General features: G+C 38.1%; 6 protein-coding genes across 6 annotated transcripts; 4 read left to right on the forward strand and 2 right to left on the reverse strand.

Moving 5' to 3' along the window:
• Window positions 1-15776: 15776 nt before the first annotated feature.
• Window positions 15777-18371, forward strand: LOC140837477 (uncharacterized). Its single transcript, XM_073203647.1, has 7 exons — window positions 15777-15900; window positions 15977-16186; window positions 16871-16963; window positions 17097-17204; window positions 17286-17549; window positions 17860-17976; window positions 18068-18371. Exons 4-7 carry the CDS (start codon window positions 17202-17204, stop codon window positions 18182-18184), a joined length of 501 nt encoding a protein of 166 aa, XP_073059748.1. The 5' UTR covers window positions 15777-15900; window positions 15977-16186; window positions 16871-16963; window positions 17097-17201; the 3' UTR covers window positions 18185-18371.
• A 5936-nt stretch (window positions 18372-24307) lies between these two features.
• Window positions 24308-25899, forward strand: LOC140835893 (uncharacterized). The gene is made up of 2 exons (XM_073201303.1): window positions 24308-24899; window positions 25049-25899. Exons 1-2 carry the CDS (start codon window positions 24308-24310, stop codon window positions 25897-25899), a joined length of 1443 nt encoding a protein of 480 aa, XP_073057404.1.
• A 35501-nt stretch (window positions 25900-61400) lies between these two features.
• On the reverse strand, window positions 61401-97646 carry LOC140837479 (histone acetyltransferase of the MYST family 1-like). The gene is given in 10 exon segments (XM_073203649.1): window positions 61401-61789; window positions 62261-62403; window positions 62972-63065; window positions 63519-63680; window positions 88642-88689; window positions 88691-88711; window positions 88969-89178; window positions 89620-89679; window positions 89860-89948; window positions 97278-97646. Coding segments are annotated over 10 exon segments (1356 nt in total). The 5' UTR covers window positions 97603-97646; the 3' UTR covers window positions 61401-61585.
• On the forward strand, window positions 92095-93952 carry LOC140837311 (uncharacterized). Its single transcript, XM_073203439.1, has 6 exons — window positions 92095-92707; window positions 92804-92902; window positions 93108-93206; window positions 93278-93334; window positions 93403-93578; window positions 93668-93952. Exons 1-6 carry the CDS (start codon window positions 92266-92268, stop codon window positions 93950-93952), a joined length of 1158 nt encoding a protein of 385 aa, XP_073059540.1. The 5' UTR covers window positions 92095-92265.
• On the reverse strand, window positions 93971-97271 carry LOC140837312 (uncharacterized). The gene is made up of 9 exons (XM_073203440.1): window positions 96907-97271; window positions 96383-96527; window positions 95554-95724; window positions 94855-95473; window positions 94660-94758; window positions 94532-94588; window positions 94355-94453; window positions 94227-94283; window positions 93971-94158 (listed from the first exon to the last, which is right to left on the reverse strand). Exons 3-9 carry the CDS (start codon window positions 95722-95724, stop codon window positions 93971-93973), a joined length of 1290 nt encoding a protein of 429 aa, XP_073059541.1. The 5' UTR covers window positions 96383-96527; window positions 96907-97271.
• Window positions 97647-119079: 21433 nt separating the features above from the next.
• LOC140835894 (uncharacterized) lies at window positions 119080-119724 on the forward strand. The gene has a single exon (XM_073201304.1). The coding sequence runs from the start codon at window positions 119080-119082 to the stop codon at window positions 119722-119724; it is 645 nt and encodes a 214-aa protein (XP_073057405.1).
• Window positions 119725-127950: the final 8226 nt, after the last annotated feature.

Consider the following 127950-nt stretch of genomic DNA (forward strand, 5'->3'; position numbering starts at 1 on the left):
ATCAATTAATTATCACAATAATTAATTGATCCAATATTATATATCTTGATCCAATCACTATCCGCCACGATTATAAACTAAATTAACAAAGTATACAAACACATTTGTCTACTTTCAAATTAATTTATTTATAACCGAATTTCTTGTAAATCACCATTTACTATAAATATTTAAAGTCCAACTTAAAATATTTATTTCATGAGAAAATATTTGCAACTTTTGTAATTTTAAACTTAAGGGCCCAAAAAATTATTTTTCACCAAAAACATTTTGGCCCATTTAAAATCACAAACATGTTAGCCATCCAATGGCTCAACAACTCAAGGCCCATGACACTTTGATAATCCAAAACACTTTTGGAAAACCCTAGTCGTCATCGCCGTCGCCGGATTCCGGTAACAACCAAAATTTTTTTTTTTTATTTTTAAAAGAGGGGCGTTCGGGCAGCCCCTCGGGCTTCCCTTGCTGCCCAAAACGGGCAGCCCCTCGGGCAGCCCGAGCTGCCCGACACGGGCAGCAACATGCTGCCCGAAATGTCCCCAAAAAGGCCTTGGTATTTTGTTACAAAAAATACACTCATGCGGTTAGAAATCGATCTCAACATAATATCTTGTATTTGCTACACAAAAACGTAACCATAGCTCGGATACCACTTGAAAGGGGATCGGTTACGGTGGCCGGAAACGCAACGGAAGCACAAAAATTTCGATTTTAGCATATATATTTCGGCCACCATAGATTTGTGTAGGAAATACAATAAAACACCAAAATGACATTCATAGTGTGTTTAGAAATAGTTACCTATCAACCTCTTGAGGTTGATGATGGCTCCAACTTAGTTGATATACAACTAAGCTCTTGATGGCAAGACAATCTACAAGCTTCACCTTGTTCTTGAATCTTTCCTTCAAAATTAGGCCCACCACTAGCAAACTAGAACCCCTTTTATTTTGCACTAGAAAAATAAAAGGATTTTTCAAGGAGAAGTATTTTTCTTCCTCAACACTTGAAGAGAAAAATTGAGAGAAAACTTGAGAGAGTTGTGGTGAGAATTTCGGCCATTGCATGTATGAAATGGGGAGAAGGGAGACTTGTCTTGGACTTGCAAAAAGTAGAGACAAAAGTAGCATGCCAAGCCTTGATAGTTGCAAAAGTTGTCTCAAACCCTTCACCTCCCATGCATGCATATTATATGCTTTATTATCAAAATAAAAACCATGGACTAAATTTAATTATCTCAAACATATTTGAGACTAATTAAACATTACTTGAATTTACCCAAGTCCCACTAGTTAAATAATTAATTTAAATTGAGCTCTACAAGACTCAATATAATTTAATTAATTCAACACTTGAATTAATTTAATTATTTGGACTCTACTAGGTCCACTAGTGTTTAATTAATTCAACACTTGAATTAATTTAATTTAGTCCATAATAATGTTTATGAAAATCACAATTTTCAAATACATTATTCAATTGGCCAACTTTTAATTTAGGAACACTTCCATAAATTAAAATTTACATTTCTCTTATAGAAGTCATACTTCTATTTTTCCTTATACTTATAAACTCATTTATAAGTCGTTCAACACATTGAACTATTTTTTACTTCTCAACGGGATCTAGAAAGCCAGCACTTGTGTGGCCCTCAATGGTTCATTGATACAACTAGCCGTGGGTTCACATCTCCATGTGATTCGGACTAAACATGTCCTTATATGAGCATACCCCAATTGCTCCATTCTTACTTATCAACTCTTTGATAACAAGAACGTCAGAACTCAAGTCTGATAGCACCCAACGAATCATGTTAAACGCCTAGCAACATCGCTTACATGATTCCCTAGGTATCAAATGATAGTGCCTGCAAGAACCATTCAATTATGGTTAGCGTACAGTACGGTCCCTTCAACTCATATATCCCGACCGATTCGACAACCATTGGTTTATCGAGAGTTGTCAATGAATCGATACTATGTGTCATGTTGTAGTTGCATCGATGGTGTAATCTATGAAACCCCTTTCATAATTACCACCATACTCTGATCAGAGATTTCAATCTACATACACATGAGAACACATAGGATATCCATACCCGAAGGTAAGCGGTGAATCCCCGACTACAATGCATCGACTCCTATATGTTTCGACATGACACCCAACCTTGCCACCTGATGACCCCACAAGAGTCGGTAAACAAGTTAAAGTGAAATGCTAGCACATAGAGTCTCAATGTTGTCCCGGGTCATAAGGACTAATGGTGTACAACCATAAACCAGGACGTTTCCACTCGATAAGTGAGAACCACTTGGAAGGTCCTTTAATGGAGGGTTGTTCAGTGCACTCTACCAGGAGCACCTATCTGCATGTTCAGACATCACAATGTCCCCTACCAATGAAACATGGTACTCACATCGCAGATACTAGTCTCTAACTCGAGCGGCCTATATCCTTCTTAGTGGCGGCTGAATCGACTAGGAACCGTTTAGAATATACAGTATTCCAAATATGAGTTTCATGATACTCATCATATGAGCATCTCATATTCTTTCTACTATTTGTATATTCAAGGACTTTATCTATGCAACTAGCATGGGTATACAGATAAAGATGCGCCAATATAATAAATTCAAATATTATTAAAATAAAGATCGTTTATACATAGAGTTTCATCGTGAACACTCGGCCAACACTTGGCTCGACGGGCACCTACTCTAACAAGCTTGTCATCACTCAGTAAGATATGTGGTCCGGGAAGAGGATTCCAAGATATATAATTGTTCTAGGACTGATGCAGGTCAAAGAATACAATACAGTGCAAGGCAGCAAAGAGATATGAACCATACATTTAGTTTTGACTTGCATGCAGTTTATATGAACCACTTGTCTTGACTGCATTTTAGGATATTTTCTTTTGTTTATTGAGGATACGTTGTGGATGTGTTGCTAGTGGATGTGGGGATATTTTGTTGTGGGTATCGTCTGAGAGGTGGTTATGAGATTTTTTTGCTTATTTCTTTAGAGTTGACCAAATAATCTAACCTATTCTTGTTTTTTATCTTTTTCATCGAGACCATGTATTGGCCAATACATCAGTGTCCCTAAGCATAAACAAATCTCTTAAGTATCCCTTAATTTGTGTAATTCTCTTCTTCTTTTCTCAAGTGACACAAAAATTATGGCTTTTCGATCAATTGCTTTGTTTGCTTGCATTATAGTTCTAGTTCAACTCGTGGCAGCACATAAGATCAACTGGAACAAGCTGCTCACCTAGAAACACAGGTTCCATTCTTTTTTATTGCGTAGTTTTCGCTGATTTATGATTATTTAATTAATTTTTGTGGTATAAATGAAATTTATTATAGTAAAAGAGAAAAAAATGTTTTGGGACGACATTAGATTCTTAGATTTGGTTTTACTGTGAATATAGGATGCATTATTTTGCACATAAGTTAATGAAGTTGAAAAAAATAGATTTCCTAATCATAAAAGCACGCACTTCCCATCCCCTGCCTCCACCACCTAAGGGCCAATTAATGATGCATGTTATTGAAAAGAATTTATTTTTCTTATCGTAAAAAAATTAAAAATAAAGACAAATAAAAAAGAAGCATTCCTTTCATTTTTTTGATTCACAATATTAATTGTCCTTTTGAAAAATCACATTTCTTGATGTTGGTGCTATTCCTTTTCCATATATTAAGTGTATTGCTTGATGAATCTTTAGGTTCTAAATTTTGTATTATTGGTCTTGAATTTATGTGGCTAATATTAGAGCTAGATGACAGGTAATTTTTTTTGGATTTGAATTAAATCTACTTTAACAGTTTTGTGGATAATTTTTAATATTTATGGCAGAAGTTGAGGTTATATTTTTTTTTTCTCATTTTATTTACGAAGTAATAAAAATTATTTGAAGTCATATATTAATTTGAATGTTGAGGTTTGGGTCATTTACGAAATGGACAAAGAATGGAATCATTTGCCTTCAAGACTTGTACCCGAGTATGAAGAAGGGGTTCAAAAATTTCTTGCACAAGCCAAGGACTAGCCAAAACACGTGACGTAATATTATGTCCTTGCATACGTTGTAAAAATATGAAGTATGTGACATTTGACAAAGTGTATGAGAACTTAATTATCAAGGGGTTCGATCATTCTTACACGATTTGATTCTTCCAGAGTGAAACAGATACCCCACAATTTGAAGGTGAAGGTAGTTTTGGAGGAGTTCAAGAAGCGGAGGATGAAATTAGAGAGGCATTTCACTTATATAGGGATGTATTGTATCAGATGAAGAGGTTGGAGACAATACGTCTGACGCAAGAGATTATGAGTGTACTAATTTATTAGAAGATGCAGAAACTCCTCTCTTCTCTGGATGTACGATTTATACAAAGTTGTCAGCATCTGTCACATTATACAATTACAAGTCTACCAATGGTCAAACTGACAGTAATTTCAATGATAGTTCAAAAAATGTACAAAAATCATATCAAATGTGGAAGAAGAAGTCAATTTTTTTCAGTTTGCCATACTGGAGTGTGAGTTATTTTGCACTCTATTCATCAAGTTTTATAAATTTGTTTTTTTGTTAGTAAATTTTTATGAATCCTGAACTAATACTATGAAATGTATTAATGGTTATGTGCAGGGACTGCTGCTACGTCATAACTTAGATGTGATGCATGTTGAAAAGAATGTCTGCGAAAATATCATAGGCACATTGTTAAATGTGAAGAAAAAATCCAAAGATGGTGTGAATGCTCGCAAAGATTTGACGCACTTAAACATTAGAAAATAATTACATCCTCAAGAGAAAGGTGAAAATATGTATCACTTGCCTGTTGCACCTTACACATTGTCTAAAAAAGAGATGAATGTATTTTGCTCTAGATTGAAGAAAATAAAGTTACCCGATGGCTAGAGCTCAAATATTTGTAACCGTGTTTCTTTAGAAGATCATAAGCTTATTGGGCTGAAATCTCATGATTGCCATGTTCTAATGCAACAATTGCTATCAGTAGCATTGAGAAGTCTTTAACCTAAAGGTCCACGTAGTGCTCTATTTATTTTGTCTGCATTTTAAAATGAATTATGTCAAAGAGTGTTAGACAGGAACCGTTTAGAACAACTCGAGGAGAATATTACTGAAACTCTATGCATGTTGGAAAGGTACTTTTCCCCCGCTTTTTTCACTATCTTAGTTCATTTGACAATTCATTTAGCAAGAGAGGTTCGCTTGTGGGCCTGTCCAATTCCGTTGGATGTATCCATTTGAAAGGTAATAGATATTAATTTATTTTAGACCAATATTATGTTATACAAATAATTTAAATTTGCTACAAACACTATTTTCTTGTGAAATTTGTTTTGTTATTTAGATTTATGAAAACATTTAAAGAGTATGTGAAGAACCGAGCAAGGCCAGAGGATTGCATAGCTGAGTGTTACCTTCCAGAAGAACGAATGTGACTTTGTAGTGCTTATATAGAAAAAGCGGCTAGTATTGGTATTCGTTCTAATCAGAATCAGAATTTGGAGAATGGATTAGTGGAAGATCGCCCAATTTCTCAAAGAAAAGAAAAAATTTCGAAGACCATGTGTTGCAAGCTGCACATCGATATGTGTTGTTCAATACTGCTGAAGTTGAGCCTTACTTACTGTAAGGCTCGAGATTTATTAATCCTCATCTATGCGATATTTGAAAATGTGAGAGTGCATGACATTGCATGAGAAACACTAAGTAAAATGAGGGTAGGAAAGACATGAGAAAAGATGTGAAAGGTGAAGAATAAATGTAAAGGGCCGAAGCTATGGCGCATATGCGCGAAGAAATGCGCGCATATGCATGAGAATTATAGTAGCATCGGTGCATATGCGCGAAGAAAGTGGCGCACATGCGCGACATGTCCAGAAACATTGGCGCACATGCGCGGAATGAAGTGGCGCATATGCGCGAAACTTCCAGCAACTGTGGCGCACATGCACGAGTTTATTGGCGCATATGCGTGGTCTGTCCAGAAGCTTGGGCGCATATGCGCGGAAAGAATGGCGCATATGCGTGAGCTGTTAAATTGTTGAGACCGTAGGTCTCGCGCACATGCGCGAGTAATGCCGCGCATATGCGCGAGACGTGTACATCAAAGAACAAGCCATTTGTCCTAAACCATGCAATATATATATAGATGTGTCTTGATTTCCCTCCTCACTCAGCTGATGACCGAGAGAAAGTGAGGAATAAAGGAGAGGGAAGATTCTTTCACTTGGAGATTAGCTTGTGCAAGATTTACATATCCAAATTTAAATCCGATCTCGGTTTTGAACTCCTCTCATTGTTAGCTACAAAGTAATGTAAGTTTCATTCAATTCCAGCATGTTTTAATAATTATGTGTTGGGAAAATGAAGAATTGAACTCTATATTATGTTCTTGAGATGGTAGATATTGTAGAACCGTAAACGGATCGATTATCGGATGCCAGCATGTTTAGAATTAAATATGCAGATTTTGAGATCTTGACTTAGATATTGTGATGATTATGAATTGAGGATATAATCTATGTTGATATGTGTTGAGAATTTGATTGACCGGCATCGAGAATTATGTCGTTATGCCGTCAAATTGTACCGAAATAAAGTATTGACTTGGATAGGTGTTGATTAGATTAAAGATTGATAGATTGTGTATCGACATTTCCATTTCAGATTCGTCTTGACGACTGTGCCAGCAATTGTGCGACGAAAGGTATAGTACATGTTTTGTTTGGGGAATTACGACTCAAATAAGATCACATTTGAGTTTCCCAACCAAAATCACATACTTGTTTTATTATCTATGTCTTGATATGAGTATGATTGTTATAGATCGATTTGCTTATAGAACTTGTATTCAAATCATGGTCAGATGATTATGCTTGTTTACAGATTGTGTATTCATGCATTAAGATAGGAAAGTCTGCGAGATCATCCAGACTTCTAGATGTTCGGCGATATCACAGCTTAGGGGAAGATCACCGCCCCTATTGTAGATGTGGATACAGATCAGGCCGAAGTCTAGGAATAAGACATACCGTCACCCCGATTGGGAGGGTAGGTAATAGATTGTCTTATTCACCACGGGATCCCTAGAGTTCTAGTCGAGTCGAGTCTAGACATGATTAGATTCGCATTGCATGATTATATATGAATGATATTCATATTAGCATGTTTCATGTGTTTAGATTGTTTTAATGCATGTATACATGTTTATACTGGGATTCGTTCTCACCGATTTTCCGACTGTTGTTATGTCTGTATGTGTGCATAACAACAGGTGGGGCAGGATCTGGGTCGAGACAGAGATGATCGTGATAGCGTGGTGACTACGGGCGCAGCAGAGGACTAGTGGTCTTTTTATTAGTCTTGTCCTATTTATAGATAGTAGTTGGTTTGATTAAACACTAGTTGTATAAGAATAAGACATGTATATTATGTTTGTACGTTGTAAATTAAATAAAAAACTTATGCTTGTTTAGTTACATTTGATTAAATGTAAAAGCAAAAATTGACCCACGGTTTAGAATAATGATCCATTTAATCCCAAGAAAAAGAATTAGAGCCCGGATCCCCACAACAGGTGGTATCAGAGCGATAGATCCTTTAGAGTGAGATAAGATAGAATGAGCGGGGTAGATCGAGTCTTCTTCCTTGCCTTATGATGTGCTAGCATGATTTATTGCTTTCATTATTGCATGTTGTATGATTATCTGACTTGTATTACAGCATGTGTTAGTAAAGACTGAATCAGAACCGATTCTGGATCAGAGGTAAATGATCAGAGGAGGGCTGAGACAGTTTGTATAGCTTGTATACTAACTTGTTGAATATTAGATACATGCCTCCTAGAAGAGCAGCAGTGCCTCTACGACCCACAGCACCAGAACAGGGTAGCACATCCGGGGATCCAATGGATGTTACTGCTACGCCAATGGAGACATTGCTCAAACGATTCCAGTCTTTCCGACCACCTACCTTACGGGGTACTGAAAACGCAATCGAATGTGAAAGCTGGTTGGAAGATATTGAGATGTTGTTCGAGTCTCTCGAATACAGTGACGAGAAAAGAGTCAAACTCATTGGCCATCAACTGCAAGACGTGGCTAAGAATTGGTGGATGAACATCAAAAGAGCATTGGAACAGCGTGGCACGGAGATTACATGGAAAGTGTTCAAGACAGAGTTTTATCTGCGATTCTTTCCTATATCCTACCGTAAAGATAAAGGCGCTGAGTTTGCAAACTTTGAGGCAAGGGCAACTGAACATCGAAGAGTACGTCGCTAAATTTTCTTCCTTGCTTCGCTTTGCACCTCATGTTTCAGCTAGTGATGAAGCCGTGGCAGATCAGTTCATAAACGGCTTAAATCCCGATATCTTTACGTTGGTAAATACTGGAAGACCCAACAATTTCGCTGAGGCATTGAACCGTGCCAAAGGAGCAGAAGCAGGATTGCTTAGGCAACGGAGTGCTCCGTATGTTGCTCCAAGTCCGAGACCACCACTACCTCCAGCACAACCTCCTCTTAGATTTGAAAGCGGCGGTAGTAGCAGCGGGCGAAAGGATCAGTTGAAAGCAAAAGGGAAGCAGTTCAAAAGACCTGGGAGCAGTTCTTCAAGCTCCAGTGGATCCAGACAGGGTGGTTCTGATCAGAGTACCAGGTATACAGGTGTCTACTGCAGTTCTTGTGGGGGTAGACATGCGACAGAGCAGTGCCAAGGTGTAGTGGGCAGATGTAACATATGTAGACAACAGGGGCACTTCGCCAAAGTGTGTCCCCAGAAAAGCTCACAGAGATTTCAAGGTGCAGGGTCATCTGCATCTGTAGCTCAGCCTGATAGGCAAGCTTCATCTGTTCACTCCTTTCAGCCACCACAGACACAGACGCAGCCCAGAGGCAGAGGTAGCCAGACCGTGAGCCAACCTCCTCGACAACAGGCTCAGGTGTTTGCATTAACAGAGGAGCAAGCACAAGATGCCCCAGATGATGTCATAGCAGGTAACTGTTCCCTTTGCGGTTATCCTGCTTATATCTTGATAGATACTGGTGCATCGCATACATTCATCTCAGAACGATTTGCATTATTGCATTCACTGCCTGTTGAGTCTTTGCTAGATGTTGTGTCTATTAATTCTCCGTTGGGAAGTGGATTGATATCTGTAACTACAGTTAGACATTGCATTCTACAGTTTGAGGGGCATGAGATTGACCTAGATTGTATAGTGTTGGGGCTAGCTGATTTTAATTGTCTAGTCGGTATTGACATGCTAACGAAGTACAGAGCCGCTGTAGATTGTTTCCATAAGATTGTCAGATTCAGACCCGAGATGACAGACGAGTGGAAATTCTACGGGAAGGGTTCCAGATCTCGGATTCCCTTGATTTCGGCTCTTACTATGAAAAGATTGTTACAAAAAGGAGCAGATGGTTTCTTTATTTATGCGGTAGATATGCAGAAGTTGAGCCCGGCATTAGCGGATTTGCCAGTAGTACGGGAATTTGCAGATATTTTTCCAGAGGAGATCCCAGGATTACCTCCGGTGCGAGAGGTAGATTTTAGTATTGATCTTGTACCAGGTACCGTCCCTATTTCGAGAGCTCCGTATAGGATGGCACCCATCGAACTAAAAGAATTGAAAGCACAGTTAGAAGATCTTCTGGCCAAGGGATATATCAGACCTAGTGTATCTCCTTGGGGCGCTCCGGTGCTGTTTGTGCGAAAGAAAGATGGTTCGATGCGATTGTGTATAGACTACCGGCAACTGAATAAGGCAACGATTAAGAACAAATATCCTTTGCCTAGAATTGATGATCTATTTGATCAGTTGCAGGGATCCTCTGTCTATTCTAAGATTGATTTGCGATTCTGGATATCATCAGCTCAGAGTTCGAGATGTAGATATACCGAAGACAGCATTTCGAACCAGGTATGGACATTACGAATTTATTGTCATGCCTTTTGGTTTAACAAATGCTCCTGCGGTATTTATGGGCTTGATGAACCAAGTGTTTCAGAGGTATTTAGATGATTTTGTGATCGTTTTCATAGATGATATTCTGGTGTATTCTAAGAACAGGAATGAGCATGCAGATCATCTCAGAATTGTGTTGCAGACACTAAGAAATGAGAGATTATATGCTAAATTGTCAAAATGTGAGTTTTGACTGAATCGCGTTGTATTCTTGGGGCATATCATTTCTGGAGATGGTATTTCTGTTGATCCGAGTAAAGTGGAAGCTGTGATCAATTGGCCAAGACCGACTTCGGTACCAGAAATACGCAGTTTCATGGGTCTGACAGGATACTACCGAAGATTTATTCAAGATTTCTCCAGTATTGCAAAGCCAATCACACAATTGACACAGAAGAATATGCCATTTGTTTGGTCAGAAGAGTGCGAGTCTAGCTTCTTAGAACTGAAGAAAAGGCTGACTAGTGCTCCAGTGTTGACGATACCTTCAGGTACGGGTGACTTCATTGTATATTGTGATGCTTCTCACAGAGGTTTGGGATGTGTTCTTATGCAGCGAGGTCATGTGGTCGCATACGCCTCGAGACAACTGAAGCCACATGAAGTACGATACCCCATTCATGATCTGGAATTGGCGGCTATCGTATTTGCATTAAAGATTTGGCGTCACTATCTCTACGGCGAGAAATTTGAGATTTACTCTGATCACAAAAGCCTGAAGTATCTATTTTCTCAGTCAGAACTGAACATGAGACAGCGTAGATGGCTTGATCTGCTGAAAGATTTTGATTGTGAAATCAAATATTATCCAGGAAAGTCAAATGCAGCAGCAGATGCCTTGAGTCGAAAGGTATGTGCCTTGTCCTTATCGACGATAGGTGTTAATAATTTAGTTGAGAAATGCAGCTTGTCTGGGTTAGAATTTGATACAGATAGTAAGCCACTCCGACTTGCTACGATCCAAGTTGAACCTGACTTGATCAGGAGGATCAAAGAAGCTCAACGAACCGATCAGAATGTGCAAAGATCGATTCAAATGGTCAGATCAGGGCATATGTCAGAATATCAGGTACGTGATTATGTGCTGTATGTGAATAACCGCCTTGTAGTGCCAGATGTTCCAGACTTGAAACATCAGATTTTGTCCGAAGCACACTGCAGTCGGTTCAGCATCCATCCTGGTGGCAGGAAGATGTACAATGACTTGAAGACACAATTCTGGTGGAAGCAAATGAAATCAGATATTGCAGAATTCGTGTCTAAATGTTTGAACTGCCAACAGGTAAAAGCTGAAAGAAAGAAGCCGGGAGGTTTACTTCAGAGTTTATCTATTCCAGAATGGAAATGGGACCACATTTCCATGGATTTCGTGACAAAGTTACCTCGATCATCCAGAGGCTGCGATGCGATTTGGGTCATTATTGACAGATTGACCAAATCTGCTTGTTTCATTCCGTACAGAATGACGTATAGACAAGATCAGATGGCGGAGATATATATTCGAGAGGTAGTCAGATTGCATGGAGTGCCGAAGTCTATCGTATCAGATCGTGATCCACGATTCACTTCTCACTTTTGGCACAGCTTACAGCAGGCTTTGAGTACGACATTACACCTGAGTACTGCTTATCATCCTCAGACAGACGGACAGTCAGAACGAACTATCCAGACATTGGAGGATATGTTGAGAGCCGTTGTGCTAGATTTTGGCATTAGTTGGCAAGATTCTCTACCTCTTTGTGAATTTTCTTACAATAATAGCTATCAGACGAGTATCGAGATGGCACCGTTTGAAGCTTTATATGGCAAGAAGTGCAGATCTCCGCTATATTGGGATGATATCTCAGAAGTACCAGAACTGGGGCCAGACATGATTCGTGACATGACTGAGAAGGTGAAAGTCATTCAGAAGAGAATGAAGACGGCACAAGATAGGCAAGCCAAATACGCCAATGTCAGACGTAGACCGTTGGTATTCGAGCAAGGAGACAGAGTATTTTTGAAGATTTCTCCATTCAGAGGTGTTGTCAGATTTGGCAAACGTGGGAAGCTGTCTCCTCGATACGTCGGTCCTTATGAGATTTTAGAGAAGATTGGCGACCGAGCCTATCGACTTGCTTCTTCCTCCTTCTTTATCCAGGAATACATGACGTGTTTCATGTATCAATATTGCGAAGATATATGCCAGATATTTCTCATGTCATTCAACCCTGACGAAGCTGAACTTGATCACACTTTGAGCTATGTGGAACAACCGATACAAATTCTTGATCGGAAAGAAAAGAAGCTCAGAACGAAAACTATTCCGTTAGTGAAAGTCCAATGGAGTCGTCATGTCATCGAAGAAGCGACTTGGGAAACAGAAGCGGATATGCAACAAAAACATCCTGAATTATTTACATGATGTAAGTAAATTTCGGTTTTGATTATATTACTTGTCATGTATGTTTAATACATGCCTGCGATTTCGGGGACGAAATCATTTCTTAGAGGGGGAGAAATGTAAGGCTCGAGATTTATTAATCCTCATCTATGCGATATTTGAAAATGTGAGAGTGCATGACATTGCATGAGAAACACTAAGTAAAATGAGGGTAGGAAAGACATGAGAAAAGATGTGAAAGGTGAAGAATATATGTAAAGGGCCGAAGCTATGGCGCATATGCGCGAAGAAATGTGCGCATATGCATGAGAATTATAGTAGCATCGGAGCATATGCGCGAAGAAAGTGGCGCACATGCGCGACATGTCCAGAAACATTGGCGCACATGCGCGGAATGAAGTGGCGCATATGCGCGAAACTTCCAGCAACTGTGGCGCACATGCGCGAGTTTATTGGCGCATATGCGCGGTCTGTCCAGAAGCTTGGGCGCATATGCGCGGAAAGAATGGCGCATATGCGCGAGCTGTTAAATTGTTGAGACCGTAGGTCTCGCGCACATGCGCGAGTAATGCCGCGCATATGCGCGAGACGTGTACATCAAAGAACAAGCCATTTGTCCTAAACCATGCAATATATATATAGATGTGTCTTGATTTCCCACCTCACTCAGCTGATGACCGAGAGAAAGTGAGGAATAAAGGAGAGGGAAGATTCTTTCACTTGGAGATTAGCTTGTGCAAGATTTACATATCCAAATTTAAATCCGATCTCGGTTTTGTACTCCTCTCATTGTTAGCTACAAATTAATATAAGTTTCATTTAATTCCAGCATGTTTTAATAATTATGTGTTGGAAAATGAAGAATTGAACTCTATATTATGTTCTTGAGATGGTAGATATTGTAGAACCGTAAACGGATCGATTATCGGATGCCATATGATATAGTTATTATTTTCCAGCATGTTTAGAATTAAATATGCAGATTTTGAGATCTTGACTTAGATATTGTGATGATTATGAATTGAGGATATAATCTATGTTGATATGTGTTGAGAATTTGATTGACCAGTCATCGAGAATTACGTTGTTATGCCGTCAAATTGTACCGAAATAAAGTATTGACTTGGATAGGTGTTGATTAGATTAAAGATTGATAGATTGTGTATCGACATTTCCATTTCAGATTCGTCTTGACGACTGTGCCAGCAATTGTGCGACGAAAGGTATAGTACATGTTTTGTTTGGGGAATTACGACTCAAATAAGATCACATTTGAGTTTCCCAACCAAAATCACATACTTGTTTTATTATCTATGTCTTGATATGAGTATGATTGTTATAGATCGATTTGCTTATAGAACTTGTATGCAAATCATGGTCAGATGATTATGCTTGTTTACAGATTGTGTATTAATGCATTAAGATAGGAAAGTCTGCGAGATCATCCAGACTTCTAGATGTTCGGCGATATCACAGCTTAGGGGAAGATCACCGCCCCTATTGTAGATGTGGATACAGATCAGGCCGAAGTCTAGGAATAAGACATACCGTCACCCCGATTGGGAGGGTAGGTGATAGATTGTCTTATTCACCACGGGATCCCTAGAGTTCTAGTCGAGTCGAGTCTAGACATGATTAGATTCGCATTGCATGATTATATATGAATGATATTCATATTAGCATGTTTCATGTGTTTAGATTGTTTTAATGCATGTATACATGTTTATACTGAGATTCGTTCTCACCGGTTTTCCGGCTGTTGTTATGTCTGTATGTGTGCATAACAACAGGTGGGGCAGGATCTGGGTCGAGACAGAGATGATCGTGATAGCGTGGTGACTACGGGCGCAGCAGAGGACTAGTGGTCTTTTTATTAGTCTTGTCCTATTTATAGATAGTAGTTGGTTTGATTAAACACTAGTTGTATAAGAATAAGACATGTATATTATGTTTGTACGTTGTAAATTAAATAAAAAACTTATGCTTGTTTAGTTACATTTGATTAAATGTAAAAGCGAAAAATTGACCCATGGTTTAGAATAATGATCCATTTAATCCCAAGAAAAAGAATTAGAGCCCGGGTCCCCACACTTACAGTTAGTATAGTTAATTACATATCATATTTTCCTTTGTCTATTACATAATTCATATATTCTAATAATCACCCTTTAATGATTTTAAATAGGATGCACATTGAGGAGCTTAAACAAACAGATCGTCGTTTCTTAATTAATGAAAACAGAAGCGACGTATGGAAACATTTGCTCAACGGTTATCAAAACATATTTGTGATAACTCATCAGACAGAGTTCAATGGCTAGCACATGGTCCAAGAAAAAATGTTATATCTTATATGGGTTATATTATAAATGGATATCGATTCCACCCAATTGATGTTGAAAGTTCGACAAAAGATATTGGTGTTTCGATTATAGCAGATACTGTTTGTCAGTCTAGTGCGAATGATTATTCACATACTGTTGGAAGAGTATTATACTATGGAGTTATACGAGATATTGTTTTACTAGATTACTATTCTTTCAAAGTTCCCTTTTTAGGTTTGATTGGGCAAATCATGAAACTGGAATCAAAATGGAAGACGGTTTTACACTGGTCAACTTACACCAAGGTCTAAGAACTTTTGAAGGCGATCCTTTCATTTTAGCATCACAAGCAAAACAAATATTCTATTCTAGAGACAATGACAAATCAAACTGGTGTGTGTTGCTGAAAGCGTCGTCTCGGGGTATGCATTACATGAATTTGCTTGAAGAGGAAGCCTATACATCATCCACACCTCTTGATGTGTCCACACTTGAGATTAAGATTACCGAGATAGAACCGTATGCGAGAAATGAGTGTGAGGGAATTGATGTGACTGATCCGTGATTGAAATTTTCTGTTGTAGATTTTATAGTTAATTTAAAAGGTTCCATTACACTTTATTTAATGTTGCAATATATTTGTCTATTTTCTTTTTATTTTCACCGAATTATCATGTTATATTACATGTTTGACTATATCTTCATATACAACATTAAAAAATGAGCAGATTGGCAAAAACGTAGCAAGGTATCTGTAGATGATGTTCAGGTGATATTTTGTTATTTTGTTAATTTTGGTTTATTTTAATTTTAATAAAGTCTTAATTTTACATGATAATATCTATTTGTACTATTTTGTAGGAAAATATAGCTAATAAGCTATCGAGAGTGGACTCCAACACTCCACCTAATTCATCAGAATATTTGCGTGATAAAGAGCTAATTGATGACGCCAAAACTAATAAGAAAAAAGGACGAGGCCCATCAAAGTTTAATTTGGTAAGTGGCCAACAACAACCCAAAGATCTGGAACATAATAATTTTGGACAGGTAATGGGAGATAATTCGGTCAAGTATGCCACTTTTCTAGGTTGCATGGTAAAAGAATTTGTGTCATACACATTAGGTCGATGGAATGACTTATACGAGGAAATGAAGAATAAGATGTGGTGTTGCCTTCAGGTAATGCTTATTATTGTATTTTTATTCCTATTTTATAACAAAATGTAGAAATATTTTTATTCTTCTTAATGTGTAGTTGAACTATAAAGTTGAGGAGTGGGAGTACATTCATCTTTCAAAAGTTTGATAAATTGTGGCGTGATAGAAAGTCCAAACTCCAAATACTTATATGAGAAGTTGATGATGGTCGAGTGGATTCACGAGATCTTTGTCTTTTGAAGCCCGAATTTATGGATCAAACCAATGGGACTTGTTTGTAAAGAAGATACTATCATCACCATTTCAAGTAAGTATCAATTCATTGCTATGGATTTTTTTGTAGTTATATATTGATTTATATGCTATGATAACCTGCAACTTGGTGAGTTATAATACCTAATGGTTGGCCTACATTGTGTCCAAAACTTTAAAATGTGATTTCCTAATGGATTCCACTGGTCCATAAAAATTTACCACATTGTTGTTTTCTGAAAAGATTGAAATGATGTATTCAATGCTTCATGTTAGATCCCAAGTTATTATTTGTGTCAATAGCTTTGATTTTCACATCCAGGAAACTATATATTTTTCAGATAGTTGGGCATTCATTCCCATTTACTGGGCTGTTTGATTTGTTTCTTTTTTTGGTAATGCTCAGTTACAGGAAGTCGATATTGTTTATTCGTGTCATATAGGCTTATTTCCAAATTGTTTTTATTTTTTCTATTAAGAATATTTTTTTGTTATTTGTGACAGTTTGTATTGTTCATTAATATAACTACACACTGCTTTTGTCAGTTGTTCTTGACCTGATGTTATGAAATTCTTAGTCCAATTATCATTTTTTATTTATTCGGCGGATAGCTTCCCATCAAAAAAATTCACAAATCAGAAGTGGTGAAGCACAAGATAGTGAAGCACAACTGTATTTTTTAGTAATCATGTGACTAATCAATTATATATGAATATGTTATAAGTTTTTTCTTTTCAGGAAAAGAGTGAAAAATTTAAGACAGTGAAGGGAAAGCAAAGATACAACCACACAATAAGCAAGAGAGGTTATGCCCGTTTGGCTCACATTATGGTAATTATTATTATTTGAAAAACCATATGAAAAGTTCTTTTCAAAGTTTTCTTATTTTTAATTGTAATTATACATTTTTTGAATTATGTTCCTAATGAATTTTTCATATATTTCTTTATGCCTCATACTCAAGGAGAAAACAAGTTCTGCTGATATACTAATTACAAGAACAAAAGTATGGGTGGAAGGCCATAAAAAGAAAATTTGATAACTTAATGGTGAAGCTGTTGGAGAAAAAATGGTAATAAAATTTTTTGTCAGAAAAAAACTGGTAAACTTAAATTCATTATTTTCTCTAAAATTATTTGTTTGTTATTTGCAGAAAGAAATAGAAGAATGTGCACCTGAATCTCAAAACACTACTAACATTGCTGAGGATGCAATAAGCCTTGTATTTGGGAAGGAGATTCGAGGTAGAGTGCGTGAAATGGGCTTTGGAGTTACAACTGCAAAAGTTGGAGCAACTTTGAAACAAAATGGAACTATTAAAACAACTTCAAATTATGATGCACAACCTTCAACAAGAAGTGCAACAAATGAGGTTAAATGTTTTCCAAAATATGAGCAACAAAATGAGCAAGAACAGGTTAGTAACTAAACGACATTAGATAAAATAATTTGTATTGATGCTGTTGAGAATTCTTGTTTAGTGATGTGGTTGATGTGGTCATAATAATTTATATTATGTTTAATTTGGTTGATGTGGTCATAATAATTTGTATATTGTCTTCCTTACTAAATAATGAAATTATATTTTAGAATGAAATTGATGACATGCAATGTGCTTGTTCTGCACAATATATTATCTAGTGACCTCACAGTAGAAGTAATCTAATGAAGCTTCTTACCTTGTAGATTTGTTGTTTGACATATTTTTGATTTATCTCAATATGTAGGTTGGTAGTGGTGGCAGTATTGGGATTGGGAATGATATTGGTAGCGGCTGTGATATCAATCGTCCCAAAAAAAGTGGTAATGCTGATAATGTGAACCAACATCAAGTTGTATCTCGGGTAACTCTATCTTAAAAGTTTGTGTTATCTAAACCACATTTGTTATAAAATAGATATGACATAATTAATACTTTTTATGGTTTATATGTAGTTAAATTTAAAGAATGTGAATCATGGAGATATACCTGAAAATACTAAATGTAAGTTGCTTCATTGGTGTGGTCATGGAGTTGTTGCTGAAGGTCGAATTGCACAGATCCAACGGTAAAAGTGCATCACGTTCCTCTTGGTGGATCTTGTTGGAAAATTTGTGTTGATAGAATTCTTGTGGAGCGGGTAGACTTAATTTGACCGAATTCTGAAATGATTTTTCTAGATGATGCAGTTGGAAGCACAATACCATGGTTTTCTAAATTTATCTTTTTGTGTAACTGATACAGATCCTATTGGTTCTAAGGTTACAATCACTATTGCAGCAAACCATCATATTAATGAGTATTTTGTCTACTTTATCAAGTTTTTGTCTTATTGGATAAAGGAGATTGACATTAATTACTTAGTTTTTATGTTATTTTATTATTTTGCTTTAATTCTTGTGATTGGTTGGATGTGGTGTGATAAATCTTTTGAGTTTTAATATTATTTTTTTCAATTTTGGTTCCTAATAATATAAATAATGTTAACGTGATGCACGTTTCTGATAAACAAAATCGACAACACACTTTGTACAATGTTGAACATGTCAACTACAGCTTGCATTGCACCCTGCAAATAGATCACTACTTTTAATCGCGGCATGTAGTTGCACGCTTCCAATAGCTTACCTTATCAACAGCATATTGTGCATGCCATGGATACTTTAAACTGCAGCGTGCAATGCACGCCGAAAATTATTCATCAACAACATATTGCGCATGATATGGATACTTTAAACTGCAGCGTTCAATGCACGCCGACAATTATTCATTAATAGCATATTGCGCATGCCATGGATACTTTTAACCATAGCATGTAATGCACGCTGCCAATTTGTCAACATATCAACAACACGTTTTGCACGACGTTGATACTTTTAACACTGCCGAAAGATAACTATCAATATCACACTTTGCACACCATTATTAAAGTAAACCGCAGCGTAAACCGCACGTTGCCAATAGTTTCAAACTTAATACGGCTTTTAACATTACAGCGTGTGTCGCAGCGTGCATTGTACGTGGCAGATATCTTTCTGCGGCGCACATTGTACGCTGCGGAAACCCACTTTTCTTGTAGTCAAATTTCCTTGGTTTCTTTTCATGAATCTTCCAAATTTTTTGACGAATAATGACATAGCATCATTACTTAGCTGATAAGCAGATTTTTTAACTGAACCAATTGGCTCCAGTTTGACAGCAGTTAAAGCAGTTGTAGCAGCTGGTGTAGAAGGTTCTCCTTTTCTGGTTTGCAACTCAAACTCGTAGGCCTTTAACTCAGCAAATAAGTCATGAAGTTCGAACTTGTTCAGTTTCTTTGACTCTCTCATTGCCATGGTCTTAACGTCCCATTTCTTGGGAAGACCTCTGACTACCTTCAGTGCTACCTCTTTGTTTGAATACACCTTTCCGAGTGCATTCAGTTCGTTTATAATGCTACTGATTCTTTCATCATACTAATGCATGGATTCACCATTTTTCATCTTGATGTTGTCAAACTTTTGAATTGCAACAGATAGCTTATTCTCTTTGGTTTGCTCATTTCCCTCACAAAGTTGTATCAATTTCTCCCATTTTTCCTTGGCAGTCTTGCACATTTTTATCTTGCTGAAAGTGACTTTATCCAGCGTTTTGTATAGATGTCTTTATCCACGTTGTCTAGATTGGCTTTTCTCTTATCTTCAGTTTTCATTGATCTCGGGGTTTTTCAATGCGATGTGGTGCCCATCAGTTATATCAACAGCTGTGTTTGCCTTCATTATCTTCATGGGTCCATCTGTGATAACGTACCACATGTCATCATCTTGTGCAGCTAGATGAGCCTGCATTCTGATTTTCCAATAATCAAAGTCTTCTCTGGAGAACATTGGAATTTTTTTTAATGAAGACATATTGATTAGTTTATATATGGAAGTATTCTGGAACAAGATTCAACCGCTCTGATACCACTTGATAGGATCAGTTAAGGGTGAAAGAATGTTTAGAAGGTGGTTGAATAAACACTCACAATTTTCAAAACCTTTTCAACTGATGAGTCAGTTTAGTGATAAACTGATACTCGGGAATCTTGTAAGTCAATAACAATCAGTTAACCAATAGTTGTGCGGAAATAAACTGACTGATAAATAGAATATAAACTGAAATAATAAGACACAAGATTTTATGGATGTTCGTAGATTTCAAACACTCATAATTCACCCCTTCTATCTCAAGGATAGCATATACACTAAAAGACTTTGATCGATACAAACACTTGTACAGAACCACTTCAGTTTTGGACTTAACAATGCCAAACTGAAACTCTTAGTTACAAACTGATTTTAAGAACTCAATAGAATTGAATAAATCTAACACAACTGATCTCTTTTAGATCGAGTAATACAGTTTGCGTTGAAAGCTTAAGTTATAGCCTAGCAGCTATGGATGTATACAATAAGCGTGAGCTTTTCTGTTTACAAAAATTTCAGCAGAGTAACTGAATATATTTTGAGTGCTCAAGAATTCAGATGTTCAAAGATTTAATAGTGAAAGGATCGGTTAATCGAATAAAGAGTGTTTAGAAGGGGGCTTGAATAAACACTGCTCGAATTTAAATATTCTTCGACAATATGAGTTCAATTTTGTTACAAACTGAAACTAGATATCCCGTCTGTCAATAACAATAAGTTAAACTGAATAAAACAGTTGCGGAAAATAAACTGACTGAAAGATAGAGTATCTAACTGAAGATGACAACTGAAGTAATGACACCACAATTTGTTTCTGGATGTTCGGAGACTTGAATAACTCCTACGTCACTCCTTCTATCACGAAGATAGGATATTCACTAAAAGACTTTGATCAAATACAAAACACTGTACTGACCCACTTCAGTTTGGACTTATCACTTTGCCAAAACTGAAACTCTTAGTATGCAACACTTTTACAGATCGTAACTGATCTTAGCACAACTTAGAAAATCTATCAACGATTACAAAGTGCTATATAAGCTCGAGAGTGTAGTCTTGAATACTACTGATATAACTGATAAGCGTAAGCTTTGATTTCTGAATGCAAGAAGATATTTTTGCAGCGTGACAGCAAGTAAAATGAGATAACTGAAAGTCGGTGTTTCTTCAGTTGCTGCCTTCGACTATTTATAGGCTCTCCTCTCAACGGTAACATTCAAGGATGTTTGAATATTCTAACCGTTGATTGCCATGTCGATATACTCTGTCAGTCGTACACTGTTCATTCTGTAATGCGGCGTTCCACTACTAGTTGCAGGTATTTGTACTATTTGTCGGTTGTCGCTTTCAACTAATGACGTGTACAGTTGAGAGATCAGTTGGTAAAGGATCAGTTGACGAGAATGAACTTCAGTTGTATCGATCAGTTAACTGAGTTCAGCTGATGGCGTGTTCAGTTGATGATCAATTCAGTTGCTTAGTTCAGTTGGTAAGTCTTTTGTCAAAACACCGGAATTAAGTTTTCAACAAATAGTTCGAGAGTTTCAATGATTCTAGGGCTGTACTTGAGTTGATCTTCTCTGCTATTAATATGCTCTCTCCAACGATAATATTAAATACAATTTGAACATTTCTATTTGTTGCATGTCATGTCAACATTCTTCTGACATTCGTACACTGCAGCTTTTCTGTAATGTGGCGACCCCCCAATACTTGTTTCAGTCAGCTTTTGTCGGTTGAATGTCTTAAATGATGACGTGTTCAGTTGAGGGATCATCTGATTTATTGTAGTTGAGAAGCTCACAACTGTTTGTAGTAACTAATCAGTTTCCAACTGATCAGTCATTTGTCTGCGCAGTTCAGTTGTTGGTTCAGTTGCCTTCGAAAATCTGTGTGTTTTTCTTCAGTTAATGGCAATGCGTTTTAGATCACTTATGTCAAACATTCGAAATTCAGTTTCCAACAATGTTGATTCATCTCCTCCTCGGGTTTCCATGTTGCTTCTTAGATTACATGATTACTCCATAACACCTTCACGATCTCAATTTCTTTGTTTCTAAGCACTTTAATCTTTCGATCCAGTATTTGTAACGGCCATTCATGATAACTCAATTTGGCACTAAGTCTAGTGGTTCGTGACAAAGTACATGAGTTGGATTCGATAAATATTTACAAAGCATTGAGACATGAAATACATTATGCACTTTATCCAAATGAGGAGGCAAAGCCACTCGATAAGCTCGCTCGTCAATTCTGTCGAGAATCTCGAAAGGTCCAATAAAACGATGACTCAACTTCCCCTTCTTTCCAAATCTCATAACTCCCTTGAGAGGAGATATCTTAACAAACACGTGATCACCTAACTCGAACGCCAAAGGCCTTCTTCGAACATTTGCATAGCTTTTTTGTCGAGACTAAGCAGTTTTCATTCTTTCTCGAATCAATGCTACAACATCAACCATTTGTTGAACCAACTCTGGTCCTAACATCTTTCTTTCACCTATTTCATCCCAAAACAAAGGTGATCGACACCTTCTCCCATACAAAGCTTCATAAGGTGCCATGCCAATCGAGGACTGATAGCTATTATTATATGTGAATTCCAGAAGAGGAAGTTTCAAATCCCAACTTCCAGGAAAATCAATTGATAAGTGCATTTTATGCACTTAAATTGTCTTTATAATTCATACAAATTGTTAGTCTTTTTGGGCATAATTATGCGTTCCGTGTTGTTTTTGGTGTGAGTGCAGGAACTTAGGTATGACTACGAAGTGGGCATGAAAATGCATTAAAATGATGCTTATGAGAAGAAGGGTAAGAAAGACAGGAGTCGAGGGCAAGGCAACCGTGCACATGCGCGACGTAATCCAGCGCACATGCGCGCAACTGGCAGTAGCTTCCGCGCACATGCGCCCCCAAAGCCGCGCACATGCGCGGCCCATACAGTGAGACTTGCGTATATGCGCGAGTGAGAGCGCGCATATGCGCGAGAAACGCCCCAAGAAAGAAATACCGAGCAGCGCGCATATGCGCAGCTTATGGCGCGCATATGCGCGCGGCGCGAGTCCTCGAATCCAAATAGGTTTCGGCGTTGAAAATAAAAGGATTCCGAAATATGTTAGCAGAGCCGTCACACCACTCGAGGAAAAGGAGAAAAAGTGAGCGCGCACGGAGCACGGGACGCGAAGAACGGAGATAGAAGACGCTGAATCCGGACACGGAGACGCACTTCCATCTATCGCCAACACATTCTTAATTAGGTTTCTTACTTTTACGTTTTTAATGATTACAAACAGGTTTTGTATTGATTTAATTACGAGTATGAACTAATTCTATTTTCTAGAGATTGATGTAGTCTTGGTTGAACCTATGTTATTGACTTTTTAACTTTTCATCTAATTAACTCGTCGTGTTTATTTGTGATTTCTTGTGATTAATGCTTTTGCATTACTGGCCATAATTCGATTGATTGAATAATTAAAATCTAACACTCGAAAGAGGGGATTGAAATTAGGACATGAGAAATCACTTCGTTAGATATTTATAACGTGCAAAAGACGTATAACTCTGACGAATCCATAAGAGGACCTTGGTTGCATTTATTACGCGTTGCTTGATTTTGAATAGACATATTAAAATCGGTAATAGGTAATACAGTTCTATTTATCACTCGACAAAGGGAGTAGAAACGTTGCGAGTTCTTGGTTATAAATGCGATGCAATTTAATAACATGTTAGTTAATGCCGAGAGAGCATAGGGGAAGCTAGACGAAATCATATCTCTAGATTTATTTCTTCAGTGAATTCTATACTGCGTGCTAGAATTACAGTATTTTATTTGAATTGATTACAAACCAACCATTCGATTTGTCTTAATAAAGTTGAGCTATGTCAATTATGGTAATTAATATACAACTTTGAATAATTACTCCTCGTGGGATCGATATCTGTACTCATACAGTACTAAAACTTGACATCGTATACTTGCGGTAGTGAAAACACGCAACAAGTTTTTGGCGCCGTTGCCGGGGAGTAAACTATTTAATTGCATATTGATATCATTACTAATTAGTCTTTACTTTAATTTAGACTTTGTTTTATTTTATTTTATTTGTTTTGTTAATCTATAATCTTTTTGTTTTGTAGTGCATGCGAAGATTTCAAAATCCCGACTTGCTCATTTTTTATCCGGAAATCGAAAGAACTGCCAGGAGATTAAGGAAAGCAAGGAGAGACGAGATTAAAGCAATGGCTGAAAACAAAGACAACCAGAATGAGCTCCCTAGAGAGCTGCCAATCCGAGAACATTTCCGCCCTATCATCAACGCCCACTACTCTGGAATAGCTCGTGGAACTATTGCTGCTAATAATTTCGAGCTAAAGCCCGCACTCATCAACATGGTTCAACAGAACCAATTTGGAGGAGCAGCCACCGCATATCCCCATCTTCACCTCAGAACTTTTCTGGAGATCACGGATACGGTAAAAATGAACGGTGTTCCTGAAGAGCTTATTCGATTGCGCCTGTTTCCGTTTTCTCTTAGGGATCACGCAAGGAGTTGGCTCCAATCTCTACCACTGGGAAGTGTTACTACTTGGGCGGATTTGGTTACGAAGTTCTTGTCAAAATATTTTCCTCCTGCTAAATCTGCTCAGTTAAAAATAGATATAACCAACTTCAGGCAGAGAGAATTTGAAGTATTATATGAGGCATGGGAGCGATACAAAGAGTTACTCAGGAAGTGTCCGAATCATGGCTATGCAGATTGGGTGCAGATTGAGTTATTTTACAATGGTTTAGATGGGCCAACTGGAGGAAATGTGGATGCAGCCGCCGGAGGTACTATTTTTTCTAAAACACCTGATGAGGCCTATGATTTGCTTGAACAGATGGCCATCAACAGTTATCAGTGGCCGAGTGAAAGATCTGGATCAAGGAAACCTGCTGGAGTGTATGTTGTAGACCCAATCACATCACTTACTGCACAGGTTTCGGCATTGACCGCACAGATTGCAGCGATGAACAAGCCATGCAATCTACGTCTGAGGTAGCATTGGTGACTGCTGTGGAAGAGCCAGTTATGGAGGAAGCTCAGTACATCAACAATCGTGGCTTTGGAGGCTATAGAGGTAATCCTCCCCCTAATACTTATCATCCAAGTTTGAGGAATCATGAGAATTTCTCCTATGCAAACAACAAGAACGTGTTGAATCCCCCACCGGGATTCAATACACAAAAAAGAGAAGGAAAGCCATCTTTTGAAGATCTAGTGGGTACATTTGTGACTGAGTCTGGGAAGAGAATGGCGAGAACTGAGTCTCGTCTTGATAACATGGAGACACACATGGGCAACATGGGTGCCACGATGAAGTCCTTGGAAACACAGATTGGGCAACTAGCCAATGCTTTGAAAGATCAGAATCGAGGACAGTTTCCCAGTAATACCGAGGTGAATCCTAGGGAACATTGCAAGGCTGTCACACTGAGGAGTGGCAAAGAAATTGGTGTCCAAGAGCCTGCTGAAGAAAGTGTAGAGGTTACAGTTGAGGAAGATGAAGGAAAGAGCGAAAGTGTTGGAGAAGAGAAAGTAGAGGAACTTGAGAAAGTACTTAAACCACAGCCCTTACCGAAGGTGAATCTTCCATATCCACAGAGGTTCAAGAAGAAAGGACTAGATGATCAGTTTGCGAAGTTCCTGGAAATTTTCAAGAAAATACACATCAACATCCCATTTGCCGATGCATTGGAGCAAATTCCCAATTATGCTAAGTTCATCAAGGATGTGATGTCCAAAAAGAGGAAGCTTCAAGAATTTGAAACTGTAAAGCTGACCGAATAGTGTAGTGCAATACTCCAAAGGAAATTACCCCAGAAACTCAAATATCCAGGGAGTTTTACTATTCCTTGTGTTATTGGTGGTTCTAGAGTAAATAAAGCTTTATGTGATTTAGGTGCTAGTATAAATTTAATGCCTTTTTCTATTTATAGGACTTTGGAGCTTGGCGAGGTGAAACCTAGCACTATTACTTTGCAGTTGGAGGACAGATCACTTACCTATCCACGAAGGATAGTAGAGGATGTGCTGGTAAAGGTAGACAAATTCATATTTCCTGCTGATTTTTTCATATTAGATATGGAAGAAGACCAGGAGACTCCGCTTATCTTTGGAAGGCCATTCCTAGCTACCGGGAAGGCATTGATTAATGTGCACAAAGGCGAGCTCACATTGAGAGTAGGTGAAGAAGAAGTCATTTTCAACATCTACAACACCATCAAGGGACCAAATGAGGTAAGTACTTGTAAGAGTATTGATATAATTGATTCATGTGTATCTCGTGTTGGTGCAGGTAAGTTGACAAAAGACTCTTTGGAGAGATGCTTGTTGGAATCAACTTCTACACTGGATGAAGATGATTGGGATGTGCAAGAGGAGTTACTTGCTCTCAATACACTACCTAAGGAAAAGAATGATGCCCAACTTGAAGAGTTACTTGAGGATGCAAGTAAAGAGGTACCAAGAGCATCCCCTGTATTGAAGGATTTACCGAGTCACTTGTGCTATGCTTTCCTAGACGAGGGTTCGTCACATCCGGTAATTATATCTTCTGCTCTTACTAGTGATGAGAAAGATAGGTTGTTGAGGGTGTTGAGAGAATTTAAATCTGCTTTGGAATGGACAATTGCTGATATAAAGGGGATTAGCCTGACTGTTTGTATGCATAAAATATTGATGCAGGAGTCCTATTCCCCCTACGTTGATCATCAGAGGAGGCTTAATCCCGCCATGAAAGAAGTTGTGAGGGCTGAGGTATTAAAATTGTTAAATGCTGGTGTTATTTATGCTATATCTGATAGCTCATGGGTGTCACCAGTACAGGTAGTGCCTAAGAAAGGGGGAATAACTGTAGTAAGAAATGAGAATAACGAATTGATTTCAACTCGTCCAGTGACTGGTTGGCGAGTGTGTATAGACTACAGGAAGTTGAATGATGCAACTAGGAAAGATCATTTCCCCCTTCCCTTTATTGACCAGATGCTTGATAGAGTAGGTGGTTATCATTATTATTGCTTTCTAGATGGTTATTCAGGATACAATCAGATTGTTATAGCACCGGAGGATCAAGAGAAGACTACTTTCACTTGTCCCTACGGTACATTTGCTTTCAGGAGAATGCCATTTGGTCTCTGCAATGCACCTGCTACTTTTCAGAGGTGTATGATGGCCATATTTTCTGATATGGTCGAGGAAATAATGGAAGTTTTTATGGATGATATTTCTGTGTTTGGTTCATCTTTCGATCATTGTTTGCAGAATCTAACGCTTGTTTTGCAGAGATGTCAAGCAAAGAATCTAGTGTTGAATTGGGAGAAATGCCATTTCATGGTCTCCGAAGGTATTGTGCTTGGGCATAAAATTTCGGCTAGAGGGATAGAAGTGGACAGAGCCAAAGTTGTGGCAATCGAAAAGCTCCCACCGCCGAAAAATGTGAAAGGAATCAGAAGCTTCTTGGGACATGTCGGGTTCTATCGTCGTTATATTAAAGATTTCTCTAAAATTACTAGACCTTTATGTAATTTGTTAGAAAAGGATTCAACGTTTATTTTTTACGATGATTGTTTGCAGGCGTTTAACAGGATCAAGGCAGCACTGATCTCTGCACCCATCATGATAGTGCCTGATTGGAAGGAGCACTTTGAGCTCATGTGTGATGCTAGCGACTATGCTGTGGGAGAAGCATTGGGACAAAGGCGAGACAAGATGTTTAAAGCCATCTACTATGCAAGTCGTACACTCGATGCAGCCCAACAGAATTACACCACTACTGAGAAAGAGATGCTAGCAGTGGTGTTTGCATTCGACAAATTTAGAACATATTTCATTGGCACAAAGGTAACGGTTTTTACGACCATACAGCTCTTCGTTACTTGTTTGCCAAAAATGATGCAAAGCCCAGGTTGATACGATGGATACTCCTACTTCAAGAATTTGACTTTGAGGTCAAAGACAAGAAAGGTTGTGAGAACCAGGTGGCTGATCACATGTCACGACTAGAGCTGGAAGAAAGAACTGAAGGTGGAGCTATCAACGAGTCGTTCCCAGATGAACAACTTTTTAAGGTAAGTGTTACACATCTGTGGTTTGCAGATATAGCTAATTTCCTTGCTGCAGGAGAATTACCTTCAGATTTAACGTATCATCAAAAGAAGAAATTTTTTCATGATGCCAAGTTTTATCTGTGGGACGATCCGTTCTTGTTCAAGAGATGCGCTGATCAGATAATCAGACGATGTGTAGCTGAAGAAGAAGCGGGTATAATTCTAGAGCAGTGTCATTCCTCACCCTACGGTGGACACTTTGGAGCATCTAGAACAGTAGCTAAGGTATTACAGTCAGGTTTCTATTGGCCTAATTTATTTAAAGACAGTTATACTTTAGTCAAGTCATGTGATAAATGCCAAAGAGTTAGCAATATTTCTAGACGACATGAATTACCACTAACAAATATTTTAGAGGTGGAACTTTTTGATGTCTGGGGTATTGACTTTATGGGTCCATTCCCATCCTCTTTTGTTCAATCTTATATTTTACTTGCTGTCGATTATGTGTCAAAATGGGTGGAAGCAATCACCACCAGTACTAATGATGCTCGAGTTGTTGTTAAGTTTGTCCACAGGAACATCTTCACAAGATTCGGAACGCCTAGAGCCATTATCAGTGATGAAGGTACGCATTTCTGCAACAAAATTTTTAACTCACTATTGGCCAAATATGATGTGAAGCACAGGGTGACACTAGCATACCACCCGCAAGCCAATGGGCAAGCAGAGATATCCAACCGAGAGATCAAACAAATCTTAGAAAATACAGTGAAGACAAACCTGAAGGATTGGGCGATCAAGCTAGATGATGCATTATGGGCATACAGGACTGCATACAAGACACCTATCGGGATGTCTCCTTATAGGTTGGTCTTTGGAAAAGCTTGTCATCTCCCTGTGGAACTGGAGCACAAAGCATATTGGGCTGTGAAAAAGCTAAATTTTGATAAGGGAGCATCGGACGAACAACGACTGCTGCAGCTGAATGAGATGGAGGAGTTTAGGAATGATGCATACGAAAATGCCAAGATATACAAGGAAAAGACCAAGAGATGGCATGACAAGCAGATTCTTCGACGACTTTTCGAACCGGGGCAACAGGTGTTACTATTCAATTCTCGACTGAGGCTGTTTCCTGGTAAGTTAAAATCACGATGGTCTGGACCGTTCACAGTGGAAGCAGTGTACCCACATGGGGCAATTGAGCTAAAATGCAAAAATGGTGAGACATTCAAAGTCAATGGTCAGAGGGTCAAGCATTACTTTGGAAATGAAGTGCGACACATGGACAACATCCCACTGGGAGAACCAAAGTAGACTGAAGAAAGTCAGGCTGATGACGTTAAACCAAGCGATGTGTGGGAGGCAACCCACAATTATTTATTTTTTCATTCAATTTATTTAATTTTTATTTCGATTCCTTCGCTTATTAATTTTAAATTTCTCGATTCAAGTATTAATTTGCATTTTGTTATTCTTTTGCAGGTATTTTATTTAAAAAATGCGAAGGACAGTTTGCCACGCGCACATGCGCAACTAATTTCCGCTCAAATGCGCAACATTAGCCGAGGGCTCAGCGCATATGCGCCATTCCGAGCGCGCACATGCGCGAAATTTCCAGTAGCTTTGGCGCATATGCGCCACTCAAGGCGCGCATATGCGCCAAATTTCTAGAAAGGTCGGCGCATATGCGCCAATCCGGGCGTGCATATGCGCCAACTTCCAGCATGCCGTCCAGTAGCTTGCGCGCATATACGCCGCTTCAAGGCGCGCATATGCGCGCGTCTCAGTATAAAAAAAAAACCATATCGCGATTTCAGATTTCAGTACTCTCTCAACAAACCCTCGCCGCTGCACCTCCTTGAAACGCCACGCCGCCGCCGACTCCTTCAAAAGCCGCCGCCGCCGCCGTGAAACTCCAACCACACTCCAACTTTTGGTATTTTTTTTTTGTGAACTCAAGGGTTTATTCAGATTTTTGACTCAAATCTTGAAATTGGTGTAAATCTATATGGGAAATTGGTGAGATTGTGTAGTGGATGCTCTAAATTGAAGTATTTTGTGTGTGGGGTGTATGTGCATTGCTTGTTGGATTAGTGGTTAGTGAAATTATATTGTTCAAGTTTGGGAAGTCCGATTGTCTTCGATTTTGGTCTATTGTGGGTTGAGTTGGTGTTGATTGTGATATTTTGATTATTGAATTGAGATGGCACCGAAGAAAAAATCAAAGAAGGGCGCCTCATCTTCCGCAAGTTATGATTCACACCGTTTTTGGAGTGAGGAAGCCCAACAGGTGTATGAGAACTCAATGACTCGGTCGATTATCCCGGAGAGGGGATTTAATTTTTCAACATTACGTGGTTTTATTAAGCGTGAACTGCGAAGAAGACAATGGGTTAAATTTGCTCAACCACCTCCAGACGCTGTGATTTCTGTCGTCAGAGAGTTCTATGCCAATCTGCGGATACGGCATGATGACTCAAAGGTACTTGTGCGAGGAAAAATTGGTATCGTTTGATTCGCAGACGATAAATACGATATATCAAATGCCGAGCCTCGAAGAGGACGAGTACAGTGCATTCTTAGACGATGGGGTCGATTATTCAGAGGTAATCCGGACTGTGTGTCAGGCAGGCGTCGTATGGAAAATGAGCGCGAGTGGCCCCATCTCACTGAAGAAGTCCGAGATGAATCCTAATGCAAGTGCGTGGACGTCATTCGTGTTGGCTCGGGTTCTCCCATCCTCACATTACCACGACGTAACCAAAGACAAAGTTGCGCTTGTCTTTGCGATTTTGATGGGCAAATCTGTGAACTTGGGAAAAATAATATATGGATCGATCATGAGAGCCGGCATTGGATTAACTCCGGTCGCCCTACCATGCCCCCACATTGTTACTGAACTCTGCAGACAGGCCGGCGTCTCTTGGTCACCTGATGAGCAAGTAATTAAGCCGAAGGCTCCCATCGTTGCGCCCTATATGCCTCCCGTTGATTCAGATGACGAGGACCTGCCACAGGCACCGCTTCAACCACTACCACCACCGGCAGCAGCCAGAGAGCGCAGGGGAGACAGATTGAGGCGATTAGAAAATGAAATGCAGGATCAGAGGCAGTTATTAGTTGATCAGCGCCAGGTGCTGGACTCGCTTCAGTACCGCACAGACTCTTTCATGGGTTACATGATGGACTTCACGTCCGTTCTTGCGCAGCGATTCCCACCTCTAGATCCAGAGGATGCCATGTTTCCTCCGCCACCTGCTTGGCCGCCACAGTATCCACCACCACCACCACCACAGTATCCAGGACCTCCTCCACAGTACCCACCCCAGCACATGGATGAGGACGTTGACGATGATGACGGCGAGCACTGACGCTCGTCGTGTGAGGTATGCTTGTCTCGTTTATTTCATGCTTATACATTGAGGACAATGCATATTTTAAGTTTGGGGGGGTTGATTTTATCTGATGATCTGAGTAGATTATTTGCTTTAGTTTTTAAAGATTATTTGCTTTAGTTTTTAATTTTGATGCTCATTTATTTATTTTATAAAAAAATCGTTTATTTATTTTTATTGCATGTTAGAATTGTTAGGACTAGTCATGGATAAGCTATTGTGAAGCCGATGATGAAAATAAAATCGTGAGTCTGAAGCATGAATGTATTCGTGATTACTTGGGAGTCACATTTTATTGCACTGTCATGTTTGTTGATATTGTTGGTGCTCAGAGACTATTTGCGTGCCTGTGATGCCAATTAAACAAGAGAAGTCTGATTTTAGTAACCCTTACATGACATTAACTGACACTTTTGCGAACACAGAAATGATCTAGGCATTCTTTCGCAATATCTTTGGGGCCTATCTTCTTTGCTCATTATCAATTGTTAGCCCATCGAGCTTCGAATAGATTGAGATGCTTAACTTTTCTTCGTGCACCTATATCACATACATTTTGATTGAAAATTGCATGTGACTGGTTGTATGAGTTGATTAATGGATTGACGGAATCTAGAACTTGTTTGGACACTTTTCGAGGCGAAATACGGATAATATGTGACATAGGAATGATTTAGGCGATCTTTGGAACCGTTCAAGCCTTCGAGCCTACCTAACGAACATGAAATATCCCTAGTGTCCCATTTTGAGCTTACTAAAAATCAAGTGGTGTGTGTCAATGACACACATTTAGCCCTCACTTGTATTTATTCTACATCCCAAAACAACTACCTAATGAAGCTTATACACTTATTATCCTACCTAAATTTTGAGAGAAATAAGTTCATTGGTATTGGAATAATTCAAACACTCCTTGAAAAAAAAAAAAGAGAGAGAGAAAAATTGAAGGTACAGAAAGGAGTTCAAAAAAAAAGAAAAACGATGAAAAGAATGAATCAAAAGTGGTGAGAAAGAAAGCATTTGGTATATGATGGATATGAATGAAAAGAAAACAATAAATGGGTGGTGAGTGAAGAAAACGAAAATGAGTGGAATTGATGAAGTTCAAATATTTCTCTCAATTTTTGATCTCCATGCCTTTATTGTAGCCATGAGCCGTAACCTAACGTTACAAGCCTACAAGACCTATTAACCTTGTCACATTTATCCAATATACTAGTGGAGAATAGTTGTTCAAATCAAGCCTATGGATACCTGATAAACATGGTTAATGAGTGTAGACTTTAATCATTTGCATGTAAGCATCTCCTTGTGTGACTTTAGCTTTGGTATACTTGTGAAGAATATCTTTTGAGCCAAACAATCACCAATAAAGTCCTTTGTGATCTGTGTAAGTAAATGTGTGTTTTAATGAAGTGTAAGTTGCACCGAACTAAGGAATTCTTAAGTTTATGAGGCGATTTGGCACTGTGAATCTATTTGCGCATTCAATGAGGTAGATAAACATTGACATACCACACACGCACGTGACTCTCAAGTAAATACGAATCACATAAAAATAAATGAATCTGAGGCCACTGTCACTGTTTGCATATCTATGACTATAGTTGTTAGTGTTTATTTCTTGCTTGAGTCTGCATTTCTATTTTTTACTTTTATTTTGCTCAGGACTAGCAAAAGTTTAAGTTTGGGGGGATTTGATAAGTGCATTTTATGCACTTAAATTGTCTTTATAATTCATACAAATTGTTAGTCTTTTTGGGCAGAATTATGCGTTCCGTGTTGTTTTTGGTGTGAGTGCAGGAACTTAGGTACGACTACGAAGTGGGCATGAAAATGCATTAAAATGATGCTTATGAGAAGAAGGGTGAGAAAGACAGGAGTCGAGGGCAAGGCAACCGCGCACATGCGCGACGTATTCCAGCGCACATGCGCGCAATTGGCAGTAGCTTCCGCGCACATGCGCCCCCAAAGCCGCGCACATGCGCGGACCATACAGTGAGACTCGCGCATATGCGCGAGTGAGAGCGCGCATATGCGCGAGAAACGTCCCAAGAAAGAAATACCGAGAAGCGCGCATATGCGCCGCTTATGGCGCGCATATGCGCGCGACGCGAGTCCTCGAATCTAAATAGGTTTCGGCGTTGAAATTAAAAGGATTCCAAAATATTTTAGCAGAGCCGTCACACCACTCGAGGAAAAGGAGAAAAAGTGAGCGCGCACGGAGCACGGGACGCGAAGAACGGAGATAGAAGACGCTGAATCCGGACACGGAGACGCACTTCCATCTCTCGCCAACACGTTCTTAATTCGGTTTCTTACTTTTACGTTTTTAATGATTACAAACAGGTTTTGTATTGATTTAATTACGAGTATGAACTAATTCTATTTTCTAGAGATTGATGTAGTCTTGGTTGAACCTATGTTATTGACTTTTTAACTTTTCATCTAATTAACTCGTCGTGTTTATTTGTGATTTCTTGTGATTAATGATTTTGGATTACTGGCCATAATTCGATTGATTGAATAATTAAAATCTTACACTCGAAAGAGGGGATTGAAATTAGGACAGGAGAAATCACATCGTTAGATATTTATAACGTGCAAAAGACGTATAACTCTGACGAATCCATAAGAGGACCTTGGTTGCATTTATTAAGTGTTGCTTGATTTTGAATAGACATATTAAAATCGGTAATAGGTAATACAGTTCTATTTATCACTCGACAGAGGGAGTAGAAACGTTGCGAGTTCTTGGTTATAAATGCGATGCAATTTAATAACATGTTAGTTAATGCCGAGAGAGCATAGGGAAAGCCAGACGAAATCGTATCTCTAGATTTATTTCTTCAGTGAATTCTATAATGCGTGCTAGAATTACAGTAATTGCTATTTTATTTGAATTGATTACAAACCAACCATTCGATTTGTCTAAATAAAGTTGAGCTATGTCAATTATGGTAATTAATATACAACTTTGAATAATTACTCCTCGTGGGATCGATATCTATACTCATACAGTACTAAAACTTGACTCTGTATACTTGCGGTAGTGAAAACACGCAACATCAATAATGCAGGCCCTTAACATGTCCATAAGAATATGAATAATTCTTTTTAATTGTCCGTCACTCTGAGGATGATAAGCTGTGTTGAAGACCAATTTTGTACCTAAAGCTCTATGCAAACTCTTCAGAATTCATATGTAAATCTTGGATCACGATCAGAAATAATTGACACTGATATCCCATGAAGTCTAACAAATACTGGTATCCCATGAAGTCTAACAATCTCTTGAACATAAGCCTCAGTATATTTATTCGTAGAATAATTTGTCTTGACAGAAAGAAAATGTGATGATTTGTTTAAACGATCAACAATGACCCAAATTGAATTATAACCTTTCTATGTCTTAGGAAGTCTGACAAAAAATTCTATTGTGATGTGTTCCCATTTTTACTGAGGTAACGGCAATGACTGCAACAATCCTGCAGGTCTTTGGTGCTCAATCTTAACCTGCTGACATGTTAGGCATTCAGAAATATACAATACAATATATTTCTTCATAACTGGCCACCAGAAGAGTCGACGAAGATCTTGATACATCTTGGTATTACCTGGATGTATCGAATATGGTGCAGTATGCGCCTCAATCAAAACATCTCGTCGAATATTATCGTCGATAGGATCACAAATTCGAACTTTGAATTCATCGGCCTATCACTTTTTAAACCAAACTCAGAATTTCCTTTCAGCTCAGCCTTAAAATTCATTTCCAGCAATTTCTTATCATTCTGTTGTCCATCTTTAATCTTGTCATTCAAAGTAGGAAGAATCACCAAAGCTGAAAGTCGAGCTATCATACCTTTTTCAACCAAAGCGATCTCATTCCTTTTCAACTCCAACAATAAAGGTTTTTGAATCATAGAACTCAACACAACTCCTGACTTCCGACTCAATGCGACTGCAACTACATTCGCCTTCCGAGGGTGGTAACTATTAGTGCAATCATAATCCTTAACAAGTTCCAACAATCTCCTCTGACGCATGTTCAATTCCTTCTGAGTAAGTAGATATTTAAGGCTTTTGTGACCTGAGAAAATCTCACACTTCACTCCATACAAATAATGTCGTCAGATCTTCAAAGCGAAAACTACAGCTGCCTATTCAAGATCGTGAGTCGGATAATTTTTTTAATGATCCTTCAGCTGACGGGAAGCATAAGCAATTACCTTACTACACTTCATCAATACCGCACCAAGTCCTTTCTTAAAAGCATCAGTGAACACTACATAGTCTTCAACTCCTTCAGAAAGTCACAACGCTGGAGCCGATGTCAAGTTATCCTTCAACTCCTGAAAACTTTGTTGACACTCATTTGTCCATTCAAATTTAACTGTCTTTCTTGTCAATGTGATTAATGGCAGGGCTATCTTTGAGAAATCGGCAATAAAACAACGATAGTAACCTGCCAAACCAAGAAAATTTCGTACCTCAGAAACTGTCGTAGGAATAAGCCATTTCTTCACTGCTTCGACCTTTTTGGATCCACGGTAGTTCCATCTTTAGAAAAAATATGGCCTAGGAAATTCACTTGATCCAACCAGAACTCGCACTTCTTTAACTTGGCATATAACTGGTAATCCCTCAATTGATGCAACATAGCTCTCAAAAGTTCTCGAGTCTTCGAATAAACCAGAATATCATCAATAAATACAATGAAAAAATTGTCCAAATAAGGCTTGAAGACTTGATTCATAAGATCCATAAAAATTGACGGAGCATTCGTTAACCCGAAAGACATTAACAGAAATTCATAATGACCATGCCTAGTTCGAAAAGCAGTCTTAGGTATGTCATCTTATTTCACTTTCAATTGGTGATATCCCGGTCGCAGATAAAAATTGGAAAATACCATTGCCCCTTGAAATTGATCAAAAATATCATCAATTATTGGCAAAAGGTATCTATTCTTAATTGTAACTTTGTTTATGGTAGTCAATACACAAACGTAGTGACCCATCTTTCTTTTTCACAAATAACATAGGTGCCCCCCATGGTGAAGAACTCGGTCTAATAAAGCCCTTATCTAACAGCTCTTGTAATTTTTTCTTTAATTCTTTCATTTTAGTCGGCGCCATTCGATAAGGGGCTTTAGAAATTGGAGCAGTACCAGGTACAACATCAATGACAAACTCGACTTCTCTATCGGGTGGTAACCCCGGAACATCATTCATGATGACATTCGAATATTCTCGAAAAATTTCAATATCGTTCACATCCACATTATATTCATTACTCACATCCATGACTGGCATCAGAAATCCCTGACACCCCTTAACCAACATCTTATTCACCTTCAAGCAAGAAATAAAATAAGTGCCAAGCGAAGTACCTGAACGCTTGAAGACCCTGCTGTCACCTTCTTCTGTCGGAAATTGCATTGTCTTTTCAACACAATCTATTAATGCACGATACGATGATAGCCAATCCATGCCCAAAATCACATCAAACTCTATCATATGAATCACAATCAGATCAGCAAATCAGATTCTCTCATTCACTTGAATATGACAAGCTTTAATCACACTTGTTGAGCAAATCACATCTCCCGACGGAAGCATAATATTATACTCGAGAGGTTCAAATATAGGTGCAATACCCAGCGATCTCATTAAAATTTCAGACATAAAGGAATGCGTAGCTCTATTATCAATTAAAGTAAGAGCTAATTTGCCTGAAATTAGAATATTACCTGATATAATTGACGCATCTGGATTAACATCCTCCTTGGTCAAAGAGAAAATGCATCCTTGGACTCATCCTCGGCTTGAAGATTGGGTGCAATTGATGGCAATATGACCTGCACCTCCACATCTATAACATTTTTTTGTCCTTACAAAGCATACCCTTATGTGGCTTGCTGCATTTGGGACATAAAGACCTATTCGTCTCAGACTGAACCACAGGAGCTTTACCTCGATGTTCTTCTTTTCCCTTCCCTTTGTATCCTCCTTTCCCACTTTGACTAGGAGCTTGGCTCTTTTGATTAAAGATTTGTCTTCTCAATTGCCTTTCCTTCTCAATCTCTTTTTCGTCATGTTCCGCTAAAAGAGCTTTCTCCACGATCTCTTTGTACATTTCGACCTTAGACATTCTAACATCCCTCCTGATCTCGGCTCTCAAGCCTCTCATGAATTGTTCACCTCGATCTTTGTCATTCGAAGCAATAAAATGAATGAATAGACATCCTTCTTCGAACTTCAAGATATAATAATTCACATTCAAGTTTCCTTTCTTTAATTCCAAGAACTACTTCAGTTTCTGAGTCTTGACATCCGTGGAGAAATATTTGTCATAAAATAGCTACTTGAACTCATTCCATTGAAGGGTTTGAACGGTGTCAGTTAACTTCGTGGCTTCCCACCAAATGTGTGCAGTCTTGGTCAGAAGAAACAGTGCACAACAAACTCGATCACTATCTTCAAAGTGCAGATAGTCAAATATTGCTTCAATAGCTTTAACCCATTCCATAGTTGCAAAGGGATACCGCACTTCCCACAAACTCAGGTGGATTCATTCTTTTAAAAATGTCATACGCTCCCTCTGAACTGGGCTCCTGCCTCACAAGGCCTCTACCTCTCCCTTGTACTGGGTTCTGCAATCTCAATTACTGTTGGATCTGTTCTCCATGAACTTTAGCATGCTCCTTGAGAAACTTACTAAACTCATCAACTACTCATGATGAAGAACTATCCTCCCCTTCTACTGCTTTCCTCTTAGGTGGCATCTCCTACATTGCATCTCAGTTTAAAATCATTTTAAATCATCTTCATACCATTAAAGATACTTATCATCATATCAGTACATCAATGAGATGCAGAAATATACATACTGAAGTGTCGCAAACAGAAGAAGTCATGTGCCAAATCATTGGTCCCAAAAACATTTGCTCAGACACCACTAAATGTCACACCCTTACCCGTTCTAAAATAAACTATAATGCGAAAGCTTTTAAAACTAGATTTGGAGGAAAGTATGTGCTTTAAAAATTTTGGCAGAATTTCCCCGTAAAAAGGAACTCACCACATGTCTCAAGCAATAAAACAAACACATTATAAAAATTCCCACAACTAATACATAAAAATATACAAAATGAAAAGTATTGCATTTGATTATCAAAATAACTGGGTCAAGTTTAAACTCCAAAAATATCAAATCTGCTACAAAAAAAAGATATTAATCAACTTTAACCATTACAAAACAAAATACTTTCTTAACCATCCATAGACAAAATAATCATTTCATCATTCCTTCAATCTTGGCACATTTCCCTCTTTCGTCTCGACAGCCCGCCGTATCAATCTCCGTTACATGCATCTGCATCTCATGAACATAACTGAAATGAGTAATAAAACTCAGCAAGTAGACATTGAAATAACAAATACATATACCATGTTGTAAAGAAAGAATCTGTATCATTTCTTAACCATAGTGCCATCATTCAATAAAATTCATAAATAACAATTATAATATGGCATTCCATAAAACATCATTTTCTTTTCATTTGCATAGCATTGATAGGTCATCCGTCGATGATATACATGTATGTCTCAGTCAAAATCAGTCAAAATACATGTAATTATGTTGATCAACTTCCGTCATGTGGGTTTAAAATTACCAAAGGTAACACCACTATACCATATAACCATCAAGCCATAAAAACATTCATTAAAACATTTTATCAAACACGTGGCGTGCATGCAAAGACCTTAGCTCATTTACTTTGTCCTTGGCATCAATACCACATCTTTTCAATATATCAATACATACAATATACATAATCAATGAGTTAAAGGAGCAAAAATCATTTAAAACATAATTTATCATATATATAGTTCATAAGATGCATTCAAATGGAAAATTCCACTTACAACCCAATATACTATTGGGTTCCTAAGCTCTTGAGGGATTCCTACAACACAATAATAATAATAATAATAATAATAATAATAATAATAATAATAATAATATCAATCATTATATTAACAATCATGCCTCAGCATTCAAACCAAACAACCCAATATTTTCCTTTCAATCACTATCCCATGGAATAAGCTTTCTTACCTTGCTCCTAAACTCTTGAGAAGAAGAACTTCTAATCTCCAAGAAATTATTACGGTTTCAATCAAAGATTAATGTTTTGGAAGAAGTGAGATTGAAGGAGAAATGCAGAAACCCTAGTTTCCAAACCATGAGAAGAGAAGGAAAAGTGAGTAAAAATTGAGTCTCATTCGATTTTATGCCTTAAAATAACCAAAACACGCTTTTTCACTCTGCAGGTGCGCTCGGGCAATCATTTCTTACAGTCCTAGCGCGGACCTCTCGGCCAAAAACAAAAATTCCAGAGCGATGCGCACTCGGGCGGTCAAATCTTACCGCTCGGGCGCACTATACGCACAGCTAAGACAAAGATTGCTTCCGAAACGCCTCTTTCCTTCATAATTTGAAAAAGTGGTAAACATGAAAGTCGTAGCCCTATGTCGTGGATTTTATCTCAAATTGGTTTCATATCATTTTAAAGTCTGAGTAAAATGTTATGCTCATTCTCATGTCATTTGAAAGTCTGAGTAAAATGTTATGCTCATTCTCCCAACATGTGTCAATGCAAGAACGACGATACGCACGACACATTTCGGTCCACTTTTGACTCGTCTTCCCTAATGATTTGAACAAAACTCAAAACATCGAAAGTTATATCCTTATATCGTATCTTTCTAATGGAAGTGGCCTTACATAATTTGAATCAAAATACAAAATATTATGCTAAAAACCACAATTACTGCAACAGTTTCATACCGTTTCATCACTTCCATTACCTATTTAACTCAAGTTCAACCTTCTATTCTACCCATCCATTATCTATTCCATTCTATAACATTCATATCATAACGTAAAGACATAAACCATCACCATAAAATACCGTAATTCATAATAAAAGAAATGAACGATCGGCTATTACACTATGAGTTACAGTTTGGCAGTGTCTAAGTTCAAACTGAAGTGGGTTATTACAGGTTTTGTAATTAATCAAATTCTTTTAGTGGAAAACATATCCTTGTGATAGAAGGTGTGATGTAGGAGAATTTGAAGCCTCCGAACATCTATAAAATCTGTGTGTTCTTCATTTCAGTTATTCTTTCAGTATTTAATCTATCAGTTATTTTATTTCTGCACTTATATTAGTTAACTGACTGATATTAAGAACATAATTCTTGAATAAAGTTTATCACTAAACTGATTCACCATTATCGAAAAAGAGTCAAAAATCTTTAATTGTTTATTCAACTCTCTTTCTCAACACTTTGACCCTTCAAACTGATCTTAACAATGTGCTTGATTTAACTATCTTATTTTCTTTTGTTTGTTGTTGAAATCGTGTTTACTTGGACAATCACTTATCATTACCAAAACATTTCTGGCCCAGATAATTTATTAAGTCCAGACTTCTTGCAGTGAAACAAACATGTTTTGAATTATCAGGCTTTTTAAACCCTTTAAGTGTCATTGATGCTTGCCTCTTATTTGGGATTGTTTTTCTTGTAAGGTGCAAAACATTTCTTTCTCTTACCTTGTGGGCCATTTTTTTCCCTGATGCGAAGCCCGCTAGAAAGCAACATTTCTCTGCTTTGTGGTGGCATCATAAGTCATAAGAATATTGAGTAGCTCTTCAAGGCTATCTTCTATCTTATTCAAATTGAACTTCACCATAAACTCGTCAAATGAGGAAGAGAATGACAACAAAATGATTTCATTAAGTAACTCGTTAGGAATCACCAATTCTAGGCACATCACCTTCTCAATTAGCTGAATCATATGTACACCATGCTCATGGACCGGAACCCCATCTTGCATGCATGTATTCATGAGCTCTTTGAAAATGTTTTGCATCATTGTACGAGTTTCATGCGCCATGCAACTCTTGCATGTGTATTCGAATGTCAGCAGCATTCAACATTTCCTCAAATTGTCTCTACAATTCATTTGACAACGAAGCAAGCATATTACACTTTATTTTGTATACTATGGTCTCACCATCTTGCATGCTTTGTCAGTTCAGCAAGACTTACATTAGTGTGTATGACATTTTTTCCGAATTTAGAACAATTTTCCAAGCCAATATTGAAAATCAAGGTTCAGTTAGTTTTTTTAATAACATAAATGAATTACGTGACGAAATCGTAAATATATTGATATGGAAACATAATAAATGTTACTGTCTATTTTAACATATTTTTAGGACGTAAAATATGGACTTTTGTTTTTACGAATTGCCTCCCACTATTTTGACATTGTCAACATCTATGATGAAAAACCTGAAATCCAATTTTCTTAGTGAGTACGCAAGGTCCAATTGTTGTATCATGATTCCAAATTTTATTATCCAATCACAATTTCCGAAAGGTAGAGCTCAATTACAACTCCTTGAAACTCTTATTTAATTTATATCACGTTTGAGGAGGGTCCAATTGTATGATTCTCTTTCTCTTCACGTGTCTCGCTCGATCCATCAATGTCGAACTTTAGTGGACGGTCTCCATGAGATCCCTCAATTTTATGAGCCGAAGTCATGGGAGTTCCTTGTATTTTACATCAAATATGCCGGTAGAAGCCACAGTTTCCGGCGTTCAAGCCTCCCCAATTTTATGAGTCAGACACTAACCGCGAGTAGCGTTCATCATGCAACTAGGAAGGCAAAGAATTATTAAACCTTGTTTTAATTATCTTTTTAATGGGCTTAATTTAAATTTTGGATCTTATCCAAAATGAGAGATTTCCTTTTTAAAATTTTGCCTCATCATTAATTTTAAAAAATTGTGTCATGTTGTTTGTATGCTTGCCAAATTCATGCAACTCTTGTTATTATTTTAATAATAAAGCACAGGCTGATTATTTATAATATATAACTGTAGAACCCGTAAATCAGTCTACGTATAAGCCATGCATAATTCTAGTATTTAAATTAAAATAATTTTATTGCATGAGTATTTAAATGATTTTCCTTAATTTAATTATTTTCCGTAGTAGTTTAAAATTTTTATCATTTCAGTTAAATTCAGTGAGGCCGGACTGGAGTTGGAGTTTAGAGATAAAATTTAAGATTCAGAAAATATTTCCAGAATTTATTTTAGCGAATTAATAAGTTAATTTAAGTTAAAAGGAGGTTTGAGGATTTATTTAAGCAACTTGAGGTGAGTAGAAAATAAATTCACTTAAGTTCCATAATTAAGGGGTTAGTTCACTAAATTATTTAAAGGATAGGTAAGGCTCTTAAGGTTGGAAATTTACCAACTAAACATTATTTCCCCTCCACTTATTTGGAAATATTCGGTCACCCTTAATGACTAGACAATTCATTTGCCAACTCACCCTTTGACCCATTCTTTGTTAAGTTTATCATGCAAACCTCTTTAATTATTAATCAACCTTAATTAATTAATAAGCAATATTCTAACCTAGATTAGCAGGTAGAGAATCAGTCATAGCCTCCAACAAAACACCCCAACAAATTTTTTGTTATCAACCAAAATTCAAATTTCAAAAGGTGGAGACTTGTTCTTGCATGTATCCCACCTATATTGCACCCATCTCCCTCACTCCCCTAACCACAATTTCTCCCTCACTCCCCTAACCAGAAATGAATCTGATCATGGCTGCCCCAAGGCCTATAGCCATGGTTAGATCACTTCCCTAGCATGTCTAAGACGTGACTAAGTTGCCCTTTTGGAGGCTTGGTCCATGGTGAATCGGTTTTTACAATAAAACTCAAGAACAGCCCCTCCCCACTTTCGGCCCTCTCATTTTTACAGCATGTATGGTTCGATTTTTGTTGAATGGTGTGGAACTTGGCTGGCCTATGGCCCTTAGCCACGGTTCATACCATACCCCTAGATGTCCAGAACATGCCATGGTCAATCAAATGTCCACTGGAACGATTCGAGACAGCAAAACAAGAACAATGCCCGAGGCGCAGAATTTGTGCTCTCGGGTGAGTCTTTCGAGTTGTTGCTGGAATGGTGCGAATGGTGGCTAGCCTAGGGCCCTTAGCCATGGTTCAAATCATTCCTTGGGATGTTGGTAAGAGTCTCTGGTCGGTGGTTCAAGCCCCAATGGCCGGTAGTCTCGAAAACGACACAAGAAAAGCAAATGTGCAGCTGCTGTAATTTTGACAGCAAGTGTGCTGTTGTTCTCATGCATCGTTCTAGTTCTTGGTTGACTTTTAGCCTATGGCCTTGGACTGGACAGTGCCTCATCGAGTTAGAAAGGTCATGTTTTTGACCGTTTGTTATTCGGATCATTTTTGAGGTCGTACGAGAATTTACGGTGCGATATGCCAAATTGACTCTCGAAAGAGCGTTTCATGTTTTGGCCTCCATTTCAATAGATTTAGGTGTATTACTTCATAATTTTAAGCGTATTTTAATCATGACTATATGATGTTTCAGTGTTGGTTCGGGTTGGTTCGGAGTCATGATTAAATACGAAGTCGTTCAGAGTAATTGTCACATTTTCGAATGTTATTGCATAGTTTGGTCCCATAAATCTATTGCATATTTTTCATGGCATATGTAGGTTGCAGCGCGCCAGGGAGTGATCCAATCCAATCAGTAAAATTATTACAGGATATTTAATTATGTGAATTAATTATATTACGTGCAAAAATATTCATTTTGAGATTTATGCGATATTGCTTGTGGTCACTTTACTATCATGATTAAATCCGGTCGCCAGTTATCGGTCCGGTCGTCAGTTACCGGTTATGAGAGCATTATTAAATCCGGTCGCCAGTTACCGGTCTGGTCGCCAGTTACCGGTCAGTTCAGTTGTTTCACCCAGTATACTGTGGCAGTAGTTTGATCAGACGTACATTATTAAATTCGGTCGCCAGTTACAGGTCCGGTCGCCACTTATCGGTCAGTTCAGTACAGTGCAGGGACCACATGCGTAGACCATAATCTCACCAGAAAAATTATTACATGCTATTTCAGTACAGGGCTCCAAGGAGCAAACATTTTCACTATGATTTTCAGTTCAGTTATACACGTATTATAATTAATCATGACACGACATTTTTACGATATGTCTCATGACATGATATTTTCACTTGCATGAAATTTTACTATTTATTTACTTGTTATTTACGATATATGCATGTTGAGTCTTTAGACTCACTAGACTTGATTGTTGTAGGTACTGATGATGTCGGGACCGAGGGCGGGGACCAGTGAGCCAGCTCGAGTCAGCAGTAGTAGGACCCGAGGACCTCAGTTCAGCATTTATTATTATTTGATTGCTCAAATATTTTAATTATCGTTGGATAAAATTTTTACTGTTATTTCCAAAATGTTAACTTCTTCCGCTGCCACTTTGAACATCAAACTTTATTTATCAGTTCAGTTATGAATGAGACAATTTTAATTATTTAAAAAGAAAAATTTTAAATTTTCCGCAAATTTCCAAGTAAGGATTTTTAGACCTCCGCAATAACATACATTATAAATAATAAAAGATGATTGATAACCGAGAGCTAATTGATCTGTACGAGCCATATACAGATCCAAGTCCATAATCTAGGTAAATGTAGGGATGCAAATACAATATTACGTAAGCTTCTGATATTTTACATGTCTTTGATCTTCAAAACTCCTTCGAGGATCGCACCTACCGTTTTCAAATATTGATCTCCCACTAATTCTATATTTATATTAAATATCCATGTCACATTGGGATACAATTTTAGGGGGTGGGAATAGACAATAAACCAAATCCACTTTCAATTATAAAATAATTAAAAATACAACGCGTAAAATATCCTAACATACACCTAACAAATTGGTTATGCCTCTTGATTATCCTTTTTACCATATAAAATCTTATATTATATTTATTTTTAATATAATTTATATTTACAAATCGTGTTTCTTGTAAATTATCACTAACTGCATAATAATCAAGTTAAACAAACACTTTTATTTAACTTCAAATATTAATTTTCTGGTAGAACATATTTTACCATAAATAATTAAAATTTTATTTTAATTATTTATTTTGTAAGAAATTAATTTTATCAAAAATTTATTCTAGGGGCAAATTCGTTTGTACTTCCATAAAATATCAATTTAGCCGTGAATTTTTCGAAAATTTAGAAAACGCCTTAGGGACTCCCGAAAAGAGTCCCCATTGGACAGGACTGTCCGAGACCATCATGAGCAGCCTGCCCGAGCCCTGCCCTTGCTGCCCGAACAGTTCGGGCAGCGAGCTGTGCGTCGCATGAACTATCGGAGGGCTGCACACAGCCCTACTGCCCCATAATTTTTCTTATTTAAAACATAGGCAGCCTACCCGGGTCCAGCAGCCGTGTTAAATTTATTATTATTTTTTGTTTTTTTCTGAAAACGATTTTCATGGGAGGCATTTTTTTGAAAAATTTTACGTGGTTAGAAAATTAAACTCGACACGATTTTTAATCATAAACATACGATGAGAATAATCAGACTATGATACCACTATTGGGACACCTTTTTTCTCGCACCCAAGGCGAAATAGAAGTTTAAAAATTTTGTTTCGACATTCGAAATGGTCCTCAGGCATCGTATGTTTAAAACCATTCATAGGGTGTTATAATTTTTATACCTGCACATATATTATGCTTGGACACCAAACCATTCCGAGTTTAAAACGGAGATAGTCCTTCTTCTGAAATCCCTAGGAACGGATCTTCGGCTTTGATCGTCTAATCAGATCTACGATTAGAAACCACGTTTCTCGCTTGGATTGCACTAGAAATAGCAAGGATTTGTGTGTTAAGACTATGACGTCCGAATTTCCAGAAACTGGAATCGGTGCAGAGACAGAGGCAGAGGCGTTGGTGGTGGAAGGAAGCTAAGGGCCGGAAATTTGTTCACAAATTTCTTATGGTGGCCGAGAGCTTTCTTCAAGGAAGGGAAATTTTCTTGTGAATTTTGTGTGCAAGATTTGTAATGACATCATGCCCTTTCATGGTATATTTATAAAATATGACTTCTGATCTCATCAAAAGTTCGTCTCCCACAAGGATTCCTAATACTTGTCCAACTAGGACTCTATATTTCATTATATTAAAATTTTCATAATAATAATATATAATGTATTTATCAACTTTTGATAATACATGATACATTAATACCATGTATAAATATATTTTATGTGACGTCCCTAAAATTTGAGTTCCATATGAACCACGTGCGTGCGAGTTATTAAATTCCTCATGTATTTTATTAAATGGTTTTAATGCATGTTTATTTCATTAATTTGTGTTTTAATTCTTGATCTATGAATTTGAATTTTTTAAAATTATTATATGATGTACGTTAAAACGTTTTCCTTGAGTTTTATGCTTCAGGCGATTATTCGAGGCGGGATCAAGGGAAAGAGACCGGCGATGAATTTAGGCGATTTTAAAATGTGGTATTTATTTAAAGTCAAGAAAATGACATTTAAATGATTTATTAAGTGTTTAGCATTTTTAAAACCTAATTTAATTTATTAGGTGATTTTAAGATTTTTTAAGCTTTTCAAAAATACTAATTTGAATAGTAGAGGATTTTAAATTTTTGAAAATTTGACACGTGTATTTTATTAAAATTAGGGGTTCTACTAAAGTTAGTGGTGGATTAATATTATGGTTTAGTATTTAATTAGCTATTTTAATTAGCCTAATTAACCTCCTAATTAAACCCCTAATTAACCCACTAATTAATCCCCTAATTACCCCCTAATTTATCACTCACACACACATTACACTTTTACACACACCAACTCACGCACACCACTTACGCGACACACGCACATTTCCATTTGTATTTTGTTCCATTTCATTTTTGAGAGAAATGTTGGGGTTCTTGGAGAGATCAGCAGCCACCCCTTCCCCTTCATCATTTCAGCAACTCTCGATCATTTTTATAGCAAGAAATCACGCCACAAGTCGTCCCGGATCGGCCTCGCATCATCCCCGTTTCGATATCGTCGTTTCGTTAACGTTAATGATTTAAAGGCACGTATAATCTTTCTTTTGCTGCATCGATCATGTCATATTATGTGTTGCATTGTTTTATGCGTAAAAATATATGTGTGACGTTCGTCGTTTGAGCGAAAAATGGTTTGGATCAGTTTTGAAATAATTTTAGCTTTGAAAACTCGTTTTTGCTGTCATTTTTAAAACTGCGATTTTTCGATCGTGATTCTGAGAAAACTTTCAACATGAAAATTGTATAAATTTTCGATACCTTCGATTTGACAGTAAATTCGAAATATTTGGATAAAAAATGAGTGAGTTATGGCGTTTTTCGTGGGGCTGCTCAAACTGCGTTTTTCAGAAAATTATGTATTGATGCGTTCTTGAAGTTTAATTGTTGGAGGCTGCGTTGGAGGTCGACCGGTGAACGTTGCTGTGTCTAGGTATGTTTATCATGTTGTTGGGATGTATACTGAGGTGTCGTTTCACGTCGTTAGGCTCTTGAGAGAACGAGTAGCCGTGTGAACCATTTTCTGTCAAAACTTTTTTTAAGGATTTTTGAGTTATTTGGGATATGTGGTTGTTTTGGGGACAATCGTATAGGCTCGAGTCATTGATGTACTATCCTAAGATGGTCTCGTGGTGTTCATTAATGATCTGTACAATCGAGTCTAGACTGTTAAACAAAACCTGTTCAGAATTTTCGGATGTTGGCTTGTCCCGCAGGTCCAGGGACCCGCGGACAGACCCTGGCGCGGGGTCCGTGCCTTTGTTTTCTCCTTGATGCCATTTCTGCGTGCCAACACGGACCCCCACACGGACCAAGGCACGGGGTCCATGCCTTTGCTTTCCTTCGAAGTGTCAATCAACCGAGTCTACACGGACCCTGACACGGGGTCCGTGTCCCTTCCTTTTGTTGGTCCTTTCTTTGCGCACACACACGGACCCATACACGGACCCCGACCTGGGGTCCGTGTACTTCATGTTTTGGGAAAAACATAATCGTTCATTTTGGATTTCATGTGATGGTTTAGTACACTGATTTAAATGAGTTCAATTCCCGAGAGTTTTAGAACGTCTTAAGTTATTTATGGGGTTTGGTGGTGAGCATGTGTACCTACATCTAAGCAATGCAAGTTAAGTATTTTAAATTCATTTAGGATGTGCAGCAACGCCCCAGATCAAAGTCCAACGAATTCCTCAACGCCAAGTAAGTATGTTTGACGTGCAAGAAAATATTTTAAATTTTGAGGTTTGCTAAATGTCTTGTGACAAAATTATGAATGGGTTTGGAAGTCGGTGAACGTGGCCGAGGACCTCTCCACCCTTTTAAATCATGAACGAGTTTAGATCGTGAATGGAAAGAGTTAAATCATGAACGTGGACCAATCAGCCCGTTAGATTATGAACGGGGATCTCATGTATGTGGCAGTGGATACGTACATGTCATCCCAGTACTGTGGTTTAGTCTGATCAGGCGAAATATGTTATGGGTCACTTGCTTTGAAACATCCTCTACGCAAAATGATGAAGCCATGTATGTTTAAGTATGTTCAAGTATGCAAGCATGTTTAAGAAAATTTTATGGCACGTCTAAGCATGTATGTACGTATGTTCAAGTTTTATCTTACAAGTTCAAGTTTAAAGTATGTATGTCCTATTTTAAAGTTGCAAGTGATTTTATTACGTAGTACTCGTTATCTCCTGTTTATACGTGTTGAGTCTTTAGACTCACTAGACTTGATCGATGCAGGTGAGGATGTTTATGAGGAGGATGGAGGTGGGGACCAAGGAGCATGCTTGGACTGAGCAGGAGACTAAACCCGAGGACCGCCCATGTTTTGAAATTTTTATGAAATGATCAAATACTCTGATTTTATGTCTTGATTTATGATGTTTTGAACAAGTATTTTTTTAGCAAACTTTGTATCTGATCACAATTTGAAAGGGTATTTTATATTTAAGAAAATTTTAAATTTTTCCGCAAATTACCTTGATTAAGCAATCAGCGACATTCTTGGAGTGATACGGGCTTACCTTTATAGTTGATTATTCAAGCCTATATAATAAGCAAACTCCCTCCCCATAACTTCAAGAATTCGAAATTTAGCAATTGCATCAGCCTAGTCGAATCTCTACCGCAACCTTGTTCGAACGAAGTTCTTTTAGCATGTCTTTCTACCGCCTTAATCCAAACGAAATCAGGTAAGTGGGATTTTGCTATGTATTTCTTTGTAACTTAAATTTTGTATAAGTATTTCATGACATACTTGTATGTTTGTACACTGCTTCCGCACATTTTATTTCGTTTTGGAATTTATCACTGTAAGACAAGATTATTTTGAGTTATCTATGAAATAGACTGGTTTTGGTTTATACTGAACTACGAGACTTATTGTTTGACGATTATATGATTGTTGAACAACGCCGGTGTCGACTAACCCCGGTCTCGGGGCGTGACATTTAAGTGGTATCAGAGCCGCCAGGTTCATAATCCGGTTGTGGATTTCGATAGACAAATTTTGACGAAGTTAGATTTTGGTAAAAACTTAGTCATTCATATCCACCCCAATTTTTGATTTGAAAATTGTGACTTCCCATAGGAAACTCAAGATTGATTCCATTAATTATTTCTCTCGATGTATAATTTTCAAACCATACGTCAATTATCGAATTTTCCATCTTTGAACCCTTTCTGAATTAAAACTCGAACGAGATGACTCTGAAATTAACTTTTTGATGACCTTATCATTTTTTAAGCCTTCCAATGTTTTTCAAGAAATGGATTCGTACGCCCCTCGTAACCACGCTCAGTTTTTGCCATTTTTGGAAATTCTCGTAGGACATATAATTCCGCATAGGAGAATCGAAATCCAAATCTGCCAATCGTTCCTTGATCCTCATGAATTATTTTAAATTCATATAAAAATATTATTACTTTTCTTTTTGAATATTCTATTGATTCTGCACCGAAATTTGCTATCCATATGCATAAGTATGTTTAAAAAAAATAATTAAGATATGATTTTTGAGATTTATATGAAATAGATTTTTGGAGTAGTCTTTATATTAATTGATCAATAAAAAAAATTGAGATTTTTATTTTCGGATTTAAGTTAGATTAATTTTGGGACTAGTATCTGTATTAAATCATCGATAGAAAGTTTTATGTCCTGATTTTTTCGGGTTTAAGTTAGATTGACAATTAAGTGAGAAGTTGATACTCATGATTAAATTTTTAATAGAGTTAACAATTATATTTAGGATCTTAAGCAAATATAGATATACCTATAAATATATGTTCTTAACTTGAAAATATATGTTTCTGATTTGAAACAACATTCCTGATTCTAATTTTTAATGTCAAATAATAAATTTTAATTTGTTTTAATATGTTCTTAAACTATTACTAATTTCGTGTTTAATAGAAATAATTGCAATCAAATCATTCAACATACATACTAATATATCAATGTAATTGATCGAACATATCACCTTTCGGCCTTCTATCTCTAATTTAATTCTTCTTGAACAGAAGAACAATTCACATCTCAATTTTTTGTCCTCATTTGTAAGCTGTCAATTATCTACTAAGAACTAAATATATAATATATTTCTTGGATGGATTATATATTGTGCCTCTTTTCTAAAATTGTAATTGTTCCTATACAATTCTACCCATATTTTAGGATTTTCATTCAATGATGCATCTTTTAATCAAGCCTCATCATTTACCTACCTTCAACTTTTGTAATGTCATTATCGATCTCTAAATTTGGAAAGCCACCTTAAACATTATATTTAGCCAAAAAATAATAATAATAATATATAATGATTAAAGAAAAAAAAAATGAATCCACCGTAGCATTATTTTCAAAAAAATCGTGTCCTACAATTAACTTGTGATTTAAGGCTTCTTATTTGTTTAAATTTAGAAACATCCATTGACCCAAAATTTAGCACTCAATTAGTACAAATTATAACAATTAAAAGAATTAATGGCCTAAAAAAATGTTACCTTACATCTTCTCCAAGTGGCCATATAAATATCTCCTCATAGATGAAGAAAGCCACTCACGAAAAAAAATAATAATAATAATAAAAAGTTCAAAATCCTCTCATATTTTTCGTGGCATCATTCAAACAAGTCTCAAACAAACCAAAAACTTCTCAATTTCGTGTTCGCAAATGACGACGCAAGCCAAGACCGTTAGGGAACTCGAGCTCGAAATCGAGCAACTTAGGGGTACCATTACGAGTTTACTTTATGACAAAGAGGAGTTGAAGAAAGCTAGGGATCGCCTTCAAGTAGAAATGGGACAACTCACTTTCGACAAAAAATTTGCGGAAAAACAACTCCAAGATTACAAAGAAGAGTTGCAAGGGTCGCAAAATTATGGTCAACAAATGTTTGCCACCTCCGAAGTTTGGTGCAACCACTATCACGCTAAGAAATGGTTTTGTGGCCAACTTGAACAGGAGTTCAATGCCTATCGTCATGAAATGGAAAACTATGTGCAACAACTTGAACTCAACGACCAAAACTTGAGTGCAGAAATCGCCAACCAACAAATTTCACTCGAGCATGAGTTACAACCACTAAATGCACAAGAAGAAGACGCTAACGAGGAGTTAGGAAACGGAAACGTTACTAATTAGATTAAGCTCTCATAAGTATTTTGGAATAAGGACACTCTTGTCTATATTATTTCTTTTTACATCTCACTACTTGTGTTTTGAAACCTATCGTATTCGTATTATAGAATTCAAGTTTAAATTTTTCCTTGAATCAATTGAACTCGAACCATAGATTATTCAACATGGATTTAAATTTCTAATTTATCAATCATTTCATATCTACTCGAGTTAACTCAAGTTTCGAGGACGAAACTTCTAATAAGGAGGGAGGGATGTGAAGACCCGAAATCTTGCAACGAGAAAATCTATATATGTCATTGGAAATTTCAGCTCATTTTTGGCACAACATTTTTTAGTTTCATACAATCATAATCATGAAAATTTGAATAATCATCGTCCCTTCATTACTGACCATTTATCACCATATGGAAATGTACCAATCTTGGAAGAGATTCATGCAGCCGAAATCACTCTCCATTTGCACTTAAGGAAAACCAAAATCACTCATGAATCTCAGGTGTGTATCTTGAATCAAGAAGAGGCCACGTTCATTCGGGAGAGAAAAGTGCAATCATCACGTTGATTAAGCAATCAGCGACATTCTTGGAGTGATACAGGCTTATCTTTATAGTTGATTATTCAAGCCTATATAAGAAGCAAACTCCCTCTCCATAACTTGAAGAATTCGAAATTTAGCATTTGCAGCAGCCTAGTCGAAGCTCTACCGCAAACTTGTTCGAACGAAGTTCTTTTAGCATGTCTTTCTAGCGCCTTAATCCAAAAGAAATCAAGTAAGTGGGCTTTTGCTATGTATTTCTTTGTAACTTAAACTTTGTATAAGTATTTCATGACATGCGTCTATGTGTGTCAAATCATTTTCGGAAAATGTTATTATATATTTTATAAAATTTCGATCGATGTACGATATGTTCTTCTATTTCCAATGTTCTCTGATTCTGCTGAGTTCATTCAAAAATTCCGATAAGTGTTGTTTGATACATCTGATTCTGTGGTGCACTGTTATGATTCGAGTGGGATATTGAACGACGATTGTAAATTTATATGGCCCCCATCAGTGGGTATAAAACTGTGTTTCGGTTCCCATTAGTGGGTATAAAACTGTGTTCTGACCCCCATCAGTAGGTATAAAACTGTGTTTTAGCCTCACCCCTTAGAGGACTAACATATTGGGACAATTTGACCATGGAAAACGAGATGAATAACAGTGTTTTCGTTTGTTCTGATTCGTTATGTTCTGAATTTTCTGATAATCTCTGTTTCGCATTTCGATTCCGATTCTGATCTTATATAAGACACTATGTTTTGAAAAATCAGTTTGCAATATGGGTTTTAAATTATATTTATATGTATTTCTGGTAATCGATCGGCCCCCACTTGCTGAGTGTTTTCCAAACACTCACCCCTTACATTTCTCCCCAGATAAGAATGAAGATCAAGTAGACGAGGATGAAATAAGACATGCTTTGGAGTTGGTGAGGAAGTTTTGAGATATGAAGATTTCTCGCTTATGTTCTCTCTAAGTTTCGATTCAAGTTGTAAACTGCTTCCGCACATTTTATTTCGTTTTGGAATTCATCACTATAAGACAAGATTATTTTGAGTTATTTATGAAATAGACTGGTTTTGGTTTATACTGAACTACGAGGCTTGTTGTTTGACGATTATGTGATTCTTGAACAACGCCGGTGTCGACTAACCCCGGTCTCGTGGCGTGACATTTAATATTGTGACGCCCCAAAAATTTGAGTTCCACATGAACCACGTTCGTGCAAGTTATTAAATTCCTCATGTATTTTATTAAATGGTTTTAATGCATGTTTATTTCATTAATTTGTGTTTTAATTCTTGATCTATGAATTTGCATTTTTTAAAATTATTATATGATGCACGTTAAAACGTTTTCCTTGAGTTTTATGCTTCAGACAATTATTCGAGGCGGAATCGAGGGAAAGAGACCGGCGACGAATTTAGGCGATTTTAAAATGTGGTATTTATTTAAAGTCAAGAAAATGACATTTAAATGATTTATTAAGTGTTTAGCATTTTTAAAGCCTAATTTAATTTATTAGGTGATTTTAAGATTTTTTTAAGCTTTTCAAAAATACTAATTTGAATAGTAGAGGATTTTAAATTTTATAAAATTTGACACGTGTATTTTATTAAAATTAGGGGTTCTACAAAAGTTAGTGGTGGATTAATATTAAGGTTTAGTATTTAATTAGCTATTTTAATTAGCCTAATTAACCTCCTAATTAAACCCCTAATTAACCCACTAATTAATCCACTAATTACCCCCTAATTTATCACTCACACACACATTACACTTTTACACACACCAACTCACGCACACCACTTACACGACACACACACACACATTTCAATTGTATTTTGTTCCATTTCATTTTTGAGAGAAATGTTGGGGTTCTTGGAGAGATCAGCAGCCACCCCTTCCCCTTCATCATTTCAGCAACTCTCGATCATTTTTATAGCAAGAAATCACGCCACAAGTCGTCCCGGATCGGCCTCGCATCATCTCCGCTTCGGTATCGTCGTTTCGGTAACGTTAAAGATTTAAAGGCACGTATAATCTTTCTTTTGCTGCATCGATCATGTCATATTATGTGTTGCGTTTTTTTATGCGTAAAAATATATGTGTGACGTCGTTTGAGCGATAAAATGGTTTGGATCAGTTTTGAAATAATTTTAGCTCTAAAAACTCGTTTTTCCTGTCATTTTTAAAACTTCGATTTTCCGATCGTGATTCTGAGAAAACTTTCAACATGAAAATTGTATAACTTTTCGATACCTTCGATTTGACAGTAAATTCGAAATATTTTGATAAAAAATGAGTGAATTATGGCGTTTTTCGTGGGGCTGCTCAAACTGTGTTTTTCAGAAAATTATGTATTGATACGTTCTTGAAGTTTAATTGTTGCAGGCTTCGTTGGGGGTCTATGGGTGAACTTTGCTGTGTCTAGGTATGTTTATCATGTTGTTGGGATGTATACTGAGGTGTCGTTTCACGTCGTTAGGCTCTTGAGAGAACGAGTAGCCGTGTGAACCATTTTCTGTCAAAACTTTTTTTAAGGATTTTTGAGTTATTTGGGATATGTGGTTGTTTTGGGGACAATCGTATAGGCTCGAGTCATTGATGTAGTATCCTAAGATGGTCTCGTGGTGTTCATTAATGATCTGTACAATCGAGTCTAGACTCTTAAACAAAACCTGTTCAGAATTTTTGGATGTTGGCTTGTCCCGCAGGTCCAGGGACCCGCGGACAGACCCTGACGTGGGGTCCGTGCCTTTGTTTTCTCCTTGATGCCATTTCTGCGTGCCAACACGGACCCCCACACGGACCAAGGCACGGGGTCCATGCCTTTGCTTTCCTTCGAAGTGTCAATCAACCGAGTCTACACGGACCCTGACACGGGGTCCGTGTCCCTTCCTTTTGTTGGTCCTTTCTTTGTGCACACACACGGACCCATACACGGACCCCGACCCGGGGTCTGTGTACTTCATGTTTTGGGAAAAACATAATCGTTCATTTTGGGATTTCATGTGATGGTTTAGTAGACTGATTTAAATGAGGTCAATTCCCGAGAGTTTTAGAACGTCTTAAGTTATTTATGGGGTTTGGTGGTGAGCATGTGTACCTACGTCTAAGCAATGCAAGTTAAGTATTTTAAATTCATTTAGTATGTGCAACAACGCCCCCGATCAAAGTCCAACGAATCCCTCAACGCCAAGTAAGTATGTTTGACGTGCAAGAAAATATTTTAAATTTTGAGGTATGCTAAATGTCTTATGACCAAATTATGAATGGGTTTGGAAGTCGGTGAACGTGGCCGAGGACCTCTCCGCCCCGTTAAATCATGAACGGGTTTAGATCGTGATTGGAAAGCGTTAAATCATGAACGTGGACCAATCAGCCCGTTAAATTATGAACGGGGATCTCATGTATGTGGCAGTGGATACGTCCATGTCATCCCAGTACTGTGGTTTAGTCTGATCAGGCGAAATATGTTATGGGTCACTTGCTTTGAAACATCATCTACGCAAAATGATGAAGCCATGTATGGTTAAGTATGTTCAAGTATGCAAGCATGTTTAAGAAAATTTTATGGCACGTCTAAGCATGTATGTACGTATGTTCAAGTTTTATCTTACAAGTTCAAGTTTAAAGTATGTATGTCATATTTTAAAGTTGCATGTGATTTTATTACGTAGTACTCGTTATCTCCTGTTTATACGTGTTGAGTCTTTAGACTCACTAGACTTGATCGATGCAGGTGAGGATGTTTACGAGGAGGCTGGAGGTGGGGACCAAGGAGCAGGCTTGGACTGAGCAGGAGGCTAAACCCGAGGACCGCCCATGTTTTGAAATTTTTATGAAATGATCAAATACTCTGATTTTATGTTTTGATTTATGATGTTTTGAACAAGTATTTTTTTAGCAAACTTTGTATCTGATCACAATTTGAAAGGGTATTTTATATATAAGAAAATTTTAAATTTTTCCGCAAATTTTAATTAGCAAAAGTACGGTACGTTACATTTTATATCATCATATAAAATGTATATGTGTATATATATTAATATGTTTACACGTGTACTTTTAATATGCGATAAAGTAATCCAACTACATTCAAATTTAGGGAAAATGGAAAATGACTAATTAAATAGTTTTAATGGCATGAATTAATTATGGTGTGCATGATTAAATGTTTAAAATAGGGTTTTCTGTTAGAATGCATAAAACTGTGTTTTAAAGATTATTCGAGACGCTATCGAGGAACGGCGATCGGGGACCATAGGAGGGAAAATATCTTTAATAAATAATTATTTAAATTTTTTTATACATGGTATATTTTAATGAATATTTTCGAAAATGAGGTATTATAAGATGTTTTTACACGCGAGTTGTTTTTTTAAACGGCATCCGATTTTCGACGAAAATATGAACTTTTCGAGAACTCGACTAATATTTGCACAAACTTTCCTCAACAAAGTATTTTAAATAATAACTAATAGGCCTACTATACTATGATATTGGGCCTAAATTTTTCCATACTATTTTAATATAAAAAACGAGGCCCGAAAACCCTAACTTAAATTCATTAAACCACACGCCCCACCCCTCTAAACAACTAGGACTCTCCATCAGCAGCCAAGTCACAAACCACACGTCCAAGGCAAGTAACTCACGTGAACTTTAAGGAAAAACGCAGCAAGGATTCTTCCCACATCTCTCCACCAACGTCTCTTGCATCGTAAGTTGATTTCCGTGGGTAATATACGCAAAGACACACCTTAATATACCTTCAAACATATTTCACACCATATTATGTATATTTAATTATTTTTGCATGAGGAATATGATGCACCACTTTTATTCTCGTTTTTATGAGTTTATATGCATAAAGCTAGAGTTTTATTTTTTAAAAACTCTTCCTAATGATGCACAAAGGGGCTGCCATGGTAGATGAACTTGAAGGGATGTTTTCCCTCATGTTTAAGACCTAAAGGGGCTGTGTGATGGTCCTAGGGTGGCTGCACGATGGTTGTACCGAGGGCTAGGGTGATCGCGTGAGCTTGTGGCCGCACATGCCTTGGATGGTGACGGGTTGAGGGTGTTGGCTTCTAGGACTGCTAGGTTATGTCCAGTAGCATGTTTTGGGATTGTTCTAGGTCCTAAGAGGGTCAACTAAGGTCTGGACATGGTAGCTAAGGGGCTGGAGTCGAGGCAAGCTAGGGATCGAACCAATTAGGGCTAATGTTTTCTGCAGAAAATTTCAGAAGGTTCCTGGGCTAGTCTATGGGTCTTTCTTGGCTTGATTTTTGTTTTATATGGTATAACTAGGTGTTATTAAGCTATGGTTCAAGTTTGGTAAAGTTTAAATTTCGAGTTAATACGAGTCAAAACCGAGATGTAAGTCTAAATTTAAAAACAAATTGGGAAATTAGTCGAAAAGCTAAAGTTCACATCTAAAAAATATTTTTGGCTGTATTTTAAGGTTTTATGTAAAGTTTGGAATGATGTTGGTCGTCGTTTCAAGGTCTAAGGATAAATATGAAAAGTTAGGGTTTCAGGGGCAAAACGGTGATTTTACATTTGAAAAATGCTAGACATCCTTGCAATGCCTTGAATGTTGTAATAAATGTTAAAATATTTATTTTAAATGTTTATGGAATTTTATGATGAAACATTAATGTTAAAAGACATGTTGCATGCTTGGTTTAAAATAAAAATGATTTATACGTGCATGAATTTCTATAAGTGACGGGAATATGAAAAGTCAAAAGAGGTGAATTGATTGTGACTAATATGCTGATGCAATGATACGATGATATGTAAGGTCAAGGCTCAGTTGACGGGTGAGAGGGTCACTGATGTCCCCGCCGTCCAGTACCGTGGTAATACGTAAGTGGATCCATCGACCTTCAGTTAATGCGAAAGACACAATTAAGGATCCGAATTCAATAAAAAGTTAAATGTATACGTATATGATGAAAAGAAATATGATATGATATGTTAAAAGAAAAACGTTAAATTTTATGTTCATAAAAAGTTATTTTAAGTAAAAGTGTTTTCGTTGTTGCGTGTGAATGTATATGTATTATTTGTTATAATGATTAAGGTTTGCTGAATCAATAGACTTATTACGTGTGATCGATGCAGGTGATCACGAGATTGATGTTAATGGACGTATTGATGGTTGATCTTAGTAGAATGAAGGTGTACATAACCTCGCAAATAAAACTATGTTTATAATTTAAGATTACTTAAATATTTTTATGCCTTATATGTTTTTGAGAGGCTTTGAGAGGATTAAAGAGTTTATGAGGTATTTTGCAAAATACTAAGTTTAGGTTTGGTTGATGTTTTACGATTTCATATTTTGAATGCATTTTGGGATTTTCAAATAATATGCTGATATTTTAATTGCAAAAATATTTACTTATATATGCATGGTAATTTTGGCCGAATGCTTGGAAAAAAAATTTCTACTATATGTTAAAGAAAAATGAGTAGTAGACGTTTCAATAGATATATTAATTAAATCAAATAATCATTATTTAATTTATTTAATTAACTCATTAGTTAATTTAATTATAGACCTCTTTAGAGCATTTTATGACAATTGGTACATATTAGTAGTCACAACTTACTAATTACTAAATTCAAAATTACTAAATAAATGTTCTGAACTCATTATAACATCGATCAATGATCTCAGAGATCCGAAGTATTAAGGATACAAGTCTTGTTCATATAATGAAAAATGAAAATTTCGAAGATCAAAATTTTCACTTTCCAAGCCAGTTTAGTGAACCCCTTCACCAAAACAGGCAGTTCTACTCTCCTTTCTTAATTTGCAATTAAGCCAACTTCCATTTCTTCCATATTTTGGAATCAATTTATAAAGTCTTTTATAAGAAACATGTTTGGTATCCATCAAACTATAGTTGTCAAATTCAACTTTTTGAACTTTAACTTTCTCAACGGGAACACATAATCCAACACTTGTGTGACCCTCAATTGTTCAGTTATACAGCTAGCAGTGGGTCCATATCTCCATTTACTCAGAATAACATTTATTCTTATTCGGGCTTACCCTAAATAGCCGCATTCTTTTCATCAACTCATTGATCAAGAATTTCATAACGCATTTCTGATTCCACCAATCGGATTATGATAAGAGCGTCTAGTAGCATCTCCCCATGATCCCCTCTTGGTATCGCTGATAGTGCTTGCAAGAATTTTTAGTCATGGTTAGCGTAGAAAACGATCCCTTCAATTCATATATCCCGATCGAATATACAATCATTTGTATATCGAGAGTTGCATATATATTCGTTAACTAGGTAATTTATATTGGTATAATAGTGTAATGGTATGCGCAACTGAGGATACACTTTTCCAAACTGCGCATATCTTAATCTAGCCAGAGATTCCTTGCACTATTAAGTCATTAAACCACATAGGATACCTTTACTCATAGTCAAACGGTGAATCCCTGACTACAATGCATTTGCTCCTACGTATTTCGAAACTACACCCAACCTCGCCACTTGGTGACTCTCAATGGAGTCGGTAAATGGATCAAGGTTCATGCTAGTGCATATAGCCTTTATATTATCTCGGGTCAAAGGACTAATGATGTACAACCATAACCACAGACTATTCAACTCAATAAGTGAGAACCACTTGGACTGTCCGAGGAAAGGTTGTTCAGTGCATCATTTTATGATCATCCATCTGTATGAATGAACATCTCCATACCCTTGCCGATGAAACACGACGTTTACGCACAGATGCTAGTCTCGAACTCAAGCGACCTTTATCCTTATTTTAGGCGACTGATTTCACTAAGAACATTTTAGAATATACGGAACACTTCCTAATGAGTTTCATTATCTTACGTTAAGAGGCAGAACTCGTGGTACCTATTGTATATTGAAAGACTTTATCTACGCAGCTTGCATGATAAACAGATAAAGTATAATGTCATAACAAAATCGTAAAATATTATTAAAATAATGATCATTATACAATAGAGTCAATAAAATATAAGCTACAAGTTGGCTCGCTGGACATTTACTTTAAGAGTTGTGATATTGGAAAATACAGTTCATGCACATGGTGCATCATAATTTAGGGCTAGTTAATAATTTTTTAAGGAAAAACTTTGAGCTTTTGGGATTTTGGTATGTTTTAAATTTCAGTCTTATATTTCTAATTTTGATTTTTTAAAAATTTGGAATTGACTTGATATTGGTTTTGCGCCACGGATAGCGTGTATATGTGTGCTTTTTTTTAATAGGGGAAAAAAAAACAGGTTTCATGGCAATTGTACGTGTGTAAATTATCTTTTGCGACAATATTTCTTGTTATTAAGTCATTTTTATGTAAGCATTTAGAGGTTATATTAAAATTAACATTTTTATTGGCATTTCTTTTGTTCGAGTCGGATACATAAATTTAACGAAAAGGTAAGGTCATCTCTTTGATTTTCAAAATTTATTATCAATATTTCACGTCAATTTCAAATTCGAAAACATGGGAAAATCTTGATGCATGAAAGTATTCAGATAAAATTATAAAACAAAAATTGACTAGAGAATTTCTTATTAAGAAAGTAAGATGTAGAATATCCGAACCATATAATCGTAAGAAACATCTCAGACACGAGTGGCGATTAGTGTCCTAAGTTACATGCTGCAAACACTATTATATACAGAACAGAAAATTGCCGAACACAAGTCCAAGAAAAGGTGGCAAGAAAGAGAAGAACCTGAGACCACACTAAAATTCAGCTCTGCTCTTTATAAGGCGTCCATATTAATTTACATACGTCAACGTCAAGACCGCCACGTCCTGCAGCCTTAAGGTGTCGGTCTAAGACCTTAGGATCCGCACATATAACGTGTTGTCCCTTCCGGTATTGAATTAACTCTAAGTTCTGAAATGTAGACAATATATCCTCGGCCTTGATAGCCGTCATATCACTGAGCTCCTGGAGAAGGCGATTAACAAGAAATCAAGTAGAGAAATGTAGCACATTCAAAAGAGAAGATAAGGCCAACACATGTTAGCCGTTTTTCACCCGGTACCCAAACAAGTAACAACCTCAATGATTGCTGCGATAAAATATTCGAATGATATTTCCTGATTATTTCTTTATTCACTATTTATTGTTTTATTTCCCTTTTCCCCTCTTAATGCTTCACGTTTTTTACTGTTACATATACAGAGTCCGAAAATTGATCGACTGTCTCCCAATCATGCACGCACAAACTATGATGGTAGAAACTTTCAAGTTCATTTTTGTGTCTCATTTCAAACTCTACTAAGTAGACTAAACTAAAAGAACTACTTCAAAAACTCTTTCACCGCAGATAATCAGTTGCATGTAAATGGAGATGAGCTATCCATGCTTCTGCTCGAAGACAATGGTTGAATTTTAAACAAGCAATTCAATGCAAACCTTAATGGAGATATTTCCTTTGTGTTTTTTCAGTATATCTAGGAGAACGTGTGTCCAGTACCCTCGATAACTCAATAGTCCCAGGTCTGAAAGAGGTCTTTCTGGTGTTCCGACTTTATTTTCCTTCTTTGAAAGCTCATATGCTACAAAATGGAGAAGAAAAAAATAAACACCTTCTGTAAAAAATTAGATAATAGATAAGTTACGAGAAGAGGATGAAATGATTTTATTCTTTCAATCTTGAGATCTAAAACACCATCACATTCCTAAAACAAACCATTCTACCCAAGCGAAACCCCCCCACACACACACACAAAAACACCACCGAGAGAGAGAAAACTACATGACTTTGATCCATAGCATCAACAATAGAAATTGAAAGTATGCCCTTGACAAAAGCGGGGCAGATGCTGAGCTTACAAAATGCAATCAGAAATTTTCCACACCCAAAAAATACCACCGAGAGAGAGAAAACTACATGACTTTGATCCATAGCATCAACAATAGAAATTGAAGGTATGTCCTTGACAAAAGCGAGGCAGATGCTGAGCTTACAAAATGCAATCAGAAATTTTCCACCCGCACCCCCCCCCCCCCCCAAAAAAAAAAAAAAAGACCACCGACAGAGAACTACATGACTTTGATCCATAGCATCAACAATAGAAATTTAAGGTATGTCCTTGACAAAAGCGAGGCAGATGCTGAGCTTACAAAATGCAATAAGAAATTTTCCATAGCCTTTTCTCTGATAAGGAGGAAGAGTAAGAATGCAGGCCAAGTTGTAGGATTCCTCGGAATGCTTCTCCTTCACATACAAAGAAAGAAAAGTCAGAAACCTACAATTTTGTAATATTTTCATAAAATGCAAGACCTTCAGCCCATGCAATAGCAACGCATCCACATAAATTATTCCACACGTGACTTGGTTCTCCTTTCGTAAAATTTAACAAGTAGACAAAATCATATCAGATGGTTATAAGATAAAGCTTAATAGAGTCAAATTTAAATCCTATTTCTTATTCATCAATGTAAAAATGGCATGCATACTGATCAAAGACAAGGAATACTAAACAAGTCATGGCAATGAAGTAGTTGAGAATCCAATTATGATAGATTACATGTGACAAGAAGATTACATGATTTTACCACTCTGCGTTGAGAAAGTGAACATTTATGTGGACAACCTTCATTTCCACAAAAAAATCATAAATTGGTCCTAATTAATAACAGAAGGCAAGGACAACAATGATACAAATACCTTGGAGAAGTAGCCGACCATGTGGCATCCTCGATCATCACATTCACATAGCAAATAGAAAAGAAACAGATCCACGTCATAGTACAGGGTCTTATGATCCAGAAATAACTTAGCAAAATAACAAAGATTCTGCCCGTAAACCTTGTTCTTTTTGCCATCAACCTGTTTCAGCATATTTCAAATTTAGATAGAAGTTTCCTATCTCTGAATCAGATTATGGCAGCTAGAAAGATAACATGTAAAGCAAGTGAATGTGACCCAATAAAGCATCTGAGTACAAACGAAAAAGAGATCTGATGTAAAAACTAAGTCGCGCATCAAATTTCGATATCTAAGAGAGAGGTGCTAAACAACTTGGGGAATCGAAAGCCAAAAAATACATCCTCAGTTGCCACGAGATTGTGATCAACCTGATAGACCAAAGGAAAATATGTCAACAAACATCAAAATCCATCAACCTATTGTCATTTGGAGGAGAAGGGTAAACAGGAAGGGTACACAAGCAACCACTCAATGCTTGCCCATCCTAATTTTGTAAGAGAGCTACCAGATGGAATTTCATTATCCAAGGGCTGGGATATTTCTTTTGGTTACAGCAATTTTGTTCATTAGCGGAATTACTTGAGACTGATCAGAACAACTGTAACGTCCCAAATTCGGCGACTTTCCTCACTGTATCAAGACGGGTCTTTTCAGCGCGCTTATGTCCTCACTCACACGCACCCTAAGAAGCTTCCCAGGAGGTCACCCATCCCAGAATTGCCCCAAGTCAAGCACGCTTAACTTTGACGTTCTTATGTGATGAGCTACCGAAAAGAAGATACACCTTCTTGATATGAGTAGTACCAATCAAATCTTTTAAATCCTCTTCAACTGCACAGTCACATACCTGAACAATTTCGGAATTTCTCTCCTTCCGATGTAAGATCGGTTCATCCATGTTCCCTCCGCCTAGAAGCCAGCCAGGAGCCGCTCATTGTCCGTGCAACTTCGCGGCACATGCGATCACCCCCCGCCCTCTTCTGCCCCGGGCCTCACATGTCCACAGCTTCCGCTTGGTTCGTCCCCGAACCACACCGTACTAGGAGAAGTCGGCTCTGATACCAACTCTGCTCACTCCCCTACCTCATCCCAATAAACCGATGAGCTACACTTCTTCCCGTACAATGCTTCGTATGGAGCCATACCTATCGATGTCTGATAAATGTTGTTGTATTTGAACTTCACAAGAGGTAACTTCGGCTCCCAGCTGCCCTGGAAGTCGATAATCCAAGCTCGGAGTAGGTCTTCCAGAATCTGAATCACTCTCTCTGGCTGAGCGTCTTTCTGAGGATGAAAGGCAGTACTGAACGATAGCTTCGTACCCAACGCCTAATGGAGACTCTTCCAAAATGCAGACGTGAATCTCGGATCCCTGTCTGAAACGATGGACACTGCAATCCCGTGCAGTCTGACTATCTCTCTGATGTACAGCTCTACATACTGAGTCATGGTGAATGTATTCATGATCGGTAGGAAATGAGCTGATTTCGTGAGCCGATCAACAATCACCCATATGGCGTTGTATCCCCCAGTAGTCCTCGGATGTCCCGTCACGAAGTCCATAGTAAAATTCTCCCATTCCCACTCGGGAATACGGAGTGGTCTCAGCTTCCCTGCTGGTCTCTGATGCTCTACCTTAACTTGCTGACAAGTCAAACACTCGGAGACGAATCGCAGAATATCTCGCTTCATGTCCGGCCACCAATACAGAGTCTGTAGATCCTTATAAATCTTCGTACTCCCTGAATAGATGGAGTACTGGGTGTTGTGGGCCTCACTCAAGATATCTGCTCGAAGAGAATAACTGTCAGGAACCCATAGGCGGTCGCTATATCTGACTATGTCGTCCACAACTATATACAGTGTCTGGCCCTTAGCCTCGTCCCTCTGTCTCCACTTTTGTAACTCCTCGTCAGAAGTCTGCCCTGCTCGGATTATGTCTCTCAGAGTTGGCTGTACCGTCAGAGTAGCAAGATTCGGGGCCTCGCCCCTGGCATAAACTGCAAACTCAAATCTCTGAATCTCAGCCTGTAGGGAAAACACTGCGTGCTTCCTACTCAGCTTCTCCAACTACATTAGCCTTACCTGGATGGTAGCTAATGTCACAATCATAGTCCTTCACCAGCTCAAGCCATCTCCTCTGTCGCATGTTCAGTTCCTTCTGTGTGAAGAAGTACTTCAGGCTCTTATGATCTGTGAAAATCCTGCACTTCTCCGCATACAGATAGTGTCTCCAGATCTTCAGGACAAATACCACTGCTCCTAGCTCTAGGACATAAGTCAGATAATTCTTCTCATGGAACTTCAGCTGTCTGGACGCATAGGCTATCACTTTGTCCTGCTGCATCAGAACTGCGCCCAACCCAAGCTGAGATGCATCTGTAAAGACCACAAACTCTCCCTGCCCTGATGGCATTGCTAGCACTGGCGCTGTGGTCAAGGCCTGCTTCAGTTTGTCAAAACTCTCCTGACACTCAGGTCCCCAGATAAACTTGGCGTACTTCTTCGTCAGGGCGATCATAGGCACCGCAATAGAAAAGAATCTCTAGATAAACTTCCTGTAATAACCTGCCAATCCTAAGAAACTGCGGATCTAATAGGTTCATAATAGTTGCATTTTTTGTTGTCATGTCGCTCATTGTTACCACTTTCAACGTGCTAAATTGACACATTTTTGTTTGATTTTATTGTAGGAGGAAGTTTTCTGCTCTTGCGATAAATCTGGGTTAAAAAAAGTGATTTTATATCGCAATTAAACTTGCCGATATGATCTTAGTGGAAGACGTGGAGCAGAAAAATTCAGAAAATGTTTCTGCATAAGGCGTGACCACGCCTTGTGATGATTCTTCGGCTGCCTAATGAGATAAGGAATTTTTATATCAAGGAAGAAATAAAAGATAGTTTTTTCCATAAAAAAAACTCTATATTCTTGGAAGATATTATGGAGGCGGCAAGATAAGATTTTTCAACAAACACAATCTTCAAAATAAACAATTCACGTGCAAGGGGGATATTTTTGACAAGAGAAGAAGATTTTCACAATAAAAAAAAAGAAAGGGAGCGTAAAAGGAGGGAAGAAGGAATTCTCCAATAACCAATAAGCACACACCACAGCAAGGAAAGAAAAAAAGGGAAGAGAATTCTCCTTCTCCAACAACTCACGTTAAGAGCAAAAGAAAGGCGCAAGGATTTTCTCTCACCTTCTCTCCATACCTTTAGGCTAAGTTTTATCTTTGATTCAAGGGATATTTTCATTATTTCGATTTATCGCTGTGAGGTTTTTTGCACTTTAATTTAATATTCGTGTTTTGTTCAAGTATTTGTTGATTTATGATTTATTTATATGAAAGTTGTATCTCGGTTAATGTGACGATTTAATTCGATATATAATTTTCTACTGCTATCTATGAATTTAGTGATCCGTAATTGTCATGAACGATTGGTACATGAGTAGCGATAGATTAGGTGTGTTGTGCTATCATAGCATATTTAATCTAAATAAATCAACGAAACTCGATCTATCAATTGCAGGTAACTCGGTTGTTAGATTTTAGGATTAACTGTTTTCACAAAACGAAAATGCTACTTTTAATTAATATGGAACGCTATCGCGCCCAGTTAATTATTAATAAGTTGACTGGATGTTGGGTTCGGTCAATTAATTTAGGAAAACACAAGAATTTTAGTGGCTATCCCTATAATTCTAAGGTTAATTGCTTGTAATTGCATGAATAAATAATATGTTAGCCGAGGAACAGTGATATAATTGAATAGTGGAAATCCCCTTGAATCAAAGTGTGGTAATTTAATTCTCGTTTAGATTTATTATTTTTTATTGCTTTCTAATTTTAGTTTTAATATTTAATTTTGTTCATATCCCAAAATCCCCCCATTTTTATTGCATTTTGCTCGAAAGAAATCATCCCATCCGCCGTTCCCTGTAGATTCGACCCTACTCACCATTACACTCATTTTACTTAGAGAGTAGGAATTTAAGTTTGGTGGCTGAACGACAGCACACCAAATTTTGGCGCCATTGCCGGGGAACGGTGCAAGGTTAGTATTTTTGGAGTTTTGCTATTATTTTTTTTTATGTCTCATTCTTCTTGTATAGGTGATTCATCAAGAAAAGAAGAATTGGAGAATTTTATGTTATGGAATACTTCGAGATGTTTCATCGACAAGTATTCACAAGTTTTGCCCAACAAACCGAAGAGCCATTCTATGCAGCATAGGAGAGATTCAATAATTTAGTAACAACATTCAGGAATCATGATTTTTCTAACTATGTTCGTCTTCGACTTTTCCTTAAAGGTTTGAATGCAGTTACACGAAGTTGGGTATTTAATGGGGCACTGACAACTGGTAGTCCACTACTTAGTCGACAGAAAGACGGTGTGATATATTTGATAAATGATATGGCCGACTTTGACTACCATCAATATTGGTATCCTTCGCTGCAGAGTTGGAGCCACCAATACACTCAAGGAATTAGCCAATTTGATTTTACAGACCAACCTTTCGAGCATCAAGAAGATGAGGGATATAGTCTTGAAATAATCATAAGTCGATTGAATGATATGGTAAACAAACGCGTGGAATTGAATGAGGAAACTGTTGAGCCTCAGTCTGAAGAAGTTTCGGAAGGAATATCAAACGAAGATGAGACACCAATGAAGTTGAGAGATGAACAAGTTTATGAGACTATCGATTTGAGCTCGTCGATAATATTATCATACATACATCTTGGAGATCCTTGTCTTTCTCCATTGTCGATTTCAACAGATTTTGTTCTTCAAAAGCCAACGATGATATTTTCATCTCATGCCGATTATTTAAAGTCACGTTTTGTTGAGGAGACGAGCTTACATTGTATTATCAAGCCAAACTTGAGGGCACATGGAATCAAGACCCATTTATGGTGTCATATGACACGTACTTTGGGCGTCAGCCGCTCTTTGAATGAGTGCTTTTGAGGGTCAAGCTGACTACTAAAAATCAAGCGCTTTTGGGAAGCAACCCAAATTTCTTGTTCTTATTATTTTAAATTTCTTTTATTTTTATTTTTTCACATAGTACAAATTTTATTACCTTTGTGCAGAAGATGTCTTCTAACAAGGCATGACCACGCCTTATAAGAATATCACTTCTGCACCCAAAAAAATTGCCCTTAACACAGTAGATGTTTTCTAACAAGGCGTGACCACGCCTTGTGAGAAAACATCTTCTGAAAAAAAAAATAAATAAATAAATAAATAATTTACGTTTTTTTATCTAAGCCTATTCGTTTTCACCCCTTTCACATCTTCTCTCAGCAGCTTCCATCATCAACATCGGTACCACTCCGCCACAGCAATAGGAAGCCTTGTTCTATGATGCCCAACAATTTTCAGGGGAGTTCTTTAACGTCCCTTGCTTACTTTTACTGTATGTGTTGTGCATCTACTTTTTGTGTCATTGAGGACTGTAGTTTTAGAGAATAAAAATGGCTTATTTCATTAATCAGGAAAAACCTTTAAATAGAGTTGCAAACGCTAGAAAATAAGATCCAAAATAACAACTAACTAAAGGTTCTTAAGTATAAGGTAACAAACTAACAACCTATGACTACGTATATTTCTTTAATCTACACTCCCCCTCAAGTTGGTTCATAAATATCATACATGCCCAACTTGTTTACAAGAAAATCAAATATAGGTTTGAATAAACCCTTTGTTAAGATGTCTGCGGTTTGATCTTCAGACTTCAAGAAAGGAATACAAATGACTCCTGCTTCCGACTTCTCCTTTATGAAATGTCGATCAACCTCTATATGTTTGATCCTGTCATGTTGAACTGGGTTGTGTGCAATGCTTTTTATTGCAGCCTTGTTGTCGCAAAAAACTTTAATAGGGAGATTGGTTTCCAGTTTCAGCTCCTTGAGAACTTGTTTTATCCATAGAATCTCACAAATTCCATTAGCCATTGCTCTGTATTCAGCCTCTGCACTACTCCGAGCAACCACATCTTGTTTTTTACTCCTCCAGGTTACCAAGTTTCCCCATACATAGGTACAATATCCCGAAGTTGACTTTCTGTCTGTGATTGAACCAGCCCAATTTGCATCCATAAAGACTTCGATGCTTCTATTATCTCCCTTTATGAAAAAAAAGACCTTTACCAGGACTATTCTTTAAATACCTCAAAATTCGATATACAGCCTCAAGGTGTTCTTTATAAGGACAGTGCATAAACTGACTCACCATGCTCACAGCAAATGCAATATCAGGCCGTGTGTGAGAGAGGTATATAAGTCTTCCAACAAGTCGCTGGTATTGCTGAATATTCACCAAGTTGCCTTGGTTGACATTACCAAGCTTCTTGTTCGGATCTATAGGAGTATCTATAGGACGACAATCACTCATTCTTGTGTCCTTTAAGAGATCCATAATGTACTTCCGTTGAGAAACAAAAATTCCCTGTTTAGACCGTGCAACCTCCATAGCCAGAAAATACTTCATTTCTCCTAGATCTTTGATCTCAAATTCTTTGGAGAGTTTGTTCTTCATTGCTTCCAATTCTTCTTAATCACTTCCAGTGAGAAGTATATCATCTACATAAACAATCAAGATTGCAATCTGTCCATTGTTCGAGTAGCGAGTGAACAAAGTATGGTCTGATTGTGCTTGAGAATAGCCCTGTTTCTTCACCACTTGCGTGAATCTTTCAAACCACGCGCACGGAGACTGCTTGAGTCCGTACAACGCCTTGTCCAATTTGCATACTTTAGCTCCAAATTTGTTTTCGAAACCTGGTGGTGGAAGCATGTAGACTTCTTCCTCCAATCTACCATTCAAGAATGCATTTTCTACGTCGAACTATCGTAAAGGCCAGTCTAAATTTGCTGCAATAGATACCAATATTCGAACGGTGTTAAGTTTGGCTACCGGAGCAAAAGTCTCCGTGTAGTCAATGCCATAGGTTTGTGTAAATCCCTTGGCTACTAGTCGAGCTTTGTGTCTTTCAAGTGTTCCGTCGACATTGAATTTTGGTGTGAAAACCCATTTGCAGCCAACTGTGGGAGTATTATTTGGAAGTTCTTTAAGTTTCCATGTCTGATTTTTCTCAAGAGCATTCATCTCCTCAAGAACAGCCTGTCTCCACTCTGGAACATTTAGAGCTTCCTGTATGTTGTTTGGAATCTGAACACTTGAGACATTTGTTGTGAAAACAGCAAACGAAGATGAGAGTTTTGAGTTAGATACAAACTGAGACATAGGATATTTAACAAAAGACCTTTTTTCTTTTCTAAGAGCTATTGGTAGATCAAACTCAGAGTTAAAAGAGACAGAAGAGTTACCAATTTCATTTTCCGGTCCAGGTTCAGATTCTTGGCAAGACAAAGGTGCAGCGGCTTCAATTTGTCGATGAGGGAACTTCCTTTCATATATTTGCCCAAATAGTTTTCTATTCTGATCATCGCATTCTGCTTCCAGTAGCTGTTGAGATTCAATATGATCTAGACTTGAGGAAGTTTTACTTTGGTTAGCTAACTTTAGATTTTCTTTCACGTTTATCTCTTCTGTTTGCCTTATATTTTCACTTTCTCTGTGAATCAGAATTTAGAAAATCTAAATTTAATAAGGGATCACAACTTTTGTTATTTGCAATGTTCCTGAGGTTGTGATGAAGATTAAACCTATTATTTGATATTCCTAGATTTTCAAATTAAAATCTTCAACCAAGTTCTCCCCCTGAAGATTAGGATTAAAAAAAGGAATATTTTCAAAGAACTTAACATCCATTGAGACAAACATTTTTTTAAAAGTGGGGTCAAAATACTTGTACCCTTTTTGATTCGGAGCAATCCCAACAAACACACATTTTCGAGCTTTTGGGTCAAGTTTACTAGTATTCCTGATTGGATTCCTAATAAATACAGTGCATCCAAATATTTTCAAGGACATAGTATTATTAAACAAACGAGATTGTGGACACAGATTTTGAAGACAAGTGATCGGTGTTTGAAACTTTAGGATTTTAGATGGCAATCTATTCATTAGATAAGTGGCATGCAAAACCGCCTCTCCCCACAAATATCTAGGAACCTTATTAGAGAAAAGTAAAGCACGACTTATCTCAAGAAGGTGTCTATTCTTCCTCTCGGCAACGGCATTCTGTTGAGGAGTGTCATTACAAGAACTTTGTTGAACAATTCCTTTTTCGTCACAAAATTTTCCTAAGACTTGGGAAAAATATTCACGACCATTATCACTTTTTAAAATCTGTATACTCGTATTAAATTGATTTTGAACCATATGATAAAAATTTTTGAAAAACAACTTCTACTTCAGATTTTTCTTTGAGTAAATAAACCCAACTAACTCTAGTGTGATCATCGATTAGAGTAATAAACCAACGTTTTCCATGACAAGTAGACACTTTTGAAGGACCCCAAAGATCACTATGTACTAGTGCAAAAGGTTTTGAAGGTGTATAAACCCGTGGAGGATATGTACTGCGATGATGCTTGGATAACACACAAATTTCACACTGAAAAGAAGAAGGATCTTTATGACGAAATAAAGCAGGAAACAGTTTTAAATAATGGAAATTTGCATGACCTAGTCTAAAATGCCATAGATAAATCTCGTCAATACTGAAATCTGAAGCAATTTGCAGGCAAGAATTCTTTTGAGCCTCTTTATTCAAGTACATTCCCTCATCTAGAATGTAAAGACCATCACACTCCTTAGCACTGCCAATCATCATTCCCGAGACCAGATCCTGAAATTCACAATGGGAGGAGAGAAAAATGGCAGAACAATTAAGAGTTGATGTTAGTTTACTGATAGAGACAAGATTATATGATAATTTAGGCACATGCAGAACATTAAACAAGGTTAGCACATCAGAAATTTTTATATCGCCTATACCAGCAATAGCAGAAAAAGAACCATCTGCTATCCTAACTTTGCGATTTCCTGCACAGGGTTTTATATGAGAAGAAAAAACTAGAACAACTAGTCATGTGGTCAGAGGCCCCTGAATCAATAATCCAGGTGGTCTTAGATTGGGAACAAACAAAGGATGACAAGAGCTTAGTGTTACCATTGTGAACAAAAGTACTGGAAGATTTATCTTGAGATAACGGCAATAAATTCAACAATTGCTCTATTTGTTCCTTCGTGAATGGAGACTGCCCAGAGTTGATAAAGTGCTCTTGAGAAGGGTCTGCCATGGTTTGAAAGGCTCGCTCAGGACGAGGTGACTTCCCACCAGGTGGTTTCCCATGTATTTTCCAGCAACTTTCACGAGTATGCCAGAATTTTTTGCATAAGTCACACCACGGCTTCCTTTTTTTGTCACCACTGGACTCAGCCCCTTTTTCACCTCTTTTGATAAACAGTGCAGACATATCGGATCCAGAAACCCTAGACATATCGGAGCTGGGATCTGCTGCAGAAGGATCATTGTTGTTCATAATTTTTCTGCGACTCTACTCCAGTCGAACTTCAGAAAATACCTCTCTTATGGAAGGAAGAGGACGGCGGCCGAGAATTCTCCCCTTAACATCATCTAGGTTGCGATGAATCCCGGCGAGCAGCATGAAGATTCGATCATTCTCTTCACGCTTGTTCTGTCGGAGAAAATCCGCTTGGCTCTCCCATACATGATATTGATCTAGTTCTTGCCACCATGCCACCATCTCATTATAGTAGCTGGTGACGTCACGATTCCCTTGCTTGGATTGCCACAGTCGAGTCTTCAACTCGAAGATCTGTGAGGAATTCTCCAAGTCAGAGTAAGTTTCACGGACAGAGTCCCATACCTCCTGAGCGGACTTCATAAATAGATGAGGCTTTGCAATTGAGGTATCCATGGAATTGAGCAGCCAAGCCATAACAAGGGAGTTTTCTGAACGCCATAATATGTAGCCAGGATCTTTAGACTCCGGCTCCTTGGTTTCTCCTCTTAAATAACCTAATTTTCCCCTACCATCAATGGCAAGTTTCACTGACTGGGACCATTCAAGATAATTCTGACCATTTGATTTATGCACAGTGACTTGCATAGATGAATGAACAGACTCACTCGTCACACTTGATTGAACAGGTGTAGGGATAGATGTTGTTCCACGTCACACTTGATTGAACAGGTGTAGGGATAGATGTGGTTCCAGAATCTGTTTTGTCAGCCATAGGATAGAAACCCTAGTTTGCTGGCTCTGATACCATGTAGTTTTAGAGAATAAAAATGGCTTATTTCATTAATCAGTAAAAAACCTTTAAATAGAGTTACAAACGCTAGAAAATAGGATCCAAAATAACAACTAACTAAAGGTTCCTAAGTATAAGGTAACAAACTAACAACCTATGACTAAGTATATTACTTTAATCTACAAGGACATTGCCACATACAGGGAGTGATATATAGCCTTATTTCTCGTTTCAATTTATATTTTTCTCATTTTTTGCATGTTTAATATATATAAAAAAAAACAACATGGTAGAGTGTAGTTGTTTGATCCATACAACATTTAGTGTTTATTCGTTATCTCTATCATTTGAATCTTGAATGCCTCTGATGCGAGTCTATGAAGAAAAAAATAATATTTTCTTTGTGTGCTACTGATTTTGCATTCTTACTGCTACATTTATGGGTAATTGCTCTTGATGATGTGTTGAAATGACAAGTGTATGGGGTCTAACACACATACCATTTTTTTTGTGAGCTTTGAGCCTATTAGCAATCATCATATCATGCTCCAATTTTTTCTTGATTGTGTGTTAGCCATACATTGTTGATTTTTCTAGAACTTGCATTGTTATACATGTCTTTGTTGATACCTTGTGATGGATTAGGTGCATAAACAAAGTAAAGGACATTAGGTTCAAACCTTTTTTTTCGCATCATCAGTGCCGTTCTTTTTGAGCCTACCCTGATTCATTTACCCCTAGTGAGCCAAGTTCGAGTCTGAACCTATTTGTTGGAAAATAACCACATTACAAGCCATGATAAATCTCTTTTGTTGGTTATTCCTCTATTTGAACCTTGAATTAAAGAATCGTACAAACTTTTCGCATTTACCATCACATTGAGCCAAGAAAGTGCAAATTGTTGAGATCGAATGATTAATGCTCGAAATCGTTGTCTCGAAAAAAAAAACTCCTTATGAAAAAAAGAAAAAAAAGAAAAAGAAAATATTTATAATGAAAAAAAAATGAAAAAAAGGGAGTGAGAAGGAAAATAAGAAAAACGAAGAAAAAAATGATCTTGGATGTTAAGATTGAAGATGTTATTATTTAGATGCAATTGTTTTTTGTGAAAAGTGCGTGTGATTTCTTCAATTCCGTAAACACATAGTGCCTTGTTTCCTACCTGACCTCTAGCCACGCTACAACCCATTTGCAGCCTTTGTTTGTGCACTTTAATTCATTCATTTGGTAGAGGATATGATATATTTGCAAGCTTATGGTAAAAAATTTCAGTGTTTTGACATGAGAGCTCCTTGATACATACCTAGACACTTACGAGTGAAATGAGCGAATCCTGTGAGGAGTGTTTAGACCCTACGCATTTTTATTTCTACACATTCGGATGGAAGCAATTGTTCATGATGTTGGTACATTAGGTGCTTAAAAATTAAATTGCTTTGGTGAATGACAAAATATTTAGCGGACAAGTGAATGAAGCAGAAAGAGGATAATGAGTTGAGATAATGAATTGAACTCTTTTATGCTTGAGGACAAGCATGGTTTAGGTGTGGAAGTTTTGATAGGCTCGTAATAGTTGGATTTTTTGTTGCCATGTCTCTCGTTGTTACCACTTTCAACGTGCTAAATTGACACATTTTTGTGTGATTTTATTGTAGGAGGAAGTTTTCTGCTCTTGCGATAAATCTGAGTTAAAAATGGTGATTTTATATCACAATTAAAGTTGCCGATATGATCTTAGTGGAAGACGTGGAGCAGAAAAATTCAGAAGATGTTTTTGCATAAGGCGTGACCACGCCTTGTGATGATTCTTCGGCTGCCTAATGAGATAAAGAATTTTTATATCAATGAAGAAATAAAAGATAAGAGTTCTTTTTATGGGGCAGCAAGATAAGATTTTTTCAACAAACACAATCTTCAAAATAAACAATTCACGTGCAAGGGGGATATTTTTGACAAGAGAAAAAGATTTTCACAATAAAAAAAAAGGGAAGGGATAACCTACCTAACACACGTAAAAGGAGGGAAGAAGGAATTCTCCAATAACCAATAAGCACACACACAGAGCAAGAAAAGAAAAAAGGGGAAGAGAATTCTCCTTCTCCAACAACTCACGTGAAGAGCAAAAGAAAGGCGCAAGGATTTTCTCTCACCTTCTCTCCACACCTTTAGGCTAAGTTTTATCTTTGATTCAAGGGATATTTTTACTATTTTGATTTATCGTTGTGAGGCTTTTTGCACTTTAATTTAATATTCGTGTTTTGTTCAAGTATTTGTTGATTTATGATTTATTTATATGAAAGTTGTATCTCGGTTAATCTGACAATTTAATTCGATATATAATTTTCTACTGCTATCTATGAATTCAGTGATCCGTAATTGTCATGAACGATTGGTACATGAGTAGCGATAGATTAGGTTTGTTGTGCTATCATAGCATATTTAATCTAAATAAATCAACGAAACTCGATCTCAATTGCAGCTATCTCAGTTGTTAGATTTTAGGATTAACTGTTTTCACAAAACGAAAATGCTATTTTTAATTAATATGGAACACTATCGTGACCAGTTAATTATTAATAAGTTTTGACTGGATGCTGGGTTCGGTCAATAAATTTAGGAAAACACGAGAATTTTAGTGGTTATCCCTATATTCTAAGGTTAATTGCTTGTAATTGCATGAATAAATAATATGTTAGCCGATGAACAGTGATATAATTGAATAGTGGAAATTCCCTTGAATCAGAGTGTGGTAATTTAATTTTCGTTTAGATTTATTATTTTTTTATTGCTTTCTAATTTTAGTTTTAATATTTTATTTTGTTCATATCCCAAAATCCCCCCATTTTTATTGCATTTTGCTCGAAAGAAATCATCTCCCATTCCCTGTGGATTCGACCCTACTCACCATTACACTCATTTTACTTAGAGAGTAGGAATTCAAGTTTGGTGGCTCAACGACAGCACACCAGGATCTCAGTCCCGCTCTTCGGAACTGGCCAATCCCTAAATGCCTCTACTTTGCTGGGGTCGACCTATATGCCATCTCTGTCAAGCCAGAACTCACACTTTCTGAACTTGGCATACAGTCGTCTATCCAGTAGAGTCTGCAATACTATCCTCTAGGGGTGGGCATAAAACCCGAAAAACCGAAAAAACCGACCGAACCGAATAATTCGGTTTAAATGGTTCGGTTTTATCGGTTTTTCGGTCGGTTATGGTTTTAAAATTTATGAAATTCGGTTTTTCGGTTCGGTTTTCATCCCCGAAAAAACCGAAAAACCGAACCGGCCATATTATTGTTAAGTATAAGGTTTTTATGTATAATGGGTCATATTATTGTTTAGTTTAAGACTTTTTATGTATAATGGGCCTATTAATATTTAAGAACTTAGTATCATTAACTCTCAGTTTTCAATCCGATTGTTTTTTTTCTTTCTCACCACTCACCAGTCGATGTTTTCTTTTCTTTTCTGTATATATTTCTTTAATTTTTTATATAAAAAATTAAGTCCCACAAATTAAATGTTTGAAAAATACTGTGATTTAGATTTTAAAGACATAAAGTGACGTATAATTTTATTTCGTAACAAATTTTAGCTAACTGTATATAACCGGCCGTATAAACCGAACCGAACTACAAAAAAACCAAACCGAACCGTAATAAAATGGTCCGGTTTTGGACTAAAGATATTCAAAACCGAAAACCGAAAAACCGAACCATTGTAGAGTAAAACCGGACCGAACCGACCGTTGCCCACCCCTACTATCCTCAGATGATGACTGTGCTTCTCCCTCCTTTACGAATAGATCATAATATCGTCAATGAAGACTATGACGAACTGATACAAGAATGGCTGAAACACGTGATTCATGAGAGATCGCTGGCGCGTTCGTCAAACCGAAGGGCATCACCAAGAACTCATAGTGCTCGTAACGCGTCCAGAAAGCTTTCTTATGCACATCTGTCTCCCTCACCTTCAGCTGATGGTATCCGGATCTAAGATCTATCTTGGAGAACACTGAGGCTCCCTGAAGCTGATCAAATAAGTCATCGATCCTCGGCAACGGATACTTATTCTTGACTGTGACCCTGTTCAGTCTCTGTGGTCAATGCACAGTCGCATGCTGCCATCCTTCTTCTTAACAAAAACAATCGGTGCGCCCCAAGGAGTAAAACTAGGGCGAATGAAACCCTTGTCTAGCAAATCCTGAATCTGATCCTTGGGCTCCTTCATCTCTGTAGGCGCTAAACGGTAGGGTACCTTAGATATCGGCACTGTCCCCGGCATAAGCTCAATAGAGAAGTCCACCTCTCTGTCTGGTGGAATGCCTACAACATCGTCAGGGAACACACTAGAGAACTCACTGACTACATCCACATCCTACATCCTCTAACTGACTGGCTCTGACACTGACAGGATGCTGGCTAAGAAGGCCTGCCAGCCTCTCCTGATAAGTTTCCTAGCACGCATGCAGGAAATGACGTGCGGGAACTGCTGATGTCTAGCTGCCTCAAAAACAAACGGTTTTCCACTGGGAGGTCTGACAGACACTGACCTTTGGCGAAAATCTATGACTGCTCTATCAGAAGAGAGCCAGTTCATGCCCAAGATGATATCAAACTCCGGTAGTGGTAGCACTATCAAATCTGCGTGCACCGCATACTTCTGCAACCGGAGCTCCAATCTCTTCACTATCTTAGAAGTGAACATCTGGTCCCCGGATGGGATTGATACTCTGAAACCCAAATCCAACGCTGCAGGTATGATTCCTAGTTGCTTCACGAAAGATTTGGATATAAATGAGTGTAGCCCTTGAATCTAGCAAAGCACTATCAAATCTGCGTGCACCGAAATGGAACTTGTTGCATTGAGGGCCCGGCTGCCTATCATTTGGCTCAGGCGCCTAAGGAGGTCTCTGCTGCTGCTGCGGCCTCCGACCCTGTCCCTAGGGCCTTTGATGCCCCTGCTGCCCCGTAAACTGCTTCTTTTGTGGCTGAGAACTGGACTGGGCCTGATACCGCTTGCATCTCAAAGTCTATGTCTCGGAGTGCCTGCTCTGCCTGAAAAGTGCAGGCAGTGGCCTCATCATAACCTGCCGGCCTCATCAGCATGACGTCCTGGCGGAGAGTAGGTCTCAGTCCATCCAGGAAATGACTCAGCTTCTGGCCGGCATCCCTTGCTATCATGGGCACAAAATGGCAGCCCCTGTCAAACTTGCGGATGCTATCCGCCACAGATAAATCTCTCTGCCGGAGGCTCATAAACTCCCTCGTCAGGCGGCCCCTGACGTCAGCTGGGAAATCCCTCCCAAAGAACATCTATCTAAATCTGGCTCACGTGAGAGTAGCCACATCCACTGCATGTGCGGCTCCCTCCCACCATAGGAACGCATCATCCCTCAGCATATAAATGGAGCACCTGGCCCGGTCGCCATCCCTCATCTGAAAGTAATCGAAATGAAGCTCCAGCGATCTGATCCACCCCTCAGCTACGAATGGCTCAGTGGTACCCCCGAACTCCTTCGGGTCGAGCCTACTGAACTACTCAAAAACATCTACCTGCAGTCTAGGAACCTGCTGTACCTGCTCCCATAGTCTAGCCATACCCTCTACGACTCGTGTAGCTAGGTCCCCTGGCGGTGGTGGTTGTGGAGGTCCTCTGCAACCCTCAGGGATATCATCTTATCTGTCCATCATGGGCTCGCGTCTAGGAGGCATATCTGAATAAAGTCCAATTTAAAACGTAACCCCTCATTCAATTAATATAGTTTTTAAAACAATAAACCTTAAAGCGTAAAAGCAGTCAAACATGTACAGTAGCTCATGATAGCATGCAGGTAATAACAGTAAATCGTTTTAAACATTTAACACATAAAGCTTACAGACTTGAGGCTTGAAGACTAAGCGGCAGAAGCTGGCGGTGGCACAACCCTATATAGGACCCTTGCTCTGATTCCAACTGAAATGTCTACTCATTTTAAAAGTAAGGAAATAATTTTTTTATTTTTTTTATTTTTATAAAGCTCACATTCCGCACTTTTAAAATGAGTAGACGTTTCAGTTGGTATCAGAGCAAGGATCCTGTATAGGGTTGTGTCACCACCAGCTTCTGCCGCACAGTCTTCAAGCCTCAAGTCTGTAAGCTTTATGTGTTAATTATTTAAAATGATTTACTGTTAACACCTGCATGCCATCGTGAGTTATTTTACATGTTTGACTGCATTTACGCTTTAAGGTTTATTGTTCTAAAAACTAGATTAATTGCATGAGAGGTTACGTTTTAAATTGGACTATATTCAGATATGCCTCCTAGACGCGAGCCCAGGATGGACAGACAAAATGATATCCCTGAGGGAGGCAGAGGACCTCCACCACCACCACCGACAAGGGACCCAGCTACCCGAGTTCTAGAAGGTATGGCTAGACTATTGGAGCAGGTACAGCAGGCTCCTAGACCGCAGGTGGATGTTTTTGAGCAGTTCCGTAGACTGAACCCGAAGTAGTTGGGGGATACCACTGATGCATTCGTAGCTGAAGGATGGATCAGATCGCTGGAGCTTCACTTCGATTACCTTCAGACCAGGGATGGTGACCGGGCCAGGTGCGCCATTTATATGCTGAGGGATGATGCGTCCCTACGGTGGGAGAGAGCCGCACATGCAGTGTATGTGGCTACTCTCATGTGGGCCAGATTCAGAGAGATGTTCTTCGGGAAGTATTTCCCAGCTGACGTCAGGGGCCGCCTGATGAGGAAGTTTATGAGCCTCCGACAGAGAGATTTATCTGTGGCGGATAGCATCCGCAAGTTTGACAGGGGCTGCCATTTTGTGCCCATGATAGCAAGGGATGCCGGCCAGAAGCTGAGTCATTTCCTGGATGGACTGAGACCTACTCTCCGCCAGGACGTCATGCTGATGAGGCCGGCAGGTTATGATGAGGCCACTGTCTGCGCTTTTCAGGCAAAGCAGGCACTGCGAGACATAGACTTTGAGATGCAGCGGAAGCGGCATGAGGCCCAGTCCAGTTCTCAGCCACAGAAGAAGCAGTTTACGGGACCGCCGAGGCAGCAGGGGCAGCAGAGGCCCCAGGGATAGGTTAGAAGGCTGCAGCAGCAGCAGAGACCTCCTCGGGCGCCTGGGGTGCATAAGCCAGATGATAGACAGCCGTGCCCTCAGTGCAGTAGGTTCCATTTCGGCGAGTGCAGGTGAGGAACCTTCAAGTGCTTTGCATGCGGACTGGAGGGCCATAAAGCAGCGGATTGCCCTAGGAACAAGGGCCCCACTACTGGCCGGGCTTAGGTGATGCACGCCGAGGAGGAAGAGGCAGTGTCATACTCCACACTGATTACCAGTAACCATTTTTTTAAGATTTAAATTTTCGCATGGTTGCTTGGGTTTAATGCTTACTTGATGATTTACTTATTGGGATTGATAACATAGAAGAAATTAGGATGCATGTTCTACGTATTGGGAAATTGTTTGATCTAAGAATTTTAGGGATCCAATTGCAATAAAGGGTAAATTAAAGACCAAAATGAAATTTCAAACTTTAAGGGGTCCATTTGCAATTTTTGATTTTCTGAGGTTAAATTTCGAATTTTTAGGAACAACGATTGGGTCAATTCAGTGATTGTTTGATGATTTTGGGTTAATTAACGATAATAAATCCCTTAAGTTCAACTCTATTAGATTTGATAGTATGTTTTGTCGCAGGGAGGATACATATTGCAGGTGTAGTCACGCATGCATTGCTAGATTCAAGGGTTACACTCATTTATATCCGAATCTTTCGTGAAGCAACTAGGAATCATACCTGCAGCGATGGATTTGGGTTTCAGAGTATCGATCCCATCCGGGGACCAGATGATCACTTCTCAGATAGTGAAGAGATTGGAGCTCCGGTTGCAGAAGTCTACGGTGCACGCAGATTTGATAGTGCTACCACTACCGGAGTTTGATATCATCTTAGGCAGGGACTGACTCTCTTCTTATGGAACAGTCATAGATTTTCGCCAGAGGTCAGTGACTGTCAGACCTCCCAGTGGGAAACCGTTTGTTTTTGAGGCAGCTAGACATCAGTAGTTCCCGCACGTCATTTCCTGCATGTGTGCAAGAAAACTTATCAGGAGAAGCTGCCAGGCGTTCTTAGCCATCAACGTGTCAGTGTCAGTGTCAGAGCCAGTCAGTCAGATACTGGAGGATGTGGATGTAGTCAGTGAGTTCTTCAGTGTGTTCTCTGACGACGTTGCAGGCATTCCACCAGACAGAAAGGTGGACTTCTCTATTGAGCTCATGCCGGGGACAGTGCCGATATCTAAGGTACCCTACCTTTTAGCGCCTGCAGAGATGAAGGAGCTCAAGGAACAGATTCAGGATCTGTTAGACAAGGGTTTCATTCGCCCTAGTTTTTCTCCCTGGGGCGCACCAGTTCTTTTTGTTAAGAAGAAAGATTGCAACATGCGACTGTGCATTGACTACAAAGAGCTGAACAGGGTCGCAGTCAAGAATAAGTATCCACTGTCGAGGATCGAGGATTTATTTGATCAGCTTCAGGGAGCCTCAGTGTTCTCCAAGATAGACCTTCGATCCGGATACCATTAGCTGAAGGTGAGGGAGACAGATGTACATAAGACAGCTTTCCGGACGCGTTACGGGCACTATGAGTTCTTAGTGATGCTCTTCGGTTTGACAAACGCGCTAGCGATCTTCATGGATCTCACGAATCGCGTGTTTCAGGCATTCTTGTATCAGTTCGTCATAGTATTCATTGACAATATTCTGATCTATTCGAAGAGCAGTGAGAAGCACAGTCATCATCTGAGGATAGTAGTGCAGACTCTACAGATAGATGACTATATGCCAAGTTCAGCAAGTGTGAGTTCTGGCTTGATAGAGTGGCATTCTTGGGCCACATTGTATTTCAGGATGGCATAGAGGTCGACCCCAGCAAAGTAGAGGCAGTCAGGGATTGGCCAATTCCGAAGAGCGGGACTAAGATCCGCAGTTTCTTGGGATTGGCAGGTTATTACAGGAAGTTTATCCAGGGCTTCTTTTCTATTGCGGTGCCTATGATCGCCCTGACGAAGAAGAACGCCAAGTTTATCTGGGGACCTGAGTGTCAGGAGAGTTTTGACAGACTGAAGCAGGCCTTGACCACAGCGCTAGTGCTAGCAATGCCCTCAAGGCAGGGAGAGTTTGTGGTCTATACAGATGCATCTCAGCTTGGGTTGGGCACAGTTCTGATGCAGCAGGACCGAGTGATAGCCTATGTGTCCAGACAGCTGAAGGTCCATGAGAAGAATTATCTGACTCATGACTTAGAGCTAGTGATATAGGTGGATTTTACGTACTTTTCATATTATGTTGCACATATCGTTTAGATTGCATGCATTTTGTGACATTTTGGCATATATTATGTTTTCTGGTTGCTCATAGGGTTCGTGGTTGAAAATGCAGGCAATTTGTGAATTAACTAAAGAAAAGTGGTCGAAGTGCGAAAGCTATCTGCCCGAGCGGATAATTGTGTGTGCCCAGGCGCCTGCAAGTTATGGAAAAAAAGATTATTTGCGCAAGCTATCCGCCGTCGATGAAAAAAATATTAGAGGATTTGCGCAATACATCCGCCCAGGGGGAAACTTATATGCGCTCGAGCGCATTTGAATTTTTGGAAAGATTCTTGGCCGATTTCTTCCCTTATTTCTGTGGGATGAGATGGAAAGGGAATTTTGGACGAATTGGAGGATTCAGACATTATTCAGAGCCAAGTAGGAAAGAAAAGGGGAGAAAAGCTTGGAGAAATGTTTGCGAGTTGAAATTTATCGAGATTCCAAGCATCGTTCTTCGCGTTTTTCGTCAAATCTAGTATTTCTAATTTAGACTTTATTGTTTAAACATTGTTTTGCTCCTTTTCACTATGAATTCTAGTAGCTACACTTTCGTATTTGATGAGAATAAGGGGATCCTACCCCGAACGTTGATTTAAGTAATTTATGTTTCGATTATCGATTTGTTCTTGAGTGTGCTACTGTTTTTCATTACGTTATTAAAGCATAGCTAACTTTAATAAGCATTTCATCTCGCAAGTGAGTTCGAGATAATAGCTTGGGATAGGAACGAGTAGCATAGTCCGTGGATCTACAATTTACATAGAAATATGGAATTTGATACATGTTGATAGTTATAGTCCTAAGGGTCGAAAGCTAGGGGATTTCATAGATAGGCATGAGGTTCAACTTTGATAAATAATTAAAGAAATTTAATTACTTCACTGAATAGAATTACTTTGGCATAGCTCGAGAGGGCGTGTTCAATTAATTAAAAAATCCTGTCAGAAGCGTAACTCACTCTCGAACGAATTAAGTAAATAACAAGGGGTAGGTGACTCGATATTCCCAACAAATTCATTTCTCATTCCAATTTTAATTAACCATTCTAGAGATTATATCTCATTATTTAATTCCTGAACCTTTTTTATTTGCATTTTTATTTAAACATAGTAGTAATAAACAATCATTCAAATTTCGTTGCTAAAGATTTAATAACTGAAAATAATAATTGTCAAATAGAGTCTCCAGTGGAACGATACTCGTACTCTAGTACATTATATTATAACTTGACATCGTGCACTTGCGATTATTTCGAGCTTGAATATTATTAATTTTGACAAAGAGTTTTACAGTCAAGAGTTTTACCGTGCAAGTTTTGCTCGATCAGCTAGCAGCAGTGGTATTTGCCCTGAAGAACTGGAGACACTATCTGTATAGGGAGAAGTACATGATTTTCATATATCATAAGAGCCTGAAATACTTCTTCACACAGAAGGAACTGAAAATGCGACAGAAGATATGGTTTGAGCTGGTGAAGAACTATGATTGTGACATTAGCTACCATCCGGGTAAGGCTAATGTAGTTGCAGACGCTCTGAGCAGGAAGCACGCAGTGTTTGCCCATCTGTCAGTACAGAGACCGCTACAGGCTGAGATTCAGAGATTTGAGTTGCAGTTTATGCTAGGAGCGAGGCCCCGAATCTTGCTACTCTGACGGTACAGCCGACTCTGAGATACAGAATCCGAGCAGGGCAGACTTCTGACGAGGAGTTACAGAAGTGGAGACAAAGGGATGAGGTTAAGGGCCAGAGACTGTATACAATTGTGGACGGCATAGACAGATATAGGGACCACCGTCTATGGGTTCCTGACAGTGATTCTCTTCGAGCAGATATCTTGAGTGAGGCCCACAGCACCCCGTACTCCATCCATCCAGGGAGTACGAAGATGTATAAGGATTTACAGACTTTGTATTGGTGGCCGGGCATTAAGCGAGATATTCTGCTCATTAAGCGAGATATTCTGCGATTCGTCTCCGAGTGTGACTTGTCAGCAGGTTAAGACAGAGCATCAGAGACCTGCAGAGAAGCTGAGACCACTCCCTATTCTCGAGTGGAAATGGGAGAATAATACTATGGACTTCGTGACAGGGCTTCCGAGGACTACTGGGGATACAACGCCATATGGGTGATTGTTGATGCTCACGAAATCAGCTCATTTCTTACCGATCAGAAAGACATTCACCATGACTCAGCATGCAGAGTTGTACATCAGACAGACGGTCAGTCAGAGAGAGTGATTTATTAATACCAACTCGAGCTTGCATGATCGACTTCCAGGGCAGCTGGGAGCCGAAGTTACCTCTTGTGGAGTTCACATACAACAACAGTTATCAGGCATCGATAGGTATGGCTCCATACGAGGCATTGTACGGGAGGAAGTGTAGGTCACCGGTTTATTGGGATGAGGTAGGGGAGCGAGCAGAGTTGGGTCCGGATATTGTCAGACAGACAGGAAATTTAGTGGCCAGGATTAGAGACAGAATGAGGACTGCACAGAGCCGTCAGAAGAGTTATGTTGATCAGAGGCAGCGAGACCTTGAGTTCGCAGTAGGGGATCATGTGTTCGTGAAGGTCGCACCGATGAAGGGTTTGATGAGGTTCGGGAAGAAGGGCAAGCTCAGCCGTAGATTCATCAACCCTTTGAGATCCTAGAGAGAGTTGGACACTCGCTTACAGAGTTGCTTCACCGCCGAATCTGGCGGAAGTTCATAATGTGTTCCACGTCTCTATGCTGCGTAAATACATGTCGAATCTTTCTCATGTGCTTAACTATGAGCCACTTCTGCTGACACCGCACTTGTCATTCGAAGAGAGACCCACTCAGATTTTGGACAGGCAAGAAAAGAGGCTCCGGAACAAGGTGATGCAGATGGTCAAGGTCAAGTGGCTAAATCATTCCGAGAAGGAAGCTACTTGAGAGACCGAGACCGAGATGAGGAGTCGCTACTCGGAGTTATTCGGTACGTTCTAAATTTCGAGTACGAAATTTTGTTTAAGGAGGGAGAGTTGTAAGGTCCAGGAATTTAATTCACATAACCTAAATGCATGCAATCTAGGATTTTTATTTTTAGTTATGTGTTTAATTATTTTTATGCATAATTCATGCATTAGGGTTTCTAGGAGCATTTCACGCTCGAACGAGGAACAGAGACCGGAGGATTTTCAGGAAAATTATTTTATTACATGATTTATTTTTATTAATTAAGATAAGGTGTTTTTAAGTGTATTTTTCGAAAATGGGATTTTACTGGTTATTTTTACCCGTAGGATTTTATTTTTAACGGTAAGCAAATTTTATCGAATCGGGGGACTTTTTGAGGGTTCATATAATATTTTCAAAATCTCTCCAACACGAAATATTTTTCGGAAGTGTGTTTGCTTTAATGGGCTTACTTTTAAGCTTATTGGGCTTAAATATATTTTTAAACCTTTAATAAACAAATAAGGGCCCATTAAACATTGAGTATATTTAATTAACAGTAACCCACTCCTTAACCTAAACCTAAATAATCTACACGGCCGACACCTCCCCCAGCTGCATTTTTCTCTCGGTTTCAGAGCACTTCTTCGAGGAAAGCTTCGGTGGTCATTTGTTTTTGCATAGAAAAATTCATCCGGGTTCCCTCACATCGTTTTTGCTCTCCAAGCATCTTAAGGCACGCATGTATTCTCCTTTTTGTATCATTCACGCCATATGTATGTTAAATGTGTGTTATATCATGTAAAAAGTTTCGATCCAACAGCTGCACACAACGATTTATCGGTTTTGCTTTGCTTATGCATTTTCAACTATCATCACTCACGTTTTTCTCATTTGTTGCAAGGGGCTGCGGTAGTTTCGTTGCTAGGGGACCGAGACTTGTCATGAGATAGGGGTTGTGGTGCTGGAGTCGAGACTTGAGGAGTTTGGGTTGTAGATCGTGAGTTGTGGCAAGGGCTCGGTTGGTGCAAATCGGGAGACAAGAATGGAGCCGATGGCTTGAGGGACGATCTTAGGCCTGAACCAGACCATATGGGGTCTGAGCCGTGGCTGAAGAAAGGCCTGAGGGCTGCTGGTACCACCCCTGGTACAGATCGGTCGTGTGGAAGAGGAGGGCCACGAGTTGGCATCCTTGCGGTGCTAGCGTGGGAACGCGGTTCCTCTTGTGCATGGGGCTGGTGGCTTGATTCTAATAGGTTCCTTAGGGTCTGGTCTAGGCCCATGATAGGCTGGTGCAGTCAGGGTAGGCTAGAGACGTGAGTTTTTGGGAAGATGAGGAAATAGAGTGCAAACGAGAAGGGGCGAAACATTTTGTAATGTTCTGGAATTTTCAGCCGTGGGTTCAGGGGGCCTGATGACATTGTTTTAGGAGCATTATAGTGTTTTTAGGTATGACAAAAAGTAGGGAAAGTTTTGGTTAGATTTCGGTTCAATTCAGATTAAAACAGGGACCTCGGTCCAAGTTTTTAAAACGAATCGATTAAGTTGTAATTGGGCTCGAGTTTACGTCTAGGTATGCTTTTAAAAAATGTTTTGGAACATTTTAAGGAGTTTGGTAAGCTTCGGGTAAATTTTAGAGATCCAGGGATAAAACGGTAATTTTTGGGTTTCAAGGGGCAGAATGGTCATTTTGCACCCGATGTGAGATTTTGATATTGACAGCATCCTGAGCACATATTTATGATATTTTAAATGTTTATGCATCATGGTCATGATTTTTAGGGAACTATGATAAATACGTTGCATGCTTGGTTTAAAGGAAAGGTTACGTATATGCATGTTTTATTAAATGGTTAATATGATGTTATTTTTTAAGGATGGGAATTAGTTCTGACCGATGATGTATATGTATACGATGATATGAGATATAATGAGCTGAGACCCGGGCTCAGTGGACGGGTAATGTTGTCGCTGATGTCTCCCGCCGCCCCGTGGTTACATGTAAATGGATCCATCGATAGAGCTGATACGAAAGTCACAACTAATGAATTGAATTCAATTAAAAAGAAAATATATATGTACTTGTTATTTATGGTACAGGTGTGTGCTATGTAAGTCCAGGAGGTCTTGGGTTCTAATTCTGGGATGGTAAAAGCTCCAGTGTCTGGGCTGGAGAAGTTTTATGAGTAATGACGCATGGGAAAACCAGTGAAGGAAAAGGCCCCAGAGGGAGCCCAAGATCGAGATAGCTCATGATCGTCACAACAACCATTAAATAATATTTGATGGCTTGCACAGTGAATTAGTGATGTTAACTTGGAATGAAAGAGTAAACCAAAGCTACATTTGCCTGGGATAGTAACAATGTCAACATAAAAAAAATGGGAGAAGGCTATTTGAGTAACTTAATCATATATACATTGAAAGATAAACTAAGAGATCATGCGAATGAAAACTTCAGAGTTAGTTAAAGAAAATTATGGGTAAACTATTAATCTGGAGACAAAGAGATAATGTAACCAATGAAATGATTATAAATTCTCAAAATAAAAAGTGAAGAATGCAATATCTTACCTCAAACATAGACAAGGTAGTATCTCGATAAATCTCATCACCTGGGGGGATGCTTGAGGTCACATTTCCTCTATAAGCGAAAGGGCAAATAAGATCAACACTGGGAATCACAGCTGAAGTTCAATAAAAACAAGTATATGATAGTAAAGCACATGAAATTATGAATAAAACAGTTGTTAGAAAAAGTACACGGCTTGAAACTCGACAAACTTGACTGACATCAATGCCAAAAATAGCATCATAATGGCATAGATAAAAGAATAAATAGCCAACATTTTGATCACCAAAATGCAATTACAGTCAAAATGAAAGCATGTCAGTGCTCACCATATGCCTTTGAAGTTGTTCTTTGCGCTTCATGAAATTTAGGCAAAACTCGCAAAAGTACAACTTGTTACAGTCATTGTATTCTGGTGGAAAGGGGGAGAAATACCAAGTCTCAATCTCGTATCTTCCAAGCTCAATCGTCGCAATATTTTTTACTTTAGTGAATTCCTCATGTTCACGCAAGCTAGCAGCATCAAGCTCCTCATGGCCCTGCAATTTTTTGAACACCACCTCGTGATCATCCATGCCAGCTCCGTTTGTATGTATTCTAGACTAACTATTATTTTACGCACTTTTGACTCCATATATAAAGCCTAAAACTAATACAAATGTAATGTTGGACTTTCACAATTCATCAACATTTGGTGATTTTCTAAATTCAGAGTACAAGGACATGCTTACTTTACAGGTTAAGCCATTTGTTCTAACATGTATTGTTTAACCTTGACTTCCCATCATTTTGCATATAAGTAACAAAAGAGGTATAGATGCATCAAATTTTGATCATGGTAAAGCTCACTGATATAATATAGTGTCTGTCCCATCCAAATTACAGCCTCATGCTGTCAGGCATGAATGTCAACATGTAATGACGTCCACAACAAATTATATGTGAACTAATTGGCTCAGAATCATATAAACAAGGAGCACCTCCACATGGGTTTCATCGATCTTGCGCTTTTGATGGCGAGTCATTTTCAAGCTTGTCACCTGAAATTGTCAAATGTGAGAATATTCCTAGGAGAAAGATGGAAAAACATGTGTTATATAGTGTAAAAGCAATCAAATTTAACTGAGAGAATACATGTTTCGATAATCAGAAAGAAGTGGCAAATTGAAATAGTCCTCAGAGAAGACAATGCAGAAAACCAAGGAGTAATATAACATTACCTTGTCCTCAACCTTTTCATCCACATCAGTTTCCACAGAATCAAGATCAAGGTGTTCACGCGTCACCCACTCGTCAAGTCTGCTGTTAACTGTCAGCCCATAGAAAATTCAATAAGTTATGTGATGTAACAAATTAATCATGCATAAACAATCACAAAGAAACCACATTGCACTCAGGCAACAAGCTTAGTGCTTTGACTCTTTCTATTGTGGATTTCAAACTCTTTGAGGATCCATCATTCAGCTGACTAATGACAGACATTTTTTTGTCGCGTTTTCTTACTAGCAGAAATTGTTAAAATTGTATCATAGTGAAAATAATGAAATGAACATTTAATTGGAAAAAATCACTGGCTATCATACGATCATCGTTTTGAAGCAATTTTTCATTAAAAACAAAAAAATGAATTTGGTAACAGAGTAAAGAATCTCTGGCTCTGTAGGAATAAGACATTTCATCAAGGAGACAAGGACATCAAAAGTTGGTTTTCCATCAAGGGGAAATTTAGGGAAAAGGGAGTCATCGATGACTTATTTAAAAAAAAGGATCCGGATGGTAATTTACGTAAATATCCTTGTATTTTAAGTTTAAAATTGATTAATCATTTTCACTCTCCTAAACATCTTCACTTCACTGTAAACCCTACGCACTCGTTTCGACTCTCTTGCCCTCGTTTTCTCGTCGACTCGCAGCTGAATCGACGAAATCTTTCTTCAACATTTTTCTTTGCAAGGCATCCGAGAAATGGCCGACCAAAATATGGTATGTTCACTTTTATTTTGTCATTTCATTGTTCGTGCGTGTGTTGAGGAAGAAATGGTGGAATCGTCGTGTTGAGGGAGAAAGGGTACGTGTGTGTTGTGTTGTTGCGCTTGGTCGACCACCACTTGGTCGACAAAGCGTGTCGACCAACCCACACTTTGTCCACCGAGCAACGGTCGACCAATCGTGGGTTGGTCGACCAATCGTGGGTTTGTCGACCAAGAAGCTTTGGTAGATGAAGAAGCTATGGTCGACCAAGCGTGGTTTGGTCAACCCACTGTTGGTCGACCAAGCGTGGGTTGGTCGACCAACACACTTCTTCTCTTGGTCGACCAAGCGTGGGTTGGTCGACCAACGCTTGCTGTTCAATGTAACATTAATTTTTATTCTAATATATTTGTATTTGTGACAGGTATATTTGGCCAGAAAACTAGACAGGGATGCAATTTTTCACTGCAAGCTGACACTCGAATCAAGATATAAAGAGGTTTCGGAGAAGATTGTTCACTACCTCAACAACGACGAGAGAGTCTTTTTTTTGGAGCCCTCTCCTTTTGGTAATTTGGTTAGGTATCATAGAGATTTAAATATTTCTAGTCAAATTATGTGGTATTTGATGAGTAATCAGATAGTTGACACGGGTAGTGATGAGTTTTGGATGGTGCTGCGCAAGAGTCCGGTTAGATTTTCTTTGTTAAAGTATTGTTTAATAACCGACCTCGATTGCGGTACAGAGCATGTAGATGTACCAGAGGGAGGTGTCTTTGTCTCCAGACACTTTGGCGGTAAGTCTGAGATTGTTTTGAGTGAATTGGAGGCAAAGATGAGTGTTCAAGTGCAGAATGAGACTGGTGTAGACGTGGAGAAGTTAAAGATGGCTAGTCTTTACTTCTGTTGTTTTGTGTTCGGTGAGGGGACTAGGAAAAAACGAATAAGATCAACCCTAAATACCTGAGGTTTATAGATGATTTGGATAGGTTTAACAGCTATCCGTGGGGTCGAGTAGCCTTTCGTGATGCGGTCCGATGTTTGGAAGAAGGACCTTTTAGGGCGATATAATTACCTTACCGAGGCACAGGGTCGGAAAGAAGTTGATGACAGCTTCGTTGTCGGTGGTTTTGTGTTGCCTCTGCAGATATATAATTTCTTGAATGTTATAACTAGATTTGTTATATTTATTCCTACTAATAACATTATTCTAAATTTATGTTACATATGCTCGCTTATGAATATTATCCGAGCGTGGCACAAAAGTTTGCAAGGAGAAAAGACGTGGACGGTTTGATGTTGCCCAGGATGTTTCAGTGGGTGACTAAGACGTGGTCGTCAAACCGTGCCCCAACTGCTGGTGATGTCACTGCAGCATTTGGTGATTGTGCTATAGATGTAAGCAATATGAATTGATTTGATATAATAAATATGTACTTAATTTTTAATTAATATGATACGTTATGAATTAAATGTAAGATTGTCTTGGATGTTTGACTCCTACTCCCGAGGAGCTCGTTTCAGCATATTATACGACCAGGGATTTTGTTGATTCTGCGCCCGATGCGGTCACTACTCGGGTACTCGAGCTCTGGAGGCAGGGTCAGACAGTCATATGTAGCGAGCACCTTCTGGAGTCTCCCTCAGTCCATCACATGCATTTTGCACATTCAACTCCCTCTGTCCAGCACACGCCTTCTGCCCATGCATCTCCTGACGTTTCCGGCACCCGTCCTGGTGTTCTCAATAGATCCAGATCTAGCACCAGTTCTCCTATGCGTACGGGTCCTAGAGTCCACTTTGGACTCAATCCTTCCCGCCGCCCATCACCGTTGGAGCATCGTTTCGAGCGGCGACTGACTGCGTTGGAGGATTCCGTTACGTCCATGCATGTTAGGATGTCTGCAGAATTTCTTGACATCAGAGCGTCTATCAGGAGTATAAATCAAGCTCTAGTTGACTTGAAATCGAGTTTGACTGAACAGATTAGAGCTGGTTTTGCTGAGATGAGGTCTAACATGCCAGTGCAGCAGGACAATGATTATAGCATAACCTATACCAGAGGACGGAAGAGGAAAGCATCCGAGGCAGATTTTGGTTAGTTAATTTTATTAATTATATTTATGTTTATATAATATAATGATTTACTACAATTCTCATCATTATTTTAATTTGTTTAATGTGCGCTTTTAGGTGTGGATGATAATCTGGCCAGGGAAATTGGCAGTACTAGCCAAACACTACATATATTTGAGCCTAACCTTCCGGTCATTACAGAGGAGTCCTCAGAAGGTGAGTTAATGCACTTTTTTTATTTGATATTTATGTATAGTATATTAAACAACAAACTTTTTATTTTTAGATATTCAAGTTACTTCGGATTCGTGAAAGTCAGGTGGCGAGGCGACCACGTCGAGAGGTTATTACAGTAAACTTTGTCTATTCATATTTGCATTAAAGTTGTTATTATTTTGATTTGTTGAATGTACGATGTTAGGTGTGGCTGATAATTTGGGTAGGGAAATTGGCAGTAGTAGCCAAACCCAACAGATATTTGAGCCTAACCTTCAAGCCATTCCAGAGGAGTCCGCAGGAGGTGAGGTAATGCACATTTTTTATATTTATATTTATGTATAGTATATTAAACAATATACTTTATGTTTTTAGATATTAAAGTGACTCCAGATGCGCGTATGTCAGGAGGCGAGGCGACCACGTCGAGAGGTTATTAAACTATATCTTGTTCATTATTCATATTTGCATTAAAGTTGTTACGATTGATCATTTTATAGATGCCGGTGTGAGGTCACTTGGGGAGACCGTGACACTGAAGGTAAACAACTCGCTTGCGCGAGTTAGGGCCTCGATGCTCGACCGTTCGCCCAGTAGGATTCGAGGTTTTTACGCCGAATATGAGAAGTCGTTCTACGGGCTCATGGCTATCGCAAACTCGCGTGTCACTTTCTTTGTAAGCTTTTAAATAATTATGTTATAAAGTTTAAATTTGTAGAAAACTTCTTTTAAAACATTGAAAACCTTTTGTTATATTGAATTCAGCACATCGGCGAAGCTCTCCGTGGATTGCTTGAGATGCAGATCCGACATCCTGAAGTGATGTCGGCAGATGATTCGTTGATGGACAGACATTTCTATGGTGCGACCTCAGTTTTGGCCGAAGCTAAAGATATCGATTTCAACATAAATCTGGCACCGATTGTGAGAAAAGTCAAAGGTGATGTCGGATCTGCATCTCAAGCAATCCACGGAGAGCTTCGCCAATGTGCTGAATTCAATATAACAAAAGGTTTTCAAAGTTTTAAAAAAAAATTTCTACAAATTTAAACTTTATAACATATTTATTTAAAAGCTTACAAATAAAGTGACACGCGAGTTTGCGATATCCATGGGCCCGTAGAACGACTTCTCATATTCGGCGTAAAAACCTCGAATCCTACTGGGCGAACGGTCGAGCATCGAGGCCCTAACTCGCGCAAGCGAGTTGTTTACCTTCAGTGTCACGGTCTCCCCAAGTGACCTCACACCGGCATCTATAAAATGATCAATTGTAACAACTTTAATACAAATATGAACAATAAACAAGATATATTTTAATAACCTCTCGACGTGGTCGCCTCGCCTCCTGACATACGCGCATCTGGAGTCACTTTAATATCTAAAAACATAAAGTATATTGTTTAATATACTATACATAAATATAAATATAAAAAATGTGCATTATCTCACCTCCTGCGGACTCCTCTGGAATGGCTTGAAGGTTAGGCTCAAATATCTGTTGGGTTTGGCTACTACTGCCAATTTCCCTACACAAATTATCAGTCAGACCTAACATCGTATATTCAACAAATCAAAATAATAACAACTTTAATGCAAATATGAATAGACAAAGTTTACTGTAATAACCTCTCGACGTGGTCGCCTCGCCACCTGACTTACACGAATCGGGAGTAACTTGAATATCTAAAAATAAAAAGTTTGTTGTTTAATATACTATACATAAATATCAAATAAAAAAAAATGCATTAACTCACCTTCTGAGGACTCCTCTGTAATGACCGGAAGGTTAGGCTCAAATTTATGTAGTGTTTGGCTAGTACTGCCAATTTCCCTGGCCAGATTATCATCCACACCTAAAAGCGCACATTAAACAGATTAAAATAATTATGAGAATTGTAGTAAATCATTATATTATATAAACATAAATATAATTAATAAAATTAACTAACCAAAATCTGCCTCGGATGCTTTCCTCTTCCGCCCTCTAGTATAGGTTATGCTATAATCATTGTCCTGCTGCACTGGCATGTTAGACCTCATCTCAGCAAAACAAGCTCTAATCTGTTCAGTCAAACTCGATTTCAAGTCAACTAGAGCTTGATTTATACTCCTGATAGACGCTCTGATGTCAAGAAATTCTGCAGACATCCTAACATGCATGGACGTAACGGAATCCTCCAACGCAGTCAGTCGCCGCTCGAAACGATGCTCCAACGGAGATGGGCGACGGGAAGGATTGAGTCCAAAGTGGACTCTAGGACCCGTACGCATAGGAGAACTGGTGCTAGATCTGGATCTATTGAGATCACCAGGACGGGTGCCGAAAACGTCAGGAGATGCATGGGCAGAAGGCGTGTGCTGGACAGAGGGAGTTGAATGTGCAGAATGCATGTGATGGACTGAGGGAGACTCCAGAGGGTGCTCGCTACATATGACTGTCTGACCCTGCCTCCAGAGCTCGAGTACCCGAATGGTGACCGCATCGGGCGCAGAATCAACAAAATCCACGGTCGTATGATATGCTGAAACGAGCTCCTCGGGAGTAGGAGTCAAACATCCAAGACAATCCTACATTTAATTCATAACGTATCATATTAATTAAAAATTAAGTACATATTTATTATTTCAAATCAATTCATATTACTTACATCTATAGCACAATCACCAAATGCTGCAGTGACATCACCAGCCGTTGGGGCACGGTTTGACGACCACGTGTTAGTCACCCACTGAAACATCCTGGGCAACATCAAACCGTCCACATCTTTTCTCCTTGCAAACTTTTGTGCCACGCTCGGATAATATTCATAAGCGAGCATCTGTAACATAAATTTAGAACAATATTATTAGTAGGAATAAAGATAACAAATCCAGTTTTAACATTCAAGAAATTATATATCTGCAGAGGCAGCACAAAACCACCGACAAAGAAGCTGCCATCAACTTCTTTTTGACCCTGTGCCTCGGTAAGGTAATTATATCGCCCTAAAAAGTCCTTCTTCCAAACATCGGACCACATCACGAAAGGCTACTCGACCCCACGGATAGCTGTTAAACCTATCCAAATCATCTATAAGCCTCAGGTATTTAGGGTCGATCTTATTCGTTTTTTTCCTAGTGCCCTCACCGAACACAAAACAACAGAAGTAAAGACTAGCCATCTTTAACTTCTCCACGTCTATATCAGTCTCATTATGTACTTGAACACTCATCTTTGCCTCCAATTCACTCAAAACAATCTCAAACATACCGCCAAAGTGTCAGGAGACAAAGACACCTCCCTCTGGTACATCTAAATGTTCTGTACCGCAATCGAGGTCGGTATTAAACAATACTTTAACAAAGAAAATCTAACCGGCCTCTTGCGCATCACCATCCAAAACTCATCACTACCCGTGTCAACTATCTGATTACTCATCAAATACCACATAATTTGACTAGAAATATTTAAATCTCTATGATACCTAACCAAATTACCAAAAGGAGAGTGCTCCAAAAAAAACACTCTCTCGTCGTTGTTGAGGTAGTGAACAATCTTCTCCGAAACCTCTTTATATCTTGATTCGAGTGTCAGCTTGCAGCGAAAAATTACATCCCTGCCTAGTTTTCTGGCCAAATATACCTGTCACAAATACAGATATATTAGAATAAAAATTAATGTTACATTGAACAGCAAGCGTTGGTCGGTTGGTCGACCAAGAAGCGCCGGTCGACCAACAGTGGGTTGACCAAACCACGCTTGGTCGACCATAGCTTCTTCATCTACCAAAGCTTCTTGGTCGACAAACCCACGATTGGTCGACCGCTACTCGGTGGACAAAGTGTGGGTTGGTTGGTCGACCATGCTTTGTCGACCAAGTGGTGGTCACCAAACCACGCTTGGTCGACCAAGCGCAACAACACAACACACACGCACCCTTTCTTCCTCAACACGACGATTCCACCATTTCTTCCTCAACACACGCACGAACAATGAAATGACAAAATAAAAGTGAACATACCATATTTTGGTCGGCCATTTCTCGGATGCCTCGCAAAGAAAAATGTTGAAGAAAGGTTTCGTCGATTCAGCTGCGCGGATTAAGTCGACGAGAAAACGAGGGCAAGAGAATCGAAGCGAGTGCGTAGGGTTTACAGTGAAGTGAAGATGTTTAGGAGAGTGAAAATGATTAATCAATTTTAAACATAAAATACAAGGATATTTACATAAATTACCATCCGAATCTTTTTTTTAAATAAGTCACCGATGACTCTCTTCTCCCTAAATCTCCCGCACTCGGATGCTCATTTTCCTCACAACCCAAATCTAAAAACCTGTTTTCATAAAAAATTAGAACAAATGAGAAATAATATTAATTAAACTACTTCTCACATTCGGTGTAGTGGACGTAGTATTCATAATAGTTGGGATCACCACCAAGAAGCTTGCGACGCTCGATGACCTTCACAGGATGGTACTTTCCGTCACGCCAACGGCAATTCACGCGAGTGCCCACCTCCAAGGGCATAATCGTCATTCTCCTCTTCCGATACGAGTCGGTCACAGACTGAGCCCCGCCGTAATCAACCGCGGCGTGTGGCGGACGAACGTCTGCTCCTTCTTCGATATCAGGCCCTTTCTCAAAGGAAGCGACGCTGCCGTTCCTGGCGGCGGAGGTCCCACCGTTTATCGGTGCATTTAGCGTAACAGAAACCATTGTGCACGAAGTAGATTCAATCGGAAGGAGTGGACTAGTTTTTACATCTTTTATATATATATATATATATATATATATATATATTATTTATATTTATTATTATTCTTTTTTTTTTTTTTTTTTTTTTTTGCTTTCGATTTTTTAAATCTCACTTGTGTCTTTTTCATTAATTTCTTTTTTCTATTTATTTTCTAAATTCATATATCAAAATTACAATCTAATTTCTCACTATTTATTATAATTATATTTTGGTCATCATTTAAATATAAACCAGATGAATTATAAAAATATTGTGTACGTCGATGCACTAATATTATATAAATAATTTATCAACTAGAGGACACCAAATTTTGTTTCACAAATTAATCTTACACCAACATTTTTCTCAAAATTATCACAACTTATTTTTAGTATTAATTCTCTCCTATTGCACTAGATCCTCACTAATTTTTATCAACTATTATTTAATTGTTAAATATAAAATTAAGTATTTAATAAAATTTAAAAAATATTATATAAATTATGATTATAATTTTACACACGTTAAAAATTTAAAATGTCTTATGTTGCTCTCATACTCCACCCAATTACGCAAAAATTCCCCTTCACACTAAACGTCTTCATGCTCATCTCCTAAAATGCACTCTTCAAACGATTAACATGATTGCTTTCAAAATCAAAAATTCGTATCCATCCTTCACTCGTCAAACTGTCGCCTACTTCCTTTTAACAGTAGAAGAATCTTACTTTAACATCATAATGGTCAACAATCAACATCTTCCCATTAAAAAAAAAATAGTACAATTCTCATCTTACATATGAAACTTAATCTATCGTGGAATGGCGTTTGAGGTGGCAAATGTGTAGGCCCTTTTCATTCCATCCTAATGTCTATTTTAATGTCAAAATATTGGGTTGAATTATCTAAAGTTGGGATTGTTAGAGTAGATGTTCTATAAGACAACTACTGACTAGAGAAATTATTGACTCAGATGTAATAAACAATCTTTATTTTAATATAATTCATTATTTCATTGTTTATTATTTCTTTATATGTATACTCATGTGATCAACATAGATAAAGACTTTGATTATACTTTAATACAAATTAATCGTAATTCGATGTTGAAACTCATTTGTAAACATGTATAATCTAAATTCGTATCATAATTCGATGTTGAAACTCATTTGTAAACACTGTATAATCTAAATTCGTTCCTAGACGATTCAGCCGCCTAAAACATGGATAAAGGTCGCTTGAGCTCGAGACTACCATATGTGATGTTGTGTACCGGGTTTCTTGGTAATAGCATAGAGATGTTCAAACATGCAGATGAATAGTCATATGATGATTATACCAAACTACCTTCCATCGGACTTTTCAAGTGGTTATCATTTATCGAGAGGATAACCCCGTGGTTATAATTGTGCATCATTAGTCCTTATGACCCGAGACAACACTGAAGCTATATATGCTAGGGCTGTGCTTTGACTCGTTTACCGACCCAGGAGGGTCATCAGGTGGCGAGATTGGGTACGGTTGTGGCACATGTAGGAGTCAGTGCATTATAGTCGGGAATTCACCGCTCACCTACGGGTGTGGATATCCTATGTGATCTGATGAAATAACATTGCATGGAATCTCTGGCCAGAGTATGAGATTTACGTTAGAGAAGGAGTTCTCCAATTATACAAGTGATGCCACTATTTATTCTCAAATATGTGTCACATAGTTATCGAATTATTATATAACCCTCGATGAACCAATGATTGCTGATTCGATCAGGATATATAAGATGAAGGGACCGTATTGTACGTTAATCATATGTGACTGGTTCTTCCAGGCACTATCAGTGATACCTAGGGAATCATGGGGTGATTCTACTTGTAGTGACCTGTTCCAGAATCACCTACTAATCAGAACTTAAGCATGCAAAATTATCATTTAAAACTGAATCAGGTAAACAGCGGAAAAACAGTAATACAACCCAATCGAATCTGTAAGTACAAAATACTTAAACAACCAGATCGAACTAAATACCAAAAACAAAATACCAACAACTACAGGTCAACCTCTGCCAGCTCCCTGTCCACTCCCTCCTGGACCGTCCATCCTGAGACCTGCCCCATCGAATAGGGTGTCCAAAACAGAGATAAACCGAGGACGTGAGCATAAAACGCTCAGCACCGAAAGCATGAGTATACAAGACTATGACATGCATGTATGCAAAATGTACTGGATACCAGGATCTGGGTATAACGAAATACTGCTCAGGTAAATGACGTCAAGGTATGTAGCACTCTGCGCCGTCACACCAGGAGGTGGCTCCCATACCAAAATAAACCTGTGGATATACCGGTGACCTGACCACCGTCGGCCAACGGGGTCCAACCATCCACAACAAACGAGGGCTGAGCACCCTCTCAACAGGCTATCTCAAAGATAATCAGGCTCAACATGATTATGCAAATGCCGCATAATAAACCATGCATCATATGACAGATAATAATGCAACATATAAACATGCAACACATAGTAAAGCATACTCAATCCTGCTATCTCGGATAGTACTTTCGTACCTCAAACCAGTAGATCCTAGCAATCAGTCCTAGAATCAAGTCTGCGTCCGTAGTCAGCCCACTGATGCCGCTAGCTCCCAACTAGAGCACAGCTCCGCTACAAAACCAGTAGCTCCCCGCTAGTGCCTAAACCTCGGGAAAAGACTAGAAACCCATCAGAAACGACTAAAACGCTCTGGAACACTCGGAATTGGCGAGTAAAAAGTGAGGCCTCGCGCCTCTATTTATAGACAACGATCGGACGATCCGATCCACTTCGGACGATCCGATCCACTGTACACTTCGGACTTTCCGAACCCTTATCGGACGATCCGAACCCTGCATGTCTTCCACGTGTCCAGACACCTGTCTTCGGACGATCCGAACCCTGATCGGACGATCCGAACTCTGCATGTCTTCCACGTGTCCAGCCACCTGTCTTCGGACGATTCGAACCCTCTTCGGACGATCCGAACCCGCTTCGGACGATCCGAACTCTGTTCGGTCCTTCCGATCCCACCGAAATATATTTAATCCAATAATTAACTCAAATTAGGCATCGGGATACTACACTACTAGACGCTCTTACCATGATTCGATGGGTTTAATCAGAAATATGATTTTTAACATTCTCATGATCAATTGTTGATACATAGAATGGTGCCATTAGGGTAAACCCGAATAAAGGATTATGTCCTGAATCACAAGAAGTTGTGAACTCACGGCTAGCTGTATCCCTGAACCATTGAGGGTCAAACAAGCACTCGATAATTTATTCACGTTGAGGGAATAAATTCAAGAATTTGAATTTATATTATGATATAGTAAATTCAAGGAGCTGAATTTATGATAATTAAATTTTGAGAAAATAAATTCAAGGAATTGAATTTATGAGATAGTAAATTCAAGAATTTGAATTTATGAATTTATAAAATTTGGAAAGAATGAATTCAATGAGTTGAATTTATAAAATTTGAGAATTTAATTTATTAAACTCAAAAGTTAAGTTTATTGAATTTTAAATTTTGGAGGTGATAAATTCAAGGAGTTGAATTTATAATTTAAATATTAAATCCAAATGTTAACTTTATAATGGATTTTAATTAAATGTAATGGGTGTATGTATTATGAGCTTGTGGGAGTACAAGACCAACATACAAATTATTAAGGTTCTTAATTGGACTTTAAAAGATTAATTAAAGGGGAAATTGCATATACTACCCTCGTGATATCCCGAGTTGGCATAAATCTCCTCGTGTAAAATATATCATCTAAAAACTCCCTGTTTTTTTAAATGTCCAGCTCACGCATGCCAACCATGCTTTTAGTCAAACAAAATTTGTTTATTGTCCAAAATGCCCCTCCTTAAATAATAAGCTCAATTATTTCATTTTCATTTTTGCTGTGTTAGAATCCGATGAAGCTTTTGCCCTAACCTTCTCGAAATCATGCGTTGGAGCTGGGTGGTGTTTTCGTCGGTTATCTCAGTAAGTTAATGTTTTTTCTTTACAGCATAGAGACATCATGGAATCGACAGTTAGGATTGAGTTGTGGCATGGTGGGAAATTTGATGAGCAGCGCAACAACATATACAGAGGTGGTAAGAAATTTGTTATTCCAGATGTTGATCTTGATAGGTTTTGCCTCGATGACTTGTTTGATATGTTAAAAGCGGCTGGAGGACAACAAATGAATGCGCATTTTTTCTTTCAATTGCCGAAAAATGCATTTACCACTGAAATGGTGCAGATTGTTGGTGATGCAGAGATCCGCACGATGTGTGATTGCTTTAGGAATCAAAGTGCTATAACATTGTGGTCACAAGAAAATTATTTCACTCCACTGAAAGATGCAAATATTGGTGTTGGAAGTAATCCAAGTGATGATACAAAGGCTGGACCACAAGTACTGAATGCAACTGATGATAATGAAGGTGGGACAAGTGAGTCATTTGGGAGTGACCCGATAGATGATAATCACATTGGACTTGATGATGTTTCAATTGGAGATGATGAAGACTCATTAGATGGTAGCTTTCATGAATCTGATGAGGATGTGGATTCAGAATCTTCTACAGAGAATGATGAAGGAGATGAAAAGGCCACAGAGTTTTGGTATAGCGACATTGAGGTAGAGGATGAACTTATTAGTTTGGCAAGTTCTGATGATGAGGATTCTTGTCGAAAACATCATTTCTTCTCTGACAGAATGAACATGAAAAGGTTTGAACTGGTAGTGGGTATGAAATTCAAAGATGTGCACGAATTTAGAAGTGTTCTTGTTGATTGGACTGTGAGATCTGGAGTGGAGCTAGTGTTTAAAAAGAATGAGAAAAGTAGGGTTACTGCAGTGTGCAAAGCCGGATGTGAATGGAGATTGCATGCCAGTTTGGTAATGGGAGGGCCAACATTTCAGGTAAAAACTCTTTCTGGAAAACATACATGTGTTAGGGCCAGTAGCAACAACTTGGCGACGTATAAATATTTGTCTAAAAGAATTGAAATGATTGTGTGCGAGAATCCTACAATTCCAGTGGAGAAGCTTAAAAGAGTTATAAGAAGAAAATGTAATGTAGATGTGAGCAAATATAAAGCATACAGGGCCAAGAAAGCTGCTCTAGAAAAACTTAAAGGAAAGTTTAAAGATCAATATCTTAAACTTTGGGATTACTGTGAGACCGTTAGGAAATATAACCCAGGTAGCAAGATTTTAGTAAAAAGGGATCACTCATTTTCTGTGCCTACATTTCAAAGAATGTATTTTAGTCTTCAAGCATTGAAGTCTGGGTTTTTAGCTGGTTGTCGACCTGTTATAGGTCTTGATGGATGTTTTTTGAAAACAAATTACGGTGGACAACTTTTAGTAGCTATTGGCAGAGATGGAAATGAAAATTTTTTCCCAATAGCAATGGCAGTGGTGCAAGTGGAGAATTTTGATAATTGGAGATGGTTCATCAATGAGTTGTTGGAAGACATCGGATTCGAGAGATGGACATTCATCAGTGACAGACAAAAAGGGCTGTTAGAGGCGCTTAATGAGCTTGCACCAGAGTGTGAACATAGATTTTGTGTACGCCATTTGTACCAAAATTTTGCAAGGAAGCATCCTGGTTTAGAATTGAAAGGAATGTTGTGGGCAGCCGCAAGTACAACAAACAAGAATGAGTTTGCTATGTGGATGAAAAGAATAGAAGCAGCTGATAGAAAGACTTCTCCAGATCATGAGACTGCGGCTGAATGGTTGAACAAAATCCCACCTGCTCATTGGACCAGGTCTCATTTCCTTCTTTCTTCATTTTCTGATGTTATTGTTAATAACATGACTGAATCTTTTAATAGCTACATTTTGGAGGCAAGAGATATGCCCATAATCTCTATGTTTGAATGGATTAGAACCAAATTAATGACAAGAATTCAGGTGAAGAGGGAGGGAATAGAGAAGTACGGGGGTGAGATTTGTCCTAACATTGTTAAAACATTGAATGAGAACGAACAGAAGAGCAGAAATTGTGCTGTTTTCTTTTGTGGAATGATGGAGTACCAGATCCAGACTCCAAATGGACAAAATGTTGTTGATTTAGCAAAAAAAAAATGCAGCTGTGGGAGGTTTCAACTGTGTGGATATCCTTGTGCACATGCTTGTGCAGCAATAAGAGAACATAGGATGCAGGTTTCTGAATTTGTACACCAATATTACAAGAAGGAGGCCTACTTAAGGACATATTCTTACATGATTCATGCAGTACCAGGTGAAGATGATTATTGTAAGACAGAATATGAGCCTCTAGGGCCACCCGAGGTGAAGAAAAGAGCTGGAAGGCCTAAGAAAAAAAGGAAAAAGGGAGTAGATGAGGTACAAAAGACTTCTACAAGACAAGGATTGACCCACACATGCTCTAATTGTTTGGAAACAGGCCATAATAAATCTAGTTGCACAAATCCTACGCATGATAGATCTAGGTGTTATCAGGTATGAGATTGAGATTGTGTTTGTTGATGCTTGGTTAACGAATTAATGACTGAGTTTGTCTTCATTTTTCAGGGCTCATCAAGAATTCAAAGCAGGAGAAGAAAAACAAATGCATCCAAGAGTGTTAGAACAATTTCTAATCAGGTATTAATATTGTGCATTATTTACAAAACTCATATAACTTTCATTTTCAGGGCACAACTCCTACCGAGAGTGAAAGAGCAGCAACTTCACCTCCAGTATCACAACATCAATCACTGTCTTCAAGCAAGAACATGAGGGTCTCACAACGACATCCATCATCCTCACAGCAAGAAAATCCTCTACTGCAACTAAACCACCGAAGGCAAGGTCTTGTAGTGGTAATTCTATCACTGCTCGTGCTCATGCTCGTGCTAGTGCAAGAACACATGAAAATGCAACAGCAAGTGCAACAGCAAGTGCAATGGGAAGTGTATATGTGAGTGCAGTGGCAAATGCATCATGTCGAGGGAAAACTTTGCAGTAAAACATTGATATGCTAACAATATTCATTGTGTCGTTTTGTTACTTTTCGAACCAGTGTACCTTTGATTGTAAGGAAAACTTTGATGTGAAAACTTTGATGTCAAGACTTTGCAACCTTATTATAAATCGACATACTAAATATTTCAGATTACATTAGAGTTGCTTGAACAACGTTTTCATAATCAACAAGACATAGTTACTGCAGATTACAAGCAAAGCACAATAACCCTAAATTACAAGCACAGCTCAGTAACCCCAAATTACAAGCAAAGCTCAATAACCCCAAATTACATCAACCTAACACAAGGAACCTTATTACAAAATAACTAGAATCCATCTTACAAAACTCATCAAAGCTTGCATCTGCATTAGGTGTTGGATCGGACTTTAAAAATCTTAAATTGAAGTATCACTTCTTCATTGCCGTTGTCGGGTGAGCTCTCGGTTGCTGGCCTTGGCGTTGAGGTCGATGCATTCCCAGCGTCCATCTCAGACTTCACTTTGGAGGAACCTCCAACATCAACACCTTGTACAATTTCAGGCAAACACCAGCGGAAATAGCCACATTTTTTAAAATAACAACAATAATACAGACGTCCCTTCGATGGTTTGGTTTCGGTTTGAACAACTCTAATCTCTGCCCTAACATTGCACTTGCACAGTGGAGTTTGGGGATATCTTACATCAACATTTGGATTCATAATTTTGGATCAATGTAGGGTTTTTAAAATGGGAAAATGAAGAAGTCGCGAAATGAAGAAGAAGAAAAGGTCTTCTATTTGTATACCGAACGAGGGCATTTTAGACAAAAAAACTCATAAAACAATCACAATTCGCAACTTTATGCGCGTGTTGTATAAACCATACTGGCGAGGGGGCATAAGCTGGACATTTAAAAAAACAGGGAGTTTTTAGATGATATATTTTTCACGAGGAGATTTATGCCAACTCGGGATATCACGAGGGTAGTATATGCAATTTCCCCTTAATTAAATAATTAAACTAATTGGACTAAAATAATTAATTAATTAAGCTCATTAAGTATTTAATTTAATTAATGGACCCTAATCTTATATATATGTGTATTAGGTTTGGGGTTAAAGAATTTCACTCATAATTTTTGAAAACTTTAGCCTCCACAAGCTAGGAATTTCGAAAATCCTTCTCTCCTCCTGTCATAATTTTCGGTCTCCACATTTGTTTGTCAAAGGGTTTGGAGCCTTCTCTTGTTTGATTAATCTCAACGAAAAATTCTTCTATACTTTCTAGTGCAAGTTGGAAGAAGAACAAGTAATTCAGTCGTGGACCGGATTAGAAGATTGAAGAAAGAAGATCTGAAGAAAGTTTGTAGGATTTCCAACAAGAGCTACGTTCGCTTATATCGGTGTAGTTGGAGCCAAGTGAAAATTCACTAAGGTAAAAGTTTTAAACATCTTATGTATGGTTATTTATTAAAACCATACGAGTGCTCAAAAATATCTTGAATGTCAAGATCTAATTTTTTTAAAAACTTCTGCAGCCTCTTGGGCACGAGAAAACCGAGATCCTACAGGGGTTGGGTAAGAATCATGGAGTATCAAATGGCCCATTAGTTAAAACAAATGGCTTATATTAAATCTAGTTGAGACTAGGGTAAGAGCCAAATGACATATGTAAAGTTCATCTCGCGACCCACTACTCGGGGAAGGAAAGAGCACGACAGGTCTCGAGTAGCTGAGCATGTTTTGGTGGATTATCCACAATTTATGCGAGCATCGACAACGCATACCCAACATGACCACTTTGTATTGGGAGTATTTCCTCGATAAAGTTCCGGACAAGCATTTTGGTCTACATAAAATCTATCAGTCAACCCGAACTCAAAAAAATGTGGTGGTGAATAAAATAATATACTTATAAAACTCTGGAACAAGCTCTCCGGACTGATTTAGGCGTCGGAAGGGATACATCAAAAACACTTTCAATGCCCTCTGATGTTTGTTCATCTGCATAGGATCCAAATCTATTATAATCAGCTCGGCATAGTTCTCTCCTGATATAGACATCTCTATTAGAAATGACGCTCAACTCTTTGACGAAATTACTCATCCAAAGAGCCTTGTTACTGCAGTTGATGTAGCTATGTATTCGACCTCAGTGGTGGAATCCGTTCTGGTGTCTTTCTTGAAATATTTCCATGAGACAACACCACCATTGAACTTGAATAGAAATCCAGATGTTGCTTTCGAATCATCCATTCCCGATGGAAGCTAGAATCAGTATAGTCTTTCAATTTTAATTTTCCACTCTCATAAACCATAAATAAATTCTTAGTCTTTCCAATGCAATGAACAGATATTCGACGGATATTTGCTTACAACACTTGGTGCAAAGGAAATATCGGGCCGAGTAGATATCATACCATACACAATACTACTAATGATAGGCGCATATGGGATGCGGGTCATGGTTTTTATCTCTTCATCAGTCTTAGGGCATATAGACTTGGATAGAGCTATACCATGAAACATTGGGAGGTAACCTCTCTTGGACTCCTGCACAGAGAATCTCCTAATTATGGTACGGATATAAGTGGATTGGGTAAGCCCTAACATCCTCTTTGATTTATCTCTATAGATCTGTATTCTTAATATATAGGATGCTTCACCTATATCCTTCATGTAGAATTTACTAGCCAGTCATGCTTTAGTTGATTGCAACATACCTACAGCATTTTCAATCAGTATTATGTCATCAACATAAAATACTAAGAATGTAACTAGGTATGTAAATGGACTAAACCGTTTGTGAGCTATTCGAAACTCGATTCGATAAAAGCTCATTTGAACTCTTTGAATGAAGCTCGTTAAGATAAACAAAGAAAGTTCAAGCTTTACAATATTTGGCTCGTTAGCTCGTGAACATGTTCGTTGGTAAGTTCATGAGTTATCTCTTAGATGAAAAATAATAGTTTTGATATTTGATTTATTGATTTTTTACATTATTTATGAAATATATAGAAAAATATATTAAATTTGTTTAATAGAATAAATTTACAAATTTTAATAAGAATATTTATATTTTTCTCTAAATATATAATTTATTTTTTAATGAATTTAATGAAGATTTAAATTTATAATTTATATTTATTAATCTCGTTTAGGCTCGATAAAAATTTGAATAAGCTCATGAGCTATAATATATTCTTTAAATAAAGCTAAGTTTGACTCGATTATAAAAGAGCCAAGCTCAAAGATTCAAGAGTTCGGCTCAACTCGATTACATCCTTAAATGTCAGTATACTCCTACTAACCTTTTTGTATATACAAGGTTTCTCATATTCTTAACAAAATCAAACTCTTTGATAGTATTATCAAATATGAGGTTCCAACTCCTTAATTTCTGTTTGAGTTCATAAATAGACTCTAAAGTTTGCATACATTATGCTCACTTCTCATTCATATGAATCTTTCAGACCGAGACATATAAATCTATTCCTTAATGTCATCATTTATGAATTTTGTCTTCATACCCATCTGACATTTTTCATAGTCATACTGTGATGCTATGGATAGCAGTATCCTTATCGATTGAACATCACGATTTAAGAAATTATTTCTTCATAGTCAATTCGTTGCTTTTGAGTATCTTTTTGCTACCAATCTAGCTTTGAAGGTCATTAGGTTCTCATTCGCCCCAAGCTTCTTTTTGTGAATCCATCTGCTTCCTATATGAAAAATTCCCTCAGGTGGATCTGCTAAGGGTCACACTTTGTTAGAATACATGGAGTCTATCTCGGACTGAATGGCTTTAAGCTATTTGGATGAATTGACATCTGATAGTGCATCTTTGAAGTTTCTTGTATCAAATCTAGGAATAGACTCATCTTGACCTTTTTCGACAAGCAGGCTCATCCTCTTAGGTGGCATTGAGATCCTTCTAGACCTCTTATGAGCTTGTGTTTCTTCAACTTGTTGTTGGAGTATGGGTTCTACTATTTCAAAAGTGGGTGTTTATCGTATCTCCTCGAGTTCTATCATCTCTAATTTTATCTAATATAAACTCATTCTCTCAGAAGGTGACATTCCTTAAAACAAATATTTTTGTTTAATTTGGATCATAGAAGTAATATCCAACATAATTGTTTAAATTTCGCACAAAGTAGCACAAATTGGCTCTACTATCTAATTTGTCTCTCACTGTCTGCTTCATATAAATAAGACTTCCCGATATTCTTAAGAAATAATATTTGGGAGGCTTTCTCATCCATATCTCATGAGGAGTTTTATCCACTGCCTTTATATGGATTTGATTCACAACATTTATGCAGTCTAAAGTGCAAATCCCCAAAAGGATGGCGGCAATTTGCTGAATCTCATCGTAGATCGAAACATGTCCATCAATGTCTGATTACGAGGTTCTGACACACCATTCAACTGGGGTGTGACAGATGAGGTCCACTGTAAAAATATCACATTCTCCTTAAGGTAATCTTGAAATTCAGTAATTAAGTATTCTCCACCTTGATGAGATAGAAGTCTTTTAATATTCTTTCCCAGTTATGTCTCTACTTCAACTCCGAATTTTTTGTATTTGTCAAATGCTTCAGACTTGTATTTAATCAAATATACATACTCATACCTCGGGAAGTCATCAGTAAATGTAATTAAGTAAGAATTATCATGTCTTGTGCTGACACTTAGTGGGCTGATTAATATAAAAAGTATATTATTAAATATTTTTTTACAATATATTATATTTTAAATTGTATTAATTATTTAAGTTTTATAAATTGTATAATAAAAATATATGTGTTGTATAATTGTATTATTTTTACAGGTTATGTAAAAGAAGAATAACATTGACTACAAAAATGAGAATGAGATGATTCTTAAACCTGAATAAATTTGATTTCAATATCCACAATATTGATGAAAAAATGAAATAAAATTCTTCTCACAATTGATGTAAAATTGAGCAACAAGTGAAAGTCATACTAATGGAATTACAGTTTTACCAACTTGAGTATTTTGACGACGTATGTCAAAATACTTGGTAAAACAATATGAAAATTTACCACAATTTGAAAACTCAATTATGAAAAATATTTGTTTTATGGAGAAGAATCAAATCCATTGGGAGTATTATCAAAGATGGACTGCAATATTCAATAAATATTTGGGTCATTTATGAAGTAAATATTGCTCCAATTATAAGTCAAAATAACATTTTATTTTTCTTTTGTATCCCTAATTGGCTTATAAATACGAGTATATTGTGATGAATGAAATCATCTCATACTCTATGAACTAAACTTTGAGTTCATAGTTTTTCTCTAAATTTCTTCACTTAAAATAATTATCATGCTAACTATATTCCAAGTTTTTCATTTCCATCATGGATAACTAATCTTCCAAAGTCGAGATGAAAAGATGAATCTTTTGGTATGATAATAAAGTATTATTATTTAATCTTTATTTATTATTTATTTTATATTTAGTTTCTATTATTTAAGCTTTTTTATACTCTACTTATATGCGGGAGTTTTGATTTATCAATGGTATATGTTCCACCAAATTGTTGGTACCACTTAAATATTAGTATGGTATTGAAGGATCTAATGCAGAGCACCTTGAGGTGCTTCAAAAAAAATATTCTCCAAAAGCTGCAATAGCTCATGTTCTAAGAATGTTGACACCGATGAATTAGATCGAGTTTGGTATAGAACCAAGCGGAAAACACTCGAAATAATCTTGCGTTAAAAAACACTGATATATTTGTATATCTTGTGTAACTGAATAAGAAAAAGACTATATTAGTTTTGCATTCATTCGTTCAGTTATGGTGAGAACTGAACCAACAGATGCTCTAACTAGTTAAATCAGTTTGAAAACGATAGTTAACTAGATAAATACACAAGATATGTTTATGGATGTTCGGAGACTTCAACTGCTCCTCCGTCACCCCTTCTACCACCTCGGGTAGGATTCACTATAAGACTTTGATCTATACAACAACTTGTACAAACCCAACCAACTTAGGACTTACACACTGCCTTAACTAAACTCCTAGACTAGACTGAAGACAGCACCTTCCAGTCAACACTTCTTTAATGTCTATGTGAGAAAGACTACATACACAAGTTTAACGTCTTTGTGCAAGACGATATTTGAGTGGTTTTGAGAGTGAGTGTGTGTGTGAGAACTGAACAAGAATGTTCTCACACACTGAGGGAATGTGGCTTCTAAACTAAGCTCATACAACGATGAAGAGTTTCCTCTAGGTTTAAGTGCTTCTGAAAGCTGATATGCAACTGAGCGTGCCCTTTCTGTTTTCCTTCTCAATTCTTTTTACTCTCGTATTTTTTTCACTTGTTTGAGTTTTCACTGATCTTCTCTTTATATAGGTGGGAAAAACTGATCGTACAGTGAGACTCATTTAATGTATCCGTTGCATTTGAATCGGCTCCTTGGACTTTGTGTCTCGTCTTTTTTATCGCCCTTCTGAAGCGCTTTGTCGTTAATGCTCTGATGCAACGATCATTATTGTCCTTTGTCTAGACAATGGCTTCGTACCTTCACGCACAACTAGAATCCACTTAAATCAGCTTGTATTGATCTGCAAGTGATTGCTCCAAACTCATGTTCTGAACTGGTCAGTTGAACTGGTCTTCAGTTGGGCTTGTGAAATAAGTTGACTCGTCAGTTGAACTGATTTCACTCTTGTTCAGTTGAACTGATCTTCAATTGGGTTCTTCATCAGTTGAACACTCCTTCAGCTGGCCGGGCTTCAGAGGTTCTCCTGCTGAACTACCTATCAACTGATCAATCAGTTGAACTCTTCTACGATACATCAGTTTAACTGGTTCAGTTTGGTTGATCATTTGATGCTTTCAGTTGGCGTCTTCGACAGCTTTGGTTTTACCTCGCTTAATTGACCAGTTAGAAGTCTGATCAATTCCTAGCTACCTGCGCACTAAAACAAATCATTAGAAACAAGATAGCAAGTTTTGTTAACATCAAAATTAAGATTGCGAACATGATGTTCCAATAGGTATTACCAGCAATTTAAAGTATTTACCTTGATTTATTCATAATATTGAATTTTTGGTATCATTTAAATGTTATTTTTGTATTACCAACCATTCAAAATGACTACCTTGATTTGGTGTTTACAAATATATTACTCAATAAATACTTGATAAAATTATAAGTTTTGGTGTATATAATATATGAATAAGAGAATAATATGTAACAAATGTAAATACTGATTATTTAATATTTTAGAACCATTTATCAAGTTGATTCTAATTATGTTAATTTATTATAACATTATTTAAATATCAAGAAGGAATAATCTAATCTCAACTAGAAAGAATATATAACTTGGCTGCGACAATATCTGTACGGTAATTCGAGGTTTATATGTTTATAACTGCAAGTAAAAAATATTAACTAGAATCAGTGATATGATCGATCAATTACGAGGATTGGAAAGGGATATATTCCCAAAAAATATTTAGCACATATGATTTTTAAGATTGTTTAAATGTCATATGGTTTGACGAAATACACAAATAGTGAGGGGAATGGATGAATATAATGTTTAGGAACATTCTAGATAAATTTGTAATTATATTCATTAATGATACACTAGTGTATTCGAAAACAAAGAAAGAGCACTTAGAACATTTGAGAATAACCTTTCAAACTCTCATGGCAACAGGGTCATATGCCAAATTTCAAGGTGTGAGTTTTGGTTGGACATATTTTAATTTTTTGAGTCGTGTTATATCTCTCAGAGAGTGTCAATTAATCCAATCAAGGTATAGGCTCTTAACTGGTCAACACCGACAAATATTTTTGAGATTCGTAGTTTTTTGTGATTGGCTTGGTGATCATACAATCTTTATCAAAGGATGTTCTCATATAGAAAGACCTATTACCTAATTTGACACATAAGGATCAACGTTTTTTTGGACTATGAAATGTAAGTCAGATTTTTAGACTTTAAAAGAAAGCTAATCATAGCTCCTGTTTATCTTTGCCTCAGGCTCAGGAGGATTTGTAGTTTGTGCAGATGCATCTCTAAGTGTACTAAAATGTGTTTTGATGCAGAATGGGTGATTGTTCATATCATCAGTTAAAATCACACAAGGCACAAGATTTTCTCAATGCTTGGGATGACATTCTACTTCTTGATGGTCCACTTCTTTGCCCAGGTTTGTAAGATCTGTCTTTTTTCTAGACCATACTTCCAAGAACTTTTTCAATTTCTTCCTCTTCTGGCATAAGGATAAGATCTAAAGATCTTTTTTCATGTCTTTATGTGAAACGTCTGCTTAATCGTTTTCTTAAAATCTGTTAGAATTTTTTTTTCCTCTTACATATATATATTATTTGAAAATACCTTGTACTATTTTTAAAAAATAAACAATTAAATAAAATTTAAAAATCAAAGGAAAATATTTTAAATTGTAAAATCGTCAAACGTTTTACCAACCTAAAAAGCAATAACAATGAAAAGTATTGCGCATACTAAACCTCTCAAAAGCATAAACAAATATTCGTAAAATCTTTAATGTAAATCATAAACTTAAATGCGGAAAGTAGAAGCGCTGATCCTCGGGTTATGTGCACCTTCTGTCCAGTCAGGTCAACCATCAAGACCTCCATCAAACTCACCTGCATCAAAAAAATCTAGTGAGTCTAAAGACTCAACACATCATATCCTTGATAACAAGTAATACGTAATATAATTCACATACAATAGTGAAACATACTTGTATTTAAATTATCATTTTCATCATAATGATAAACTTTAAACTTACACATTTTCATAAACATTATCATATTCATATTCATTTCCATATTCGTGTCCATATTCATATTCGTATTCATGTTCGTGTTTGTTGAAGTCAGATCGTGATTGTGACTTGTATTCTTAATCGTATTTGGTGATGGATCCATCTAGAGAAAACCACAGTACTGGGTGGCGGGGACACCAGAAACATTCTGATCGGTCAATTGGGCCTTGGTCAACGTATTAACATATTCGTATTCGTATACGTATCCGTATCCAAGGAAACACGATCGTCGGGCTCCCACTGAGACTATAACCCTCACGATACTTCCAACATATCACATATTTAGTCACAATCCCTTCACTTCCTTCAACATGTCGTATTTCCATCACTTAATAAAAACATGAATAATAATATCGTTTTATTTTGAAACCAAGCATGCAACATGTCTTTTAAATGCCCATATTTAAATCATAAAAATCAATGACATTTAAAAATCGTAATTTAATGTATAAAATTTCATAAACATCCATAACCATTGAAAATAATTATATTAGCATATAAAACAGCATTTAGGACACTACCATGACGTTTACTTATTTTTAGGTGTAAAATGATCGTTTTACCCCTAGACATAACATTTCACGTTTTGACTTTTTCTTAATTTCATTGACTCTAACATGTCCCAAATATTTATTTAAGCCTAAATTAAAATTTCCATAATTTTATTTAGCCTAAAAACTAGGCTTATTAATTAATTTTTAATTAGTCGTTTTGATGGCGTTTTAATCCCGAAAAATCCCAAACTTTACTATAAAATTCTTAAATTCAAAACATAGTCTTTTATATTATTTTAGCTCTTGTGAAACACGACTCGACCCTCGTGAGCCATGTTTCGATTTATTTTAACAATTAAAATCTTAACTTGACCCTTGAAGGTTCCACCCGAGCCATGTCTCGAATTCCTCGAGCCACCCTCGAGCCATGTTGAACCAAACCTTGACCAACACCATTAGGCACCCCACTAGACCCTAGGAACCCACGGACATGTCCCTTAACTCGAAGAAAAAACCCCCAACCCCAGCTGGTGCATGGCCGAGAACCCCTTTTGGTGAAAGAGTCTTCCTGCTCGCTTAGGACCTAGCCAACCGCCTTAGCCCCTGGACCTGACCCTTAAGCACTCTCTTAGGACCCTAAAAACTCACCTAGCCCAGCCCCTGAGCTACATGCCGAGCCCCTACTTCCCTGCAAGCCAGCGCAGCCTGCGCGTGCCCTTGAATGACTCTCGGGTAGGAGTCCTTCTTGGTAAGGACTCCTCCCAGCCCACTTACTTGAGTCCTAGCATGGCTAGGACTCCACCCTAGACTCACCCACGGCCCTGGCTAGCCCCTGGTCCCAGCCAAACCGAGCCCAGCCCCTAGCACTCCACAGCCGTGAGCCTTAGGACACACATAATCCAGTTTCGATTCCAGCTTTCGTGGTTCATGATTAGGTTATGTTTTTGTGATAATCTAGGATTCTAACTTCATGAAAAACAATAATTTATTGAGTCCTAATGATCGCAGCTCCTTACACAATACAAAAACATGATTTTGGTAATCAAAAACTCAAGTTTAGAACCCATGTGCATGTAGTTTCGAAAATTCACTTTGGGTGTCATGTTTTTCTTTTATAAATATGCTTAAACAAATATTATGGTGTGATGATGTTTGGAGGAAAGAATTATATGTGCCTTTGCATTTTAAACGCACGAATTCTAGTTGACGATTGCGAAGAACGGGGCAAGACCTTGGCTTGAACTTTTTCCTTGAGCTTTCGAATTTTTCCCTCAACTTGATGTGTGTGTGTGTGCCGCGAATATGGTGTCCAATTTCAGAAAAGTGGCGTGGGAAATTGCTGAGGGTTTGGGGTGGTTTACATATATTATATACTAATCAAATCCCTAAATAAGGCTTAGGCCTATTAAGCTAACAAATTAGGCCCATTAGACTTGATTAGGATTTAATTAAATATTAAAATAGTTTTTGTCAAAATAAGTTTGTGAATTTATTACTCGGGTTGCCAAAGAGTTCGTGTAGTAGCCCGAATTCTAAATTGGGTAATTAACGGAGTATTGGTGATTAAGAAGGTTTAATGTGTAATTTTGACCGAGTCATGACCGGACGGACCGAAGATGGTTCGGAAGCACCGAAGAGTTCGTAAGGTCCGAAGTGGGTTCGGTGGATCCGACCATTAGGTGTCAAGAGTTGATCGACACGTGGGAGTTCGGACGTTCCGAAGTGTAGGTTCGGTGGATCCGATCATGAGGTGTCAAGAAGCAGCTGGACACGTGCATGTTCGGACGGTCCGAAGTGTATGATCGGAGGATCCGATCATGAGCTGTCAAGAGCCAATGGACACGTAGCGTTCGGACGTTCCGAAGTGTTGTTCGGAGGATCCGAACATGGCCTATAAATAGTGCTCGGATTTCTCATTTTTGACTTGCCAATTTCTTGAGTTTTCTCTCATTTTGGAGAGTTTGGAAGGTTTCTAGGGCTAGTTGTTGGTCGAGCGATAGCCAAGAGCTGCCAGGAGTAGTAGCGTAGCGGCGCCTGAGTTACAAGGCAATCGACATCAAAGGGCTGTCGACGGACGAAGGTAAACCCTAAACCTTTGGTAGTACTAGGGAGTACTGGTTTTGCTAGTCGAGCATGGTAGTATTGATTGAGTATGCTTTTGATGCGTAGGCTTGTGCTAGACTTGATTAGCGGTGTTGCGTAAGGCTAGGCTTGCTGTGATAGAGGTACGAAAGTACTATCCGAGATATCCTGGTTGAGTATACATTCATATATGTGTTGCATAAGTATTTGCTGCATTGTTATATGTCATATGATACATGCTATTATGTCACGTTTATTACTGCACGTTGCATTTCATGTTGAGCCGTATTCTCCTTTGAGATAGCCTTTACTGTTGAGCTGTATCTCTTTCGAGATAAGCTATATCTTGGGGCCGCTCAGCCCTGTCTTGTGGACGCATGGACACCGAGAGTACACAGTGGCCGACGGGTCGGGAGGGCTTCGGTGGTCCGGGACATTTTAGGTCCACGTCTGTCTTGTAGTGGATGCAGTGACCCAGAGGTTGGACCGCGCGGCACTATCCACTTGGCGCCTCTAGACTGAGCATTTTGAGATCCTTTTGTGACTCCTGTTTCTTGACTACCCCGGTATCATGATCATAGCATGTGCATTTCATATAGGTCTGTATACTCATACTTTTGTACTGGGCGTTCTTATCGCTCACGTCCTCGGTTTTGTTTATTCTTGGACACCCCATTCCCACGGGGCAGGCCTCAGGTTGGACAGCTCAGGAGGAGCAGGAGGAGGACGTTGAGTAGCTGGTTGGTTTAGTTTATCGGTATTGTTTTGATTCGATATGGTTGTATTGGGTATTTTTATTTTGAGTTATTCTAGACTTCGATTGGGTTGTATAACCATTATTTTTGTTGACTTTTCCGCTGTTATCTCTGATTATTGTTAATTAGGTTAATTGCATGCTTAGTTTTTGATTAGTAGGTGATTCTGGAACGGGTCACTACAGTTCGTATTTTTGTTGAAAACCCAACACTGATAAAATTTACGTCCCGGCATATAAAATCACTTCAAAACCCCTTATTTTCAAAAATATGAAAAACCATCAACCAAATAATTAAAAACAATTATTTAATAAAAATATTTTTCGTTTTTCAGTCATCGGTCTCCGTTCCTCGATTGCAACTTGAATAATCCTTAAAAATATGATTTTATGCATAATGACAATAAAATCCTATTTAACATATAATCATGCATATCACATAACCAATTAATTACTCATTTTTCATATTTTCTAGTTTGCATGCAGTTGGATTACGTCGTCTTAATTTGGGACCTTACATTATGGTTTACTTCCAATAATTGTTGGAAGATAACTTTCTTTACAACATAAAAGAATATGTTTGTTAATATCTTTTAGCCATTTGAAATTCTTTTGTATTGCTGTCATATGATACCATTATGTCAATTTTATTTTAGAAAAGAGGCTCTTTGTGCCAAAGCATCTGGATTGCCCGAGAAATATTTCCTAAATATCATTTCTCTCTAGAGACATGGCATTTTCGCGAAGAAAAGTTATAACATAATATATTTATCCACTAAACAGATGTCATGTAATTGAAAACTATATAGAGCTTGAGTATATATTTTTTTTCTCTATGCCTTGACTGTTAAAATAGTCTACCCCTATGAATTGTGCTTTAAGTAAGGTAGTCATTCTTCCGTCTATCTCACTGAGAGATTCTCTGGCTAGGACTGACTGTTTGGTTTCTACCGAAGTCATGTCCCGAGAAATTTTAACTGATCTCATAAGACCAGTTTCTAAAAATTTAATAAATCCTTCACTGTTGAGATTAAGTGTTCCTGCTACGATTCTCATATCCAATTTCCAATCATCTACGAGATCTTCTATGTTTTTGAAGTCCATTACATCAAAGTTAAGCATAACCCCATAAGGATGTCTAGGTTCCAAAACAGATTTCCCATAGGCTTTTTGTTGCAAGATAATTTGACTCCTCCTTGACCTTATTCCTGCCGTGTGTGATTCTCCACCAGTATGAAAATCTATTTGGCGTCTTCTCATATTTGTATTACGATATCCATCATTTTCTCTTGATGGTTCATGAGAAGATGACCGAGCTATTGCAGGTGTTTCACCCTCAATTGTGTTCATCTTTAGATCTACGACTTCGATATTTTCAAAAGATTTTGCAAGGTTTTCAAAAGAAGATGCAACTACTTTTCGGTATCTTATCACATAAGAACTCCAAAGTTAAGCGTGCTTGACTTGGGCAATTCTGGGATGGGTGACCACCTGAGAAGTTTCTTAGGGTGCGTGTGATTGAGGACATAAGCACGCTGGAAAGACACGTCTTGATACAGTGAGCATAGTAGTCGAATATGGGGCTTTACAGTTGGTATCAGAGCGGTGGTCCTTGAAAAGGGTTATGCCTGCTGCTGCTTCCAAGGAGCTCGAGAAGTCACGCCTCAATGTTTGTGAAGTTTATTGCTTTAAAATTTTATTATCTTCTTTTGTATTAATTGATTAGATGTACTTGCTTACATGACTATCAAAGATAAATATTAGATGCTATTTATTTTAAAACTGCATGTTGGTTAAGTTAGTATTTGGAAAACGTTAAGATAAAATATGTAGGACCGAGCGCTTGCCGCTTTACCAAAAGCTATAGCTAGTGGTAATGGTGCAACTCAAATCTTTTAAACTGCACAACAGCTCAAGCATCATGGTTGGATCGCTCTACCAAGCAGGGACAATTATTGCACCCAACAATCTCCCCCCAATAATTGCACTCCTTGCAATCAATGGGAATCGAACCCATGACATTGTCTCTGATACCAATTGTAGGACCGAGCGCTTGCCGCTTTACCAAAAGCTATAGGTAGTGGTAATGGTGCAACTCAAATCTTTTAAACCGCACAACAGCTCAAGCACCATGGTTTGATCGCTCTACCAAGCAGGGAAAAGTATATACGTCATGTTGTGGCCTAGGTGCCTGCTGTAACTGTTGTAACTGCTTTGCTGTTGAGGCTTGGATTCGTGCACTCGAGGTACACTTTTTCTATCTGAATATGAGGGATGCTGACCATGTGAGGTGTACCACTAACCTGTTTAGGGATGATGCTTCTTTATGGTGGGAAGGAGCCGAGCATGGTGTTAATCTTGCTACACTTACTTGGGATCGATTCAAAGAGATATTCTACGAGAAATACTTCACTGCTGATGTTAGAGGGCGATTGAAGAGGGAATTTATGACTCTCCGTCAGGGAGACACTTCTATTGCTGAATCTGTGAATAAATTTGATAGGAATTGTCACTTTGTGCCCCTTATTGCGAGGGATGCTGCTGAGAAGCTTAGACACTTCATGGATGGTCTACGACCTACCATTCGGAAAAATGTTATGACAATGCGTCCTTTGGATTATGCTACGGCTACTAATTATGCATTCCAGTCTGAGCAATCTTTGAAAGACATTGAGTTTGAAGTGCAGTGCAAGAGGAACCATGCCCAACAATCGAATCAGCAGAACAAGAAGCCTTTCACGGAGGCTAGCAAGGTTCAGGGTCAGCAGAAACCGGGAGCGCAAAAGAATGATGTGAAGCCTTTCTGCACGGGATGTAACCGCCACCATTATGGCAAGTGTCTTTGGTTTTCTAGGAAGTGCTTCAAATGTGGAGAGCAAGGACATATTTCCTGCAATTGTCCTAAGCTATAGGCACTTGCAACTGGTAGGGCGTATGTCATGCATGCTAAAGAGGCTGAAGCAGAGCCAGACACGACTCTGATGACTGGTAACCTAGTTGTTTAATGATTTTACATTGCTTTTATACATGAAATATTAATTTGATTATCGGAATTTATTAGGAAAATGGGGAACTTAGAGGAAAATATGCTGCATGCCCTACTTGAACTGGATTTAAGAGATGAGATTGAAAATTTTAGAAATTGAGCGTAAAATATAATCTATATAAAGTAAATGAATAAATTGAAACAAATTAATAATTTTTGTCCTTAAGAATGGAGGAATGAAATTTGGGGCGTCAATTGTAAAGAAATAAAAAATTTAGGGATCGAACAATGAATTTCGAGAAGTTTAGGGCTTAAATTAATTGAGCTCGAAAATTTATTGGGAAAGAAATGCAGTTTTCGAGATTTTAAGGAATGAAGAAAGTTCGACACTTTAAGGGTGGAAATGTTATTTCCGGAAATTAATAGGGCTAAGTGTGATAATTTTCGAGAAAGACTTTGTGTTCCTAGTGGAGATTCACTGAGAGAGTTTGTTATGAAGGAAACTCATAACATCCCGTACTCCATTCACCCTAGAAGTGCGAAGATGTATAAGGATCTGTAGCAATTGTATCGGTGGTCGGGCGTGAAGCAAGACATCTTGCGTTTTGTGTCTATATGTTTGACATACCAGCAAGTAAGGCAGAGCATTGGAATACACAGAAAAAGTGTGATAGGATGCAAAACTTAAGCCAATCAGATTAAGTATGAAGTGAATGAGAGAGCCTAAACTTTTCAATTATCAAGACAAGACAAATTTCGAGGACGAAATTCTATTTAAGGAGGGAAGAATTGTAACGCCCGAAAAAAAAATCCCGAACGCACTAACCACATGCATGCATGAAAATTTATTTGTATTTATTTAAATGAGTGATCTAGAAGCATGTTTTAGTATTTGCATGGTTAAATGATTATTTAATCGGATGTTATGAATATGAACTTTCTGTAGTCAAATACGTGATGTATGACAAAGACGAGAGAACTGGGGACGATTTTGATAAAATTTTCTACTTTTAGAAAGTTATAAATAGAAACTCTATATTTAGTAAGTCCAAATTAGGAAAGCGACAATCTAGTTATAGTAAGGGACGAACTTAATCGGTAGCGAACTTTTGTTAGAAAATGAGTAGTTTCAAGCGTGCGATATTAGAAGCGAGTAGAACCAAATATTTTAAATATTGATGGGACTTTTTAGTAGAATAAAATATGTATTTAATTAATTCTTTAATTGGGCCTATATTAGCAAAAATTTAATTAAATAATTAGGGTCCATTAAGTAAACTAAAGCCCAATTAGCAATCTAATAATTTATTTAAATAGAATCCTACCTCAACACACCTAGAACTACACGCCTCCCTCACCACCAGCACACACTCTCACACACTAGGACTCCTAGAGGTGGTCGAAACTTAGAGGAGAGGAAGGAAGAAGATTTTAGTCTCGTTCGTCTCTCATAGCGCCGTCTCTCGTATCTAGTAAGAAATAAGATCCAGGCATGTTTTCAAACCCTTTTTCAAGCATCATTCAATCCATATTATTGTTTGTATGCTGATGTGTGTGAAAAATTTACAAAAGTGATGGGTTTCAATTTCCTACATGTGCATCTCATGTTTTTGAAAAGATTTTCGATGTTTATTAAATGTTGAGGGAAGGATGCAAACCAAGGCAAGAAAGGGCTGGTCTAGATGTTTAAGAGGAGGTTTGAAGGGATAAAAGTCACAACGGAAAGACGCAAGGGGGCTGTTCGGTCTTTCACGCCAAACGCGTACAGGCTGTGTGGTTTAAGGGGTCGCGGCTTGGGTCCATCGGCCATGGTGGCTGCATGGGGTCCTAGCCGTGGTCTTGAGGGAAGGGTTAGGGTCCTAGGAAGGGCTTGTAGAGGTGCGGACAGTGCCTGGACCAGCGGGCAAAGCGCTGCGACCGAATTTCCAGAAACTGCCATTGTTGGCTTGTGTGCGGTTCCTAGTGCTAAGGGTTCGGTTCAAAGGCTGGACCAGGGGCTAGGGTCATGCCTTAGGGTCCTAGGGAGGGTCTGGAGTGAGCCAAGGGTCGAGCCAAAGGCTATAACAGCTGCTGGTGCGTGCAAGAGCTGCTGCTGCGCAAGGGTGCGTGCGGTGTGCTGCTGGTGCGTGGTGTCTAGGGATTATGACGTTGGGTCTATGTAAAAAAGGTCCTGATCGTGGTCTTATTTAGTGTCCAAGGAAGGGTTCTAGGGCCTGGTTCAAGGTATTTTCGAGCCATGGTCAGTTCAGGGTCGTAAATTGCCCGAACGTGTCAAAAAAAGAGCGAAGTGAGCCTAGGTTAAATTCTAAATCCTTGTTTTGATTTTGGCTTGGGTTTGGGGACTTCCAGCAACTTATATTGAGTCTTAGGATGCTAATAAAGGTCTGGTCTTGGGTTGGTTCGAATCGGGAGGGTATTTTGGTAATTTGTTTTATCAAAAACGCGAAAACGGTGGTAAACGACCCATCCGATGAGCGAATTGAGTCGTTTTTGAAACGTAGGTCCTAAGATTGAATTTCCAGCAAGATACTTGATATTTTTGGGTGTTTTTAAAGTCTTTAAAATGGAGTCGTCTCCTTGAGTCAAAGTCTAGGGTCGTCCAAGTACGAATAATGTTGAAACATGTACAATCGGTTCGAGAAAAACGAGGACGGATTGCAACTTCCTAAAACAATTTCAAATCATGTTAAATGTTATTTTTAGAAGTTTTAAAGTATATACATGAAATATGCTATTTTTATAAGTTTTAACGTGTTTGCATGTATTTGCTATTGTTAGCAATTTCGATATATACGAATGATATGAGCCATTTTTGGGAATATTAAATAATATGGCAAGTCATGAATGTTTTATGAAATTAAAAGGTAAAGGGAAATATTTTTGAGGAATGTGAATTGATCGTGACGAAAAGGTAGTAAGGGATTCGCTGAAAACGTGAACGGTGAACTTGCAATGACGAAAGGGAGTGAACCATCGAAAACGTGGGCGGGAATCTCAATGATAACGGATCGGTTGAAAATGTGAACGCTGAAGTTATGTTTATGATAGTCGGTGAGATCGTCGAAAATGTTGACATTGAACCCGGCGGCCTAGTACTATGTTTATAGATTGATCAATCAAATAAAAGCTGTCACTTTTGAGGATCAGAATTCACATAAAAGGATATTTTTAAAAGGAAAATCTTCATATTTAAGCATGATTTCAAAAGTTGCATATTTGAAGGTTTCATGATTGCATAGAAAAATCTATTTTCAGTAAAAGTAATTTTTATGTATGTGATTGTATATTTATGTCCTTGCTATATGAGGTTTGAGAATGCTGAGTCATTAGACTCACTAGGTTTGAATGGTTGCAGGTAATTATAATGTTGAGTTTTGAGGTGCGGGCTATCGAGTTATCCGGAGGCGCAGTGCATACCTGAGGACCTAGAAATTCCTCATATGTTAAAGACTTTTGATCATATTATCGTTTTTATTAATAGATTGTTAGGATGCTAGAATTAATGAGCTAAATTTTAGACTTTTAATGTTTATTTAACTTATTCCGCATGAATGATTATCGATGATATAGAGTTTTGTTTTTTGGATTATTTATTCTATTTTATATATGATGAAATAATTATGAATGACTTTACAAAAAAAAAAAACCTAGTGTAAATTAACATGAATTAGAAGTTAAGGTCGTTTCAGTTGCTCTTCTTTTCGGTAGCTCATCACATAAGAATTCCAAATTTAAGCGTGCTTGACTTGAGGCAATTTTGGGATGGGTGACCCTTTGGGGAGTTTCATAGGGTGCGTGTGAGTGAGGACATAAGCACACTGGAAAGGCCCGTCTTGATACAGTGAGAATAGTCGTCGAATCTGGGAGTTACATAGGGTCTTTTAAATATGATTTACCTTTGCGTATTTAACAATAGCTCCAACTATTTCGATGTTTAGGCGGTAATAGATCTTCTTGTAAATCCATATGAATTTTCTTCAGTCTCCTAATCAGGTCCACGATTAGAAACTTTATTCCTCGTATAAATCACACTAGAGAACTAAAAAAGTTTGCGTCGAGATTGGATAGCCGGAATATCAGAAACCCGGCGTTAATGTGGCGATGCTGCTATGGAAGAAAGTGGCCAAAAATATTCTCTCCAAAATATAGGGGTGGCCGATGTTGTGAGTGGTAGAGAGAATTTTTGTGGACAAAAATTTGTGTGCAAAAGTTATGTTATTTCATATTGACACACAACATATATATATATATATATATATATATATATATATATATATATTTATATATAGACAGACATACACACACATGTATCACATACTATTGTCCCATCATCTTGCATGTTTTTCCAGTTCAACAAAACTAACATTAGTGTGTATGTCATTTTCTTCTAATTCAGAACAATTTTTTTTAGCCAATATTGAAATTAGAGTTCGGTTAGCTTGTTTTATTCAAAAATAATGCCTACTAATTTAAAATGCTGCTAATTTTTTTTTTGACAAGCGCAGTATTCGATAATAAACATTTAAAAATTTTGCATGCATGCAACCCTACTGAAAAATATACTGTTCTAAAAATAATCGTAAATATTTAACAATTAAAAATATAGCAGTTTAAAATGGCCAAACTCGTCCAGCAAAATATGCGTAAACATAAACCAGTAAAAATCCTTGTAATCATTATCATATCAAAACCAGCATATAAAAATGTGTATGTCCTCTCAAAACTCATAAAAAATCATAATGTGCGGAAAAGTGTGGTCATCGGGTCGTGCGCGCACATCCAGTCCTTCTTACTCAGAATTTGGCACCTCCCGTCTCCTCAATGACATGCTCACCATGATCACATATGCCTAGTGAGTCTAAAGACTCAACACACATGTACCATGGTAAAACAATACATATACATAGCACACATCAGTGAAAAATATACCGTAATCAACATACCTTTCATTAACTTAAAAAACGTAAATGTAAACGTGTCATATGAAATCGTAACATGTCAAAACAACTTATCGTATCATCATATTAATAAGCATTAACTTTAATTGAATTCAGTTCCTTAGTTGTGACTTCCGTAACAGCTTTATTGTTCATCATTATACGATTGATCCATCTACATAAAACCGTGGTACCCGGCGACTGTCAAACATCAGCGACAGTATTACCCATCCACTGTGCCTAGACCTCATAATTAGCAATTACATATACATCATTAGCATTTACATAAACATCGTTAGTCACAACCAATTCTCATCCTTCAAAACATCATCATTTTCATCACTGAACAAAATCATGCATGTACGTAAATTTTCTTAAAATCAAGCACGCAACGTAATTTTCATAATTTTGTAAAAATCATAATCGTGATGCATAAAAATTTAAAAACATGACTAATATGTGCTCAGGGTGCTGCCAGAACAAAAATCTCACCTCGGGTGCAAAATGACCATTTTGCCCCTGGAGACCCAAAATGACCGTTTTACCCCTGGACCTCAAAATTTCGACCCAAAGCTTACCAAACTCCTTAAAATATCCCAATAAAAATTTAAATCTATTTTTTTAGACATAAACCCGAGCTCGTTTAGAAACTTATTCGATTCGTTTTTAAACTTGGATCGGGGTCCCGATTTTAACCCGAATCGACCCAAACTTGACCAAATTATTCCAAACTTAAAACATGCCTAAAATACATCCTACCAGCCCCTAAAGCTCACATTCCAGCCCACTAAGACCCCCAAAGACTAGGCCACAAGCTGCTGGAATTTCCAGCAAGTGCCAAGTTCGAACCCTAATGTAACCATGCTCCATAATTTCACATCTAGCTCACGACCAGGAGGACCAGCCCCAAACTAGTCTCACCTTGACCACCCAAGGACCCTCTGGACCTACTGAACCCACGGCCACAGCCCCATGCAAGCCGTAACTCGCCTACACTCGCTAGTCACCAAGGAATGCACACCCATGGCCAACCTCCCTTCGCCATAATCGATCGGCTTCAGGGGTGGCACCGGCAGCATTTGAGCCATCCTAAGCCATGTCTCAGACACACCAGGGTCTATTAGAAGCCTTAGATCGGCCCTTGCACCGCCAACGCAAACCCCTTTCACGTGATCTTCCCAAAACCAAACCAAACTTGGCCCTATGACTCACAGCCTCCACCGTACAACACCTGATTTCGACTCCAGCCTAGTGACATCATACTCCTCGACATATTCAGCCCCTAAAGACCCTTGCTCAGTAGCCCCTTGCACCATGGCAAACAAAGAACGTGAGTTGGAGGCAAAACAATGCAAGGTTTTCGTGTCAAACTCATTCGAACACTCGGAAACGAATCGCAGAATATCCCTCTTCATGCCCGGCCACTAATAAAGAGGCTGAAGGTCATTATACATCTTCGTACTCCCTGAATGGATGGAGTACGAGGTTCTATGGGCCTCGCTCAAGATATCCACTCTCAGGAAATCACTGTAAGGAACCATAGACGGTCCGTTTATCTGACTATGCCATCCACAACTGTATACAGTCTCTGGCCCTTAGCCTCATCCCCTTGTCTCCACTTCTGCAACTGCTCGTCAGAAGTCTGCCCTGCCTGAATTATGTCTCTCAATGTCAGCTGTACTGTCAGAGTAGCAAGATTTGGGCATTTCCCCTAGCATAAACTGCAACCTAAAATCTTTGAATCTCCTCCTGTAGCGGTCTCTGTACCGACTAATGAGCAATCACTGCGTGCTTCCTGCTCAGAGCGTCTGCAACCACATTAGCCTTACGCGGATGGTAGCTAATATCACAGTCATAATCCTGCACTAGCTCTAGCAATCTTCTCTGCCTCAAGTTCAGCTCTTTCTGCGTGAAGAAGTACTTCAGGCTCTTGTGATCAGTGAAAATCATGCACTTCTCCCTATAAAGAAAGTGTCTCCAAATATTTAGGGCAAATAACCATGTCATGCTGCATCAGAACCGCGCCCAAACCGAGCTTCGAAGCATTTGTCTAAACCACGAACTCTCCATGCCCTGAAGTTATAGATAGAACTGGTGCAGTGGTCAGTGCTTGCTTTAATATGTCAAAGCTCTCTTGACACTCAGATCCCCAAATAAACTTGACATTCTTCTTCGTCAAGGCAGTCAAATGCATCACAATGGAAGAGAATCCCTGAATAAACTTCCTATAATAACCGGCCAATCCAAGAAGCTACGAATCTCTGTCACACTCTTCGGCAATGGCCAATATCTGACTGCCTCAACCTTACTGGGGTCGCCCTCAATAACATCTCGAGATACAATGTGGCCCAAGAACGCCACTCTGTCAAGCCAGAACTCCCACTTACTGAACTTGGCATACAGCCGTCTGTCCTGTAAAGTCTGTAGTACAGTACTCAGGTGCTGACTATGCTCCTCCCTGCTCTTCGAATAGATCAGGATATTGTCAATGAAAACTATGACAAACTGATCCAAGTATGGCCGAAACACTCGATTCATGAGATCCATGAAGATCGCTAGCGCGTTCGTCAAACCGAAGGGCATCACCATAAACCTATAGTGCCCGTATCGCGTCTGGAAGGTTGTATTATGTACGTCATATTCTTTCTCCTTCAGCTGATGGTATTCAGATCAGAGGTCTATCTTGGAGAACACTGATGATCCCTGAAGATGATCAAACAAGTCCTCGATCCTCGGCAACAGATGCTTATTCTTGACTGTGACCCTGTTCAACTCTCGGTAATCAATGCACAGTCGTATGCTACCATCGTTCTTCTTGAAAAACAGAACTGGTGCACCCCAAGGAGAAAAGATAGGGCAGACGAAGCCCTTATCTAGTAGGTCATGTATCCGGTCTTTCAGTTCTTTCATCTCTGTAGGCGCTAATCGGTAAGGTGCTTTAGATATCGGCATTGTGCCCATCATGAGCTCAATCAAAAAATCCACCACTCTGTCTGGTGGGATGTCTGAAAAGTCATCCAGGAAAACGCTAGGGAACTCTCTGACCATATCAACGTCCTCTATTATCTGACCGACTACCTCCGCCACTGATACAATACTGGCCAAAAACGCCTGTCAGCCTCTCTTCATGAGCTTCCTCGCACATATGCAGGAAATGATATGGGGCATCTGTTGATGTCTGGCTAACTCGAATACGAATGGCTTATCGCTGGGCG

Source organism: Primulina eburnea, chromosome 7 (assembly GCF_022965805.1).
Source record: "Primulina eburnea isolate SZY01 chromosome 7, ASM2296580v1, whole genome shotgun sequence".
NCBI lineage: Eukaryota > Viridiplantae > Streptophyta > Magnoliopsida > Lamiales > Gesneriaceae > Primulina > Primulina eburnea.

What these genes read in the sequence shown, in the direction of transcription:
- LOC140837312 (XM_073203440.1), bottom strand. Translation starts at nt 95,724, where the DNA reads ATGCTCGCTTATGAATATTATCCGAGCGTGGCACAAAAGTTTGCAAGG. An exon ending in AGCATCCGAGGCAGATTTTG is followed by an intron (nt 94,759 to 94,854) that starts GTTAGTTAATTT and finishes GTGCGCTTTTAG; the next exon opens with GTGTGGATGATAATCTGGCC. An exon ending in TACAGAGGAGTCCTCAGAAG is followed by an intron (nt 94,589 to 94,659) that starts GTGAGTTAATGC and finishes TTTTATTTTTAG; the next exon opens with ATATTCAAGTTACTCCCGAT.
- LOC140835894 (XM_073201304.1), top strand. Translation starts at nt 119,080, where the DNA reads ATGAGGGATGCTGACCATGTGAGGTGTACCACTAACCTGTTTAGGGAT.
- LOC140837477 (XM_073203647.1), top strand. An exon ending in AACAAAATGAGCAAGAACAG is followed by an intron (nt 17,550 to 17,859) that starts GTTAGTAACTAA and finishes CTCAATATGTAG; the next exon opens with GTTGGTAGTGGTGGCAGTAT. An exon ending in AACATCAAGTTGTATCTCGG is followed by an intron (nt 17,977 to 18,067) that starts GTAACTCTATCT and finishes GTTTATATGTAG; the next exon opens with TTAAATTTAAAGAATGTGAA.
- LOC140835893 (XM_073201303.1), top strand. Translation starts at nt 24,308, where the DNA reads ATGGCTGAAAACAAAGACAACCAGAATGAGCTCCCTAGAGAGCTGCCA. An exon ending in TGTGGATGCAGCCGCCGGAG is followed by an intron (nt 24,900 to 25,048) that starts GTACTATTTTTT and finishes CTTACTGCACAG; the next exon opens with GTTTCGGCATTGACCGCACA.
- LOC140837311 (XM_073203439.1), top strand. Translation starts at nt 92,266, where the DNA reads ATGCATTTTGCACATTCAACTCCCTCTGTCCAGCACACGCCTTCTGCC. An exon ending in AGCATCCGAGGCAGATTTTG is followed by an intron (nt 92,708 to 92,803) that starts GTTAGTTAATTT and finishes GTGCGCTTTTAG; the next exon opens with GTGTGGATGATAATCTGGCC. An exon ending in ACTCGCGTGTCACTTTCTTT is followed by an intron (nt 93,579 to 93,667) that starts GTAAGCTTTTAA and finishes TATTGAATTCAG; the next exon opens with CACATCGGCGAAGCTCTCCG.